Below are 136,842 nucleotides of genomic sequence, written 5' to 3' on the forward strand. Positions count from 1 at the left end.
CTTTCAAATTTCTTACTCACGCTTCCTTCAGTTAGTCCTGACGAAGGGTCTCGGCCTGAAACATCGACTGTACCTCTTCCTAGAGATGCTGCCTGGCCTGCTGCGTTCACCAGCAACTTTGATGTGTGTTAACTGTATCTTAAATTAATTTATTGACGAAGCCTCAACTGCTTCCTTGGGCAGAGAATTCCACAGATTCACCACCCACTGGGTATAACAGTTTCTCCTCATCTCCGTCCTAAATCTTCTCCCCTAAATCTTGAGGCAATGTCCCTGAGTTCTAGTCTTACCTGCAAATGGAAACAACTTTCCTACTCCTTTCTTATCTATCCCTTTCAAAATTTTGTATGTTTCTATATGATCCTCTCTCATTCTTCTGAATTCCACAGAGTATTGTCTCAGGCGACTTAGTCTCTCCTCATAGGTTAACCCCTTCATCCCTGGAATCAACCTGGTGAATCTCCTCTGCACTGCCTCCAAAGCCAGTATATCCTTCCTCAAGTATGGAGACCAGAACTGCACACAGTACTCCAGGTGCGGCCTCACCAATACCCTGTATAGTTGCTGAATGACCACCCTGCTCTTGAAATCAATCGCTCTAGCAATGAAGGCCAACATTCCATTTGCCTTCTTAATAGCCTGTTGTACCTGCAAGCCAACTGTTTACGATTCATGCACAAGAACTCCCAATTCCCTCTGCACAACAACATGCTGCAATCTTTCACCATTTAAATAATAATCTGCTCTTTTATTATTCCTTCCAAAGTGGTTGATCTGGCATTTACCAACGTTGTATTCCATCTGCCAGACCTTAGCCCACTCACTTAACCTATCTATATCCCTCACAGACTCTCCACGATCTTTTATTTCCTTAGTTATCCAATCTGGCTCTCCCCACACTTACTGTCTTTACTTTTGACTGGAATATACTTTTGTTGAGCACTGTGAAAAACCTCTTTGAAAGTATTCCACTGTTCTACCAAATAGCCTGTGCTCCCAATCCACATTAGCCACCTCCTCCCTCATGCTGTTGTAGTCTCCCTTGTTCAAGCATGATACACTAATTTCAGATCTAACTATTTCATCCTCCATCTGAATGCAAAATTCTTTAGTCACAGCAGAAAGTCTTTGGCACTAAGTCTGGCTCTGTGTCTCAGAGGGGAAGGGGCAGAACAGGCACACTGTGGTGATAAGGGATTCATTAATAAGGGAAACAGAAAGGAGGGTTTGTGGCTGAGAATTTTGCCTCCTGGGTGCCAGGGTCCGGACATCTTGGATCGAGTCCTCAGTATTCTTAAATGGGAGGGTGAACAGCTGGAGGTCATCGTCCATGTGGGTACCTATGACATGGGTAGGATGAGTGATGAGGTTCTATATAGGGAGTTCAGGAGGTTAGGTGCTAAGTTAATCGGCAGGACATCTGTGGTTGTGATCTCATGACTGCTACTCATACGACATGCTAGTAAGGTCAGAAGTAGGTAGATGGTTTTGTTTAACATGTGGATAAGGAGTTAATGTTGGAGGCAGGACACAAGATTTTTGGATTGTTTGGCTCTTTTCCAGGGAAGTTGAGACCTGTATGGAAAAGACAGTTTGCACCTGAACTGGAGGGGACCAATATCCAAGTGGGAAGGTTTACTAACGCTGTATGATGAGGTTTAAACGAGAGTTGCAGAGGGTTGGGAACCAGAGTGCCAGAACAGTTAGTGGAGACGTTGTCCACCTGAGGTTGACCTCACACAAAGTCAGGAATCAGAAGGTTGAGAACGATGTGACTAATGTCCTGAACTGCATATGTTTCAATGCAACAAATATCGTAGGAAAGGCAAATGAGCTCAGTGCATGGATTAACACCTGGAATTATGGCATCGTAGCCATTAGTGAGACTTGGTTGCAGGAGGGTCAGGACTGGCAGCTCAATATTCCAGGATTCTACCGTTTTAGACATGACAGAGCAGGAGGGTTTAAAGGAGGAGAGGTTGAGTTACTAATCAGGGAAACTGTCAGGGCAGTGCTCCATCAGATCGGACAGGAGAACACATCTAGTGAGGCTTTATCAGTGGAACTGAAAAATAGTAAATATATGACCATGTTGATGGGGCTATATTACAGAGACCGTCCAACAGTCCACGGGTTTTAGAAGAACAAAGAGAGATCACAGACTGTTGTAAAAAACATAAGGCTGTTATATTGGGTGATTTTAACTTTCCACGTATTGACTGGAAATCACATACTGTAGAAGGACTAGATGGGATAGAGTTTATCAAATATGTTCAGGAAAGTTTCCTTCATCAGTACATAGACAATCATAATGCCATTAGCTTCAAAGTAAGTATGCAAAACATTAAGTCTGGTCTGTGAGATGATATTCTAACTTGGAGAAGAACAATTTTGATGATATCAGAAAGGATCTGGTAAGTGTGCTCTGCAACAGGCTGTTTTCTGACAAAAGCTTTCCAAAGTGAGAGGCATTCAAAAGTGAAATTTTGTGAGTCTACAACTTGGACGTGACTGTCAGATTAACAAGTGCTGGGAACTGTGGTTTTCAAGAAATATTGAGGTCTTGGCTAAGAGAAGAGGGAGGTACATGGCAGGTACCGGGAAGTAGAAACAAATGAGGGGCTTAGCGAGTATGAAATACAAGAGAACACTTAAGGAAGAAATCAGGAAGGCTAAAAGAAGGCAAGAAAAATGACAGATGAAATTTAGTGAAGACAAGTGCGAGGTTTTGCACTTCAGTGGGGCCAACCAGGGTAGGTCTTACACAGCAAAAGGTAGGGCACTGAGGAAACTGGAAGAACAAAAGGATCTGAGAATACAGGTCCATAATTTGTTGAAAGTGGCAGCACAGGTGGAGTGGTTTACAACAAAAGCTTTTGACACATTAGCCTTCATAAATCAATGTATTTACAACACATGGGATGTTATGTTGAAGTTGGTGAGGCCTAATTTGGAGTATTGTGTGCAGTTTTGTTCATCTATCCACAGGGAAAGATGTAAACAAGGTTGAAACCACACAGAGAAAATTTATAAGATGTTGCCGGATGTGGAGGACCTGAGTTAGACAGAAACGTTGAATAGGTTAGGACTGTATTCTTTATAACATCAAAGATTGAGGGGCGATTTGATAGAGGTACACAAAATTTGGAGGGGTATAGATAGGGAAAATGCAGGCAGACTTTTTCCACTGAGGTTGTGTGTGGCAACAAGCAGAAGTTATGGGTTAAGGGTGAAAGGTAAAAAGTTTACGGGGAACATGTTGGGAAACTTCTTCACTCAGAGGGTCCTGAGAGTGTGCAATATGCTGCCAGCACAAGTAGTGCACGCAAGCTCAACTTCAATGTTTAAGACCATGAGATCATAACATATAGGAGCGGAATAATCCATTTGGCCCATTGAGTCTGCTCCACCATTTCGTCATGGTTGATCCAATTTTCCTCTCAGCCCTGATCTCCTGCCTTCTCCCCGTATCCATTCATGTCCTGACCAATCAAGAGTCTATGAGCCTCTGCCTTAAATATACATAAGGATTTGGCCTCCACAGTTGCCTATGGCAAAGAACTCGAAAGGTTTGCCACTCCCTGGTTAAAGAAATTCTTCATCATCTCCATTCTAAAAGAGGTCCATTGATTCTGAGGCAGTGTCTGCTGGTCTTGCTGACAGTTTAAGTGAAGTTTTGATCGGGTGATGTATGATTGGGGAATGGACGGCCATGGTCCCAGTGCCGGTCAATGGGTAAAGGTAGTTTAAATTGTTTCGCCATGTACTAGATGAGTCAAAGGGCTTGGTTCTGTGCTGTACTTCTCCATAATTCTATAACAAAAATTACATGAACTGACAGCATCACAACTTTGAATATACTGGAGTCAGTTTTGTTGAACTGTTAAACCTCGAGACGGTGCACAAGCTGATTATTTGACTATATTTTGCCATTCAAAGCGTACATTAATCGCCGATTTAAGTGTTGAGGAATATTGAGACATCGAGACGAACGCGGAGGGTGAGGGAGTAAGAGTTTCGGTATCGACTGCCTGCATTTTGATCACTGCTGGAGAAAGATTCTGTGGGTGTTCTATCGCTGTGGTAGGCAGGTAGGGTCTTTGCCTCGTGTGGTGTCCCTCTCTCTCAATGAGGACAGTATTGTGGTTCTGTTTTTATGGATTGGACCATTGCATTTCTGGACTGTGGACTTTTTCAGACATATGGGTTTTATAATGTGTTTTTATCACCGATTCCTTTTTGTTTTGTTGCGTGAGGGGAGGGTGTTTGTGGGTTGATGCTCTATTAGTTTGTTGTGCGGGGGAGGGGTTGTTTTTTGGGGTTGATGTTCCTGCTTGTTTTTGTATGGAGCAGGGGGTCTTGGGAGGGGTTAATGCCGTTCTTTTTTTTGTACAGGGGGTGGGTTTGATGTTTCTCTCTGAATGTCATTCCTGTTCTTTCTTTGTTTCGTGGCTATCTGGAGATTACAAATTTCAGAGTTGTATATGGATACATGCTTTGATAATAAATGAACATTTGAACCTTTGAGCAGATAGGACCTGAGCCAAATAATGTCTCGTGTCTCCAAACATAATCTGAATCGCAGGCCTGTTGCACAGGAAACAACCGCACAGAAAAAGGATGTAATCACTTTCAGCTTTATTGCAACACTTTAGTGAAAGGTACACGCAAAATGTCACAACCTTAATCAAATTGTTCAAGATTCACAGAATAAAGATAATAAATCATTTTTTACAACCTGATGTGGTTTTATTTTGTGTGTGGACGCAGCAAGCAGAAGATTGTTCGCAATACCCACAATATAAAGTATGAAAATAAAATTTTGTAAAAGATTTGGAGTATTTTGTTTGGATCCAGCAAACAGGATGGATAAAGATGACCCAATAAATGTGCTGGCTATTCAGTGAGGTGTTATATAAAAGAGCAGAGAAGTGGATAATGCAAAGGATGCCCTCTGGGTTGTTTCCTAGGATGGAGTGCTACTTTATGAGGAATTGTCAAGCTATGTACTCTGATACTTTTTGGGATTATAAAAGCGGGAGATGACATTTCTGAAATATATAAGACTCTGCAGAACCTAAAAAAGAGGAGATGCTGAGTAAACATTGTCTCTCGAGGGCAATCAGAAACCAGGGGGTTGTAGTTTCATGATAAGGAGTTGCCTATTTGTGTCAGAAGTGAAGTGGGATTACATCTCACAGAGGGTCATGTGAGACATTGGAATCCTCTCATGATCAGGGATAAGGGGGTCAAGTCATTGGAATGTGCCAGGGGATGCAGTGGACACAGATGCCACATCAAGGTTTAAGATACATTTCGGCAAGATCCTGAATGGGAAAGGAACAGAGAGGTTGAGGAATGGAGAGATGGATGAATAGAGAGATAATGGGATGGAGGGATTCAGATGAATATACGGATAAGGGAAAGAAGGGTCAGAGGAATAGAGAGATAGAGGAACAGATACATAGAGGACCAAATACATAGAGGACCAGAAGATCAGACAAATGGAGGGTCAGATAAATGAATGGGAGGATAGAGGAATGGAGGGATAGAGAAATTGATGGGTAGATGAAGAGAGGATCAGATGAATGGAGGGGATAGAACAGACAGACAGAGGAACTGAGGATCAGAGTAAGGAGAGATGGAGGAATGGAGGGACAGAGGAATAGAGAGAAAGAGGAACAGAGGGATAGAGGAATGGAGGTTCAAGTAAATGGAGAGATAGAAGGGGAGGGATATAGAAATGAAGAATACAGGCAGATATACAGTTTAACTTGACGTCACTGATGGCAAGGGCACTGTGAGCCAAAGGGCCTTTTTGTGTGATAGACTCTATACTTTAATGCACACAGGATTGTGTTGGATGAGTTTTGATCCATGTTGTTATCGGGAACAGACAGGAGAGAGGAGCTGGACCCAGACCAGATCCAAGTGAATTTAATGAATTGGAGAGTTAGTTGAGAGAAGTTCCAGCACATTGAATCTGCTCTGATGACAGGCTCCACCACAGACCAGAGTTGTGGTGATTGTCTTTGTGGTGTTAAATCTGCTGTGATGGAGAATTCATCCTTGCTCCCTGAAATGTTGAACCTTCAGATTTGTGAGTATCCTGTTGTACATAATATTTATTATAAATTACTATAAATTGAACATTGCACATTTAGACGGAGACACAACATAGAGATTTTTACTCCTCATGTATATGAAGGATGTAAGTAATAAAGTCAATTTAATTCATTTGAATAGAATTAAACACTCAGAAAGGATTTCTCATGCAGCCTATGGCTGAGATATGGAGTTGGCTGCCTAAAGTGGGCCAGGAACTGACACTGCCACAGATTTTAAAGAGTGCAATGTGACTGCAAATTGTCGGAAAATTCAGGATCACCGAGAAACACCCAGGGAATGGGACTGATTCCTTCACTCCTGCAGAGAGCTGGCATGGTCTTGCTGGGCTGACCAACCCCTGAGATGCTTCAGAAATTCGAATTCATTGTCGAAGGAACCTCACAGCACAGAATGATGTTACTTCATCATTCATGTCTTTTGAAAAAGAGTATAAACACCCTCAACATTCCTGATAACCCTGCAGTCCCACTGGTTCAGTTCCAAACAGACAATTTTTGAAAATCACAATGATATAACCTACAGAAATACATTGCATTCATTTTAATGTCAACCGGGGGTTGGATGGTCTCGGATCACCAACAGTTCTGTGGTTAGCATATGAACAAATAATCTGATGGAAGGTGCAGACTATGGAATACAGCTGGAATTTCTGCTCCTGGTTTTCCAGACTCTCCCTGTTGATGTCCGTGAGGTTTCCCAGAACCTGCACCACTGCCAGGTCCCCACACTGTCCCGCTGAGTCCTGGGGCAGATTATCGGCTACTCATTGCAGATTTCCAATTCTCTCTGGGCTTCCTGTGGGGGCTCCCTATTGATACAAGGTATGGGAATGTTGTAACTGATGCTGGCTGCTGTTTTATTCCCAGGTTGGATCTTAATCCTCCTGGATTGTTACTCTGCGGTGACAGATTATCAGTGGGTCAGAATTCTTGCCGCCACGATTAAGACTTGGAGAGAAGTAAGGGTATAGTTTCCCAGTAAATGTAGCAATGAAAGTGTAGATGTGGGACCGGTTATCCACATCATGAAAGGACACTTTTTTTCCTTCATAATCCAGGTAGATCCGGATCTTTCTTGGGTGAACACTCAGCGCTAGGCGTTTCCATGGCTGAGTACAGGCCGAGTACTCAGTCCCATTTCTCAGTGTTACCACCCAATATCCATTATCCGGATTCAGGGAGATTTGCCCCTTCCTGTTGATGGAATCCTTGGCTATGCCAATGTTCCAGTTAGTCTTATTCCCCACTTCCACCTCCCAGGAATGTCTTCCTGATGTGAATCCTTCTGATCCCAGGACACACACACAGAAATCAAACCTCTGTGTGTTCTTGGGAAGCTCCCTCTGTTTCTCAATATTTCTCACGGTTCTCAGATCATCGGACAGCAGAAGAGAAGGATGGGCTGTGTTGGGGTCAAGGACAACCGGAGCTGGAAACAGATGGACACAGAATGTCAGTCAGTCACACTCACCACCCTCCCGACAGTACATTGGCGGCTGTGGAATCAGTAGGGATCCAAAGATCTAAACACAGAGACAGACCGATGACCGGTCTGCTCCCCACCTGCACAACAGGTAAAGGAGAGCACGTTCCTACGAGATGCAGCTGGGTGAGAGTGAAAGGCAGAGAGCGTGTGCGGAAAGACCAGAGGCTCTGTGTGAGGTCATGTGCAACATGGAAAGGCCGTGTCTGAGTTGGAGAGTGCTCAAAGGACAGCTGTACACATTCACCCCCAGTGGCATTGATACCTCTTGATCCAGCCCTTCCCCACATCTCTCAACACTGGTCACCACCCTCCATTCCCTCTATCCTCCTGTCCTGATGAAAGCTCCAGACCTGCAATGTCAACTGTCTATCATCCTGACATCCCTCTGTATCTTTCTCACAGCCCACAATGGGAATTCTGTCTGTTTCATCAGCAGACTTGGATACTTTGCACCCCACTGTCGCAACAAATCATTCATATAGATTATCAAAGATTTGATGCCCCTTTGATATCACACCTCACAGCTGACTGCATTCCATTAAAGAGCCCTTTCCAAATTCTCATTTCTCCAAAACTAACTGGAGATGCTCTCAGAATGTTCTGTGGAACTGCACTCTATTCCATGGTAAAGAAATCACCTTGGTCATCAGCCCTGGTGAGAGGGAACCCTCCTTCCATACAGTGGTGGGGCTAATTTGGGGAAGGAAAAGTTTTCCTCGTTTAACCGCAATGAGGGTTTGCCTTGTACAGACAGCAGGGAAGTGACAAGGTGTGGTATAGGTGGAAACAGGCACATTTGAAGAAGCAACAGACACAGCCTCTTTAATGCCAAATGACTGCAAATGGATGGCGAATGTTGGTGCATGGCGGTGGAAATGATGGAGGAGGGTGTAAATCACAGAAACTGAAAGCACGAGAGACCAGAGACTAGTTTCTTGTGTTTGTCCTGAATCTTGGAACATGCAGTGACATACATACCGCTCACACTAACTTTTATCTGAAACTTCTCAAGAATCCTTTCATTTCTCCTTTGAAATGATCACTGGGGTTGAGGATGACTAGAACTGGGCAGAGATAGATGCAGAATGTCAGTCATTCTCCAGTGAAGTCTCTGCCTCCTGACCATCACATTTCTTATTAGTCCATGCCCACCTACAAAGTGTGCACTGCCAACAGGAAATAACACAGGCATGGACAAGCCATGTGCAAATAACCAACATTCGACAGACTGCCACCAGGCCAACAGACATCACCAGGTCAGCGTTTCCCACATCTGCTCCATCATGCTTCAAAGAGATTTCTGGCCTGGGGGATTTATTTGTTAAAAGCTACAAGTGAAGTAATGCTGTAAATTGGTAAAAATATCAATTGAAATCAAATCAATGAGAGTTTTAAGACCTGCATGACGAAGTCTCCACCCCACCTGCATTGATGACGGTCAGCATCTTCTTCCACACTCTGTACTGCAGGGAGCCAACATGCTTCCCCACATTTATTAAAGGGTAAACCTTCTGCATCTCTGGCACAGGTCGCTTTGCTCTGGAAGAGATGACAATGTCAGTAGTGATCCATTGCCTGGGAGATAACCGATGTTAGAAATAGAAATTTCAACTCATAGCAACACAGGAAGTAAGTTATACCTTTTCTGAGTTTCTGGAAATTTCTGTGGAATAAAAACAAGTATTAATATTTATGTAGACATAAGATTTCAATCACAAAGTAATAGAAATGTTCCTGGGAGACAACATCTCTAAGATTCTATCCTGGGCCCAATATGGTGATGCAGTTACAAAGAAGGCATGTATGTGACTACATTTCATTAGGAGATAGAGGGGATTTGATTTGTCACCAAAGATTCACAAATTTCTACAAAAGTACTGTGGAGAGCATCTTAACTGGTTGCATCACCATCTGGTATAGAGGGGTCACTGCACAGGATCAGAAAAATATGCAAAATGTTGCAAACCCAGCCAGCCCCATCATGGGCACCAGCCTCCCCAGCATCGAGGAGATCTTCAAAAAGTGAGGCCTCATCTGTCATAAAGGATCCACATCACCTCTTCTCACTGCGGCCATCAAGGAGGAGGTACAGGAGACTGAAGACACACACACATCGTTTTAGGAACAGCTTCTTCCCTTCTGACACAAGAATTCTGAATGGACATTGAACCCATGTACACTATCTCACTATTTTTTTCCTTTTTCCCTCTCTTTTTCACTAATTATTTACTTTTCATATATCTCTAATTTTTAAACTTTGTATTAGAATGCACTGCTGCTGCAAGCAACACATTTTTAATGACAATTGCCAGTGATACTAAACCAGATTCTGATTCTGTTACCCTATGGACGGATATCCCACAACACGAGGAATAGTACGCGCTCACTGCACATCAGAACTGACAGGATTAAAAACCGGAGGCATCACAGGGTGGTTAGAGCAGAAAACTGGCTCAGTCAGGAGACATTTGTCCTCTGTTCCCTTTTGAATTTACTGCTGATGCTCAGAACAATCAGAACATTTTCCCACACTGCACAGTTATGGTCAAACTCCCGGTCTGACACCAGTGAGTAGGGAGAGACTGGATAGCAGTCACTGGAGTTTCACTGTAAATGTTCTGTGATTGAGAATGTTGTTGTTGTTTCTGAATGAAGTTAACTTGATAAACCATGTGCTATTCTTGACACCCATTACAGGAATGATGCACAGAAATTGGAAAGGATGCATGTGATGTTCATCAGGATGTTGCCTGGATTAGGGGGTATGAGCTGTAAGGAGAGGTTGCCATTCTTGTTTTTTTTTTCTATCTGGAGCACCGGAGGCTGAGGGAAGACCTGAAAGAAGTAAACAAAATTATGAGAGGCATGGTTAATGTGAAGACACACACACAAGATGTTGGAGAAACTCAGCAGATCATGCAGCATCTATGGAAGTAAACAAGCAATTGACATAATGTATATAATGTAGAGAGAATCATTTACCCAGGCTAGAAATTTAAAATAGGAGAGGACAAGATTTCAGGTAGTAGCAGAAAGTTTAAAGGAGATTTACTGGGCAAAGGTTTCACACAGAGAGTGGTGGATGCCTGGAATTTGCTGCAAGGGGTGCTGCTGGAAGTAGATAATGGTGGCTTACAGACTTTTAGATAGACGTGAATAAACAGGAGGAGTGTGGACCATGTACATGCAGGAGGGGTTCAGATTAATATGGTATCATGTTCAGCAAAAACATCATGGGTCAAAGGGTGTCACCTGATGTGAAGTGAGAGACGTTGAAGCAGATCGATATTTCACAGACTTCAATGCGAACAATGTTAAGGGGAAAAAAAAAACAATAAACAGGGCCATTGACTAAACACCCAAATTGAAAACGAAGCCTACACTGCGGCTGAAAAGAACAACTAAGAATAAAACGAATACCGCTAGTCTTCAGAGTCAGCTGACACGACAGTACAATTTCTCAGGCAAGACGGAATGCATAATAGCTATGTCTAAGTCTCAACAAACGTCAGGATGGAATGAATGGAGTTAAATACTATCACAATGAAATAATAATTAGCTGACACCTGCATGTTCACGAGTGCAATTGCTGAATCTGTGGTTGTGACAAAAGGCTGTTCCTGTGCGGTTCTGTTCTATGTTCTTCACATTGCCATAATTTCACAGCAACAAGCAGGGTCAAGATTTTGGAACTAGGAGGAATACTTATGCTACTGGGCACCAGAATTAGTGAAACAAATGGCACAAATGATGCACAAATGAATCTCAAGGTAGTATAAGGTGATATCTACCTAATTTGATAATAAATGTGAATATTACAGCGGTTAGTGCATTTTATATTAGTCACCAATGGGCATGTATTTTGAGATGGCTCTCTTGGTGTAACAAGTTTAGCACTGTGATCTCTAGTGCTACATTTTCCTCTTCCTGGTGAAGTATAAAATGTCATCTTTCTCAGCATTAAATTTCATCTGGCACCAAGCTACCACCCACCATCCTGTTTACTTCACCATAACGTCTATTTATCACCATTTCATCTCATCATTTCACCAAACATGGTGAATCCAAAATATGTATTAGCTGAATATATGGTGAAGCAGAGGATTCAAAGGGAAGGGGTCACTTGCTCAAATTCAGATAATTAACTGAAGTAAAAGAAATTTAAAACAGATAGAGAATAAGAGAGAGTTTTCAAACTGTAAAATTTGAGGTGAGACTGAAGCTGGATCATATAGTCATGGGTGTCAGGGGCTGGTAATGCTAGTAAACATCGCTGTGGGACTGATGAGAGGAACGGCCTGACTCCATACCATTAGAGTAATAATAGTTTACGATTGAATGGCAAACTGTTTGATCTTAATAGCAGTGTTAACAAAAGAATGGAGAGAATAAAATCAGGTCAAGGTACTGTTAAAAATTTGATGCTGTCCTCTTCCTTCAGCCCTTCTTCAATGTCCTGAATGGTGTCTGAAAGTGATGAGATGACTTCTGTTCCATCCTTGATCTTTCCCTTCATCTCCAGGCAGTTTCTCTCTCTCTCCAATTTGAGATCTTCCAGCACGATCCTTTGTTCATCACGGAGAAACTGATGCAGTGTTTCGAAATCTGCTTTAATCTGTTTCTCTGCCATTTCTCCCTGGTCCTTTGGAAAATAAGAGAGAGTTTGAGCACTGACAGATATTGTGTTGTTACCAGAATCTGTGACATCTCACTACTGGAAGCCAGGCAACAACTTACTCTGAACAGGAGGCTCTAACTAAGGTTAAGGGGGAGGCATATTAGTTTTCTCAGGATTTACCAATACAGGAGGTCAGTGAGGGATAATTACGTTGACTGAATTATTCACTCGCAGTTTGAGTTTCAAAGCAAAACAAAATGTGATTGCAGCTTATGGAACAATCTGATATTATTATGTACCTGAATATGCTTTAATGTTTTCTCATAATCACTTTTTACAGCAGCACATTCCTCCTTCTTGTCCAGAATTGGCTTCAGTGAGGTTTTCAGTTCTTCCTGCAAGAGATCAATTTCCTTTTACAATTTGGTGTCTCTGGAGGTCTGAAAACTAAATACTTTATTTTGTTTAATTAACAGAGATTCTTAGAAAGGTTTCATTCTCTTGAATAAAGCAGTATAAGTATTTCATATAAAGTGAGAAGTATGAGCACAATAGAGTGAAACGATCTCCCCTAATATTTCAACCGCGGAATTAATAATATCTGTGAACAAAACATTGGGAAAAGAGTTTTTAAGGATGCGCTTACAGGAAGAAAGATAGAAATGCAATGACAGAGTTTAGGTGCCTGATAGTGAAAGGCACGACCAGCAATGTGGATTATGATGGCTATCAGCTGGGCTGTAAGATATCATCATTAGACCATGGCTGTGTCAGGCTTTTCCTTCCCTATGTGGCGTTCAAGATTATTTATTTGGAATTTAAGTACAGAGATTATAACTCTGAAATCTCTCCATGTAGAATGTTATTTAATTGTAAAGTTTTAAAATAAGATTATTGATGAAAAATATTAATAACATTACAATTACAGTTAATGGAAATAATATGTGGAATCAGCGGGTTGTCCCATGAGAAATGGATCAGATTTCGGGTCTCAACGTGGACATAGGTGCTTCATCACTTCCGAGCTGTACTAATCCCACCTTATTGCCCTCGCATTCCACCCAACCAGCCTTATCCTCAGCTACACACCACAAACAATTTACAGTGGCCAATTAAACCAATATCCTGCATGTCTTTGTGATGTGGAAAGAAACTGGAGCACCTGGTGGAAACTCCCAGCGTCACAGACAGAATGTGAAACTCCACACAGACAGTAAATGGGTCTCTGGAACTACAGCTCCTGTACCACCGTACCACACATGACAGACAGATACAAGATCCTGAAGGGTAATGATAGAGTGGATGTGGAGATTATGTCTATTCCTGTGACAGAACCTTGAACTTAGGGTCATATTCAAAAATAAGGCATTAGCCACTCCTAAAAGATTATTTTTCATTCCCTTAGAAGATCATAAATGGTTGGAACTCCCTTCCAGTGAAAATGGCCCTGAATGTGGAGGTATCTTCTTGTGAAGCAAAAGGATGAAAGGTTCCTGGGGATGACAGGAATTGGATTGAGACAACAGTACAATCACCTCTGATCCTATAAGCTGGTGTCATGAGGTTGGGGTCTCATCTATGACTGTTCATGATTCAAAAAGAAGATTTTTGAAAAACCGAAGCTGGAAATCTGAAATGGACTGTAGATGTTGGAAATACTCAGTCTCTGAGTTTGTGACCCAGCAAGTCTGTTTCAATGATTTCATGTGATTCTATGTTTGTACCTAACAATCTATTTATCTGTCGGCCTATCTTTCTAAAAGAAAGACATTTCAATGGGTACATTTAATGTCAGAGAAATGTATTTAGATTAGATTACAATATACATCCTGAATTTGTTTCCAGACTGATTCCCAAGTTACTCAGGGAAGAGCATTTCCCATACCCGGTTAAAGTCGATCGTGCACATCGCTCTCTCCAGCCGAATCCGGCTGACGGCACTAAGCCGCGCACCATCTTGGCACGTATCCATCACTTTCAAGTGAAAGAGCTGATCCTGCACCGCAGCAGACTACGACCCGTGGGGTACAAGGGAAATAAAGTCTTGATCTTCCCGGACTATACTAATAGGGTGATGACTCAACATTGTGCCTTTCCGATGTACTGCAAACTCTGCGTGACGGAGGAATCAAGCACAGCCTGCGGTATCCGGCTAGGCTATATATTTATCATCAAGATGGAAGAGCGTCTATAGTATACGATGACTCGATGGAAGCAACATGATTCTTGGAAAGGAATAACGCACGCAAAAGGGGTAGATATACTGACACTGTTTATTCAGCTTATACTTGCGCTGGTTTGCATGTTGGATAAGGGGAGGGAGGGACCTGCTTGTTATATGTAGTTTTATGATGCTGTATGCCACACTGGGATTTCATTGCAGATAATGTTCTAAATATGTCTGTTATTGTAATGGTTAAAGTTGAGTTGGTGTCATGAATGTTCAGCTTCAGGTGCGGACACTGAATAACTCTCCCCAGCCCTAATAGCATTTGTTTAATGGTATTATATAGTTTGTGTTATAAATTTTCTCGGAGAGGGAGTTTGTGATAATTGTGTAATGTTAGTTACCTGCCCAGCAGCTCCTTTTGGGATGGAAATGGGGAACTATGTGTCTGGTTTAGGGAGACACGAAGCAGGGTGGGTTAGGGTGTGAGTTGGTTTTGTTCATGGCTCAGACATGGTTTTTTGTGTATGTTGTGTTTTTCTGAGGCTGCCAGTTATTCTGCATTGTTTACTATGTTTGTGCTCAACTCTAACAATCTCTTTTTAATTCTCATATGCAGAGGCCATGTGGTAGAACGCATCTGGGGGGTAAAGATATTACAATAGTCTCGTGGAATGTTAAGGGGCTTGGTCATGTTGTTAAGAGGGATAAAGTTTTTAGACATCTCAAATCTCTATCTGCAGATGTGAATTTTCTACAGGAAACCCATATCAAAGTAACTGAGCAACGCAGATTGAGGTCTAGCTGGATATCGCAGGTTTACCAGTCACCATTTACTTCTCATGCCCGTGGAGTGGCTATCCTCTTTAGGAAAAATATTCCATTTCAACTCACTTCCACGACCACAGATCCTCTCGGCAGGTTTATCATGACCTCTGGCACCATTAATTCGTTTCCGCTAACCTTCCTTAATATTTACGGAACACAGACGAGACAAACATGTTTCAAGAAAGTTTTTGATTTACTTCCGGATGCCAGTAATTCAAATATAATAATCGGCGGTGACTTGAATTGCTATCTCGATCCATATTTAGATAGATTGTCCTCCCGCTCGCCCTCAAATATCGTGTCAGTGCAGGTCCTAAATAATTTGATTAGATCTAGGAATTTAGTAGGTATCTGGCGAGTTCAACATCCCACCGACAAGGACTATTCTTATTATTCTCATGTTCACAAATCTTATAGCAGAAGAGACTATTTTTTGGTTGACTCTCATTTAATTTCTCCTGTTACTAATACAAATTATCATAATATATTAATTTCTGATCATAGCCCCTTGACAATGTCCCTAAATCCCTCCCTTTCCAAACGTATCTATTCCTGGCGTTTTAACCCCTCCCTACTCACTGATAAGAAGTTTATAGATAATATCACCACCAGATTAAAAGATTTTATAGAAATTAATGATAAGTGCGAGGTGTCAGATTCCATATTCTGGGAGACATTAAAAGTTGTAATTCGTGGGTATATAATTTCATATGAATCCGCTGCTAATAGGGAGAGAGATGGGCGATTGTTAGAGATTGAGAATACTCTCCCAACCCTCGAAGTGACATACAAGGCTTCGAAATCCTCTGAAGATTATAATAAAATAATGAAGCTTAAATATAAGTACAATTGTATCTTGTGCAGTGAAATAAATAGCCTCCTCTTAAAATTAAAACAAAACCATTTCGAAATGGGGGAAAAGCCTGAGGGGCTCCTGGCACGGCAGCTCGGGAGTGCCCAGGCCCTAAGGTCAATTCATTGCATGAGATCGAGGACGGGTACCCTGTTAACTAACCCCAAGGAGTTAAATGACTGTTTTAAAGAATTTTACAGTCAACTCTACACTTCTAAATGCAATGTCACTCAATCTGATTTGAATGACTTCTTTGATTCTCTTGTAATGCCAAAACTTAGTGACGCTGCTAGGGAGGACCTAAATTCTGACTTCACATTGGAAGAAATAACTTCTGCCATTAAGTCATTTCCTTCCGGCAAGGCTGCTGGGCCAAATGGATTTGGCTGTGAATTTTATAAGAAATGTTGTGATATCCTTGCCCCACTTCTCCTCAGAATGATATCTTGCTCTAAGAGAGATAAAGCCTTGCCTAGGACATTGTACGAGGCTAACATTTCCCTCATTTTAAAGAAAGGTAAAGAGGGAACAGACTCAGCCAGCTATAGGCCCATTGCACTCCAGAATTTCAATAGAAAGGTGATTGCTAAAATGCTGTCTAACCGACTAAATAAGCATTTGTCATCTATCATTCATCCTGATCAGACAGGATTTATCCCAGGTAGGTTCTCTTTTCCCAATGTCAGATGCCTCCTTAATACTATGTATGCTGATCATGGGAAAGCTACTGGGGCAGCAATTTTATCCCTTGATGCACAGAAGGCTTTTGACCAGATTGAGTGGCCTTACATGTTTGAGTCAGGTACAGGTTTGGGTTTGGCAAGTCATTTGTATCTTGGGTAAAACTGATATACACCAGCCCAATGTGCTCCATTATAACCAATGGTGACAATTCAACTATGTTTCCCTGACATCGTTCGGTTCATCAGGAGTGCCCTCTCTCACTGGCCCTTTTTGCCATCGCGGTAGATCCCCTTGACCTAAAAATAAGAAGTCACCCAAATATTGCGGGTTTGGAAGTGGGAGGTATTGAAACACTTATTAGTTCATATGCCAACGATGTGATACTGTACTTACAAAACTCAGAAAAGTCAGTCTCCCTTCTTCTAGATTTAATCACCTCTTTTGGCAGACTATCGGGATACTCAATCAATTGGACAAAAAGTGACTTTGTGCCCCTCTCCAACGTCTACACTCAGGGTTTTTTGGAAAGTGCCCCATGCAAAGTAGTTAAAGATCACTTTACTTATCTTGGCTTGGCAATCCCCAAAGATCTTGAATTAATATTTAAATTAAACTTTGCGGAGTTTATTTCAAAACTTAAACAGAATATAGGAAGTTGGAAAACCCTACCTCTGTCCATGATCAGTCATATAAATTCAATTAAAGTGGTTTCCCTTCTTAGGTTTCTCTACCTTTGTCAAAATCTCCCCATTTTTCTGACATCAGCCTTCTTTAAAGAATTGGACTCCATAATTTTGTCTTATATCTGGAATTATAAGAATCACAGGATTTTGAAAATTCATTTACAAAAGCCCAAGTCTGAAGGAGGGCTGGGATTACCTGTATTCAGACACTATTATTGGGCTGTCAATGGTAGGGCTTTAATATTTTGGCAACAGGGGGCTCCAGATAACCTGGCCCCTGGGGCTCCCTTGTGGCTATGTATGGAGTCTAACTCTGTTGTCAATTCCTCCTTGCCAACCATGCTGTTCTCTAAGTTAGAAAAGCCTGGGACTTCAAAATGTTTGAGTTTTGTTTTGAAAAATTCTGTCAGAATTCTAAATCAGATTAGGAGCATTCTGAATTTACCAGAGACCTCTGTACAAACACCAAACTCTTTCAATCACTCCTTTCTACCTTCATGGTCAGTTAAAACATGCTTGGAGGGAAAGGTTCAAGTTTCTATTGAAGACCTGTGCATAGAGGGACGGTTTGCAACATTTACTCTGCTGAAAGAGAAACTTGAGCTGCCTCATTCGCACTTTTTTCATTACGTACAAATTAGACACTACATTCAATCTAAGATTTGTAATTTTGAAATCCTTCCAGGGAAGCATATATTTTTTGATATTTTAAAGAACCCTCGTGACTCCTAGCATCTAGTTTCTAAGTTTGTACTTTTGTTTGATAATTGCACTGTAGCATCTATTGTGAAGATTAGAGACGCCTGGAGAGAGGAGTTGGGCACTGAATTATCTGAAGCTGCCTGGGAGAAGAGTTTGTGTATGATACAGGTTTGCTCTGTTACCATCAGACACCAAATGAGCCAGTTAAATTTGACCACCGTCTCCACTACTCTAAACTTAGATTGCACAGGATTTACCCTTCTCTCTCGCCAATGTGTGATAGATGCCAAGGGACGGAGGCCACGTTGTCACACACCTTTTGGTTTTGCACATTACTGAGTGGATTTTCGTCCAACATACTTATCAGGTACTCAAAGGCCTATAAAAGATCCTTCCCCTTGGAAGCTGCTCTTGCCATCTTCGGCTGCTCGCAATCTACTATTTGTTTCTCTACAGCCATACAACAGTCTCTGAAGCTGGGGATGACTGTCGCCAAAGGACTTATCTTGAAGGAATAACAATCATCCTCTGCCCCTTCCTTTCAGAGATAGATGGCTGACATGATCTCAGTCATACAGATGGAGAAACTTAGATTCTTGAGATCCAAATCAATTTTTTTTAAATCGGCTGTCTGGGATCCATTTCTTGCGTACCTGGATGAGGCTGGAGACGGATGAACAATTTCCCCCCAGCTGATTTCTCACAGCCCTCATTTGAGATTTAATGTTTAGTATGTCTGAGCACTTTGTACAATAGGCATCCCTGTAAGGATATGTCCCTGTTTTTTGCTTATTTCATTCTTACACATGTCTGAGCTGGTATGTTCTTGTTGATTTCATTGTTTTTTTTGAAAATATTGAAAATGAAGTATATATAAAAAGCAGCAGCAAAGCATCAATAAAGACACAGACTTGCAGTACCCTAAAGACTACTTGCTCACCTGGTCATTCAACACACCACGGGCTCTCTCTCTCCCTAATCAGGGAAAAAAGAGGTCTCCCCATTTCACAGCGAGAGGGGAGACATAATGTACAACTCGCCAATTTATGATGTTAAAAGCCTGTTGTATCGCTTCTTCCGAGCTCTGCGCCCAAAGAGCTCGGGTCTCCAGGCACACAGCCAGCAGGCAACTCACAGTTTTCACTCAGAAGGACATTTCACGAGAACTGGGGGAATTTGTTAACAAGGGTGGCATGTGTAGTACATTCTGTCTCAAGATTGTAGTTCAATTGCTGAAACACCTGCAGTTTGGTGAGTTGTGTATCTGGGATGGGAAGTCCATGTGGTTTACCGAGTGGTTAAGATGCATCTGGATCACATCGATGTTTGCCCCCCCCCCCAAGCATTCAACTGTTTTCCCTCAGTCTATCTGGTGCAGTGAGATCCCTGACCAGGGAGCCTTCTGCATGATGGAAGCTCTCAGAACCCTCACAAATACATCAGTCTTGACTCAACACATGCAAACGTCCTGGGCTGTTAATTATTTTCTGATTTGTGTTTGGTGCTCAAAGTACAAGACACCATGTGCACAAAACCTTCATTAGCAGAATCAGATTATGCAATTATCAAGGGAATTTCTATAAATTATTTGAAATCTTTAAATAATTTATGCTTGGTACAGACTACACAATGTATGGTCATTTCAGGACTCAACACACTGAAGCAAGAGTTTCAGATCATTCTGAAAGGAAATTGGCACCTGAATACAAATGCCACTCTGCAGAACAGTAGAGTACACCCTTCATCAGAAATCTTCATTATTTTAAGTTTGGTTTGTTAGGGTTCCCAGACTTGTTCAGGGAGAGTCGAGGATTCCAGCAAGTGAGGAAATAATTCTTGTGGAATGCATAAGCTTAATGTGCTAGACTGTGTTGGTTTCATCAGGGAGATGAAAACACAAGGGATTGTGTTGCTCAGCGAGATTTAAGAATCAACATAATCACACTACATAACGGGAAAATAACAGCAGTAAGATTGCAGACTGTTAAAATGCAGATGACATTCCAAGGAAAGGTCACATAGAGCCTACAGGTTGAACTGGTATTGGGCCAATTGATGGGAAGGTTTAGTCACAAACAAGCGATAATCTGCAAATGCTGGAAATCCAAGCAACACACACAAAATGTTGGACGACTGAAGGCAGAATAATATTTCCAAAAGGTTTCAACCCGAAATGTCCACCGTACTCTTTTCCTCAAAGCTGCCTGGCCTGCTGAGTTCCTCCAGCATTTTGTGGGAAGGTTTAGTCATCATTTACCAGTTTTTCTTCAGTGAATACATATCCTCTTCTTGTCAGGCCACTCCTTAGTGTCAAGGATGATGTATTTCCTTGCCTATTTAACTATACCAATGAATTAATTTATTGAGATTCCGTGTGGGTAGACCCTTCTGGCCCTTCGAGCCAAATCGCCCACCAATCCCCTAATTTATTGGTAGCCTAATTGTGGGACAATTCATAATTAACTGCAACCCGTATGTCTTTGGATTGTGGGTGGAAACTGGAGCATCTAAAAGGAACACACACAGTCACGGGGAGAACGTACAAATTTTTACTGGCACCGGCAGGAAAGTAGAAGAAGCATGAATTCTTTGAATGTTTCTGGCCACGGTGCAACAACTACTGCACAACACAGACAGAGTGCAATCTTTTCCATCATTGTTGCACTTTCCGTCTGAAGCACCTTCGATAATTCCAAAAGACTGAAGTAGGGTAAATACTGAAAGGCTTTTATTCGCAGTAAAATGTGACCTCCATGCTGAGTGTCTGCCCCCGGTCTGAGGTGGAGGAGCAGGGCGAAATCGCCTTTATTCAGGGGTCTGTGGGAGGAGCCACAGGGGCAGTCAGCAGAGGGGCTTGTCCAGACAGTTAACCCAGTTACAACATATATATATGTTTTACCACACCATCAGAGTACTTTGCATGACTAAAATCTGGTTTCTGGAGGTCATCTAGCAGTTTAACGTGAAGTGTCACCCCACTGTTGTATCACTGTTCACCAGTGTAACCAGTGTCAGACTCTGTAGGAAAGTCTCTGAACATTTCCCCAGTCTCTCCTCATTAGGACAAGGGGAGAGAGGATGTTTACAGATTTATAGAGATACGGAGTGAATTAGGCCCTTCTGGCCCTTTCAGACCCCTGGTTAACATTAGCCTAATCATGGGACAATTTACAGTGGCCAATTAACCTACCAAGGGAGAAAACCAGAGCACACGAAGGAAACCCACATGGTCAAGTTGAGAATATACAAACTCAGTGGACCCAGATAATAAGGTTCATTTCCCACGGTGCAGGATAGAGGCAGTGGACCGTGAGGTCTGTCTGAGCTGACCGCCTGCTCCACACCTGAGGACATCTCTACCCCAGGGCAGATGGGAAAAGAGAGTACATGGATGTGGAGAGGATGCTAGCCTGAGACCAGAGGACACAACCTCAGAATAGAGGGATGTCCTTGTAGAACAGAGATGAGCAGGAATTTCTTTAGCCAGAGAGTGGTGAATCTATGGAATTCGTTGCCACAGGCAGCTACGGAGGCCGTTTTTAAGTATATTTAAGGCAAAGGCAAATAGATTCTTGATTGGTCAGGGCATGGAGGGATATGGGAGAAGGCAGGAGACTGGGTCTGAGAGGAAAACTTTATCAGTCATGAGGAAGCGGTGGAGCAGACTCGATTGGCCAAATTGCCTAATTCTGATCCTATATCTCATGGTGTGTGTTGGCTCATTGGAAGCCTTCTGGGTGGCTGGGCTCACCCCAGATAGGATGAGTTGTATTTTTTTAAATATTCGGCATATTGCAGAAAGAATTACAAGGGGTTGATTGGGAAACATCAATGTTTCAGGCACATCTTGCGATTTGAACTCGAATTAATTAAAATTCCGACATAAAAAAAATGGAGGAATTCAGCTGGTCTGGCGCCACCTACAGAGGGAAATACAATCGATGTTTCGGTCCCATTCTGGCTTCTGCTCCTGTCTTTCCAGTCCCGATTGAAGGTCTCAGCCAACACTTTGTTCCCCTTGACTAGCTGAGTTCCACCAGCAATTTGTGCGTTTTCGACCCTATTCACCTTTCTGCGTCCCGAACAATGTTGTACAGAACTACGCCTTTAAACAGAAACCCATTATCTAAAGTTCGGATTCTGGAGATAAAACTGACACGTTTGGATGTTTTGATTTTCACAGTCTGCTCACCTTGAACTCCTGCACGGCCTCTTCCAGCAGCAACAGCTCGTGGCCACGATGATTCTTTGAATGCTGACAGAGCACACAGATGGCCTGCTTGTCGGTCTGGCAAAATAGGGTCAGGGTCTCCTTGTGGCGGCTGCATTCCTGCTGAGTTGTCTCCCGTTTCGCAAACGACTCAACGATGCCGGCGAGGGTGTGATTTGGCCTCAGAATTTTGGAGGAAGTCTCTCTTCTACATATGGGACAGGCCGCTGTGCCGGGGATCTTCCAGTACTGAGTAATACAGGATCGGCAGAAGCTGTGATCACAGTCGATTAAGACAGGATCTTGAAACAGATTATGACATACAGCACAAGACAGATGATCTTCCATGTCCAAGGACTCTCTGAGTTCACAGTGACCAACTAAAATGGTGCCCGAAGAGCGAAAAACGCTGGCTTTCACTTTCTGTTCCTGTGTTCTACCCGGAACTACAGCACCAATCAACACACCGTCTCAAGTTATTTTTTCAAGTGGACTTTTCCCCAGCTCGCATGCACCTCCGGCCAGGCAGGACACACAAAAAACGTGATACAGTGGAGTGGTGGATGCACGCTCGATTTCAGCATTTAAAAGAAGTTTATATCCGTACATGAACGGGAGGTCTATGGTCCGGGTGCAGATCAATGGGCTAGGAAGAATAGTTCAGCACCGACTAGATGGGTTGAATGGCATGTTTCACTCTGTATCTATGAATGCTTATGACTCAGCGAGCAAAGCAAATTGAACAAAGCAGGAATAGAGGAAACACAGCCGGCAAGAAGGAGAGATAGAGATTTCCTTCACAGTTGGTGATTTTAAAAAAGCACGCTATGAAGCATGTAGAATCTGCTTTGAAAAAAAAATACAGAATCTGCCAAAATTGGCTTTCAGTGGTTACTACAGGGGAGGATTTGAAGCCAAAATGGTAAAGAAAGAGGCAGCTCTTACTCTGGGAGTGAGTCCCACAGCGGAGAAGGTTAAAATCCGGGAGGCACATAGGAGGATCATGGTACTCAACCAGCCAGATAAAGGTGGATCTCCTTATCTTGCATCCAAGATCAATGAAACTAAAGACTTACTGGATTCTCAGAACAAAAAGTGATCTTGTCCAAAAGTAGTAAACTGTGATACTTTTTCAAAAGCAATTGTTATTGTGGTTTATTAAACTTCATGTAATCATTCATATAACCATGTAACAATTACAGCACGGAAACAGGCCATCTGGGCCCTTCTAGTCCGTGCCGAACTCTTACTCTCACCTAGTCCCACTGACCTGCACTCAGCACATAACCCTCCATTCCTTTCCTGTCCATTTTGCTGTCCAACTTCAGAAGCACAAGGTGAGAATCATTAACATCCACCGGGTGAAGGGTTTTGTTTGTGAGAGACTGGATTTTATTTATAAATCTGTTGATTTTCCTTATAATCCACAAATGGATGATGTTGCAGCAGGGACAGAGATGGTTACTAACAGAGCAGCATGGCATGGGAACTCAGCCCGTGCCTCATGATGGCTATTAAATTGCCGCAAGATCTGAATATTCTCATGGCAAGAGTACTCTGAGGACTCTGGGGTTGGGGATGGATCCCAGTGATGGGACAATCAGTCTCACGGTGAGCTGCTGACTGATTATCCAACTGAAGGAGGTGGGGAGTATTTTGTTGTCAATCTTCTTTATGTTGACCCCTGCACCCAAAGCAGTAAATGCTTTCCTGGTGGGAGTAACATTCAAGATGCAGGCCCAGAGCATCAGTTGGTGTCCTTGATTTTCACCCAGGGTTGTTTCACACAACAACTGTTGGCCTCGGAGATAGAAAAGCAGAACCCAAGGCCAAGACACAAACCCAACAGTACTGTTCTGGCATCTCCCAGTTGTAAGTACGTCAGGTAGAAAGTGAGTACTAATGTTAATATTTCTCCAGAATAGATGCACAGTGCAGTTTAAGTATTAGATATGTTGCTGAGAATCTGGTGAAGGGACATTGACTCCAATTCTTCCCTCTTGTAATATAGGCTTCCAGTTAATGTATTACTAATTACTCATTATTCGATTAACTAATATTTTTTTTTCTTGAGTGAGAACACTTCCAGCTCTCTGGACGAAAAAACATTTAGATGTTTCTTAGGCCACTAAATAATGTTTTGCTCCCTGCTTGAGTAATTTTATGATATCTGATACCTGGAGTCAAAGGCGGCAGTGAGCTTGAACAGCTTGGCAATTTCTCTGACAATCATAAATACGAAGCAAAACAATTAGAGGCATAAATTACAAGTATGAAAAACTCACAAAATAATTATATTCAGACTAGATAACAATTGCACAATTCCATACATCTATAGGCTTTTATGAGAAGAATTAACTCCATTTAATCAACTCTTTTAATTTCACAAATATAAATAGCATGGAACTTACTCACCTGAGTGTTAAATGAGCTGCCAGCACAAATGATGCCTGCGAGCTCGATTTCAACATTTAAGAACAGTTTTGATAAGTACATGGATGGTAGGGGTATGGTGTGCTGTGTTTCTGGTGCAGGGATAGGAGTAAACAGTTTAAATGACTCAGCACAGATCAGATGGGCTGAAGTGCCTGTTTCTGTGCTGTACTTTTCTATGACTCTATGACCATAACCTCCCTGAAAACCAAAACCGGTTCCATGTCTGGACCTCTGTGTCACTGCGGGGAGACGGTGGGAGGCCTGGCCCCATTCAGTCCAATCCTGATGCACGATCTGTCTGAGAGTGGCAAGGATGAGTCAGGATGGGCAGCACTACAGTGTTTGCACATCCACCGGTCAGAGGTGAGTTGGTTTGTCAATCTGCTCATTTCTACAAAAGAATTGAACCTTTTATATCAAATGATTGACAAGAGTAAACACTTGACAAAGTTTAAATACCTCCTCTCATGAAAAAGACAGAATTATATGGAGTTGCACCATTCAGTATTGAAGTTGAGAAAAGATTATAAACAAATTGAATTTAAGAGCCAGGTAATGAATTGTTCTCTGTAATTTAGGGCTGTAAATATTCATAAAATGAAGAAGGTATGTCAGGGAGAAACATTTAACAGCACAGACATTTACCATTTTCTGTGTAATCTTGTAGTCCAGGGAATGTGCAATCATATCCCATATTGATGGGGCACTGGAATCACTGTCAATGCCACCATTCACTGTGTAGTCTTTATTGCCATGTGGTCACCTTGTGCAGGACGGTCATGCTCAGGGTGCTGATAAATCAGGAGATGATTCACTCAACACTGGATACCTGAACTCCAATTTGCCCCTCAGTCAGGTGTCTGGTCCAGTAACATTTCTGCTCAAGGATCATCACTCAGGATGTTGGTGGTGCCCACGCTAATTCCACTGTCCCACTCTCTCCCTGCAGACCTGTGTCTGTCCGGACACTAATCCCAAAGACCCACTCACTCCCCTCAGTCCTGTGTCAGTCCTGCACTAATCCCACTATCCCAATCTCCACACAGCCCTGTACAAACACCAAACTAATCCCACTGTCCCACTCTCCCCACAGCCCTGTACCAAAACCCAAACAAATCCGTTGTCCCACTCTCGCAACAACCCTGTGTCAGTCCCCACACTAATCCCACTGTCCCTCTCTCTCCTTACAGTCCTGTGTTAATTACCACACTAATCCCACTGTCCCACTATCCTCACAGCACTCTGTCAGTCTCACACTAATCCCACTGTCCCATTCTCTCCCCACAGCCCTGTGTCAGACCCCACACTAATCCCACTGTCCCACTTACTCCTCACAGTCCTCTATCAGACCCCACACTAATCCCACTTCCCCCCTCACTCACCACGATTTTGTATCAGTCTCACACTAATCCCACTGTGTCTCTCTCCCCACAGTCCTGTGTCAGTCCCCACACTAATCCAAATGTCCCACTCTCCCCACAGTTTTATGTCAATCTCACACTAATCCCACTGTCCTACTCTCTCCCCACAGCTTTGGTCCAGTCACCACACGAAGCCCACTGCCCCACTCTCTCCCAACAGCCTTTGTCAGTCCCCACACTAATCTCACTGTTTTGCTCACTCCCCACAGTTTTATGTCAGGAAACAATAATCAATCAATCTCTCTCTCTCTCTCTCTCTCTCCCTCCCCTTCCCCCTCTCCCTCTCTCTCCCCCCCTTCCCCCTCTCCTTCTCTCTCCCCCTCTTCCCCCTCTCCCTCTCTCTCCCGCCCCTTCCCCCTCCCCCTCTCCCTCCCCCTGTACCACATGACTGGTAGTCGTGCAAACCGAGGGGAAGTTACTGACAAGCAGAAGGAACCCTGAATACCGCCAGATATGGAGGGAGGAGCTTCACTTCCGCCCGAAACGCCACTGGCATCAGGGACAAAAGGGAAAACTTGAACTTTGCGACGGAGAGAGTCCAGCGGCGGAGTTTAGTGCTGTGATGTTGGCCGTGAGTGACAGAGAGGGTTCGGCCACTCCATTGTGCTCGTACCCGATCTTGTTCAGTATCAAGGGGTAGACACCCAGACGCTCTCCCGGAGCCGTGGGTGGGGGCAGTGGCTGGTGCAGACCTTTACCATCTCGGGTAAGTGTCCCGAACTTTCGGGGGTCGGCTGGGAAATGTTTCAGCGGGGTTTGGGAAACGTTGGCCGGCCCGCGAAAGCAGCGCGTCCTGGGCGAGTCTGGACGCGCCTGAGCGAGTGACCCACGGAGTGTCGATTGCTGTCCCGGGATGGGTGGGGAGAGGTTGCTGGAAATGTCATGGGTTCACGCCTGCCCGGAATGTCAGTCCTTCCGGGATTAGCATTCGGAGTTACTTCCCACCCACCCGGCAACATTTTGTTGCTTTGTACAACGCATTACCCCTGGTGAACGGAACCCGGAGCACCCGGGGCCGGCTCGAAAGCTTCTCTCTGCCTCCGTGACTCACTGACCAGGGAGCAGGTGAGCCGAGGGCATCAGCAGTTTCCTGCATGGGCCGGGATCCGCGAGTGGGCGTCCTGTCGGCTTCAGTCCATAGAACATAGAATAGTACAGCACAGTGCAGGCCATTCGGCCCACAATGTTGTGCCGACCCTTAAGCCCTGCCTCCCATATACCCCCCCCCACCTTAAATTCCTCCACATACCAGTCTAGTTAGTCCAGCCAGGGGTGGGGAGGGTGGTGGTGGAAGCAATGCTGTGATCCGCCGGAGAATGTGTAACGTCGCAATTCCGAGAGAATGAGTGTAAGTAATACATGGGCCAGCAGACACGGCTGGGCCGAAGGGCCCGTGCTGTCGGGCTGTGCATCTCCTGATTGAGCAAGAAGTGGCCGATGATACGGCAAAATTGCAGTCCATAGGATGAATTCTAATGTAAAGGGTGAATACAGGACTGAAGGTGTGGAGGCAGATGTTGGTAAGTCCTCAGACAAAGTTTGGAATCGAAAGGCTGAGCATAGTACAACAAACCAAAAAGCGTGAATACAGGACTGAGGGTGTCATATTTGAATGCGCACCGTATGAGGAATAAAGTAGATGAACTTGCCGCACAGTTACAGATTGACATGTATGATGTTGGCATCACTGAATCATGGCTGAAAGAAGATTATAGCTGGGAACTTATTGTCCAAGGATACACATTGTATTGAAAGGACAGGCAGGAAGGCAGAGTGGGTGGTGTTGCTCTGTTGGAAAAAATGAAATCAAATCATTAGAAAGAGGTGACATAGAGTCCAAGCTGCTGAATCGTTGTGGATAGAACTAAGGAACTGAAAGGGTAAAAAGACCCTGAATGAGTTGTATACACACCCCCAAATAGTAGTAAGGATGTGGCTTACAAATTACAACGGGAGATGGAAAATACATGCCGAAAGGGCAATGTTACAATAGTGTTAGGGGAATTAAATATTCAAGTAGATTGAGAAAATCAGGATGGTGCTGGATCCCAAGAGGGCGAATTTCTAGGATGCCTACGAGATGGATTTTTAAGAGCAGCTCATGGTTGAGCCCACTAGGGGATCAGCTATTCTGGATTGGGTGTTGTGCAGTGGGCCAGAATTGATTAGTGAGCTTAAAGTCGAAGAACCCTGAGGAGAAAATGATGATAATATGATCATAATTCACCCTGAAATTTGAGAAGGAGAAGCTAAAGTCAGATGTATCAGTATTACAGTGGAGTAAAAGGAATTACAGAGGTACGAGAGAGGAGTTGGCCACAATTGATTGGGAAAAAAAAATACTGACGGGAATGATGACAGAGCAGCAATGGCTGAAATTTCTGGGAGCAATTCAGAAGGCACAGGATATATACATCCCAAAGAGGAAGAAGTATTCAAAAGAAATGATGACGCAACTGTGGCTAACAAGTGAAATCAAAGCCAACATAAAAGCCAGAGAGACTGCATACAATAGAGTAAAATTCATAGGACGCTTTTAATAACCAAGAGAAAACAACTAAAGTCATTAAGAAAGTAAAGGTGGAATAGGACAGAACACAAGACAATAATATTAAAGAAGATATCTAAAGTGTCTTCAGATACATAACATGCAAAAGAGAGTTGAGTGTGGATATCGGACCACTGGAAAATGTTGCTGGAGAGGTAGCAATGGGGGCAAGGAAATGGCAGAGGAATTGAATAAGTATCTTGCATCAGTCTTCACTGTGGAAGACACTATATAAGACAATAAGATACAGGAGCAGAATTAGGCTATTTGGGCCCTAGAATCTGCTCCATCATGGCTGATTCTTCCTCAGCTTCAGTCTCCTGCTTTCTCTCCATATCCCTTCAAGCCCTGACCAATCAAGAATCAATCAATTGTTTTATTAATGTCTTAAATATACGTAGACTTGGCCTTCACGGCATCCTGTGACAATGAATTCCACAGACTTTGTACATTTTGGCTGAATAACTTCCTTCTCATCACCATTCTGAAAAGGATGCCCCTCTATTTTGAGGCTGTGCCCTCTGGTCTTAGACTCTCCCATCATGGGAAACATCCTTTTCAGATTCACTCTATAAAGGCCTTTCAACATTTGATAGGTTTCAATTGGATCACCCCTCATTCTTCAGATCTAGTGAATACAGGCCCAGAGCCATCAAACATAGAAACAAAGAAAATAGGTGCAGGAGTAGCCCATTGGGCCCTTCGAGCCTGCACCGCCATTCAGTACGATCATGGCTGATCATCCAACTCAGAACCCTGTACCTGCCTTCCCTCCATTCCCCCTAATCCCTTTAGCCACAAGGGCCATATCTAACTCCCTCTTAAATACAGCCAATGAACTGGCCTCAACTGTTTCCTGTGGCAGAGAATTCCGCAGATTCACCACTCTCTGTGTGAAGAAGTTTTTCCTCATCTCGGTCCTAAAAGGCTTCCCCTTTATCCTCAAACTGTGACCGCTCGTTCAAGCAGTTTTCATATGACAAGCCATTCAATCTTGGAATCATTTTCATGAACCTCCTTTGAACCCTCTCCAGTTTCAGCACATCCTTTCTAAGATAAGGGACCCAAAACTGCTCACAATACTCACCAGTGCTTTATAAAGTCTCAACATTACGTGCTTTCTGTTATGTTCTAGTCATTTTGAAATGAATGCTAATGTCACAATTGCAATCCTCACCACCCACCTAACCTGCACAAGGACTCCCAAGTCCCTTTGTAGCTCAGATTTTTGTATTTTCTCTCCATTTAGAAAATAATTTACCAAAGTGCATGACCATACATTTTCCAACACTGTCTTTCATCTGCCATTTTTTTGCTAATTCTCCTAATCTGTCTAATTCTATTTGAAGCAACTCTTATTTCCTCAAAACGACGTGCCTTCATATCATGTATAAACTTTGCCACAAAGCCATCAATTCCATCATCCAAATCACGGGCATGTAATGTAAAAAGAGTCAATCACAGCATAGACCCTCTGGAACACGATTATCGCCAGCAGCCAGTCAGTAAAGGCCCCCTTTATTCTCACTCTTTGTCTCCTGCCAGTCAGCTACTGCTTTATCCATGCTGGAATCTCTTCTGTAATGCCACAGGTTCGTAGCTTGTGAAGCAGGCTCATGTGTGGCACCTTGTCAAGTGTCTTCTGAAAATCCAAGTACGCAACATCAATCAATTCTCCGTTGTCTATCCTGCTTACTTCTTCAAATAATTCCAACAAATTTGTCAGGCGAGTTTTTCCCTTGAGGATGCCATGCTGACTACAGCCTATTTTATCATGTGCCTCTAAGTACCCTGAAACCACATTCTTGGCAATCAACTCCAACATCTTCCCAACTGTTAAGGTCCGACTAGCTGGCCTTTAATTTCTTTCCTTCTGCCTCCCTCCCTTCTTGACCAGTGGAGTGACATTTACAATTTTCCAGTCTTCCGGAAACATTCCAGAATCTAGCAGTTCTTGAAAGGTCATTACTCATGCCTCCACAATCCCTTCAACCACTCTTTCAGAATCATGGGGTGTGCACCATCTGGCCCAGATGACCTATCTAACTTAATTCCTTTACTTTCCCAAGAGCCTTCTCCCACACCTCCCACACTTCATGCTGCCCTGACCCATGGAACTTTGATCAGACTGCTAGTGTCTTCCACAGTGAAGACTGATGCAAAATGCTTCTTCAGTTCATCTGTCATTTCCTTGTCCCCCATTACTACCTCTTCAGCATTGTTTTATAGTGGTCCGATATCCACTCTCGCTTCTCGTTTACATTTTATGTATTTGAAGAAACTTTCGTATTCCATCTTTTCCTTAATGACTTTTTGAAATTGCCTTCTGTTGGTTTTTAAAAGCTTCTCAATCCTCGAACCTCCCACGAATCTCTGCTCTATAATATGCCCTCTCTTTGACTTTTCAGGGAGATGGGGCTTGTCAGCTTTGGACAGCAGCCTGCCTAGGAGGAGGAAAACTCTGATTTTAAACCTCCGCTGCCATGCAGCCGAACCCACCCATGGGAAAGGCTTCGGGAGTAAACCCTGAGGAAGAAATCCGGAGCCAGGGTCCCTAAGGCAGATTGATGTTGTTCACAAATTCACTCTGACGACCTCTGTGATGACACTGGTGCCAAGCTGTATTGGCACTTGCCCTTCCCTTGGACTCCATCAGTGACGTGGAGAGGGGGATCCTACTTTGTGGGTGGCATCCAGTTCTTCAAATCTTCGCACCCAGGCTTGCCCCCAGAAAGGACACAGTGAACTAGAGGCACCAACCCACGATCCCCCGCTGATCCTCACCTTTGAGAATATCATGGACCCGATCCGAGTCATCCCTGAACCTGGCACCAGATAGGCAACATACCATCATGCTCACAGAACCTTGTCTCTGTTCCTCTGACTGTACAATCTCCTATCAACACTGCAGTCCTCTTCATCTCTCTTATCTTCTGAGCCACAGTACCAGACTCAGTGCCAGATACCATGTCACTATGACTCCCCCCCCAGGTAGGTCGTACCCCTCAACAATATCTAAAGCTGTATCCTTATTGAGGGGAATGGCCACATGCGTACTGTACTCTGCAGTGGCTGTGCATTTCCGCTCCTCCTGACAGTCACCCAGTTACCTGTCTCCTGTAATCTAGGGGTAACTACCTTCTGAAGCTTCTTTCTGTCACCTGCACAGTCTTCTGTGTAAGTTGAAGGTCATCGAGCTGCAGCTCCGGTTCATTTACACGTTCTATCAGGAGCTTCAGCTCGGTGCAGATATGTTTATCTGGGAGACTGGAGGTCTCGCAGACATCCCACACACAGTACAAAACATGGGCCCTAGAGCCAATCTCATGACGTCGTTGTGCCCTAACAGACGAGTGATGAACAAATAAGAACAGAAAGAGGGAAGCATCCGATATGTTACACCACACAAGCCTAATCTCGCCTTAGCCCTATGAGCCAAAACCACTCTGAAACTGGCACTCTCAAAAGAACACCGCTCTGCATACAGTTACGTTATATTTATTGCCTTTTCTAATCAATCTGTCTCATTGACTCATCGCTGCCCAAATCAGAGAAACTGTTGCAAAGCTCAGCATTTTAAATCTGAACTGTGGTCCTGATTGAAGGGTAAATCTTTTTATGCACTCCTTTCGTTGATTACCCAATCGCCAGGTATCAAGTGTCCCCAGCTCAATCTTCTGTCATCTGCCTGTCTCCTTCCCTAATATCACACTGTCCCTCATTGGGTCTTCTATGTACTGGTTGAGGAAAATTTCCTGAACACATTTGGCAAACTTTATCCCATATGGTCTTTTTACAGTGTGGGAGTCCCAGTCAATGTGAGGAAAGTTAAAATCACCTAATATCATCACCTTATGCTCATTGCAACAGTCTGTGATCTTTCTGCAAATTTGTTCCTTTAAATCCCTCAGACTGTCGGGTGGTTTGTAATATGGCCTCATTAACATGGTCATACCTGTCAATTCCTCAGTTCCACCTGTAACACCTCGCTAGACAAGTTCTCCAGTCCATCCAGACTGAGCACCGCTGTGACATTTTCACTGTCTAGTAATGTCACCCCTCCTCCTTTAATGCCTCCCGCTCTGTCACGTGAAAAACAAGGGAACACCACAATATTGAACTGCCAGTCCTGTCCTTCCTGCAACCAAGTCTCACTAATGGCGATGATATATAATTCCAGGTGTTGATCCATGCCCTGACCTCATCTGCCTTTCCTACGATATTTCTTGCATTGAAATATATGCATCTCAGGACATCAGTTGAACCAGGCTCAACGTTTGATTCCTGACATCTGTCTCTACAACCTCTCAACTATCTATTCTGGCACTCTGGTTCCAATCCTACTACGAATTTAGTTACCCCACCACCCCCTCCATACAGCACTAGCAAACCTTCCCGCAGGAATATTAAGCAACACACATCAAAGTTGCTGGTGAACGCAGCAGGCCACACAGCATCTCTAGGAAGAGGTGCAGTCGACGTTTCAGGCCGAGACCCTTCGTCAGGACGAACTGAAGGAAGAGTGAGTAAGAGATTTGAAAGTTGGAGGGGCTGCCTGGCCTGCTGCGTTCACCAGCAACTTTGATGTGCGTTGCTTGAATTTCCAGCATCTGTAGAATTCCTGTTGTCTGCTGGAATGTTAGTCCACTTCCAGTTCAGGTGTAAACTGTCTCTTCTATACGGGTCCCACATTCCCTGGAAGAGAACCCAATGATCAAAAAATCTTATGCCCTCCCTCCAACACTAGTTCCTTAGCCACGTATTAATCTGTATAATCTTCCCATTTCTTGCCTCACTTGCATGTAGCAATCCTAAAATCACAACCCTGGAGGTCCTGTCCTTTAACTCCCTGAACGCTGTTTGCAGAACCTTGTCACTCTTCCGACCTGTGTCATTGGTACCTATGTGGATCAAGACCTCTGGTTGCTCACCCTCCCACTTAAGAATGCTGAGGACTCGATCTGAGAAGTCCTGAACTGTGGCAGCTGGGAAGCAACATACCATCTGGTAATCTCGTTCTCATCCACAGAGCCACCATTCTGTTCCCCTCATGAACGAATCCCCGATCACCACAATTCACCTCTTCTCCCCCATTTCCTTCTGGTTGGCAGTGCCACTCAGTGCCAGAGACCTGACCGCTGTGACTTTCCTCTATGAGGTCATTCCCTCCTCCCCCAGCAGTTTCCAAAGTGATATACCTGTTGTTGAGGGGGATGACCACAGAGGTACTCTACACTGGCCGTTTACTCCCATTCCCCTTCCTGACTGTCACCCAGTGTCCTGCACCTTGGGTGTAACTATCTCTCTATATGTCCTGCCCATCACCCCTCAGCCTCCAGAATGATCTGGATTTTGTCCAGTTCCAGCTCCAAATCCTTAACGTGGATTAAATCCACTCTCAGCACCATGAATATCTATCTACTGGGCAACTGTTTGGGGGTGGGATCTGCCACTTTTCCCTCTAGGGGGATGGGACGATGCTCTCAATTCAGATGGTAGTCTGGACTTCTGTCTGACCATGGGTGGAATGTTATTTCAGGTTCCTGTGAATGTTGCTGTGGGATTCTCGAGGACAGGGTTTAATCATTGAGTAATGAAGTGGCAATATATTTCATCGATTCTCCTCCTGCTGGTCACCACGTCTCTTGGTAAGACAGTGCTGTGTTCCTGGGTTCCCCCTGCCCCAACTCCTCAGGACAGCTTGCTTCCAATTGGGCTGTCCTGGGTGGACAGTGTGGAACCTGCAGCCTTGGCTGAGGTGGTTTACACTTACTCAACATTGAGTGATGAATCTCCCGGCGTTGGTGGAGACGGGTGGGTTTTGGAAATCAGTGATCGAGGTGACCCACGTCACAGTTTAAACTACAAGGTCTTGGAGCAGAATAAGGCTATTCAGTCCATCAAGTCAGCTCCACCATTCATGTTCAAGTGTAGCTTATTGTCATACAACTGTAACCATAGACATGTATACAGCCAAACAAAGCAATGTTCCTCCGGACCAGGGTGCACGATACAGTACAGATAACTCACAACCGTACACACATTTACGGCCAAACGAGACAATGTTCCTCCGTACCAAGGGGCACAATACCGTACAGATAACTCACAACCGTACACACGTATACAGCCAAACGAAACAATGTTCCTCTGTACCAAGGGGCACAATACCATACAGATAACTCACAACCGTACACACGTATACAACCAAACGAAACAATGTTCCTCCGGACCAGGGTGCACGATACAATACAGATAACTCACAACCGTACACACGTATACAGCCAAACGAAACAATGTTCCTCCGGACCAGGGTGCATGATACAGTACAGATAACTCACAACCGTACACACATTTACGGCCAAACGAGACAATGTTCCTCCGTACCAAGGGGCACAATACCGTACAGATAACTCACAACCGTACACACGTATACAGCCAAACGAAACAATGTTCCTCCGTACCAAGGGGCACAATACCGTACAGATAACTCACAACCGCACACACGTATACAGCCAAATGAAACAATGTTCCTCCGGACCAGGGTGCACGATACAATACAGATAACTCACAACCGTACACACGTATACAGCCAAACGAAACAATGTTCCTCCGGACTAGGGTGCACAATACAGTACAGATAACTCACAACCGTACACACGTATACGGCCAAATGAGACAATGTTCCTCTGTACGAAGGGGCACAATATAGTACAGATAACTCACAACCGTACACACGAATATGGTCAAACGAGACAACGTTCCTCCGTATGAAGGGGCACAATACTGTACAGGTAACTCACAACCATACGCACGTATACGGCCAAATGAAATAATGTCGCTCGGGACCAAGGTACACGATACAGTAAACGCAACTCACATACCCAATACATAAATTATTATTACTCCTATGACATGAAGAACTAACTCAGGGGATTCCCGATGCAAGATGAAAAGTAAACAGTATAATGCTGCTGGCATTTCATACCTGATGAGACCTGGGTGTTGGCAGGGAGTTCCGTGGTCTCACAGCCTGGGGAAAGAAGCTGTTTGCTAACCTAATGCTTCAGTAACTCCTGCCTGATGGTTAGGTGTCAAAAAGATTGTTGACTGGTGGGAGGGACCATTGACAATGCTCAGGGCCCTGTGGCTGCAGCACTCCTGATAAATGTGTCTGAAGGGTGGAAGAGAAACCCTGATGATCCTCTAGCCCGATGGCTGATTTTTTAATCCTCTGAACACTATTCTCCTGCCTTCTCCCTGTAACCTTTGACCCCTGATTAATCAAGAACCTCTCAATCTCCACTTTAAATATACCCAAAGACTCCGCCTCCACTGCTGTCCAGGGAAACAAATTTCACAGATTTGCCACCCTCTGGTTTAAGAAATTTCTCCTCGTGTCTGTTCGAAAGTGGTGTCCTCCTATTCTGAGTTGTGTTCCCTGGTCCTCAACTCCCCCACTCTCCACATCCTTTCCACCTCCACTGTATCCCGGCCTTTCAATATTTGATAGGTTTCGATGAGATCCCCGCTTCTTGTTTTTAACTCCAACACTTACAGGCCCAGAGACATCAAAGCTCCTTGGTTGTTAACCCTTCCATTCTTGTGATAATTTTCATGAACCCCGTCTGGACACTCTCCAACAGCAGGACATCCATTCTTAAAGATGGATAGATAGTAAATGGCTTTACAGTTTTTAAATGTTATGATTAATGTTATAATAATTATTCAGAAATGCAGCAGGTTAAGAGGCCCGTGTGCCTATGTCTGATGGATATTCCCTTTCTCAAGTTTAATTGTTATTGAACCACACGTGAACACAGCCGAACGACACCGTGTAACTCTCGGGTCGACGTGCAAACCACAGTCACAATAGTCAGACACAGCACAAGGCACATTCAGCACGCGAGACAGCAGTAAACATGCAGTTTCACAAAAATATAATCTAGCCCAGGTCCCTGAATGTCATGCCCTGTGTTTTGATGATGCAGAGGATGTTGTCGGCAAGAAGAAGCTGACAGCAGTCCGATGATCACTCGCTTGTAGATCCGCAAACACGATCTAGGTGGTCTTCCACTGAGCAAACACTAGCGGGCAGCACCAATCGCTCTAGTTAATTTAACATCTCTGCTGCCAGAAAACAATAAATTACATGCAGTTTAAGTCAGTGATGATAATTCTGTCTCTGTAAAGCGTCCGAGGGTTTACTGTGCACACTCTGACTGCGTTTTGCCTGCACGTCTCCAGGGGAGTTCATCGTGATCACGCCGAGCGTGCCTGTCATGGCCGAGGTGGGCCAGGATGCCGTGTTGCGTTGCCAGCTGATTCTGCCTGAGGTCCCCAAGGAGATGGAGGTGTGCTGGTTCCAGACGGATTGGTCTCAGGTGGTGCACCTGTACCGGAAGGGGCAGGACATTCCTGATGTCCAGATGGCACAGTACTCCGGGAAGACGGAGCTGTTCAATGATTCCTTTCCCCAGGGGAATGTCTCCTTGCTGCTGAAAGATTAGATTAGATTATGAGGACCCTCAGTCCTCATTTATTGTCATTTAGAAATGCATGCATTGAGAAATGATACAATGTTCCACCAGTATGATATCGCAGAAACACAGGACAGACCAGACTAAAAGTGACAAAAACTACACAATTATAACATATAGTTACAACAGTGCAAAGCAAAACTGTAATTTGATAAAGAACAGACCATGGGCACGGTAAAAACAAGTCTCAAAGTCCCGATAGCCCCATTATCTCACGCAGATGGGAGAAGGGAGAATCTCTCCCTGCCATGAATCTCCAGCGCCGCAAACTTGCCAATGCGGTACCCTAGAAGCACCCGACCACAGCCAACTCTGAGTCCATCCGAAAGCTTCGAGACTCAGACCAGCCCTCCGACACCGAGCACCAAGCACCTGCCTTTCCTATGATATTTCTTGCATTGAAATATATGCATCTCAGGACATCAGTCGAACCATGCTCAACCTTTGATTCCTGACCTCTGTCTCTACAACCTCTCAACTATCTATTCTGGCACTCTGGTTCCAATCCTACTACAAATCTAGTTACCCCACCACCCCCTCCATACAGCACTAGCAAACCTTCCTGCTGGAATATTAAGCAACACACATCAAAGTTGCTGGTGAACGCAGCAGGCCAGGCAGCATCTCTAGGAAGAGGTGCAGTCGACATTTCAGGCCGAGACCCTTCATCAGGACTAACTGAAGGAAGAGTGAATAAGAGATTTGAAAGTTGGAGGGGCTGCCTGGCCTGCTGCGTTCATCAGCAACTTTGATGTGTGTTGCTTGAATTTCCAGCATCTGCAGAATTCCTGTTGTCTGCTGGAGTATTAGTCCACTTCCAGTTCAGGTGCAAAATGTCTCTTCTATACGGGTCCCACATTCCCTGGAAGAGAACCCAATGATCAAAAAATCTTATGCCCTCCCTCCAACACAAGTTCCTTAGCCACGTATTAATCTGTATAATCTTCCTATTTCTTGCCTCACTTGCATGTAGCAATCCTAAAATCACAACCCTGGAGGTCCTGTCCTTTAACTCCCTGAACGCTGTTTGCAGAACCTTGTCACTCTTCCAACCTGTGTCATTGGTACCTATGTGGATCATGACCTCTGGTTGCTCACCCTCCCACTTAAGAATGCTGAGGACTCGATCTGAGAAGTCCTGAACTGTGGCAGCTGGGAAGCAACATACCATCTGGTAATCTCATTCTCATCCACAGAGCCACCATTCTGTTCCCCTCATGAACGAATCCCCGATCACCACAATTCACCTCTTCTCCCCCATTTCCTTCTGGTTGGCAGTGCTACTCAGTGCCAGAGACCTGACCGCTGTGACTTTCCTCTATGAGGTCATTCCCTCCTCCCCCAGCAGTTTCCAAAGTGATATACCTGTTGTTGAGGGGGATAACCACGGAGATACTCTACACTGGCCGTTTATTCCCATTCCTCTTCCTGACTGTCACCCAGTGTCCTGCACCTTGGGTGTAACTATCTCTCTATATGTCCTGCCCATCACCCCTCAGCCTCCTGAATGATCTGGATTCTGTCCAGTTCCAGCTCCAAATCCTTAACACGGATTAAATCCACACTCAGCACCATGAACATCTATCTACTGGGAGACTGTTTGGGTGTGGGATCTGCCATTTTCCCCTCTAGAGGGATGGGACGATGCTCTCAATTCGGATGGTAGTCTGGACTTTTGTCTGACCATTGGTGGAATGTTATTTCAGGTTCCCGTGAACGTTGCTGTGGGATTCTCGAGGACAGGGTTTAGGCTGAGCGCTTTGACCCCGCCCCGGCTGCCGAGCAACAGGCAAAGCTGAGGACTGGGGGCCTTCCCCTCAGGAGATTTCAGATCAAACGGTAGCAGCAGCAGCGAAACACGCACTTCCGAAGTTTCCGAGCTCTCACGTCTGCCTCCATTAAATCAGGATTGTGCACGGCACCCTTCTTAACAGATAACAGATATCATTCACCGGAGTGGCCGCTGCGCGCAGAGGGTCGTAGTGGAGGGAGTACATTCGGATTGGAGGATTGTGACTTGTGGTGTCCCACAAGGATCTGTTCTGGGACCTCTACTTTTCATGACTTTTATTAACGACCTGGATGTTGGGGTAGAAGGGTGGGTTGGCAAGTTTGCAGACGACACAAAGGTTAGTGGTGTTGCAGATAGTGTAGAGGATTGTCAAAGTTTGCAGAGAGACATTGATAGGATGCAGAAGTGGGTTGAGAAGTGGCAGATGGATTTCAACCTGGTGAAGTGTGAGGTGGTACAATTTGGAAGGACAAACTCCAAGGCAGAGTACAAAATAAATGGCAGGATACTTGGTAGTGTGGAGGAGCAGAGGGATCTCGGGGTACATGTCCACAGATCCCTGAAAGTTGCCTCACAGGTGGATAGGGTAGTTAAGAAAGCTTATGGTGAGTTAACTTTCATAAGTCGAGGGATAGAGTTTAAGAGTCGCGATGTAACGATGCAGCTCTATAAAACTCTGGTTAGGCCACACTTGGAGTACTGTGTCCATTTCTGGTCACCTCACTATAGGAAGGATGTGGAAGCATTGGAAAGGGTACAGAGGAGATTTACCAGGATGCTGCCTGGTTTAGAAAGTATGTATTATGATCAGAGATTAAGGGAGCTAGGGCTTTACTCTTTGGAGAGAAGGAGGATGAGAGGAGACATGATAGAGGTGTACAAGATAATAAGAGGAATAGATAGAGTGGATAGCCAGCGCCTCTCCCCCAGGGCACCACTGCTCAATACAAGAGGACATGGCTTTAAGGTAAGTGGTGGGAAGTTCAAGGGGGATATTAGAGGAAGGTTTTTTACTCAGAGAGTGGTTGGTGCGTGGAATGCACTGCCAAGTCAGTGGTGGAGGCAGATAAACTAGTGAAGCTTAAGAGACTACTAGACAGGTATATGGAGGAATTTAAGGTGGGGGCTTATATGGGAGGCAGGGTTTGAGGGTCGGCACAACATTGTGGGCCGAAGAGCCTGTACTGTGCTGTACTATTCTATGTTCTATGTCATGTCGCCATCTTCTCCTCTCCACCCTACCTCAACTCTGAAGAAGGTGACCGTGCTCGACGCGAGCCGCAACAAGTGCTCCGTAGTCTCCAAGGCTGAGAACGAGGAGGGCTCTGCAGCTAGAAGTTGTCAGTGAGTGAGGTGTCACCGGACAGCAGGAAATGGGCTGTGGGGATGATCGGAAGGTGCGAACTTGCAGAGGACCAAGTGGGTGTACTTTGTCCCGGCGGTCTTAGGACAGTACAGGCAGCGGGAGGTTAGCTGGGGGGTGGGGAAGACTCCCACAGGGGATGAGCAATTGCAAAGGACCGGGTGTGGACTGGTTTCAGAGTGGACAGGAGGAATGTAGAAGAGCTGAAAAAGGTGAGAGGTGAAGAGGGCTTGAGGGGTTAGAGGCAGGGTACGATACTGGGAGGGGCGGGATAAGGGGAGGGGAGAGGCAGGATACTGAGAGAGGAGAGGGTGGGATGAGGAGAAATGGAGGGCAGGATAAGGGGAGGGGAGAAGGAGGGATTCGAGGAGGAGGAGTGGAAGTGCGGGATGAGGGGAGAAGGAGGGCAGGTTGAAGGGAGGGGAGCAGAGTTGAGGTAGGGTTCAATAAGGGGATGAGAGATGGGAGGGTGGGTGGGATGAAGGGAGAGGGAGGGAATGGGGAGAGGAAGGCCGGGATAAGGAGAGGGGAGGGAGGGAGAAATGGAGGGCTGGATGAGGGGAGGGGAGGGGGACAGGCGTGGGAGAGGGAGGGTGGGGGGAGGGGAGGGAGAGCTGGATGAGGGGAGGGGGAGAGGGAGGGTGGGATGAGGGGATGGGGACAAGGAGGGCTGTATAATGGGAGGGGGACAGGGAGGGCTGGATGAGGGGAGGGGAGAGGGATGGCAGGATGAGGGGAGGGGAGAGGATGGAGGGCAGGATGATGGGATGGGAGTTGGGAGGGAGAGATAAGGGGAGGGGAGTGGAGGGAGGGCAGATTAAGTGGGGGGAGGGTGGGAGGGAGGATAGACTAAGAGGAGGGGAGAGGGAGGGTGGGATGAGGGGAGAGAGAGGGTGGGATGAGGGGAGTGGATTTGAGGGATGGAGGGGTGATGGGATGGGAGTTGGGAGGGAGGGCAAGATGTCAGGAGTGGAGTTGAGGGATGGTGGATAAGGGGAGGGGGGTGGAATGATGGTGGGAAGGAGGGCAGATTAAAGGGAGGGGAGGGGAAAGGGAGAGGAGTTGAGGGAGGGCCTAATGATGGGATGGGACTTGGGAGGGAGGGCAAGATCAGGAGAGGGGAGTAGAGTTGAGGGAGGGTGGGATAAGGAGAGGGTGGGAGGGAGGGCAGATTGAGGAGAGGGTGTGAGGGAGGGCGGGATGAGGGGAGGTGAGTTGGGAGGGAGGGGGAGAGGGAGATGGAGGGTGGGATAAGGGGAGGGAGAGAGTGGGAGAGAGGGCAGATTAAGGGGAGGGGAGGGGGTGAGGGTTGGATAAGGGAAGGGGAGGGGAAGAGGGTGGGTGGGATGAGGGGATGGGAATTGGGAGGGAGGGTGAGATAAGGGGAGGGGAGGGGGTGAGGGAGGGTGGGATGAGAGGAGAGGGAGGGGAGGAGAGTTGGGAGGGAGGGCAAGATAAGGAGAAGGGGAGTTGAGGGAGGTTGAGATGATGGGAAATGGGAGGGAGAGTGAGATAAGGAGAGGGCAGTGGAGTTGAGGGAGTTTGGGGTGATGGGAAGGAGGGCGAGATAAGGGGAGGGGAGTGGAGAGGGACAGTGGGATGCTTGGAAAGGACGAGCGAGTGCAGAGGAGGACGGGAGTCGGTGGGACAGTGCTGTGGAACGGTGGAGCTGGTGGCTGACTGAGACGGATGTACTGAGGGAGATGTTGGTACGTGTGGTGAGGGGGTGAGAGAGGTCATTACGGTGGGTCAGGGGGCAACATGAATATTCTCGTTTGTGAGCTCCTGTTTAAACTGAACTGGTGCCATTGCCCACGGACACCCCTGCACCCTCCAGGTATGGGACACCCGCCCACGATGAAGCTGGTGGGCTACGAGGGCAATAGGATCTCGGTGGGCTGCGTCTCGGAGAAGTGGTTCCCGTGGCCGCAAGTGTTGTGGCGGGACGCCGCGGGCCAGCGCATCAGTGCACACTGGGAATCGGCAGAACCGGACGACACTGGGGTGCTGAGGGTGGGGAGTGTCATCGCTGTGAGTCACACCACCCCTGGCGTGTCTCCCACTCTCTCTGCCTGTCTGTCTAGCAGTCTTGATCTCGCCATCGTTCTCCCTATCTCTATTTTCCCTTTCTCTCTTTCTGTTTCCAACTCTTTATATCTATTTCTCTCACTCTCGGGCTCTATCTCCATATCTCTCTACCCCACCATCTCCCAAACACCTGTAAGTTCTAAAAAAAAATCCACAATATTAGAATCGGGTTGCCCGAAAAGAGCTGTCTCATGTCACAATACATTGACAAATCAGAGGGAGGCGCACAAATGGAAGTCAGAAATCGACAACAGGTAAGTGTGATGCACTCTGCCAACCATAAACCTACCAAAAGGGATGCCTGATGATCTTGGTTTGGTTATTTTTCACTGTGATCATTAAAATCACAGATAAATTATAACTGAATCCGCATGTGCTTGTTCTTGCAGAAAAATGCTCCGGTTTAACATCCCGTGCATGTGCTGTCACCCAACATAAGACCATAAGATATAGGAGCAGAAGTAGGCAATTTGGCCCTGAGAGTCTGCTCCACCATTCAATCATGGCTGATCCAATTCTTCCAGTCATCACCACTCCACTGCCTTCTCCCCATACCCTTTGATGGCCTGGCTAATCAAGACCCTATCAATCTCTGCCTTAAATGCACTCTTTGAATTGGCCTCCACAGCCACTCGTGGTAACAAATTCCACAGATTTATCACCGTCGGACTAATGTAATTCCTCTGCATCTCTGTTTGAGATGGACATTCTTCAATCCTGAAGTTATGACCTTTTGACCTAGAATCCCCTATCATGGGAAATAATTTGGCTATATCTAACCTGCCTTTTAACATTCGGAATGTTTCTATGAGATCCCCCTTATTCTCCTGAATTGCAGGGAATACAGCCCAATAGCTGCCATATGTTCCTCATATGGTAACCCTCTCATTTCTGGAATCATTCTCGTGAATCTTCTCTGAGCCCTATCCCATGTCAGTATATCCTTTCTAAAATAAGGAGCCAAAAGCAGCACACAATACTCCAAGTGTGGTCTAATGAATGCCTTCTCGAGCCTCAACATCACATCCCTGCTCTTATACTCTAGACTTCCAGAGATGAGTGCCAACATTGCATTCACCTTCTTCCCACTGACTCAACCTGGAGGTTAACCTTCAGGGTATCCTGCACAAGGACTACCAAGCCCCTTTGCATCTCTGCATTTTGAATTCTCTCCCCATCTAAATAATAGTCTGCCCATTTATTTCTTCCACCAAAGTGCATGACCGTACACTTTCCGACATTGTATTTCATTTGCCACTTCTTTGCCCATTTCCCTAAGCTCTCTAAGTCTCTCTGCAGGCTGTCTGTTTCCACAACACTACCCGCTCCTCCACCTATCTTTGTATCATTGGCAAATTTAGCCGCAGATCCATTTACCCCAGAGTCCAGATCATTGACTTACATTGTAAAAAGCAGTGGTCCCCGCACCGACCCTTGTGGAACTCATCTGGTAACCTGCAGCCAGCCAGAATAAGGTCCCTTTATTTCCACTCTCTGTTTTCTGCCGATCAGCCAATGCTCCGCCCATGCTAGTAACTTCCCTGTAATTCCATGGGCTCTTATCTTGCTAAGCAGCCTCCTGTGCGGCATCTTGTTAAAGGCCTTCTGAAAATCCAAGTACACCTCATCCACTGCATCTCCTTTGTCTACCTTGCTTGTAATTTCCTCAAAAATTTGCAGTTGGTTACTCAGGCAAGATTTTCAGGTGTAACCCGTCCTTTTTGTACTACGGATATCAAGCTAACAGGTCTGTAGTTTCCTTTCTTCTGCTTCTCACCCTTCTTAAATAGCAGAGTAACATTTGCAATTTTCCAGTCATCTGGTACAATGCCCGAATCTATTGATTCTTGAAAGATCATTGTTAACGCCTCCACAATCCCTCCAGCCTTACTTCCACACCAGAAGGTGCATTCCATCAGGTCCAGGAGATTTATCCACCCCCAGACCACTAAGCTTCCTGAGCACCTTCTCAGTTGTAATTTTCATTGCACATACTTCACTTCCCTGACACTCTTGAATGTCCAGTATACTGCAAATGTCTTCCACTGTGAAGACTGATGCAAAATACGCATTCAGTTCCTCTGCTATCTCTCGTCTCTCATTACAATATCTCCAGCATCATTTTCTATTGGTCCTATATCTACCTTCAACTCTTTTACCCTTTATGTACTTAAAAAAAGCTTTTAGTATCATTTTTGATATTAGTTGCCAACTTCCTTTGATAATTCATCTTTACCTTCTTAGTTTCCATCTGCAAGATTTTGAAAGCATCTCAAACCTCTATCTTCCAGCTAGCTTTGGCTTCCTTGTATGCCCTCTCTTTTGCTTTTACTTTGGTTCTGGCTTTACTTATCAGCCATGGTAAAGTCCTTCTTCCCTTTGAAGATTTCTTCTTATTTGGCATATATCTGCCTTGCACTTCCCTCATTTTTCACAGAAATTCCAGCCATTGCTGCTCTGCTGTCTTTCCTGCTAGTGTCCCTTTCCAGTCAACCTTGGCCACTCCCCTCTCATGCCATTGTAATTTTCTATATTTCACTGAAATACCGATAGATTGGAATTTAGTTTCTCCTCAAATTTCAAAATGAATTCGATCATATTGTGATCACTGTTCCCTAAGGGCTCCTTAACCTTAAGCTCTCTTATCACCTCCAGATCTTTGCATTACACCCAATCCGGCACAGCTGATCCCCTAGTGGGCTCAATGACAAGCTGTTCTAAAAAGTCATCCCTTACACATTCTATAAATTCTTTCTCTTGAGGTTCAGTACTGGCCGGGTTTTCCCAATCCACTTTCATGTTTAAGTCCCCAATGAGTATCATGACATTGCCCTTCTGACATGCCTTTTCTATCTCCTGCTGTAATCTGTAATCCACATCCCAGCTGCTGTTTGGAGGCCTGTATACAACTGCCATTAGTGTCCTTTTACCCTTGCCGTTTCTTAACTCAACCCATAGGGACTCTAACGTATGTTTTCCCTTTCTAATGATTTAATATTATTTCTTATATACAGAGCTACAGCACCCCCTCTGCCTACTAACCTATCTTTCTGATACACCGTATATCCTTGGACATTCAACGCCCAATGGCTGCCACCTTTTAGCCACATTTCAGAGATGGCCACAACGTTATACTTGTCAATCTGTAGCTGAATTTCAAGATCGTCCATTTTATTTCTTATGCTGCAAGCATTCAAATACAACAATTTCAGTCAAGTATTTGCTGCTTTCTGTTTCAACTGCACCATGCCTCTATTGCCCTGTAACTCAGTCCACTGGCTGTGATTATGCCTCATCTCTTGCCTGTCCTTTCTATCATCTCTGTTGCACACTATCTTTGATTTATTTCTGTTTTCCCCTCCCTCAGCCTTATCACTCCGGTCCCCATCCCCCTGCCAAATTAGTTTAAACCTTCCTGAACTGCTCTATTAAACCTACCTGCTAGGATATTGAATCCCTTTGAGTTTAGGTATAACCTGTCCTTTTTGTACAGGCCGTACCTCCCCCAGAAGAGGCCCCTGAAGCCCTGACCCCCCCACACCAGTCTCTCAGCCACACATTACTATGCCTGATCATGCTATTCTTGCACTCGCTCGCACGTGGCACAGGCAGCAATCCCGAGATCACTACCCTGGAGGTCCTGCTTTTCAGCTTCCTACCCAACTCCCTGAATTTTCTCTTCAGGACCTCCTCCCTTTTTCTACCTATGTCATTGGTACCAAAGTGTACCAAGACTTCTGGCTGTTCACCCTCTCCCTTCAAAATACCCTGCACCCGATCCGAGACGTCCCGTACCCTGGCACCTGGGAGGCAACACATGCGGATATCTCTATCAGGCTGACAGAACCTCCCGTCTGTTCCCCTCACTATGGAATCCCCCATGGCTACCGTATTCCTCATCTTCTTCTCTCCCTTCTGCACCACGGAACCAGGCTCAGTGCCCGAGACCCAATCACTGTGGTCGTCCTCTGTCAGGTCACCCCCCTCAACAGCATCCAAACCAAGGTAATGATCACTGAGGGGGATGGCCACAGGGGTGCTCTCTACTACCTGAGCTCTTTCCCTCGCTTCCCTGACTTATGTAACTCCTGCAGCCTCGGGGTGACTAGATCCTTGTAGCTCCTATCTATCTCCAGCTCACTTTCCCTAATAACCTGTAGGTCATCAAACCGCAGCTCCAGGTCCCTAACACGGTCTCCCAGGAGCTGCATCTCGGTGCATCGGGGAGACTGGAAGATTCCCAGGATTCCCACATACGACACCCAGAGCAAAGTACTAACCCTACAGACACACTCTTTATTCCTCTTAAAAAAATGGAAAGAAAAGAAAACAAAGTCTACTACCCACTTACCTCGCCGAAGCCCGAAGGAGCCAAAGCCCGACCACTCTGCCTCACATCACACCATAGATGACCACTCCTTTCATTTCTGGAACATCAAGGACCTTTCTGCAGAAAGGTACCAGAGAAGAGCAGTAACATGGGGAATGACCCCACCCACCCTGCTCATGGATTGTTTGTTCTGCTCCCAGTAGGAACGAGGCTCTGTAGTATCCACATCAGAATGACAGGAATCAAAACACTATCTTTGCCCAAGCAGTAAGTAAGCCTGATCAACAACTCCACCCACTAACCCATCTCTCCACACCCCAACCATCAATACTTTATCATTTTCCGTCAGAGTCACATTATGTACAGACATCCCTTTAGGTGTATCCAGTCTATGTATATAAGCTATATGTGTTTAAATTTACTGTGTTTTTTTATTTTGTTCTTTAACGTAGTGTGTTTTTATACACTGCATTGAATCTGGAGTAACAATGATTTCATTCACCTTTACATTTGTGTCCTCGAAATGACATTGAACAATCTTGTATCTGAATCTTCAGGCCCTGCTGCTCAGGGACTTGTGCCCATAGACTGTATGTTGTGACTGTATTGTCCTTAAAGTAACTATATGTCTCGTATTGTAACTGCAGGTGCTGTTTCTGACTATAGGGACTGTGGATCCAGAGGAAAGATGTTTCCTTTAGCCCTATAGCTGTGTATAGTTGAATCTGATCTGCTGAATTCCTCCAGCATTTTGTCTGTGTTACTCTGGATTTGCAGCTTCTGCTCCGAAGGAACAGAGATAACCGGTGTAGAATGGTGGAAGGAAGGGCAGAGCAAGAGCTGGCAGCTGACGGGTGGATCCAGATAAGGGGACGGTAGACAGATGAGGGAGGGGTGGAATGTGGAAATGTGTCAGAAGCTCGAGGTGAAGAAGAAACAAAAGGCGACAGAGAGGAAGCAACGACTGGAAGTTTGAGAATTCGATGCTTATGCTGCCAGGTGGAGCTTCTAATTCATGAGACAAATCCATAGGAGCAGAATTAGGCCTTTCAGCCCATCGAGTCTGCTCCATCATTCTATCATGGCTGATCCCAGATCCCAATCAACCCCCTATACCTGCCTTCTCTCCATATCCTTTAAAGGTAAAGGGCAGAAGAAGGAATCTGATGGGACAGTAGAGTGGACCTTGGAAGAAAGGAGAGGAGAGACACTAGAGGGAAGTGATTAGGAGAAGAGAAGGGCTGAGAGGGCAACCAGAATGGTGAATGGAATAAGTGAGAAGGGGAGTGGAAAAATTACTGAATGTTGGAGTCATTAGTGCTCATACAATCATGTTGGAGGCCACCCAGATGGAACATGAGGTGTTGCTCCCCTGACCTAAGTGGGTCCTTGTTGTGGCAGCTGATGGATGTGAGAAAGTTCAGTTCATTGCTTGCCTCTTCCAGACCATGGCGACGGCGAACAGCCCAAAGATATGTACAGATTCACGGTATAGGATCACCGCCTGCAGATGTACACCATGAAGAGCAGATACAAATTTTGCAACTGTCTGCTGGAACGGGAGCAGGAATTTATTGTTCACTGAATGTGGGCATCGCTAGCAGGTCCAACATTTACTGTCTGGAGAGCGAGTTCCCAAATTGTTGCTGGGCAGCGAGATTTGGACTCCGCGACCAGGAAGGAACGGCCGATATGTTAATTAGCCAGGACCGTTCTCTGGAGAAAGGGAATCTGAAGCAGAGAGAATTGACAGATTCCGATGTTAGATACCTTCACTGACCTGGGAGCAACAGCGGTGTCAGTATAATCCAGAATTCTGAGGGAAAGAGACAGGAGAAAGATCAAAATGATGGGTCGGTGGGGATTAGTTAATGTTCATTATCCAATCACTTCTTCAGTTAATAGAATACTGACCTCAATAAAACCTTTATAACGTTATTGTTAGGCATTGGTTTAAATGGATGATACCACACTGACTGGAGCAGCTGAATCACCTCAACTCTGAACCGATTCCACCAGCTTTCAAGAACGCTGTGTTATTTATTTATTTGCCTTTTGTTTGCCTCTCTCCGACTGGACGCCTGTGACTAGTGATGTGCCCCGGGGATCGGTGCTGGGTCCATTGTTGTTTGTCTTCAATATCAATGACCTGGATGATAATGTGCTAAACGGAATTACCAGATGTGTGGCATAGTGGACAACAAGGAAGACCATCCAAAGTTTACAGGGAGATCAAGACCAACTGGAAAAAATGGGCTGACAATGGCAGATGGAATTTAATGCAAACAAGTGAGGTGTTGCACATTCTGGAGGACAATCCGGGGTAGGATTTACAAGGCGAATGTTAGTGCACTGAGGAGTGCAGTACAACAGAGGGATCTGGGAACACAGATCCAGAATTCCCTGAAAGCTGTGTCACACATAGAAAGAGTGAAAAGGACGTTTCTAACTTATTGCCCTTGTATCAAACAAAGAACGTTTTGAGTGCAAGAGTTGGGATGTTGTGTTGAAGTTGTGTAAAGTGTTGGTAAGGTCTGTTTTGGAGTATTATGTGAAATTCTGGTCAGCTACGTACAGCAAAGATCGAAAAATCAGAAGAGTACAACGAAACTTTACAAGGATGTTGCCAGGACTTGAGGACCTGAGCAAAAGAGAAAGGTTGAATAGGTTAGGACCTAATTCCCTGGAGCTTAGGCGAATGAGGACTGATTTGGTAGACATATACAACATTATGAGTGGTGCAGTGTATATAGGGTAAATACATGCAGGCGTTTCCACTGTGTCCGGATGAGAGTGCAACTAGAGTTCATAGGTTACAGGTGAAGGGTGAAATATTCAAGGGGAATCTGAAGAGGAACATCTTCATGTAGAGGGTGGTGTGAGTACGGAACGAGCTGCCAGCGGAAGTGATTCGATTTCAACTTTTAAAAGTAATTGAGAAGCGTCTTGAGGGTTATGTTCCAGGTGCAGGTCAATGGGATTAGGTCGATAAACAGTTCGGCACGGACTAGGTGTGATGAAAGGCCTGATCAGTTCTGTAGTGCTGTATGATTCGATGTCTATTTGCGCGAATTGTCATCTGCACGTTCGTTTCTTAATGTTTATGTATATTTTTTCTGAAATTCTATTGTACTTGTTTATTTTGCTGTAAACGCTGGCAAGAAAATGAATGACAAGGTCATCTATCGTGACATAAATTTACTTTGACTGTACTCCAGCCGCGTGTTGCAGCGTTTGATTTCTGCCCTTCACGCAGTACCGATTTCCAGCAGGTGAAACTGCAGAGATCGTTCGGTTGCTCGCTATCGCCATCGTCTGCCTGGAAGCAGTATTGCAATGAACTGAACTTCCAAATATTCATCAGCTGGATTGGCAGCGTCCTGTATTCAAGGCATTAAAAACTACTGTTTTACAAAGCAGCGCAGTATCAGATTCATTATATGACTGTGTGGCTCGGCACAGCTCAAATGCCATCCACCAATTTGCTGACGACCCAACCATTGATGGCAGGATTTCAGATGCTGACGAGAGGGTGTATGGGAACGAGATGGATCAGCTGGTTGAGTCGTGTCGCAGCAATAACCTTACGCTCAGCGTCAGCAACACTAACTGATTGATTTGGGACTTTAGAAAGGGTAAGAGGAAGCAACACACACCTGTCCTCATAGAGGGATCAGAAGTGAAAAGAGTGAACAATTTCAAGTTCCTGGTTAGCAGTATTTCTCAGGATTTCTCTGGTTCCAATTCTCTCAGGATCTATCCTGGGCCCAACATATCAATGCGGCCACAAAGAAGACCCGGCAGCAGCTGCACTTCCATTAGGAGTTTGAGGTGAATTGATATGACACCAAGGACATTTGCAAATTTCTACAGATGTACTGTGGAGAGCATTCTAACTGGCTGCATCACCATCTGGTATGGGACAGGGGGATGCTACTGCACACGATCGACATAACCTGCAGAGAGTTGTAAACTTAGTCAGCTTCGTGATGGGCATTAGCCTCCATAGTATTCAGGACGTCTTCAAGGAGCAAAGCCTCAAAAATGTGGCGTTCATCATGAAGAACCCCATCACCGAAGACATGCCCTGTTCTCATTGTTACCATCAGGGAAGAGGTACAGAAGTGTGAAGGCACACAATCAACAATTCAGGAACAGCTTCTTCTCCTCTGCTATCCAATTTCTGAATGGACTTTCAACCCATGAACACTACCTCACATTTTTATTTCTATTTCGGCACTGCTTACTTAATTTAACTATTATATATTATATACTTTTTCAGTAAGTCAATTTTTATATTATTGTGTATTGCATTGTACTGCTGCTGCAAAGACAAAAAAATTATGATGTATGCTGGTGATATTGAACCTGATTCTGAAAGTAGAAGATAGAAGTTCAACAAATACCCCAGCATCCACATCCATCTTCACTTTAAACACAGCAAAGTGTTTAAAGTCCTCACCAGCCTCCTATGGCTTCACACACAGTCACTTATCATTATGGGGGCCTATCAATTCCCTTCGAATACATTTGCTCTGTATATAATTACAAAATCATTTGTGACTCACCTTTACAGCCAGGTCGGGGAGACTGCTGGAGAAGGTGAATTTCCCGGTGCGGCCAGCAGGTGGGGGAATTGCTCTAGTTATTCTCTCTGACACTCTGCTTTCACCCAGTCGGGACTGAATGTGTCAACAGATGTCAAGTGCACACCCGCTGCTCCACACTGTCCAGCAGGAGTTATGGGGAATTACTCTGGTCCACACCCCCTCTCCTTACCAGGGAGAGGGGCATTACAGACTGAGGGAATCACAAGGTACAGAAATCTGGGAACACGGTGCTTCTCCTCAGTGTGAGAATGTCAAATACAACAAGGTGTAAATATAAGGAGAGGAGAAGGTTTAAAGGAGATTGATGAGGTAAGTTTGTTCTACACAGAGAATGGCAGGTGCCCGGAACGTGCTGTCAGGGGAGGTGGTGGAAACAGATACAGCAACAACATTTCAGTTGCGTTTAGAGAGACACATGAACAGACAGGGAATGAAGGGTTGTGGACCATGTACAGGCAGATGGGATGAGATTGAATTGGCAGATCTTCAGCACAGACTTGCGGGCCGAATGGCCTGTTCCTGTACTATATTGTTCAATGTTCTATGTTCAGCAGTTGTGGACGCAGCAGTCAACAACAACAACTGGTATTCAAGTACAGTCGCTGTGTAAATGCAGTAAAGTGTCCCGGGCGCTTACACAGACGTGCTTCTCACCGGATACAAAAACAATGAATACAACAAACTCTGCATACTGTTACACTCATTGGAGACAGTGGAGTGAATACAGTCAACACGGGGTACAGAGGATGCTCTACACAGAGTGCATGGGTTACCGCTCCCCTGTGTAATCCAACAGATTGAAGACCAAAAAATTAATAGACACAAAGATCGATTTGTGTTTCAAGAAAATGAGAAACAGAAGCAGGAGTGGACATTCGGCCCCTTGCTCCTGCTCTGCCCTTCACTTAGAACATGGCTGTTCATTGACCTCAGTGCCAATTTCTTGCACCATCCCATCATCACTGTTCCCTTTAAATCCAGAAATGTTCCGTAGAGAATTCCAAATACTCACACACACTGGGAGAGGAATTTTTCCTCATCTCAGTCCTGCTGAGGCGACCACTGGTTGAGAGTCTGTGACCCCTGGTTCCACACCCCATCCAGGGAAACATCATTCCTGCCTTTACCCTGTCAATACCCAGTGAGACTGTGTCTGTGCCAGTGAGACCACCTCTTATTCTTCTAATTATGAGACAGTCTCAGTCATTGTAATCTCCCTATGGACACTACATGAAGGGTAAAGCTTTAAAGTAAGAGGGTCAATCTTGAACTGAGATGTTCAAGGCATGTTTTTGGACACAATGAGTGATCTCTTCCTGGAATGCGCGGCCGGGATGGGGAGTGGTGGAAGCAGATACGATTGTGATGTTTAACAGACATTTAAACAGGGAAATGAACAGACAGGGAATGGAGGATATGGATCATTTGCAGGCAAACGTGATGACATCATGGTCAGCATAGACAGCGTGGGCAGAATGACAGACGGGGTTTCCTCATCCCTCCAATCTTTCTGTTCACTCCAACAAGGACATGGCTGATCCTGAATCCTTCCAAACTCAGTTTTAAAGCCGCTCACATGCCAGGTGTCTGTTTACTTGGGACCACCCTCCTGTTCTACATGGCGATTTATTCCCGATCCCTTCTATCCTCCCTCAATTCAGTCTGTTCAGTGCTCCAAAGAACATCAGAAATCCAGTCTCACCTACCAATGGAAACAACTTTCCTACTTCTATCTTATCTATCCCTTTCAAAATGTAGGGGTTAACCTATGAGGAGAGATTGAGTCGCCTGGGACTATACTCTCTGGAATTCAGAAGAATGAGAGGGGATCGTATAGAAACATACAAAATTTTGGAAGGGATAGATAAGACAGAAGTAGGAAAGCTCGATATCAATATTTAAGACTGTGAGACCATAAGTTATCAGAGCAGAATTAGGCCATTTGGCCCATTGAGTCTACTTCACCATTTCATCATGGCTGATCCAATTTTCCTCTCAGTCCTGATCTCCTGCCTTCTCCCCATATCCATTCATGTCCAGACCAATCAAGAATCTATGAGCTTCTGATTTAAATATACATAAAAATTCGGCCTCCACAGTTGCCTGTGGCAAAGAATTCGACAGGTTTGCCACTCCCTGGTTAAAGAAATTCCTCCTCATCTCCATTCTAGAAGAATGTCCATCAGTTCTGAGGCAGTGTCCACTGGTCTTACGGACAGTTTAAGTGAAGTTTGGATCGAGTGATGGATGATTGAGGAATGGACGGCCATGGTCCTGGTGCCGGTCAATGGGAAAAGGTAGTTTAAATTGTTTCACCATGTACTAGATGGGTCGAAGGGCCTGTTTCTGTGCTGTATTTCTCTATAATTCTATAATAAAAATCACATGAACTGACACCATCACAACTTTGAATATACTGGAGTCAGTTTTGTAGAACTGTTCAACTTAACTCCATTTTGCCATTCAATGCGTACATTAATCACCAATTAAAGCGTTGAGGAAGATTGAGGCACCGAGACAAATGTGAAAGGTGAAGGAGTGAAAGTTTCGGTATCGACTGCCTGCCTTTTGATCACTGCTGGAGAAGGAGTCTGTGTGTGGCCTATCGCTGTGGTAGGCAGGTAGGGTCTCTGCCTCGTGTGGTGTCCCCCTCTCTCAATGAGGATAGTATCGTGGTTCTGTGTTTATGGATTGGACCATTGCGTTTCCGGACTGTGGACGTTTTCAGACATATGTGTTTTATAATTTGTTTTTACCACCGATTCCTTTTTGTTTTGTTGAGTGAGGGGAGGGTGTTTGTGGGTTGATGCTATAATAGTTTTTTGAGCAGCAGAGGGGTTGTTTTTTGGGGGATGATGTTCCTGCTCGGTTTTGTATGGGGCAGGGGGTTTTAGGGGGTTAATGCTGTTCTTGTTTTGTACAGGGGGTGGGTTTTGTGTTTCTCTCTGAATGTCATTCCTTTTCTTTCTTTGTTTCATGGCTATCTGGAGAATACAAATTTCAGAGTTGTATATGGATACATGTTTTGTTAATAAATGAATGTTTGAACCTTTGAACATACAGGACATGAGCCAAATAATGTCTCATGTCCCCAAACATAATCTGAGTTGCAGGCCTGTTGAGTAGGAAGCAACCACACAGAACAAGGATGTAATCACTTTCTTTCTTTTCTTTTCAAATCTTTTTTATTATTATTATCTAAAATTAACATGAGTACCTCGAAGTAAGCAACACTTACAATGTTTTAAGGAAAACAAAACATTATTTAAGGATTGCAACATTCTAGTGAAAGGTACATGCAACATGACACAATCAAATTGTTCAAAATTCCCAGAATAAAGATAATAAGTCATCTTTTGCAACATAATGTGGTTTTATTTGTGTGTGGATTCAGGTAGCAGAAGATTCTTTGCAATTCCCACAATATAAAGTATGAAAATAAATCACCTTTTGTAAGAGATCCTGAATAGGCAAGAAACAGAGAGGCTAAGGAATGGAGAGATGGAGGAATAGAAAGATAATGGGATGGAGGGATTCAGTGGCAGGGGAAAGGAGTGTCAGAAGAATGGAAGGATAGATTAGAGAGACAGAGGAATGCATAGAGGACCAGAAGATCATACAAATGGAGGGTCAGATGAATGAATGGGAGGATAGAAGAATGGAGAGATAGGGAAATTGATGGATAGATGAAGAGAGGATCAGATGAATGGAGGGATAGAACAGATAGACGGAGGAACTGAGGATCAGAGTAAGGAGAGATGGAGGAATGGAGGGATAGAGGAATGGAGGGTCAAATGAATGGAGAGAGAGAGGAGGAAGGATATAGGGATGGAGAATATAGGCTGATGTACAATTTAATTTGACATCATGGATGGCATGGGCACTGTGAGCCAAAAGGCTTTTTTCTGTGATAGACTATTTTAATGCACACAGGATTGCGTTGGATGAGTTTTGATCCATGTTGTTATGGGGAACAAACAGGAAAGAGGTGCTGGACCCCGAACAAATCCAAGTGAATTTACAGAATTGGAGAGTTGTTTGAGAGGAGTTCCAACACATTGAGTCTGCTCTGATGACAGCCTCCATCACAGACCAGTGTTGTGGTGATTGTCTTTGTGGTGAAACTGCACCAGTTACAGCTGCTGTGATGGAAGATTCATTCCTGTTCTCTGAAATTTTGAACCTTCAGATTTGTGAGTATCCTGTTGTACATAACATTTATTATAAATTACTATAAATTGAACATTGTACATTGGACAGAGACATAACATAAAGATTTTTACTCCTCAAGTATATGAAGGATGTAAGCAATAAAGTCAATTTAATTCAGTTCAATAGAAGACACACAGAAAGGCTTTCTCATGCAGCCTATGGCTGAGATATGGAGTTATCTGCCTAAAGTGGGTCAGGAACTGAGACTGCCGCAGATTTTAAAGAGTGCAATGTGACTGCATGAAAGCGTAGAAAAATACAGGATCACCGAGAAACACCCAGGGAACAGGATTGATTCCTTCACTCCTGCAGAGAGCTGGCATGCTTCCGAGATGCTTCAGAAAATCAAATTTGTTGTCCAATGTCACCTCATCATTCATGTCTTTTGAAAAAGTGTATAAACACCCTCAACATTCCTGATAACCCTGCAGTTCCTCTGGTTCTGTTCCAAATAGACAATTTTTGTGAATCCCAAAGACATAATCTGCAGGAATACATTGCATTCATTTTAATGTCAACCAAGGGTAGGATGGTCTTGAATCACCAACAATTCTGTGGTTAGCATATGAACAAATAATCTGATGGAAAGTGCAGACTATGGAATACAACTGGGTTTTCTGCTCCTGGTTTTCCAGACTCTCCCTGTTGATGTCAGTGAGGTTTCCCAGAACCTGCACCACTGCCAGATCCCCACACTGTCCCGCTGAGTCCTGGGGCAGATTATTAGCTACTCAGTCCAGATTTCCAATTCTCTCCGTGCTTCCTGTGAAGGCTCCCTATCGATATAAGGTCTGGGAGTGTTTTACCCGATGCCAGCTACTGTTTTATTCCCAGGTTGGATCTTCATCCTCCTGGATTGTTACTCTGTGGTGACAGATTATCAGTGGATCAGAATTCTTGCCATCACGATTAAGATATGGACAGAAGTAAGGGTATAGTTTCCCATTAAATGTAGCAATGAAAGTGTAGATGTGAGTCAGGTTATCCACATCATGAAAGGACACTTTTCTTCCTTCATAATCCAGGTAGATCCGGATCTTTCTCGGGTGAACACTCAGCGCTAGGCGTTTCCATGGCTGAGTACAGGCCGAGTACTCTGTCCCATTTCTCAGTGCCACTGCCCAATATCCATTATCTGGTGTCAGGATGATTTTCTCCTTCCTGTTGATGGAATCCTTGGCTATGCCAATGTCCCAGTTAGTCTTATTTCCCACTTCCACCTCCCAGGAATGTCTTCCTGATGTGAATCCTTCTGATCCCAAGACACACACACAGGGATCAAACCTCTGTGGGTTCTTGGGGAGGCCCCTCCATTTCCCGGTGTATCTCACACTTCTCAGATCATCGGACAGCAGAAGAGAAGGATGGGTTGTGTTGGGGTCAAGGATGACCGGAGCTGGGAACAGATGGACACAGAATGTCAGTCAGTCACACTCACCACCCTCCCGACAGCACATTGGCAGCTGTGGAATCAGTAGGGATCCAAAGATCTCAACACAGAGACAGACCAATGACCAGTCTGCTCCCCACCTGCACAACAGGTAAAGGAGAGCACGTTCCTACCAGATGCAGCTGGGTGAGAGTGAAAGGCAGAGAGCGTGTGCGGAAAGACCAGAGGCTCTGTGGGAGGTCATGTGCAACACGGAAAGGCCGTGTCTGAGTTGGAGAGGGCTCAAAGGACAGCTGTTCACATGCACCCCCAGTGGCATTGATACCTCCTGATCCAGCACTTCCCCCCATCTCTCAACACTGGTCACCACCCTCCATTCCCTCTATCCTTCTGTCCTGATGAAAGCTCCAGACCAGCAATGTCAACTGTCCATCATTCTGACATCCCTCTGCATCTTTCTCACAGCCCACAATGGGAATTCGGTCTGTTTCATCAGCAGACATGGATACTTGCACACCACTGTCACAACAAATCATTCATACAGATTGTCAAAGATTTGACGCCCCTTTGACATCACACCTCACAGCCGACTGCATTCCATTAAAGAGCCCTTTCCAAATTCTCATTTCTCCAAAACTAACTGGAGATAGAACATAGAACATAAAATAGTACAGCACATTAAATGCCCTTCAGCCCACAGTGTTGTGCTGACCCTCAAACCCTGCCTCCCATATAACCCCTCACCTTAAATTCCTCCCTATACCTGTCTAGCAGTCTCTTAAACTTCACTAGTGTCTCTCAGAACATTCCGTGGAACTGCACTCTATTCCATGGTAAAGAAACCAGCTTGGTCATCAGCCCTGGTGAGAGGGAACCCTCCTTCTGTACAGTGGTGAGGTTAATTTGGGAAGGAAAAGCTTTCCTCATTTAACCACAATGCAGGTTTGCCTTGTACCAACATCAGGGAAATGACAAGGTGTGGTATAGGTGGGAACAGGCACAGTTGAAGAAGCAACAGATGCAGCCTCTCTAATGCCAAATGACTGCAAATGGGTGGCGAATGTTGATGCATGACAGTGGTGGAGGGGCCGTGGTGTAAATCACAGAAACTGAAAGCAGAAGAGACCCAAAGATCAGTTTCTTGTGTTTGTCCTGAGCCTTTGAACATGCAGTCTTACACATACCGCTCAGACTAACTTTTATCTGAAACTTCTCAAGAATCCTTTCATTTGCCCTTTGAAATGATCACTGGGGTAGAGGATGACTAGAACTGGGAACAGATAGATGCAGACCTTCAGTTATTAGCTAGTCATTCTCAAGCGAAGTCCCCTGCCTACTGACCATCACATTTCTTATCAGTCCATGCCCACCTACAAAGTGTGCACTGCCAACAGGAAATAACACAGGCATGGACAAGCCATGTGCAAATAACCAACATTCTACAGACTGCCACCAGGCCAACAGACATCACGAGGTCAGCGTTTCCCATATCTGCTCCCTCGTGCTTCAATGAGATTTCTAGCCTGGGGGGTTTATTTATTAAAGCTACAAGTGAAGTAATGCTGTAAATTGACAAAAATATCAAATAGAAATCAAATCAATGAGAGTTTTAAGAACTGCATCACAAAGTCTCCACCCCACCTGCATTGATGACGGTCAGCATCTTCTTCCACACTCTGTACTGCAGTGAGCCAAAATGCTTCCCCACATTTATTAAAGGGTAAACCTTCTGCATCTCTGGCACAGGTTGCTTTGCTCTGGAAGAGATGACAATGTCAGTAGTGATCCATTGCCTGGGGGTTAAACCAAGTTAGAAATAGAAATTTCAACTCATATCAACACAGGAAGTAAGTTACAGTATACCTTTTCTGTGTTTCTGGAAATCTCTGTGGAATAAAAACAAGCATTAATATTTCTATAGAGATAAGAATTCAACCACAAAGTAACAGAAATGTTCCTGGGAGTCAACATCTCTAAGATTCTATCCTGGGCACGGTGATGCAGTTACAAAGAAGGTATGTTTGTGACTACATTTCATTCAGAGTTAGAGGAGATTTGATTTGTCACCAAATACTCACAAATTTCTACAAAAAGTACTGTGGAGAGTATCTTAACTGGTTGCATCACCATCATGGGCACCAGCCTCCCCAGATTCGAGGACATCTTCAAAAGGTGAGGCCTCATCTGTCATAAAGGATCCACATCACCTCTTCTCACAGCGGCCATCAAGGAGGAGGTACAGGAGACTGAAGACACACACACACATAGTTTTAGGAACAGCTTCTTCCCTTCTGACACCAGAATTCTGAATGGACATTGAACCCATGTATACTATCTCACGATTTTTTTCTTTTTTGTTTCTCTTTTTCCCTAATTATTTACTTTTCATATATCTATAATTTTAAACATTGTATTAGAATGCACTGCTGCTGCAAGCAACACATTTTTAATGACAATTGCCAGTGATACTAAACCGGATTCTGATTCTGTTACCCTATGGACGGATATCCCACAACACGAGGAATAGTACGCGCTCACTGCACATCAGAACTGACAGGATTAAAAACCGGAGGCATCACAGGGTGGTTAGAGCAGAAAACTGGCTCAGTCAGAGGACATTTGTCCTCTGTTCCCTCTTGGATTTACTGCTGATGCTCAGAACAGTCAGAACATTCTCCCACACTGCACAGTTATGGTCAAACTCCCGGTCTGAGACCAGTGAGTAGGGAGAGACTGGGTAGTGGTCACTGGAGTTTCACTGTAAATGTGCCGTGATTGAGAATGTTGTTGTTGTTTCTGAATGAAGTTAACTTGATAAACCATGTGCTATTCTTATCACCCATTACAGGAACGATGTGAAAATATTCTAAAGGATGCGTGTGATGTTCACCAGGATGCTGCCTGGATTAGAGGGTATGAAATTTAAAATAGGAGAGGACAAGACTTCAGGTAGTAGCGGAAAGTTTAAAGGAGAGATACTGGGCAAAGGTTTCACACAGAGAGTGGTGGATGCCTGGAATTTGCTGCAAAGGGTGCTGCTGGAAGTAGATAATGGTGGTTCAGAGACTTATAGATCGACGTGAATAAACAGGAGGAGTGTGGACCATGTACATGCAGGAGGGGTTCAGATTAATAAGGCATCATGTTCAGCAAAAACATCATGGGACAAAGAGTGTCACCTGATACAGACATGGCCCAAGTGAGAAGTCAGAGACGCTGATCAGATCGATATTTCACAGACTTCAATGTGAACAACGTTAAAGGGAAAAAGAGAACAATAAACAGGGCCGTTGAATAAACACCCAAATTGAAAACGAAGCCTACACTGCGGCTGAAAAGAACAACTAAGAATGAAACGAATACCGCTAGTCTTCAGAGTCAGTTGACACGACAGTACAATTTCTCAGGCAAGACGGAATGCATAATAGCTATGTCTAAGTCTCAACAAACACCAGGACGGAATGAATGGAGTTAAATACTATCACAATGAAATAATAATTAGCTGACACCTGCATGTTCACGAGTGCAATTGCCGAATCTGTGGTTGTGACAAAGGGTTGTTCCTGTGCGGTTCTGTTCTATGTTCTTCACATTGCCATAATTTCGGAGGAATACTTATGCTACTGGGCACCAGAATTAGTGAAACAAATGACACAAATGATGCACAAATGAATCTCAAGTTAGTATAAAGTGACATCTACCTAATTTGATAATAAATGTGAATATTACAGGGGTTAGTGCATTTTGTATTAGTGAGCAATGGGCATGTATTTTGAGATGGCTCTCTTGGTGTAACAAGTTTAGCACTGTGATCTCTAGTGGTACATTTTCCTCTTCCTGGTGAAGTATAACACGTCCTCTTTCTCAGCATTGAATTTCACCAGGCACCAAGCTACCACCCACCATCCTGTTTACTTCACCATAACATCTATTTATCACCATCTCATCTCATCATTTCACCAAACATGGTGGATCCAAAATATGTATTAGCTGAATATATGGTGAAGCAGAGGATTCAAAGGGAAGGGGTCACTTGCTCAAATTCAGATAATTAACTGAAGTAAAAGAAGTTTAAAACAGATAGAGAATAAGAGAGAGTTTTCAAACTGTAAAATTTGAGGTGAGACTGAAGCTGGATCATATAGTAATGGGTGTCAGGGGCTGGTAATGCTAGTAAACATCGCTGAGGGCCTGATGAGAGGAACGGCCTGACTCTAAACCATTAGAGTAATAATAGTTTATGGTGGAATGGCAAACTGTTTGATCCTAATAGCAGTGTTAACAAAAGAATGGAGAGAATAAAATCAGGTCAAGGTACTGTTAAAAATTTAATGCTGTCCTCTTCCTTCAGCCCTTCTTCAATATCCTGAATGGTGTCTGAAAGTGATGAGATGACTTCTGTTGCATCCTCGATCTTTCCCTTCATCTCCAGGCAGTTTCTCTCTCTCTCCAGTTTGAGATCTTCCAGCGCGATCCTTTCTTGGTCACGGAGAAAATGATGCAGTGTTTCGAACTCTGCTTTAATCTGTTTCTCTGCCATTTCTCCCTGGTCCTTTGGAAAATAAGAGAGAGTTTGAGCACTGACAGATATTGTGTTGTTACCAGAATCAGTGACATCTCACTACTGGAAGCCAGGCAACAACTTACTCTGAACAGGAGGCTCTAACTAAGGTTAAGGGGGAGGCATATTAGTTTTCTCAGGATTTACCAATACAGGAGGTCAGTGAGGGATAATTAGGTTGACTGAATTATTCACTCGCAGTTTGAGTTTCAAAGCAAAACAAAATGTGATTGCAGCTTATGGAACAATGTGATATTATTATGTACCTGAATATGCTGTAATGTTTTCTCATAATCACTTTTTACAGCAGCACATTCCTCTTTCTTGTCCAGAATTGGCTTCAGTGAGGTTTTCAGTTCTTCCTGCAAGAGATCAATTTCCTTTTACAATTTGGTGTCTCTGGAGGTCTGAAAACTAAATACTTTATTTTGTTTAATTAACAGAGATTCTTAGAAAGGTTTCATTCTCTTGAATAAAGTAGTATAAGTATTTCATATAAAGTGAGAAGTATGAGCACAATAGAGTGAAACGATCTCCCCTAATATTTCAACCGCGGAATTAATAATATCTGTGAACAAAACATTGGGAAAAGAGTTTTTAAGGATGCGCTTACAGGAAGAACGACAGAAATGCAATGACAGAGTTTAGGTGCCTGATAGTGAAAGGCACGACCAGCAATGTGGATTATGATGGGCATCAGCTGGGCTGTAAGATATCATCATTAGACCATGGCTGTGTCAGGCTTTTCCTTCCCTATGTGGCGTTCAAGATTATTTATTTGGAATTTAAGTCCAGAGATTATAACCCTGAACTCTCTCTATGTCGAATGTTATTTAATTGTAATGTTTTAAAATAAGATTATTGATGAAAAATATTAATAACATTACAATTACAGTTAATGGAAATAATATGTGGAATCAGCGGGTTGTCCCATGAGAAATGGATCAGATTTACGGTCTCAACGTGGACATAGGTGCTTCATCACTTCCGAGCTGTACTAATCCCACCTTATTGCCCTCGCATTCCACCCAACCAGCCTTATCCTCAGCTACACACCACAAACAATTTACAGTGGCCAATTAAACCAATATCCTGCATGTCTTTGTGATGTGGAAAGAAACTGGAGCACCTGGTGGAAACTCCCAGCGTCACAGACAGAATGTGAAACTCCACACAGACAGTAAATGGGTCTCTGGAACTACAGCTCCTGTACCACTGTACCGCACATGACAGACAGATACAGATCCTGAAGGGTAATGATAGAGTGGACGTGGAGATTATGTCTATTCCTGTGACAGAACCTTGAACTTAGGGTCATATTCAAAAATAAGGCATTAGCCACTCCTAAAAGATTATTTTTCATTCCCTTAGAAGATCATAAATGGTTGGAACTCCCTTCCAGTGAAAATGGCCCTGAATGTGTCGGTATCTTCTTGTGAAGCAAGAGGTTGAAGGTTTCCTGGGGATGACAGGAATTGGATTGAGACTACAATACAATCACCTCTGATCCTATAAGCTGGTGTCATGAGGGTGGGATCTGATCTATGACGGCTCATGATTCAAAAAGAAGATTTTTTTTTTAAAACCGAAGCTGGAAATCTGAAATCGACTGTAAATGTTGGAAATATTTAGTCTCTGAGTTTGTGACCTAGGAAGTCTGTTTCAATGATTTCATGTGATTCTATGTTTGTACTTAACAATCTTACTATCTGTCTGCCTATCTTTCCAACAGAAGGACATTTCAATGGGTACATTTAATGTCAGAGAAACGTATTTAGATTAGATTAGATTTACAATATACATCCTGAATTTGTTTCCAGACTGATTCCCAAGTTGCTCGGGGAAGAGCATTTCTCATACCCGGTTAAAGTCGATCATGCACATCGCTCTCTCCAGCTGAATCCGGCTGACTGCGCTAAGCCGCGCACCATCTTGGCACGTATCCATCACTTTCAAGAGAAAGAGCTGATCCTGCACCGCAGCAGACTACGACCCGTGGGGTACAAAGGAAACAAGTTCTTGATAGAAACATAGAAACATTGAAAATAGGTGCAGGAGTAGGCCATTCAACACTTCGAGCCTGCACCGCCATTCAGTACGATCATGGCTGATCATCCAACTCAGAACCCTGTACCTGTCTTCTCTCCATACCCCCGATCCCTTTAGCCACAAGGGCCATTGCGGTAGATCCCCTTGACCTAAAAATAAGAAGTCACCCAAATATTGCGGGTTTGAAGGTGGGAGGTATTGAAACACTTATTAGTTCATATGCCAAAGATGTGATACTCTACTTACAAAACTCAGAAAAGTCAGTCCCCTTCTTCTAGATTTAATCACCTGTTTTGGCAGACTATCAGGATACTCAATCAACTGGACAAAAAGTGGCTATGTATGGAGTCTAACTCTGTTGTCAATTCCTCCTTGCCAGCCATGCTGTTCTCTAAGTTAGAAAAGCCTGGGACTTCAAAAAGTTTTTGTTTTGAAAAATTCCGTCAGAATTCTAAATCAGATTAGGAGTGTTCTGAATTTACCAGAGACCTCTGTACAAACACCAATCTGATTCAATCACTCCTTTCTACCCTCATGGTCAGATAAAATCTACCATGCTTGAAGGGAAAGTGTCTAGTTTCTATTGAAGACCTGTACATAGAGGGACAGTTTGCAACATTTATTCTGCTGAAAGAGAAATTTGAGCTGCCTCATTCGCACTTTTTTTTGTTACTTACAAATTAGACACTACCTTATGTTACGTACCCCGTAACTGGGTTGCCAAACCAGCAGAAATGGACCACTTAGTTGGAGTCTGCATTACTGGAACTAAGATAGTTTTATTAAAGAAATAAGTAACACAGTATTCTAACAGTAAGGATATAAATTATGAATAAACACACATGTACACAGAACTAGGATAATAGGATCAATCAAGCTCTATCGCAGTCTAGGGGTAAAATTATCAGTCACAAGTGACAGATTCAGTTCGGTTTCAGTTCGCAGTAATTGCTGTTGTGCTGTTGGGGAGGGAGAGAGAGAACGAATGAATATGCAAATCGGATTCCAAACAGACCTTCGATATTCCTCGCAGTTAGCTTTCAGGCGAGCCCTTTGTATTGTCTTCTGAGGTCACCGACTGTGACCCCTCCGTTCCAGATACGATCGTTCTTCTGCGGTGAACCCGGCACCCAGGCAAGGGCGGACACACACACCAGGTTCCTGCCAACCCATACCTTTCTACCCTGTGCGTCTATGGCTGATCCCACGACCAGACATTCCAAAACTTGCACCAACTTGTGGGGGCACACCGCTTCCAGGGTCTCGTTACCTCGTGGTGTCGTGTGTGTCGTGTCTTAGCAAACCTGTCCCTTTTATCCCCCTGCTGGGGTATCGCCTGTCAATCAAACTTCAAACAGTTCAAAGCAACCGGTCTCTGACAATACTTGGAACTGTGTCACCTTTTCGTTAATCCCTCTCATCTCTCATTAACATTTCTGAATGTTCCCCCATTGTCCTCTTATCGGCATCAATCTTCTGATAATTTGGTCTGTCATCACAATTCAATTTAAGATTTGTAATTTTGAAATCCTTCCAGGAAAGCATATATTTTTTGATATTTTAAAGAACCCTCCTGACTCCAAGCATCTCATTTCTACGTTTGTACTTTCGTTTGATGGTTGCACTGTAGCACCTACTGTGAAGATTAGAGATGCCTGGAGAGAGGAGTTGGGCATTGAGTTATCTGAAGCTGCCTGAGGCAAGAGTTTGTCTATGATACAGGCTTGCTCCGTTACCATCAGACACCAAATGAGCCAGTTTAAAGTTGTCCACTGTCTCCACTACTCTAAACTTACATTGCACAGGATTTACCCTTCTGTCTATCAGCTATCTGGGATCCATTTCTTGCCTACCTGGACGAGGCTGGGAGCGGATGAACAATTTCCCCCCAGCTGATTTCTCACGGCCCTCATTTGAGATTTAATGTTTACTATGTTTGAGCACTTTGTACAATAGGCATCCCTCTAAAGTTATGTCCCTTTTTTTTTTGCTTATTTCATTTTTACACATGTCTGAGCTGGTATGTTCTTGTTGATATCATTGGATTTTTTTGAAAATATTGAAAATAAACTATATAAAAAAAGCAGCAGCAAAGCATCAATAAAGACACAGAATTGCAGTACCCTAAACACTACTTGCTCACCCGGTCATTCAACACAACACAGGCTCTCTCTCTCTCTCTCCCTAATCAGGGAAAAACAGGTCTCCCCATTTCACAGCAAGAGGGGAGACATAATGAACAACTCGCCGATTTATGGTGTTAAAAGCCTGTTGCATGGCTTCTTGCGAGCTCTGTGCCCAAAGAACTCGGGTCTCCAGGCACACAGCCAGCAGGCAATTCACAGCTTTTGATCAGAAGGACAATTCACAAGAACTGGGGGAATTTGTTAACAAGGTTGGGATGTGCAGGACATTCTTACTCAAGATTGTAGTTCAATTGCTGAAACACCTGCAGTTTGGTGAGCTGTGTATCTGGGATGGAAAGTCCATGTGGTTTACCGAGCTGAGGACAACGTTAAGATGCATCTAGATCACATCGATGTTTGCCCCCCAAGCATTCAGCTGATTTCCCTCAGCCTATCTGGTGCAGTGAGATCCCTGACCAGGGAGCCTTCTGCATGAGGGAAGCTCTCAGAACTCTCACAAATGGATTCACTGATACACTATGTATCTGCATCAGTCTTGACTCAACACATGCAAACGTCCTGGGCTGTTAATTATTTTCTGATTTGTGTTTGGTATTCAAAGTACAAGACACCATGTGCACAAAACCTTCATTAGCAGAATCAGATTTTGCAATTATCAAGGGAATTTCTATAAATTATTTGAAATCTTTAAATAATTTATGCTTGGTACAGACTACACAATGTATGGTCATTTCAGGACTCAACACAGTGAAGCAAGAGTTTCAGATCATTCTGAAAGGAATTTTGCAGATCGGTGTGAATTTGTTGGCACCTGAATACAAACCCCACTCTGTAGAACAGTAGAGCATTAATGATATGAGGTTGAGTTATTCACAGGGAGTTACATATGTATGTAATGTATTGAATGAGTGACACATCAGTTATGAATGTTGGAAAAAATTATTTGAACCACAAACGTGAGAAAATCTGCAGATGCTGGAAATCCAAAGCAACATACACACACACACACACACACACACACACACACACACACACACACACACACACACGCACGCACACACGCAATGCTGGAGGAATTCAGCAGGTCAGGCAGCATCTACACGAAAGAGTAAACAGTCAACATTCTGAGCCAAGAATCTTCAAGAATCTTCATTATTTTAAGTTTGGCATGCTAGGTTTCCCAGACTTGTTCAGGGAGAGTCCAGAATTCCAGCAACTGAGAGAATAATCCTTGTGGAATGCATAAGTTTAATGTGCGAGACTGTTTTGGTTTCATCGAGGAGAGGAAAACACAAGGGATTGTGTTGCTCAGGGAGATTAAGAGTCAATGTAATCACCCTACATAGCATGAAAATTACAGCAGTAATATTGCAGACAGTTAAAATGCAGATGACCTTCCAAGGAAGGGTCACATAGAGCCTATTGCTGAACTGGTTGAACTGGTATTGGGCCAATTGATGGGAAGGTTTAGTCAAAAACAAGAGATAATCTGCAAATGCTGGAAATCCGAGCAACACACGCAAAATGTTGGAGGACTGAAGGCAGGATAATCTTGCCAAAGAGTTTCAGCCCGTAATGTCCACTGTACTCCTTTCCTTGAAGCTGCCTGGCCTGCTGAGTTCCTCCAGCATTTTGTGGGAAGGTTTAGTCATCATTTACCAGTTTTGCTTCAGTGAATACATATCCTCTTCTTGTCAGGCCACTACTTGGTGTCAAGGATGATGTGTTTCCACGCCCATTTAACTAATTAATGAAGTAATTTATTGAGATTCAGTGTGGGTAGACCCTTCTGACCCTTCGAGCCACATTGCCCACCAATCCCCCAATTTATTTGTAGCCTAATCGTGGGACAATTTCTAATTAAGTCCAACCGGTATGTCTTTGGATTGTGGGAAGAAACTGGTGCATCTAAAAGAAACACACGCAGTCACAGGGAGAACGTACAAATTCCATACCGGCACTGGCAGGAAAGTAGAAGAAGCACGAATTCTTTGAATGTTCCTGGCCACTGTGCAACAACTACCAGACAACACAGACAGAGTGGAATCTTTTCCATCATTGTTTCACTTTCCATCAGAGTACTTTGTGTGACTAAAATCTGATTTCGGTAGGTCATCTAGCAGTTTAACCTGAAGCATCACCCCACTGTTGTATCACTGTTCACCAGTGTAACCAAGGTCGGACTCTATAGGAAGGTCTCTGAACATCTTCCCCAGTATTCATTTTTTTTTGTTGTTATTTGAGGAGAGGGGCAGTATGAGTGTGAGGGCAGTTTGTTGTTCTCGGTGCCGGATGTGGGAGGTCCTGGAGTCTCCAAGCCTCCAGGACGTCCACATCTGCGCCAGGTGCACCGAGATGAAGCTCCTAAGGGACCGCGTTAGGGAACTGGAGCTGCAGCTCGATGACCTTCGTCTGGTCAGGGAGAGTAAGGAGTTGATAGAGAGGAGTTACAGGCAGGTGGTCACACCGGGGCCACGGGGGGCAGACAAGTGGGTCACGGTTAGGAGGGGGAAGGGGAAGAGTCAAGTAATAGAGAGTACCCCGGTGGTTCTGCCCCTTGACAACAGGTACTCCTGTTTGAGTACTGTTGTGGGGGATAGCTTACCCGGGGGAAGCGACAGTGGCCGTGCCTCCGGCACAGAGTCCGGCCCTGTAGCTCAGAAGTGTAGGGAAAGGAAGAGGAGGGCAGTTGTAATAGGGGACTCGATAGTAAGGGGGTCAGATAGGCGATTCTGTGGATGCAGTCCAGAGACCCGGATGGTAGTTTGCCTCCCTGGTGCCAGGGTCCGGGATATTTCTGATCGTGTCCAAGATATCCTGAAGTGGGAGGGTGAGGAGCCAGAGGTCGTGGTACATATAGGTACCAATGACATAGGTAGGAAAAGGGAAGAGGTCCTGAAAGGAGAACATAGGGAGCTAGGAAGGGAGTTGAGAAAAAGGACTGCAAAAGTAGTAATCTCCGGATTACTGCCTGTGCCATGCGACAGTGAGAGTAGGAATGCGATGAGGTGGAGGATAAATGCGTGGCTGAGGGATTGGAGCAGGGGGCAGGGATTCAAGTTTTTGGATCATTGGGACTTCTTTTGGCGCAGGCGTGACCTGTACAAAAAGGACGGGTTACACTTGAATCCTAGGGGGACCAATATCCTGGCAGGGAGATCAGCGAGGGCTACTGAAGTGACTTTAAACTAGAATGGTTGTGGGGTGGGAATCAAATTAAAGAGGCTAGGCGAGAGGAGGTTAGTTCACAACAGGGGTTAGTTCACAACAGGGTTAGTTCACCAGTGCAGAGGGACAGAGGGGTGTAAAATGAGGGTAGAAGCATAAAGTAGTAAGGTGAAAAGTAAAAGTGGCAGGCCGACAAATCCAGGGCAAGCATCAAAAGGGGCCACTTTTCAACATAATTGTATAAGGGCTAAGAGAGTTGTAAAAGCGCTCCTGAAGGCTTTGTGTGTCAATGCAAGGAGCATTCATAACAAGTGGATGAATTGAAAGTGCAGATTGTTATTAATGATTATGATATAGTTGGGATCACAGAGACATGGCTCCAGGGTGACCAAGGATGGGAGCTCAACATTAAGGGATATTCAATATTCAGGAGGGATAGACATGAAAGAAAAGGAGGTGGGGTGGCGTTGCTGGTTAGAGAGGAGATTAACACAATAGAAAGGAAGGACATAAGCCGGGAAAATGTGGAATCGATATGGGTAGAGCTGCATAAGACTAAGGGGCAGAAAACGCTGGTGGGAGTTGTGTACAGGCCACCTAACAGTAGTAGTGAGGTTGGGGATGGTAGTAAACAGGAAATTAGAAATGTGTGCAATAAAGGAATAGCAGTTATAATGGTTGACTTCAATCTACATGTAGATTGGGTGAACCAAATTGGTAAAGGTGCTGAGGAAGAGGATTTCTTGGAATGTATGCGGGATGGTTTTTTGAACCAACATGTCGAGGAACCAACTAGAGAGCAGGCTATTCTAGACTGGGTATTGAGCAATGAGGAATGGTTAATTAGCAATCTTGTCGTGAGAGGTCCTTGGGTAAGAGTGACCATAATATGGTGGAATTCTTCATTAAGATGGAGAGTGACATAGTTAATTCAGAAACAAAGGTTCTGAACTTAAAGAAGGGTAACTTTGAATGTATGAGACGTGAATTAGCTAAGATAGACTGGCAAATGACACTTAAAGCGTTGACGGAGGATATGCAATGGCAAGCATTTAAAGATCGCATGGATGATCTACAACAATTGTTCATCCTAGTTTGGCAAAAGAATAAATCAAGGAAGGCAGTGCACCCGTGGCTTACAAGGGAAATCAGGGATAGTATCAATTCCAAAGAAGAAGCATACAAATTAGCCAGAAAAAGTGGCTCACCTGAGGACTGGGAGAAATTCAGAGTTCAGCAGAGGATGACAAAGGGCTTAATTAGGAAGAGGAAAAAAGATTATGAGAGAAAACTGGCAGGGAAAATAAAAACTGACTGTAAAAGCTTTTATAGATATGTAAAAAGAAAAAGATTAGTTAAGACAGATGTAGGTCCCCAACAGACAGAAACAGGTGAATTGATTATGGGGAGCAAGGACATGGCAGACCAATTGAATAATTACTTTGTTTCTGTCTTCACTAAGGAGGACATAAATAATCTTCCGGAAATAGTAGGGGACAGAGAGTCCAGTGAGATGGAGGAACTGAGGGAAATACATGTTAGTAGGGAAGTGGTGTTAGGTAAATTGAAGGGATTAAAGGCAGATAAATCCCCAGGGCCAGATGTTCTGCATACCAGAGTGCTTAAGGAAGTAGCCCAAGAAATGGTGGATGCATTAGTGATAATTTTTCAAAACTCTTTAGATTCTGGACTAGTTCCTGAGGATTGGAGGGTGGCTAATGTAACCCCACTTTTTAAAAAAGGAGGGAGAGAGAAACCAGAGAATTATAGACCGGTTAGTCTAACATCGGTGGTGGGAAAACTGTGAGAGTCAGTTATCAAAGATGTGATAACAGCACATTTGAAAAGCAGTGAAATCATCAGACAAAGTCAGCATGGATTTGTGAAAGGAAAATCATGTTTGACGAATCTCATAGAATTTTTTGAGGATGTAACTAGTAGAGTGGATAGGGGAGAAACAGTGGATGTGGTATATTTGGATTTTCAAAAGGCTTTTGACAAGGTCCCACACAGGAGATTAGTGTGCAAACTTAAAGCACACGGTATTGGGAGTAAGGTATTGATGTGGATACAGAATTGGTTGGCAGACAGGAAGCAAAGAGTGGGAATAAATGGGACCTTTTCAGAATGGCAGGCAGTGACTAGTGGGGTACCGCAAGGCTCAGTGCTGGGACCCCAGTTGTTTACAATATATATTAATGACTTGGATGAGGGAATTAAATGCAGCATCTCCAAGTTTGCGGATGACACGAAGCTGGGTGGCAGTGTTAGCTGTGAGGAGGATGCTAAGAGGATGCAGGGTGACTTGGATAGGTTAGGTGAGTGGGCAAATTCATGGCAGATGCAATTTAATGTGGATAAATGTGAAGTTATCCACTTTGGTGGCAAAAACAGGAAAACAGATTACTATCTGAATGGTGGCCAATTAGGAAAAGGGGAAGTGCAACGAGACCTGGGTGTCATTATACACCAGTCATTGAAAGCGGGCATGCAGGTACAGCAGGCGGTGAAAAAGGCGAATGGTATGCTGGCATTTATAGCGAGAGGATTCGAGTACAGGAGCAGGGAGGTACTACTGCAGTTGTACAAGGCCTTGGTGAGACCACACCTGGAGTATTGTGTGCAGTTTTGGTCCCCTAATCTGAGGAAAGACATCCTTGCCATAGAGGGAGTACAAAGAAGGTTCACCAGAATGATTCCTGGGATGGCAGGACTTTCATATGATGAAAGAGTGGATGAACTAGGCTTATACTCGTTGGAATTCGGAAGATTGATGGGGGATCTGATTGAAAAGTATAAAATCCTAAAGGGATTGGACAGGCTAGATGCAGGAAGATTGTTCCCGATGTTGGAGAAGTCCAGAATGAGGGGTCACAGTTTGAGGATAAAGGGGAAGCCTTTTAGGACTGAGATTAGGAAAAACTTCTTCACACAGAGAGTGGTGAATCTGTGGAATTCTCTGCCACAGAAGACAGTTGAGGCCAGTTCATTGGCTATATTTAAGAGGGAGTTAGATATGGCCCTTGTCGCTAAAGGGATCAGGAGGTATGGAGGGAAGGCTGGTGCAGGGTTCTGAGCTGGAAGATCAGCCATGATCATACTGAATGGCAGTGCAGGTTTGAAGGGCCGAATGGCCTACTCCTGCACCTATTTTCTGTGTTTCTATGTTTCTATCTCTTCGTAAGTACAAGGTGAGAGAGGATGTTTACAGATTTTTTTTTACTTTATAGAGATACGGAGTGAATTAGGCCCCTCTGGCCCTTTGAGACCCCTGGTTAACACTAGCCTGATCATGGGACAATTTACAATGGACAATTAACCTCCCAAGGGAGAAAAGCAGAGCATGTGAAGGAAACTCATCAGACCCAGATAATAAGGTTCATTTCCCACGGTGCAGGATAGAGGCAGTGGACCGTGGGGTCTGTCTGAGATGACAGCCTCCTCCACATCTGAGGACATCTCTGCCCCAGGGCAGATGGGAAGAGAGAGTACATGGATGTGGAGAAGATGCTTCCTATGTTGGGAAAGTCTAAGACCAGAGGACGCATCCTCAGAATAGAGGGGTATCTTTTTAGAACGGAGATTAGCAGGAATTTCTTTAGCCAGAGAGTGGTGAATGTATGGAATTCGTTGCCACAAGCAGTTATGGAGGCATTCTTAAAGTATGTCTGAGGCAAAGGCAGATAGATTCTTGATTGGTCAGGGCATGAAGGGATATGGGAGAAGGCAGGAGACTGGGTCTGAGAGGAAAATTGTATCAGTCATGAGGAAGCGGTGGAGCAGAATCCATGGGCCAAATTGCCTAATACTGCTCCTATATCTCATGGTGTGTGTTGGCTCATTGGAAGCCTTCTGGGTGGCTGGGTTCACACCATATCATAGGATGAGTTGTACTTTTTTTTAAATATTGGGCATATTGCAGAAAGAATTACAAGGGGTTGATTGGGAAACATCAATGTTTCAGGGACCTCTTGCGATTTGAACTCGAATTAGTTAGAACTCCGACACAAAAAAAAATGGAGGAATTAAGCAGGTCTACAGAGGGAAATACAATCGATGTTTCGGTCTCATTCTGGCTTCTGCTCCTGTCTTTCTAGTCCCGATTAAAGGTCTCAGCCAACACTTTATTCCCCTTGACTTGCTGAGTTCCACCAGAACTTTGTGTGTTTTGGACCCTGTTCATCTTTCTGAGTTACGAACAACGTTATACTGAACTACGCCTTTAAACGGAAACACATTATCTAAAGTTCGGATTCTGGAGATAAAACTGACACGTTTGGATGTTTTGATTTTCGCAGTCTGCTCACCTTGAACTCCTGCACGGCCTCTTCCAGCAGCAACAGCTCGTGGCCACGATGATCCTTTGAATGCTGACAGAGCACACAGATGGCCTGCTTGTCGGTCTGGCAAAACAGGGTCAGGGTCTCCTTGTGGCGGCTGCATTCCTGCTGAGTTGTCTCCCGTTTTGCAAACGACTCAACGATGCCGGCGAGGGTGTGATTTGGCCTCAGAATTTTGGAGGAAGTCTCTCTTCTACATATGGGACAGGCCGCTGTGCCGGGGATCTTCCAGTACTGAGTAATACAGGATCGGCAGAAGCTGTGATCACAGTCGATTAAGACAGGATCTTGAAACAGATTATGACATACAGCACAAGACAGATGATCTTCCATGTCCAAGGACTCTCTGAGTTCACAGTGACCAACTAAAATGGTGCCCGAAGAGCGAAAAACGCTGGCTTTCACTTTCTGTTCCTGTGTTCTACCCGGAACTACAGCACCAATCAACACACCATCTCAAGTTATTTTTTCAAGTGGACTTTTCCCCAGCTCGCATGCACCTCCGGCCAGGCAGGACACACAAAAAACGTGATACAGTGGAGTGGTGGATGCACGCTTGATTTCAGCATTTAAAAGAAGTTTATATCCGTACATGAACGGGAGGGCTATGGTCCGGGTGCAGATCAATGGGCTAGGAAGAATAGTTCAGCACAGACTAAATGGGTTGAATGGCATGTTTCACTCTCTATCTATGAATGCTTATGACTCAGCGAGCAAAGCAAATTGAACAAAGCAGGAATAGAGGAAACACAGCCGGCAAGAAGGAGAGATAGAGATTTCCTTCACAGTTGGTGATTTTAAAAAAGCACGCTATGAAGCATGTAGAATCTGCTTTGAAAAAAAAAATACAGAATCTGCCAAAATTGGCTTTCAGTGGTTACTACAGGGGAGGATTTGAAGCCAAAATGATACAGAGAGAGGCAGCTCTTACTCTGGGAGTGAGTCCCACAGCGGAGAAGGTTAAAATCCGGGAGGCACATAGGAGGATCATGGTACTCAACCAGCCAGATAAAGGTGGATCTCCTTATCTTGCATCCAAGATCAATGAAACTAAAGACTTACTGGATTCTCAGAACAAAAAGTGATCTTGTCCAAAAGTAGTAAACTGTGATACTTTTTCAAAAGCAATTGTTATTGTGGTTTATTAAACTTCATGTAATCATTCATATAACCATGTAACAATTACAGCACGGAAACAGGCCATCTGGGCCCTTCTAGTCCATGCCGAACTCTTACTCTCACCTAGTCCCACTGACCTGCACTCAGCACATAACCCTCCATTCCTTTCCTGTCCATTTTGCTGTCCAACTTAAGAAGCACAAGGTGAGAATCATTAACATCCACCGGGTGAAGGGCTTTGTTTGTGAGAGACTGGATTTTATTTATAAATCTGTTGATTTTCCTTATAATCCACAAATGGATGATGTTGCAGCAGGGACAGAGATAGTTACTAGCAGAGCAGCATGGCATGGGAACTCAGCCCGTGCCTCATGATGGCTATTAAATTGCCGCAAGATCTGAATATTCTCAATGGCAAGAGTACTCTGAGGACTCTGGGGTTGGGGATGGACCTCAGTGATGGGACAATCAGCCTCACGGTGAGCTGCTGACTGATTATCCAACTGAAGGAGGTGGGGAGTATTTTGTTGTCAATCTTCTTTATGTTGACCCCTGCACCCAAAGCAGTAAATGCCTTCCTGGTGGGAGTAACATTCAAGATGCAGGCCCAGAGCATCAGTTGGTGTCCTTGATTTTTACCCAGGGTTGTTTCACACAACAACTGTTGGCCTCGGAGATAGAAAAGCAAAACCCAAGGCCAAGACACAAACCCAACAGTACTGTTCTGGCATCTCCCAGTTGTAAGTACGTCAGGTAGAAAGTGAGTACTAATGTTAATATTTCTCCAGAATAGATGCACAGTGCAGTTTAAGTATTAGATATGTTGCTGAGAATCTGGTGAAGGGACATTGACTCCAATTCTTCCCTCTTGTAATATAGGCTTCCAGTTAATGTATTACTAATTACTCATTATTCGATTAACTAATGTTTTTTTTCTTGAATGAGAACACTTCCAGCTCTCTGGACGAAAAAACATTTAGATGTTTCTTAGGCCACTAAATAATGTTTTGCTCCCTGCCTGAGTAATTTTATGATATCTGATACCTGGAGTCAAAGGCGGCAGTGAGCTTGAACAGTTTGGCAATTTCTCTGACAATCATAAATACGAAGCAAAACAATTAGAGGCATAAATTACAAGTATGAAAAACTCACAAAATAATTATATTCAGACTAGATAACAATTGCACAATTCCATACATCTATAGGCTTTTATGAGAAGAATTAACTCCATTTAATCAACTCTTTTAATTTCACAAATATAAACAGCATGGAAGTTACACACCTGAGTGTTAAATGAGCTGCCAGCACAAATGATGCCTGCGAGCTCGATTTCAACGTTTAAGAAAAGTTTTGATAAGTACATGGATGGTAGGGGTATGGTGTGCTGTGTTTCTGGTGCAGGTATAGGAGTAAACAGTTTAAATGACTCAGCACAGATCAGATGGGCTGAAGTGCCTGTTTCTGTGCTGTACTTTTCTATGACTCTATGACCATAACCTCCCTGAAAACCAAAACCGGTTCCATGTCCGGACCTCTGTGTCACTGTGGGGAGACAGTGGGAGGCCTGGCCCCATTCAGTCCAATCCTGATGCACGATCTGTCTGAGAGTGGCAAGGATGAGTCAGGATGGGCAGCACTACAGTGTTTGCACAACAACCTGTCAGAGGTGAGTTGGTTTGTCAATCTGCTCATTTCTACAAAAGAATTGAACCTTTTATATCAAATGATTGACAAGAGTAAACACTTAACGAAGTTTAAATACCTCCTCTCATGAAAAAGACAGAATTATATGGAGTTGCACCATTCAGTACTAAAGTTCAGAAAAGATCATTATAAACAAATTGAATTTAAGAGCCAGGTAATGAATTGTTCTCTGTTATTTAGGGCTGTAAATATTCATAAAATGAAGAAGATATGTCAGGGAGAAACGTTTAACAGCACAGACATTTACCATTTTCTGTGTAATCTTGTAGTCCAGGGAATGTGCAATCATATCCCATATTGATGGGGCACTGGAATCACTGTCAATGCCACCATTCACTGTGTAGTCTTTATTGCCATGTGGTCACCTTGTGCAGGAAGGATATGCTCAGGATGTTGATAAATCAGGAGATGATTCATTCAACACTGGATACCTGAACTTCAACTTGCCCCTCAGTCAGGTGTCTGGTCCAGTAACATTTCTGGTCAAAGATCATCATTCAGGATGTTGATGGTGCCCACGCTAATTCCACTGTCCCACTCTCTCCCTGCAGACCTGTGTCTGTCCAGACACTAATCCCACTATTCCAATCTCCCCCACAGTCCTGTACCAAACACCAATCTAATCCCACTGTCCCAATCTCCCCCACAATACTGTACCAAACACCAGACTAATCTCACTGTCCCACTCTCCCCCAGCCCTGTACCAAACCCCAAACAAATCTGCTGTCCCACTCTCCCCACAACCCTGTGTCAGTCCCCACACTAATCCCACTGTCCCACAATCCTCACAGCACTGTGTCAATCTCACACTAATACCTCTGTCCCATTCTCTCCCCACAGCCCTGTGTCAGACCCCAAACTAATCCCACTGTCCCAGTCACTCATCATGATTTTATATCAGTCTCACAGTAATCCCACTGTGCCTCTCTCCCCACAGTCCTGTGTCAGTCCCCACACTAATCCAAATGTCCCACTCTCCCCACAGTTTTATGTCAGTCTCACACTAATCCCGCTGTCCTACTCTCTCCCCACAGCTTTGGTCCAGTCACCACTGTGACGAAAGTACACATAGACTAAGATGTTGACTGTCCTGTGCTATCACCAGTGGGATCAACAGTTGATCTGCCACCTGTCTACAGGAGAGAGAGATAAGGAAAGACAATGGAGCAGCATTTGGAAATGGTAATGAAGAGATGGGAGAGCTTAACGGAAGGAGACAGCGGTCTGGGAATTGTCAAGTCCGGCTCCTCTTTGAACCCTGAACTGTTTGAAGTGATGGACAGGCAATACCCCAGCAGGGGGATAAAAAGGGACAGGTTCGCTAAGGCAAGACACACACAACACCCCGAGGTAATGAGACCCTGGAAGCGGTGCGTCTCCCACAAGTCGGTGGGAGTTTTTGGAGAGCTGGTCACGGGACCAAGCCATAGACGCACAGGGTAGAAAGGAACGATCGGCGGGAACCTGGTGTGTGTCCACCCTTGCCTGGGTGCCAGGTTCACTGTAGAGGAATGGAGGGGACACAGTCAGTGACCTCAGAAGACATTACAAAGGGCTCGCCCGAAAGCTGACTGCAAGGAATATCGAAGGTCTGTGTGGAAGCCGTTTTTGAATATTCATTCACTTTCTCTCTCTCTCTCCCATGGCAGTGATTACTGTGAACTGAACTGAACTTTGCGTCACTTTGAAACTGGTCATTTACCCCTAGACGACGATAGAGCTTGATTGATCCTATTATCCTAGTTTCTGTGTACTTGTTTGTTTATCATTGCTGAACTGTTGTATTTATTATCCTTTTGATTAGAGTACTGTGTTGCTTATTTCTTTAATAAAACTTTCTTAGTTCCAGTAATCCAGACTCCAACTGAGTGATCCATTTCTGCTGGTTTGGCAACCCAGTTACGGAGTACGTAACACCACACAAAACCCACTGCCCCACTCTCTCCCAACAGCCTGTGTCAGTCCCCACACTAATCTCACTGTTTTGCTCACTCCCCACAGTGTTATGTCAGGAAACAATAATCTCTCTCTCTCTCTCTCTCTCAAAGCCCTACCCTTCCCCCTCCCCCTCTCCCTCTCTCTGTACCACATGACTGGTAGTCGTGCAAACCGAGGGGAAGTTACTGACACGCAGAAGGAACCCTGAATACCGCCAGATATGGAGGGAGGAGCTTCACTTCCGCCCGAAACGCCAGTGGCATCAGGGACAAAAGGGAAAACTTGAACTTTGCGACGGAGAGAGTCCAGAGGCGGAGTTTAGTGCTGTGATGTTGGGCGTGATTGACAGAGAGGGTTCGGCCACTCCATCGTGCTCGTTCCCGATCTTGTTCAGTATCAAGGGGTAGACACCTAGACGCTCTCCCGGAGCCGTGGGTGGGGGCAGTGGCTGGTGCAGACCTTTACCATCTCGGTTAAGTGTCCCGAACCTTCGGGGGTCGGCTGGGAAATGTTGCAGCGGGGTTTGGGAAACGTTGGACGGCCAGTGAAAGCAGCGCGGCCTGGGAGAATCTGGACGCCTCTGGGCTAGTGACCCGCCGGAGTGTCGATCGCTGTCCCGGGATGGGTGGGGAGAGGTTGCTGGAAATGTCATGGGTCCACGCCTGCCCGGAATGTCTGTACTTCCGGGATTCGCATTCGGATTTACTTCCCACCCACCCGGCATCATTTTGTTGCTTTGTACAACGCATGACCCCCGGTGAACGGAACCCGGAGCACCCGGGGCCGGCTCGAAAGCTTCCCTCTGCCTCCGTGACTCACTGACCGGGGAGCAGGTGAGCTGAGGGCATTTTTCTGCATGGGCCGGGATCCGAAAGTGGGCGTCCTGTCGGCTCCAGTCCATAGAACATAGAATAGTACAGCACAGTACAAGCCCTTCGGCCCACAATGTTGTGCCGACCCTTAAACCCTGCCTCCCATATAAGCCCACCCCCCCACCTTAAATTCCTCCACATGCCAGTCTAGTAGTCCATCCAGGGGTGGGGAGGGTGGTGGTGGAAGCAATGCTGTGATCCGCCGGAGAATGTGTAACGTCGCAATTCCGAGAGAATGGGTGTAAGTCAGTGGTCCCCAACCACCGGGCCGCAGAGTATGCGCTACCGGGCCGCGAGGAAACGATATGATTTGGCGATATGAGTCAGCTGCACCTTTCCTCATTCCCTGTCATGGGCGGCACCTTTCCTCATTCCCTGCCGGGCCACGAGGAAACGATATGATTTGGCGATAGGAGTCAGCTGCACCTTTCCTCATCCCCTGTCATGGCCACTGTTGAGCCATTACGCACGCGAAGTCATTACGCGCGCGTCGTCCATGTCAGCATGGGAAGAAAATCCACTCCTCGAGCTTGCAAATGACGGCGGGCTGAAAAGTATGTTTGACATAACATCTCTGCCGGCATTCTGGATCAAAGTCAAGGCCTAATATCCTGAGATAGCCACGGAAGCACCGAAAACGTTGCTTCCATTTCTAACATAACTCTGCGATGAATGTAACAAAAACTAAATTGCGGAATAGACTGGACATAAGAAACCCCTTCGAGTATCGCTGTCTCCCATCACCCCTCGATAGGACCGTCTTGAGCCCAGGGCTCCCACTGATTCAGCGATATTGGTGTGTTGCAATGATTCTATATGGTCATACGGGGAAAATATGCACTGTGTGTTTAATGTCCAAACGTTACTTAAAATGTTATGATGCTGTTGACTTACATAACTATATAATAATTACAGCACGGAAACATGCCAAAAGGGCAATGTTACAATAGTGTTGGGGGAATTAAATATTCAAATACATTGAGAAAATCAGGATGGTGCTGGATCCCAAGAGGGCGAATTTCTAGGGTGCCTACGAGATGGGTTTTTAAGAGCAGCTGGTGGTTGAGCCCACTAGGGGATCAGCTATTCTGGATTGGGTGTTGTGCAGTGGACCAGAATTGATTAGTGAGCTTAAGGTAGAAGATCCCTGAGGAGAAAATGATGATAATATGATCATAATTCACCCTGAAATCTGAGAAGGAGAAGCTAAAGTCAGATGTATCAGTATTACAGTGGAGTAAAAGGAATTACAGAGGTATGAGAGAGGAGTTGGCCACAATTGATTGGAAAAAAAAACACTGGCAGGAATGATGACAGAGCAGCAATGGCTGGAATTCCTGGAAGCAATTCGGAAGGCACAGGATATATACATCCCAAAGAGGAAGAAGTATTCAAAAGAAATGATGACACAACTGTGGCTAACAAGTGAAGTCAAAGCCAACATAAAAGCCAAAGAGACTGCATACTATAGAGTAAAATTCATAGGATGCTTTTAATAACCAAGAGGAAACAACTAAAGTCATTAAGAAAGTAAAGATGGAATAGGACAGAACACAAGACAATAATATTAAAGAAGATACTTAAAGTGTCTTCAGATACATAACGTGCAAAAGAGAGTTAAGTGTGGATATCGGACCACTGGAAAATGTTGCTGGAGAGGTAGTAATGGGCGCAAGGAAATGGCAGAGGAATTGAATAAGTATCTTGCATCAGTCTTCACTGTGGAAGACACTATATAAGACCATAAGATACAGGAGCAGAATTAGGCTATTTGGGCCCTAGAATCTGCTCCATCATGGCTGATTCTTCCTCAGCTTCAGTCTCCTGCTTTCTCTCCATATCCCTTCAAGCCCTGACCAATCAAGAATCAATCAATTGTTTTATTAATGTCTTAACTATACGTAGACTTGGCCTTCACGGCATCCTGTGACAATGAATTCCGTAGACTTTTTACATTTTGGCTGAATAACTTCCTTTTCATCACCATTCTGAAAAGGATGCCCCTCTATTTTGAGGCCGTGCCCTCTGGTCTTAGACTCTCCCATCATGGGAAACATCCTTTTCAGATTCACTCTATAAAAGCCTTTCAACATTTGATAGGTTTCAATTGGATCACCCCTCATTCTTCAGATCTAGTGAATACAGGCCCAAAGCCATCAAACATAGAAACATAGAAAATAGATGCAGGAGTAGGCCATTTGGCCCTTCGAGCCTGCACCGCCATTCAGTACGATCATGGCTGATCATCCAACTCAGAACCCTGTACCTGCCTTCCCTCCATCCCCCCTGATCCCTTTAGCCACAAGGGCCATATCTAACTCCCTCTTAAATACAGCCAATGAACTGGCCTCAACTGTTTCCTGTGGCAGAGAATTCCGCAGATTCACCACTCTCTGTGTGAAGAAGTTTTTCCTCATCTCGGTCCTAAAAGGCTTCCCCTTTATCCTCAAACTGTGACCGCTCGTTCAAACAGTTTTCATATGACAAGCCATTCAATCTTGGAATCATTTTCATGAACCTCCTTTGAACCCTCTCCAGTTTCAGCACATCCTTTCTAAGATAAGGGAACCAAAACTGCTCACAATACTCACCAGTGCTTTATAAAGTCTCAACATTACATCCTTTCTGTTATGTTCTAGTCATTTTGAAATGAATGCTAATGTCACAATTGCAATCCTCTCCACCCACCTAACCTGCACAAGGACTCCCAAGTCCCTTTGTAGCTCAGATTTTTGTATTTTCTCTCCATTTAGAAAATAACTTACCAAAGTGCATGACCATACACTTTCCAACACTGTCTTTCACCTGCCATTTCTTTGCTAATTCTCCTAATCTGTCTAATTCTATCTGAAGCAACTTTTATTTCCTCAAAATGACCTGCCTTCATATCATGTATAAACTTTACCACAAAGCCATCAATTCCATCATCCAAATCACGGGCATATAATGTAAGAATCAATCACAGCATAGACCCTGTGGAACACAATTATCACCAGCAGCCAGTCAGTAAAGGCCCCCTTTATTCTCACTCTTTGTCTCTTGCCAGTCAGCTACTGCTTTATCCATGCTGGAATCTCTTCTGTAATGCCACAGGTTCGTAGCTTGTGAAGCAGACTCATGTGTGGCACCTTGTCAAGTGTCTTCTGAAAATCCAAGTACGCAAGATCAACCAATTCTCCGTTGTCTATCCTGCTTACTTCTTCAAATAATTCCAACAAATTTGTCAGGCGAGTTTTTCCCTTGAGGAAACCATGCTGACTACAGCCTATTTTATCATGTGCCTCTAAGTACCCTGCAACCACATCCTTAACAACCAAATCCAACATCTTCCCAACTGTTAAGGTCAGACTAGCTGGCCTTTAATTTCTTTCCTTCTGCCTCCTTCCCTTCTTGACGAGTGGAGTGACATTTGCAATTTTCCAGTCTCCCGGAACCATTCCAGAATCTCGTGGTTCTTGAAGGGTCATTACTCATGCCTCCACAATCCCTTCAACCACTCTCTCAGAATCATGGGGAGTGCACCATCTGGCCCAGATGACCTATCTAACTTCATTCCTTTACTTTCCCAACAGCCTTCTCCCACACCTTCCACACTTCATGCTGCCCTGACACCTGGAACTTCGATCAGACTGCTAGTGTCTTCCACAATGAAGACTGATGCAAAATGCTTCTTCAGTTCATCTGTCATTTCCTTGTCCCCCATTACTACCTCTTCAGCATTGTTTTATAGTGGTCCGATATCCACTCTCACTTCTCTTTTACATTTCATGTATTTGAAGAAACTTTCGTATTCCATCTTTTCCTTAATGACTTTTTGAAATTGCCTTCTGTTAGTTTTTAAAAGCTTCTCAATCCTCTAACCTCCCACGAATCTCTGCTCTATTATATGCCCTCTCTTTGACTTTTCAGGCAGATGGGGCTGGTCAGCTTTGGACAGCAGCCTGCCTAGGAGGAGGAAAACTCTGATTTTAAATCTCCGCTGCCATGCAGCCGAACCTACCCATGGGAAAGGCTTCGGGAGTAAACCCCAAACAAGAAATCCGGAGCCAGGGTCCCTAAGGCAGTTTGATGTTGTTCACAACTTCACTCCGAGAACCTCTGCGATGACACTGGTGCCAAGCTGTATTGGCACTTGCCCTTCCCTTGGACTCCATCAGTGACGTGGAGAGGGGGATCCCACTGTGTGGGTGACAGCCGATTCTGCAAATCTTCCCACCCAGGCTTGTCCCCAGAAAGGACACAGTGAACTAGAGGCACAATCCCATGATCCCCCGCTGATCCTCACCTTTGAGAATATCATGGACCCGATCCGAGACATTCCTGAACCTGGCACCAGATAGGCAACATACCATCATGCTCACAGAACCTTGTCTCTGTTCGTCTGACTGTGCAATCTCCTATCAACACTGCAGTCCTCTTCACCTCTCTCATCTCCTGAGCCACAGTACCAGACTCAGTGCCAGAGACCGTGTCACTATAACTCCCCTCCAGTAGGTCGTACCCCTCAATAATATCTAAAGCTGTATCCTTATTGAGGGGAATGGCCACATGCGTACTGTACTCTGCAGTGGCTGTGCATTTCCGCTCCTTCTGACAGTCACCCAGTTACCTGTCTCCTGTAATTTAGTGGTAACTACCTTCTGAAGCTTCTTTCTGTCACCTGCACAGTCTTCTGTGTGAGTTGAAGGTCGTTGAGCTGCAGCTCTGGTTCCTTTACATGTTCTATTAGGAGCTTCATCTTGGTGCAGATGTGTTTATCTGGGAGACTGGAGGTCTCGCAGACATCCCACACACAGTACAAAACACGGGCCCTAGAGACAATTTCACAGTGCCACTGTGCCCTAACAGATGAGGGATGAGCAAATAAGAACCGAAAGAGGGAAGCATATGATATGTTACGTCACCCAAGCCTAATCTCGCCTTAGCCCTATGAGCCAAAACCACTCTGAAACTGGCACTCTCAAAAGAATGCTGCTCTGTGTGCATTTGTGTTATATTTATCGCCTTTTCTAACCAATCTCTCTCGTTGACTCGTCGCTGCCCAAATCAGAGAAACTGTTGCAAAGCACTGCCTTTTAAATCTGAACTGTGGTCCTGATTGAAGGGTAAATCTTTTTACGCACTCCTTTCATTGATTACCCAATCGCCAGGTATCAAGTGTTCCCAGCTCAATCTTCTGTCATCTGCCTGTCTCCTTCCCTAATATCACACTCTCCCTCGTTGGGTCTTCTATGTACTGGTTAAGGAAACTTTCCTGAACATATTTGACAAACTTTATCCCATCTAGTCTTTTTACAGTATGGGAGTCCCAGTCAACGCGAGGAAAGTTAAAATCACCTACTATCATCACCTTATGTTTATTGCAACAGTCTGTGATCTGTCTGCAAATTTGTTCCTTTAAATCCCTCGGACCATTGGGTGGTTTGTAATATGGCCTCATTAACATGGTCATACCTTTCTTATTCCTCAGTTCCACCTGTAACGTCTCACTAGACAAGTTCTCCAGTCCATCCAGACTGAGCACTGCTGTTACATTTTCACTGTCTAGTAATGTCACCCCTTCTCCTTTAATGCCTCCCACTCTGTCACGTGAAAAACAAGGGAACCCCACAATATTGAACTGCCAGTCCTGTCCTTCCTGCAACCAAGTCACCCTAATGGCTATGATATATAATTTCAGGTGTTGGTCCATGCCCTGAGCTCATCTGCCTTTCCTACGATACTTCTTGCATTGAAATATATGCATCTCAGGACATCACTCGAACCATGCTCAACCCTTGATTCCTGATCTCTGTCTCTACAACCTCTCAACTATCTATTCTGGCACTCTGGTTCCCATCCTACTACAAATCTAGTTACCCCACCCCCACCACCCCACTCTGTACAGCACTAGCAAACCTTCCTGCTGGAATATTAGTCCACCTCCAGTTCAGGTGTAAACTGTCTCTTCTATACTGGTCCCACATTCCCTGGAAGAGAACCCAATGATCAAAAAATCTTATGCCCTCCCTCCAACACCAGTTCCTTAGCCACGTATTAATCTGTATAATCTTCCTATTTCTGGCCTCACTTGCATGTAGCAATCCTGAAATCACAACCCTGGAGGTCCTGTCCTTTAACTCCCTGAACGCTGTTTGCAGAACCTTGTCACTCTTCCAACCTGTGTCATTGGTACCTATGTGGATCACGACCTCTGGTTGCTCACCCTCCCACTTAAGAGTGCTGAGGACTCGATCTGAGAAGTCCTGAACTGTGGCAGCTGGGAAGCAACATACCATCTGGTAATCTTGATCTCATCCACAGAGCCTCCGTTCTGTTCCCCCAACGAACGAATCCCCGATCAACACAATTCACCTCTTCTTCCCCATTTCCTCCTGGTTGGCAGAGCCACTTAGTGCCAGAGACCTGACCGCTGTGACTTCCGTCTGCTTAGTCATTCCCTCTTTCCCCAGGAGTTTCCAAAGTGATATACCTGTTGTTGAGGGGGATGGCCACAGAGATGCTCTACACTGGCCGTTTACTCCCGTTCCCCTTCCTGACTGTCACCCAGTGTCCTGCACCTTGGGTGTAACTATCTCTCTATATGTCCTGCCCATCACCCCTCAGCCTCCCGAATGATCTGGATTTTGTCCAGTTCCAGCTCCAAATCCTTAACGTGGATTAAATCCACTCTCAGCACCATGAACATCTATCTACTGGGTGACTGTTTGGGGGTGGGATCTGCCATTTTCCCCTCTAGGGGGATAGGACGATGCTCTCAATTCGGATGGTAGTCCGGACTTTTGTCTGACCATGGGTGGAATGTTATTTCAGGTTCCCGTGAACGTTGCTGTGGGATTCTCGAGGACAGGGTTTAGTCGTTGAGTGATGAAGTGGAAATATCTTTCAGCGGATTCTACTCCTGCTGGTCACCACGTCTCTTGGTAAGACAGTGCTGTGTTCCTGGGTTCCCCCCGCCCCAACTCCTCGGGACAGCTTGCTTCCAATTGGGCTGTCCTGGGTGGACAGTGTGGAACCTGCAGCCTTGGTTGAGGTGGTTTACACTTACTAAACATTGGGTGATGAATCTCCCGGCGTTGGCGGAGATGGGTGGGTTTTGGAAATCAGTGATCGAGGTGACCAGCGTCACAATCAGATCACAAGGTGTTGGAGCAGAATAAGGCTATTCAGTCCATCAAGTCAACTCCACCATTCATGCTCAAGTGTAGCTTATTGTCATACAACCGTAACCGTAGACACATATACAGCCAAACGAGACAACGTTCCTCCGTACGAAGGGACACAATACCATACAGGTAACTCACAACCGTACGCACGCATATGGCCAAATGAAACAATGTCGCTCAGGACCAAGGTACACGACACAGTAAACGCAACTCACATACACAACACATAAAGTAATATCACCCCTATGACATGAAGAAATAACGCAGGGGATTCCCGATGCAAGATGAAAAGTAAACAGTATAATGCTGCTGGCATTTCATACCTGATGAGACCTGGGTGTTGACAGGAAGTTCCGTGTTCTCACAGCCTGGGGGAAGAAGCTGTTTGCTAACCTAATGCTCCAGTACCTCCTGCCTGACGGTAAGGTGTCAAAGAGATTGTTGACTGGTGCGAGGGATCACTGACAATGCTCAGGGCCCTGTGGTTGCAGCACTCCTGATAAATGTGTCTGAAGGGTGGAAGAGAAACCCCGATGATCCTCTAGCCCGATGGCTGATTTATTCATCCTCTCAACGCCCTTCTCCTGCCTTCTCCCTGTAACCTTTGACCCCTGATTAATCAAGAACCTCTCAATCTCCACTTTAAATATACCCAATGACTCGGCCTCCACAGCTGTCCAGGGAAACAAATTCCACAGATTTGCCACCCTCTGGCTTAAGAAATTGCTCCTCGTGTCTGTTCGAAAGTGGTGTCCTCCTATTCTGAGTTGTGTTCCCTGGTTGTCAACTCCCCCATTCTCCACATCCTTTCCACCTCCACTGTATCCCAGCCTTTCAATATTTGATAGGTTTCGATGAGATCCCCTCTTGTTGTTTTTAACTCCAACACTTACAGGCCCAGAGACATCAAAGCTCCTTGGTTGTTAACCTTTCCATTCTTGTGATAATTTTCATGAACCCTGTCTGGACACACTCCAAGGGCAGGACATCCATTCTGACAGACGGATGGTAAACGGCTTTATAGTTTTCAAATGTTATGATTAATGTTGTAATAATTATTCAGGAATGCAGCAGGTTAAGAGGCCCGTGTGCCTATGTCTGTCGGATATTCCCTTTCTCAAATTTTATTGTTATTGAACCACACGTGAACACAGCCGAATGACACCGTGTAACTCTCGGGTCGAGGTGCAAACCACAGTCACAATAGTCAGACACAGCACAAGGCACATTCAGCACAGGAGACAGCAGTAAACATGCAGTTTCACAAAAATATAATCTAGCCCAGGTCCCTGAATGTCATGCCCTGTGTTTTGATGATGCAGAGGATGTTGTCGGCAAGAAGAAGCTGATGCAGTCCGATGATCACTCGCGTGTCGATCCGCAAACACGATCCAGGTGGTCTTCCACTGAGCAAACACTAGTGGGCAGCACCAATCGCTCTCATTAATTTAACGTCTCTGCTGCCAGAATACTGTACAATAAATTACATGCAGTTTAAGTCAGTGGCGATAATTCTGTCTCTGTAAAGCATCCAAGGGTTTACTGTGCACACTCTGACTGCGTTTTGCCTGCACGTCTCCAGGGGAGTTCATCGTGATCTCGCCGAGCATGCCTGTTGTGGCCGAGGTGGGCCAGGACGCCGTGCTGGGTTGCCAGCTGATTCCGGCCGAGGTCCTCGTGGAGATGGAGGTGCGCTGGCTCCGGACGGACTGGTCCCAGATGGTGCACCTGTACCGGAAGGGGCAGGACATTCCTGATGTCCAGATGGCACAGTACTCCGGGAGGTCGGAGCTGTTCAAGGATTCCTTTCCCCAGGGGAATGTCTCCTTGCTGCTGAAGATTAGATTAGATTGTGAGGACCCTCAGTCCTCGTTTATTGTCATTTAGAAATGCATGGATTAAGAAATGATACAATGTTCCTGCAGTATGATATCACTGAAACACAGGACAAACCAGACTAAAACTGACAAAAAACGCGCAATTATAACATATAGTAACAACAGTGCAAAGCAAAACTGTAATTTGATAAAGAGCAGACCATGGGCACGGTGAAAAAAAGTCTCAAAATCCCGATAGCCCCATCATCTCACGCAGACGGTAGAAGGGAGAAACTCTGCCTGCCATGAACCTCCAGCGCCGCCAACTTGCCGATGCAGCTCCCTGGAAGCACCCGACCACAGCCGACTCTGAGTCCGTCTGAAAACTTCGAGCCTCCGACCAGCCCTCCGACACCGAGCACCGAGCACCATCCCCGCTCAGCGCTTCGATCCCGGTCCCGGCTGCTGGGCAACAGGCAGAGCCAAGGACTTGGGGCCTTCCCCTCCGGAGATTTCAGATCACACAGTAGCAGCGGCAGTGAAAAAGGCATTTCAGAAGTCTCACCAGATGTTCCTCCGAGCTCTCACGTCTGCCTCCATCAAATCAGGATTGTTCTCGGCACCCAACTTGACAGATAAAAAATTTTCACCACCGGAGTGGCCGCTGCGCGCTGCGTCATGCCCTCGCCACCCTACCTCAACTCTGATGAAGGTGACCGTGCGCGACGTGGGCCGCTACAAGTGCTCCGTAGTCTCCAAGGCTGAGGACCAGGAGCTGGAAGTTGCCAGTGAGTGAGGGTGTTACTGGACAGCAGGAAATGGGCTGTGGGGATGATCGGAAGGTGCGAGTTTGCAGAGGACTGAGTGGGTGTACTTTGTTCCAGCGGTCGCAAGACAGTACAGGCAGCGGGAGGTTAGCTGGGGGGTGGGGAAGACTCCCAGAGGGGATGAGCAATTGCAGAGGACCGGGGATGGAGTGGTTTCGGAGTGGACAGGAGGAATGTAGAAGAGCTGAAAAAGGTGAGAGGTGAAGAGGGCTTGAGGGGTTAGAGGTAGGGTACGATACTGTTAGGGGAGGGGAGGCGGCAGGATACTGGGAGAGGAGAGTGTGGGATGAGGGGAAATGGAGAGCAGGATAAGGGGAGGGGAGAGGGAGAGATTCGAGGAGGAGGAGTAGAAGTGTGGGATGAGGGGAGAAGGAGGGCAGGTTGAGGGGAGTGGAAGGGAGAAGAGTTGAGGTAGGTTGGAATAAGGGGGTGAGAGTTGGGAGGGAGGGTGGGATGAAGGGAGAGGCAGGGCGGGGAGAGGAGCGGGAGAGTGAATGGGAGGGGAAGGGGAGAGCGAGGGCTGGACGAGGGGAGGGGAGAGGGATGGCAGGATGAGGGGAGAGGGAGGGTGGGATGACGTGATGGGAGTTGGGAGTGAGGGCAAGATGAGAGGGGAGTGGAGTTGAGGGAGGGTGGGAGGGAGGACAGATTAAGGGGAGGGGAGGGAATAAGGGAGGGCAGGATGGGGGAGGGGACAGGGAGAATGAGGGTGAGATAAGGGGAGAGGAAGAGGGAGGGAGGGTTGAGGGGAGTTGGGAGGGAGGGCGAGATAGGGGGGAGTGGAGTTGAGGGAGGGGTGGAGTGGAGTTGAGGGAGGTGGGGATGATGGGAGTTGGGAGGGAGGACGAGATAAAGAGAGGGGAGTGGAGTTGGAGGTTGGGATGATGGGAGTTGGGAGGGAGGGCGAGATAAGGGGAGGAGAGTGGAGAGTGACAGTGGGATGCTTGGAAAGGACGAGCGAGTGCAGAGGAGGATGGGAGTCGAATGGACAGTGTGATGTGGAATGGTGGGGCTGGTGGCTTATTAAGGCGGATGTACTGAGGGAGATGTTGCTACGTGTGGCGAGGGGGTGGGAGAGGTCATTACGGTGGGTCAGGGGGAATGCAGGGGGCAACATGGATATTCTCCTTTGTGAGCTCCTGTTTAAACTGAACTGGTGCCATTGCCCACTGACACCCCTGCACCCTCCAGGTATGGGACACCCGCCCACGATGAAGATCGTGGGCTACGAGGGCAATAGGTTCCCGGTGGGCTGTGTCTCGGAGAAGTGGTTCCTGCAGCCGCAAGTGTTGTGGCGGGATGCCGCGGGCCAGCGCATCAGTGCACACTGGGAATCGGCAGTCGTGGACGACACTGGGCTCCTGAGGGTGGGGAGTGGCATCGCTGTGAGTCACACCACCCCTAGCGTGTCTCCCACTCTCTCTGTCTGTCTGTCTAGCAGTCTTGATCTCGCCATGGTTCTCCCTATCTCTATTTTCCCTTTCTCTCTTTCTGTTTCCAACTCTCTATATCTCTATTTCTCTCACTCTCGGGCTCTATCTCCATATCTCTCTACCCCACCAGCTTCCAAACACCTGTAAATTCTAAAAAAAAATCCACAATATTAGAATTGTGTTGTCCGAAAAGAGCTGTCTCATGTCACAATACATTGACAAATCAGAGGGAGGCGCACAAATAGAAGTCAGAAATCAACAAAAAGGGAAGTGTGATACACTCTGCCAACCATAAACCTACCAAAAGGGATGCCTGATGATCCTGGTTTGGTTATTTTTCACTGTGATCATTAAAGTCACAGATAAATTATAACTGAATCCCAATGTGCTTGTTCTTACCAAAGATGCTCCAATATAACATCCCGTTCATGTGCTGTCACCCAACATAAGACCATAAGATATAGGAGCAGAAGTAGGCAATTTGGCCCTGAGAGTCTGCTCCACCATTCAATCATGGCTGATCCAATTCTTCCAGTCATCACCACTCCACTGCCTTCTCCCCATACCCTTTGATGCCCTGGCTAATCAAGACCCTATCGATTTCTGCCTTAAATGTACTCATTGAATTGACCTCCACAGCCACTCGTGGTAACAAGTTCCACAGATTTATCACCGTCTGACGAATGTAATTTCTCTGCATCTCTGTTTGAAATGGACATTCTTCAATCCTGAAGTTGTGACCTTTTGACCTAGAATCCCCTACCATGGGAAATAATTTGGCTATATCTAATCTGCCTTTTAGCATTTGGAATGTTTCTATGAGATCCCCCTCATTCTTCTGAATTCCAGGGAATACAGCCCAATAGCTGCCATATGTTCCTCATATGGTAACCCTCTCATTTCTGGAATCATTCTCGTGAATCTTCTCTGAGCCCTATCCAATGTCAGTATATCCTTTCTAAAATAAGGAGCCAAAAGCAGCACACAATACTCCAAGTGTGGTCTCACAAGTCCCTTGTAGAGCATCAACATCACATCCCTGCTTTTATATTCTATACCTCCAGAGATGAAAACAAACATTGCATTCACCTTCTTCCCACCGACTCAACCTGGAGGTTAATCTTTAGGGTACCCTGCACAAGGACTACCAAGTCCCTTTTCATCTCTGCATTTTGAATTCTCTCCCCATCTAAATAATAGTCTGCTCATTTATTTCTTTCACCAAAGTGCATGACCATACATTTTCCAACATTGTATTTCATTTGCCATTTCTTTGCCCATTTCCCTAAGCTCTCTAAGTCTCTCTGCAGGCTCCCTGTTTCCACAACACTACCTGCTCCTCCACCTATCTTTGTATCATTTGCAAATTTAGCCGCAGATCCATTTATCCCAGAGTCCAAATCATTGACATACATTGTAAAAAGCAGTTGTCCCAGCATCGACCCCTGTGGAACTCGACTGGTAACCTGCAGCCAGCCAGAATAGGGTCCCTTTATTCCCACTCTCTGTTTTCTGCCGATCAGCCAATGCTCCGCCCATGCTAGTAACTTCCCTGTAATTCCATGGGCTCTTATCTTGCTAAGCAGCCTCCTGTGCGGCATCTTGTTAAAGGCCTTCTGAAAATCCAAGCACACCTCATCCACTGCATCTCCTTTGTCTACCTTGCTTGTAATTTCCTCAAAAATTTGCAGTAGGTTAGTCAGGCAGGATTTTCAGGTGTAACCTGCCCTTTTTGTACCATGGATGTCAGGCTAACAGGTCCATAGTTTCCTTTCTTCTGCTTCCCACCCTTCTTAAATAGCAGAGTAACATTTGCAATTTTCCAGTCATCTGGTACAATGCCCGAATCTATTGATTCTTGAAAGATCATCGTTAATGCCTCCACAATCCCTCCAGCCTTCCTTCCGCACCAGAGGGTGCATTCCATCAGGTCCGGGAGATTTATCCACCCTCAGACCGTTAAGTTTCCTGAGCACCTTCTCAGTCATAATTTTCACTGCACATACTTCACTTCGCTGACACTCTTGAATGTCCAGTATACTGCAGATGTCTTCCACTGTGAAGAATGATGCAAAATACGCATTCAGTTCCTCTGCTATCTCCCGTCTCTCGTTACAATATCTCCAGCATCATTTTCTATTGGTCCTATATCTACCCTCAACTCTCTTTTATCCTTTATTTACCTAAAAAAGCTTTCAGTATCATTTTTGATATTAGTTGCCAGCTTCCTTTCATAATTCATCTTTTTCCTTCATAATGGCCTACTTAGATTCCTTCTGCAAGATTTTGAAAGCTTCTCAATCCTCTGTCTTCCACCTAGCTTTGGCTTCCTTGTATGCCCTCTCTTTTGCTTTTACTTTGGTTCTGACTTCACTTGTCAGCCATGGTAATGTCCTTCTTCCCTTTGAAAATATCTTCTTATTTGGCATATATCTGTCTTGCACTCCCCTCATTTTTCAAAGAAACGCCAGCCATTACTAGTCCGCCATCTTTCCTGCTAGTGTCCCTTTCCAGTCAACCTTGGCCAATTCCCCTCTCATGCCATTGTAATTTCCTTTATTCCACTGAAATACCGACAGATTGGAATTTAGTTTCTCCTCAAATCTCAAAGTGAACTTGATCATATTGTGATCACTGTTCCCTAAGGGTTCCTTAACGTTAAGCTCTCTTATCACCTCCAGATCATTGCACAACACCCAATCCAGCACAGCCGATCCCCTAGTGGGCTCAACAACAAGTTGTTCTAAAAAGCTGTCCCTTAAACATTCTACAAATTCTCTCTCTTGAGGTTCAGTACTGGCCGGCTTTTCCCAATCCACTTTCATGTTAAAATCCCCAACGATTATCATGGCATTGCCCTTCTGACATGCCTTTTCTATCTCCTGCTGTAATTTGTAATCCACATCCTGGCTGCTGTTTGGAGGCCTGTATACAACTGTCATTAGGGTCCTTTTACTCTTGCCATTTCTTAACTCAACCCATAGAGACTGTACACCTCTGTCATCCCTTTACAATGATTTAATATTATTTCTTATACACAGATCTACACCACCCCCTCTGCTTACTAACCTATCTTTCTGATACACTGTATATCCTTGGACATTTAGGTCCCAATGTCAGCCATCCTTTAGCCAGGTTTCAGAGATGGCCACAATGTCATACTTGCCAATCTGTAGCTGAATTTCAAGATCATCCATTTTATTTCTTATGCTGCGTGGATTCAAATACAACACTTTCAGTGAAGTATTTGTTGTTTTCTGTTTTAACTGCACAATGCCTCTATTGCCCTGTAACTCATTCCACTGGCTGCGATTCTGCCTCATTTCCTGCCTGTCCTTTCTATCATCTCTGTTGCACACTATCTTCGATTTATTTCTGTTTTCCCCTTCCTCAGCCCTATCACTCCAGTTCCCAGCACCCTGCCAAATTAGTTTAAACCCTCCCTAACAGCTCTATTAAACCTGCCTGCTGGGATATTGGACCCCTTTGGGTTCAGGGGTAACCTGTAGGTTTTGTACCAGAAGTACCTCCCCCAGAAGAGGCCCCTGAAGCCCTGGCACCCACACCAGTCTCTCATCCACACATTAATATGCCTGATCATGCTATTCTTGTGCTCATTAGTACGTGGCACAGGCAGCAATCCCAAGATTACTACCCTGGAGGGCCTGCTTTTCAGCTTCCTGCCCAACTCCCTGAATTCTGTCTTCAGGACCTCCTCCCTTTTTCTACCTATGTCATTGGTACGAAAGTGTACCAAGACTTCTGGCTGTTCACCCTCTCCCTTCAAAATACTCTGCACCCGATCTGAGACATCCCGTACCGTGGCACCTGAGAGGCAACACACCAGATGGGTATCTCTGTTAGGCTGACAGAACCTCCTGTCTGTTCCCTTCATTATGAAATCCCCTATTACTACTGCATTCCTCATCTTCTTCTCTCCCTTCTGCACCACGGAACCAGGCTCAGTGCCAGAGACCCCATCGCCATGGTCGTCCTCTGTCAGGTAATCCCCCTCAACAGCATCCAAAACGAGATAATGATTACTGAGGAGGACGGCCACAGGGGTGCTCTCTACTATCTGACCTCTTCCCGTCCCTTCCCTGACCATCACCCACTTATCTAACTCCTGCAGCCTTGGAGTGACTAGATCCTTGTAGCTCCTATCTATCTCCAGCTCACTTTCCCTGATGAGCTGTAGGTCATCAAGCCGCAGCTCCAGGTCCCTATCACAATCTCACAGGAGCTGCATCTTGGTGCATCTGGGAGACTGGAAGATTCCCAGCATTCCCACATCCGACACTCAGAGCAAAGTACTAACCCTACATATATGCTCTTTATTCCTCTGAAAAAGAATGGAAAGAAAAGAAAATGAAGTCCACTCACCCACTTACCTCGCCGAAGCCCGAAGGAGCCAAAGCCCTACCACTCTGCCTCACATCACACCATAGATGACCACTCCTTTCATTTCTGGAACATCAAGGACCTTTCTGCAGAAAGCTACCAGAGAAGAGCAGTAACATTGAGAATGACCCCACCCACCCTGCTCATGGATTGTTTGTTCCCCTCTCATCGGGAATGAGGCTCCGTAGTATCCACATCAGAATGACAGGAATCAAAAACACTATCTTTGCCCAATCAGTAAGTAACCCTGATCAACACCTCCACCCACTAACCCATCTCTCCACACCCCAACCATCAATACTTTATCATTTCCCGTCAGAGTCACATTATGTACAGACATCCCTTTAGGTGCATCCAGTCTATGTATATAAGCTATATGTGTTTAAGTTTACATTTTTTTTAGAAACCATAGAAACTACAGCACAGAAACAGGCCTTTTGGCCCTTCTTGGCTGTGCCGAACTATTTTCTGCCTAGTCCCACTGACCAGCACACGGACCATATCCCTCCATACACCTCCCATCCATGTATCTGTCCAATTTATTCTTAAATGTTAAAAAAGAACCCGCATTTACCACCTCGTCTGGCAGCTCATTCCATACTCCCACCACTCTCTGTGTGAAGAAGCTCCCCCTAATGTTCCCTTTAAACTTTTCCCCCCTCACCCTTAACCCATGTCCTCTGGTTTTTTTCTCCCCTTGCCTCAGTGGAAAAAGCCTGCTTGCATTCACTCTATCTATACCCATCATAATTTTATATACCCCTCTCAAATCTCCCCTCATTCTTCTACGCTCCAGGGAATAAAGTCCTAACCTATTCAACCTTTCTCTGTAACTGAGTTTCTCAAGTCCCGGCAACATCCTTGTAAACCTTCTCTGCACTCTTTCAACCTTATTTATATCCTTGCTATAATTTGGTGACCAAAACTGAACACAATACTCCAGATTCGGCCTCACCAATGCCTTATACAACCTCATCGTAACATTCCAGCTCTTCTACTCAATACTTTGATTAATAAAGGCCAATGTACCAAAAGCTCTCCTTATGACCCTATCTACCTGTGACGCCACTTTTAGGGAATTTTGTATCTGTATTCCCAGATCCCTCTGTTCCACTGCACTCCTCAGTGCCTTACCAATAACCCTGTATGTTCTACGTTGGTTTGTCCTTCCAACGTGCAATACCTCACGTCAGTATTAAACTCCGTCTGCCATTTTTCAGCCCATTTTTCCAGCTGGTCCAAGTCCCTCTGCAGGCTCTGAAAACCTTCCTCACTGTCTACGACACCTCCAATCTTTGTATCATCAGCAAACTTGCTGATCCAATTTACCACATTATCATCCAGATCATTGATATAGATGACAAATAACAATGGACCCAGCACTGATCCCTGTGGCACACCACTAGTCACAGGCCTCCACTCAGAGAAGCAATTCTCTACCACCACTCTCTGGTTTCTTCCATTGAGCCAATGTCTAATCCAATTTACCACCTCTCCATGTATACCTAGCGACTGAATTTTCCTAACTAACCTCCCATGCGGGACCTTGTCAAAGGCCTTACTGAAGTCCATGTAGACAATATCCACTGCCTTCCCTTCATCCACTTTCCTGGTAACCTCCTCAAAAAACTCCAATAGATTGGTCAAACATGACCTACCACGCACAAAGCCATGTTGACTCTCCCTAATAAGTCCCTGTCTATCCAAATGCTTGTAGATTCTGCCTCTTAGTACTCCCTCCAATAACTTACCTACTACCGACGTTAAACTCACCGGCCTATAATTTCCCGGATTACTTTTCAATCCTTTTTTAAACAACGGAACAACATGAGCCACTTTCCAATCCTCCGGCACTTCACCCATAGACAGCGACATTTTAAATATTTCTGCCAGGGCCCCCGCAATCTCAACACTGGTCTCCTTTATTTTGGGAGGGAGGTGTCGGAAATGGACCAGGTAAACTTGAGGCCAGGGTGAAAGTTGGAGGCAAAGTTAATAAAGTCAACGAGTTCTGCATGCGTGCAGGAAGCAGCGCCAATGCAGTCGTCGATGTAGCGAAGGAAAAGTGGGGGACAGATACCAGAATAGGCACGGAACATAGATTGTTCCACAGCTCAAATGCCATCCACCAATTTGCTGACGACCCAACCACTGATGGCAGAATTTCAGATGCTGACGAGAGGGTGTATGGGAGCGAGATGGATCAGCTGGTTGAGTCGTGTCGCAGCAACAACCTTACCCTCAGGGTCAGCAACACTAACGGATTGATTTGGCACTTTAGAAATGGTAAGAGGAAGCAACACATACCTGTCTTCATAGAGGGATCAGAAGTGAAAAGGGTGAGCAATTTCAAGTTCCTGGTTGGCAGTATTTCTCGGGATTTCTCTGATTCCAATTCTCTCAGGATCTATCCTGGGCCCAACATATCAATGCGGCTACAAAGAAGACCCGGCAGCAGCTGCACTTCCATTAGGAGTTTGAGGTGAATTGATATGACACCAAGGACATTTGCAAATTTCTACAGATGTACTGTGGAGAGCATTCTAACTGGCTACATCACCATCTGGTATGGGACAGGGGGAGGCTAAGGCACACGATCTACATAACCTGCAGAGAGTTGTAAACTTAGTCAGCTTCATCATGGGCACTAGTTTCCATAGTATTCAGGACGTCTTCAAGGAGCAAAGCCTCAAACAATGTGGCGTTCATCATGAAGGACCCCATCACCCAGGACATGCCCTGTTCTCATTGTTACCATCAGGGAAGAGGTACAGAAGTGTGAAGGCACACAATCAACAATTCAGGAACAGCTTCTTCTCCTCCGCTATCCAAATTCTGAATGGACCATGAACACCACCTCACTACATTTTTATTTCTATTTCGGCACTGCTTACTTAATTTAACTATTATATATCATACTTTTTCAGTAAGTCAATTTTTATATTATTGTGTATTGCATTGTACTGCTGCTGCAAAGTCAAAAAAAATTATGATGTATGCTGGTGACATTGAACCTGATTCTGAAAGTAGAAAATAGAAGTTCAACAAATTCCCCAGCATCCACATCCATCTTCACTTTAAACACAGCAAAGTGTTTAAAGTCCTCACCAGCCTCCCATGGCTTCACACACAGACACTTATCATTATGGGGGCCTATCAATTCCCTTCGAATACATTTGCTCTTTATATAATTACAAAATCAGTAATGACTCACCTTTACAGCCAGGTCGGGGAGACTGCTGGAGAAGGTGAATTTCCCGGTGCGGCCAGCAGGTGGGGGAATTGCTCTAGTTATTCTCTCTGACACCCTGCTTTCACCCAGTCGGGACTGAATGTGTCAACAGATGTCAAGTGCACACCCGCTGCTCCACACTGTCCAGCAGGAGTTGTGGAGAATTACTCTGGTCCACACCCCCTCTCCTTACCAGGGAGGGGGGCATTACAGACTAAGGGAATCACAAGGTACGGAAATCTGGGAACACGGTACTTCAGCAGCTGTCGAGGAAATAGTCAACAGCAACTGACACATGATTGACAGTCAGAGCCTTTTTATCCCCAGTGTGAGAATGTCAAATACAACAGTGAGTAAATATAAGGAGAGGAGAAGATTTAGAGGAGATTGAGGTAAGTTTGTCTTACACAGAGAATGGTGGCTGCCTGGAACGTGCTGTCGGGGGAGGTGGTGGAAACAGATACAACAACAACATTTCAGTGGCGTTTAGACAGACACATGAACAGACAGGGAATGGAGGGTTGTGGACCATGTACAGGCAGATGGGATGAGATTGAATTGGCACAATGTTCAGCACAGACTTGTGGGCCGAATGGCCTGTTCCTGTGCTGTATTTTTCAATGTTCTATGTTCAGCAGGTGGGGACGCAGCAGTCAACAACAACTGGTATTTAGTCGCTGTGTAAATGCAGTAAAGTGTCCCGAGTGCTGACACAGACGTGTTTCTTACTGGATACAAAAACAATGAATACAACAAACTCTGCATACTGTTACATGCATTGGAGACAGTGGAGTGAATACAGTCAACACGGGGTACAGAGGATGCTCTACACAGAGTGCATGGGTTACCGCTCCCCTGTGTAATCCAACAGATTGAAGACCAAAAATTAATGGGCACAAAGATCGATTTGTGTTTCAAGAAAATGAGAAACAGGAGCAGGAGTGGCCATTCGGCCCCTTGCTCCTGCTCTGCCCTTCACTTAGAACATGGCTGATCGTTGATCTCAGTGCCAATTTCTTGCACCATCCCATCATCACTGTTCCCCTTAAATCCAGAAATGTTCCGTACAGAATTCCAAATATTCACTGCACACTGGGAGAGGAACTTTTCCTCATCTCAGTCCTGCTGAGGTGACCTCTGATTGTGTCTGTGACCCCTGGTTCCACATCCCATCCAGGGGAAACATCATTCCTGCCTCTACCCTGTCAATACCCAGTGAGACTGTGTCTGTGCCAGTGAGACCACCTCTTATTCTTCTAATTATGAGACAGTCTCAGTCAGTCTAATCTCCCTGAGGACACTACATGAAGGGTAAAGCTTTAAAGTAAGAGGATCAATCTTGAACTGAGATGTTCAAGGCATGTTTTTGGACACAATGAGTGATATCTTCCTGGAATGCGCGGCCGGGATGGGGAGTAGTGGAAGCAGATAAGATCGTGATGTTTAACAGACATTTAAACAGGGAAATGAACAGACAGGGAATGGAGGATATGGATCATTTGCAGGCAAACGTGATGACATCATGGTCAGCACAGACAGCGTGGGCAGAATGACAGACGGGGTCTCCTCATCGCTCCAGTCTTTCTGTTCACTCCAACAAGGACATGGCTGATCCTGAATCCTTCCAAACTCAGTTTTAAAGCCGCTCACATGCCAGGCGTCTGCTTACTTGGGACCACCCTCCTGTTCTACATGGCGATTTATTCCCGATCCCTTCTATCCTCCCTCAATTCAGTCTGTTCACTGCTCTGAATATCATCAGAAATCTAGTCTCAGCTACCAATGGAAACAACTTTCCTACTTCTATCTTATCTATCCCTTTCAAAATGTAGGGGTTAACCTATGAGGAGAGATTGAGTCGCCTGGGACTATACTCTCTGGAATTCAGAAGAATGAGAGGGGATCTTATAGAAACGTACAAAATTTTGAAAAGGATAGATAAGGTAGAAGCAGGAAAGCTCGATATCAATATTTAACACCATGAGACCATAACTTATAGGAGCAGAATTAGGCCATTTGGCCCATTGAGTCTGCTCCACCATTTCATCATGGCTGATCCAATTTCCCTCTCAGCCCTGATCTCCTCCCTTCTCCCCGTACCCATTCATGTCCTGACCAATCAAGAATCTATGAGCTTTTGACTTAAATGCACATAAAGATTCGGCCTCCACAGTTGCCTGTGGCAAAGAGTTCAACAGATTTGCCACGCCCTGGTTAAAGAAATTCCTCCTCATCTCCATTCTAAAAGAATGTCCATCAGTTCTGAGGCAGTGTCCGCTGGTCTTACTGAGAGTTTAAGTGAAGTTGGGATAGGGTGGTGGATGATTGGGGAATGGACGGCCATGGTCCCGGTGCCGGTCAATGGGTAAAAGTAGTTTAAATTGTTTCACCAGGTACTAGATGGGTCGAAGGGCTTGTTTCTGCGCTGTACTTCTCTATAATTCTATAATAAAAATCACATGAACTGACACCATCACAACTTTGAATATATCGGAGTCAGTTTTGTAGAACTGTTCAACTTCGACTCCATTTTGCCATTCAAAGTGTACATTAGTCACCGATTAAAGCGTTGAGGAAGATTGAGACACCGAGGCAAATGTGGAGGGTGAGGAAGTGAGAGTTTCGGTGCTGACTGCCTGCCTTTTGATCACTGCTGGAGAAGGAGTCTGTGAGTGGCCTATCGCTGTGGTAGGCAGGTAGGGTCTCTGCCTCGTGTGGTGTCCCTCTCTCTCGATGAGGATAGTATCGTGGTTCTGTGTTTATGGATTGGACCATTACGTTTCCGAACTGTGGACTTTTTCAGTCTTATGGGTTTTATCTGTGTTTTTATTACCTGTTCCTTTTAATTTTGTTGCGTGAGGGGTGGGTGTTTGTGGGTTGATGTTCTATTAGTTTTTTTGTGCAGGGGTGTGGTTGTCTTTTGGGGGTTGATGTTCCTGCTCGGTTTTGTATGGAGCAGGGGGTTTTCGGGGGTTAATGCTGTTCTTTTTTTTGTACAAGGGGTGGGTTTGATGTTTCTCTCTGAATAACATCTCTGTTCTTTCTTTGTTTGGTGGCTAGCTGGAGAATACAAATTTCAGAGTTGTATATGGATATATGCTTTGATAATAAATGAATGTTTGAACTGTTGAACATATAGAACCTGAGCCAAATAATGTCTCGTGTCCCCAAACATAATCTGAATCGCAGGCCTGTTGAGTAGGAAAAAACCACACAAAACAAGGATGTAATCACTGTAAGTTTTATTGCAACACTCTAGTGAAAGGTATACACAAAGTGTCAGGAACTTAATCAAATAGTTCAAGATTCCCAGAATAAAGATAATAAATCATATATTACAACATAATGTGGTTTTATTTTGTGTGTGGATGATGCTAGCAGAAGATTTTTCACAATTCCCACAATATAAAATATGAAAATAAATCACATTTTGTAAAATATTTGGAGCATTTTGTTTGGATCCAACAAACAGGATGCATAAGGATGTGCTTGCTATTCAAAGAGTGTTAAATAAAAGAGCAGAGAAGTGGATAATGCAAAGGAAGGCCTCTGGGTTGTTTCCTAGGATGGAGTGATACCTTATGGGGAATTGTCGAGCTATGTACGCTGATACTTTTTGGGATTATAAAAGCGGGAGATGACATTTCTGAAATATATAAGATTCTGCAGAACCTAAAAAAGAGGAGATGCTGGGTAAACGTTGTCTCTCGAGAGCAATCGGAAACCGGGGGGTTGTAGTTTCATGATCAGGAATTGCCTATTTATGTCAGAGGTGAATTGGGGTTACATCTCACAGAGGGTCATGTGAGACATTGGAATCCTCTTATGAACAGGTCTAAGGGGGTCAAGTCATTGGAACATGCCAGGGGATGTAGTGGACACAGATGACGCATCAAGGTTTAAGACACATTTTGGCAAGATCCTGAATAGGCAAGGAACAGAGAGATTGAGGAATGGAGAGATGGAGGAATAGAGAGATAATGGGATGGAGGGATTCAGGGGTAGGGGAAAGGGGTGTCAGAAGAATGGAAGGATAGATTAGAGAGACAGAGGAACAGATACATAGAGGACAGAAGATCAGACAAATGGAGGGTCAGATGAATGAATGGGAGGATAGAGGAATGGAGGGATAGAGAAGTTAATGGATAGATGAAGAGAGGATCAGATGAATGGAGGTTTAGAACAGACATGGGAACTGAGGATCAGAGTAAGGAGAGATAGAGGAATGGAAGGACAGAGGAATTGAGAGAATGAGAAACAGAGGGATAGAGGAATGGAGGGTCAAATGAATGGAGAGAGAGAGAGAGGAGGAAAGATATAGGATTGGAGAATACAGGCAGACGTGGAGTTTAATTTGACGTCTCGGATGGCAAGGGCATTGTGAGCCAAAGGGCCTTTTTCTGTGATAGACTCCATGTTTTAATGCACACAGGGTTGCATTGGATGAATTTTGATCCACGTTGTTATGGGGAACAGACAGGAAAGACCCGACAAGATCCAAATGATCTTACAGAATTGGACAGTTATTTGGGAGAAGTTCCAACACATTGACTCTGCTCTGATGACAGCCTCCATCACAGACCAGTGTTGCGGTGATTGTCTTTGTGGTGAAACTGCACCAGTTAAAGCTGCTGTGATGGAAGATTCATTCCTGTTCTCTGAAATGTTGAACCTTCAGATTTGTGAGTATCCTGTTGTACATAATATTTATTATAAATTACTATAAATTGAACATTGCACATTCAGATGGAGACATAACGTAGAGATTTTTACTCCTCAAATATATGAAGGATGTAAGTAATAACGTCAATTTGATTCATTTCAATAGAAGACACACAGAAAGGATTTCTCATGCAGCCTATACCTGAGATATGGAGTTGGCTGCCTAAAGTGGGCCAGGAACTGAGACTGCCGCAGATTTTAAAGAGTGAAATGTGACTGCATGAAAGCGTAGAAAAATTCAGGATCACCGAGAAACATCCAGGGAACAGGACTGACTTCTTCACTCCTGCAGAGAGCTGGCATGGTCTTGCTGGGCCGACCAACCCCCTAGATGCTTCAAAAAATGTAATTCATTGTTCAGGGAACCTTGTAGCACAGAATGATGTCACCTCATCATTCATGTCTTTTGAAAAAGAGTATAAACACCCTCAACATTCCTGATAACCCTGCAGTCCCCCTGCTTCAGTTCCACTTAGACAATTGTTGTGAATCCCAAAGATATAATCTGCAGGAGTATGTTGCATTCATTTTAATGTCAACCGGGGGCTGGATGGTCTCGAATCACCAACTGTGTTTCTGTGGTTAGCATATGAACAAATAATCCAATGGTAGGTGCAGACTATGGAATACAACTGGGATTTCTGCTCCTGGTTTTCCAGACTCTCCCTGTTGATGTCAGTGAGGATTCCCAGAACCTGCACCACTGCCAGGTCTCCACACTGTCCCGCTGAGTCCTGGGACAGATTACCGGCTACTCATTGCAGATTTCTGATTCTCTTTGTGCGTCCTGTGAGGGCTCCCTATCGATACAAGGTCTGGGAATGTTGTACCCGATGTTGGCTGCTGTTTTATTCCCAGGTTGGATCTTAATCCTCCTGGATTGTTACTCTGCGGTAACAAATTACCAGTGGGTCAGAATTCTTGCCGTCACTATCATTAGATGGAGAGAAGAAAGGGTATAGTTTCCCAGTTAATGTACCATTGAAAGTGTAGATGTGGGTCAGGTTATCCACATCATGAAAGGACACTTTTCCTCCCTCATAATCCAGGTAGATCCGGATCTTTCTCGGGTGAACACTCAGCTCTAGGCATTTCACTGTCTGAGTACAGGCCGAGTACTCTGTCCCATTTCTCAGCATCACTGTCCAATATCCATTATCCGGAGACAGGGAGATTTGCCCCTTCCTGATGATGGAATCCTTGGCTATGCCAATGTCCCAGTTAGTCTTATTCCCCACGTCCACCTCCCAGGAATGTATTCCTGACGTGAATCCTTCGGATCCCAGGACATTCACACAGAAATCAAATCTCTGTGGGTTGTTGGGAAGATCCCTCTGTTTCCCGGTGTACCTCACGGTTCTCAGATCATCGGACAGCAGAAGATACGGACTGGCTGTGTTGGGGTCAAGGATGACCGGAGCTGGGAACAGATGGACACAGAATGTCAGTCAATCTCACTCACCACCCTCCCGACAGTACATTGGCGGCTGTGGAATCAGTAGGGATCCAGAGATCTAAACACAGAGACAGACCGATGACCGGACTGCTCCCCACCTGCACAACAGGTAAAGGAGAGCACGTTCCTACCAGATGCAGCTGGGTGAGAGTGAAAGGCAGAGAGCGTGTGCGGAAAGACCAGAGGCTCTGTGTGAGGTCATGTGCAACACGGAAAGGCCGTGTCTGAGTTGGAGAGTGCTCAAAGGACAGCTGTACACATTCACTCCCAGTGGCATTGATACCTCCTGATCCAGCCCTTCCTCACATCTCTCAACACTGGTCACCACCCTCCATTCCCTCTGTCCCTCTGTCCTGATGAAAGCTCCAGACCTGCAATGTCAACTGTCCGTCATCCTGACATCCCTCTGTATCTTTCTCACAGCCCACAACGGGAATTCAGTCTGTTTCATCAGCAGACTTGGATACTTTGCATCCCACTGTCGCAACAAATCATTCATATAGATTGTAAAAGATGTGAGGCCCCTTTGACATCACACCTCACAGCCGACTGCATTCCATTAAAGAGTCTTTTCCAAATTCTCATTTCCCCAAAACTAACTGGAGATGCTCTCAGAACGTTCTGTGGAACTGCACTCTATTCCTTGGTAAAGAAACCACCTTGGTCATCAGCCCTGGTGAGAGGGAACCCCCCTTCCGTACAGTGGTGGGGCTAATTTGGGGAAGGAAAAGTTTTCCTCATTTAACCGCAATGAGGGTTTGCCTTGTACAGACATCAGGGAAGTCAGAAGGTGTGGTATAGGTGGAAACAGGCACAGTTGAAGAAGCAACAGACACAGCCTCTTTAATGCCAAATGACTGCAAATGGCAAATGTTGGTGCATGGCGGTGGAGATGGTAGGGGAGGTGTAAATCACAGAAACTGAAAGCACAAGAGACCAGAGACTAGTTTCTTGTGTTTGTCCTGAGTCTTGGAACATGCAGTGACACACATACCGCTCAGACTAACTTTTATCTGAAACTTCTCAAGAATCCTTTCATTCCTCCTTTGAAATGATCACTGGGGTCGAGGATGACTAGAACTGGGCAGAGATAGATGCAGAATGTCAGTCATTCTCAAGTGAAGTCTCTGCCTCCTGACCATCACATTTCTTATCAATCCATCCCACCTACAAAGTCTGCACTGCCAACAGGAAATAACACAGGCATGGACAAGCCATGTGCAAATAACCAACATTCGACAGACTGCCACCAGGCCAACAGACATCACGAGGTCAGCGTTTCCCACATCTGCTCCCTGATGCTTCAATGAGATTTCTGGCCTGGGGTATTTATTTGGTAAAAGCTACAAGTGAAGTAATGCTGTAAATTGGCAAAAATATCAATTGAAATCAAATCAATGAGAGGTTTAAGAGCTGCATCACAAAGTCTCCACCCCACCTGCATTGATGACGGTCAGCATCTTCTTCCACACTCTGTACTGCAGGGAGCCAACATGCTTCCCCACATTTATTAAAGGGTAAACCTTCAGCAGCTCTGGCACAGGTCGCTTTGCTCTGGAAGAGATGACAATGTCAGTAGCAATCCATTGCCTGGGAGTTAAACCAAGTTAGAAATAGAAATTTCAACTCATAGCAACACAGGAAGTAAGTTATACCTTTTCTGAGTTTCTGGAAATTTCTGTGGAATAAAAAACAAGTATTAATATTTATGTAGAGATAAGATTTCAATCACAAAGTAATCAGAATGTTCCTGGGAGACAACATCTCTAAGATTCTATCCTGGGTCCAATATGGTGATGCATTTACAAACAAGGCATGTTTGTGACTACATTTCATTAGGAGTTGGAGGAGATTTGGTTTGTCACCAAAGACTCACAAATTTCTACAAAAGTACAAAAATACAACCATCTTAACTGGTTGCATCACCATCTGGTATAGAGGGGTTACTGCACAGGATCAGAAAAATATGCAGAATGTTGCAAACCCAGCCAGCCCCATCATGGGCACCAGCCTCTCCAGCATCGAGGAGATCTTCAAAAAGTGAGACCTCATCTGTCATAAAGGATCCACATCACCTCTTCTCACTGCGGCCATCAAGGAGGAGGTACAGGAGACTGAAGACACACACACATCGTTTTAGGAACAGCTTCTTCCCTTCTGACACCAGAGTTCTGAATGGACACTGAACCCATTTACACTATCTCACTATTTTTTTTCTTTTTTGCCTCTCCTTTTCACTAATTATTTATTTTTCATATATCTCTAATTTTTAAACATTGTATTAGAATGCACTGCTGCTGCAAGCAACACATTTTTAATGACAAATGCCAGTGATACTAAACCGGATTCTGATTCTGATTCTGTGATATCCCACAACACGAGGAATAGTACGCGCTCACTGCACATCAGAACTGACAGGATTAAAAACCGGAGGCATCACAGGGTGGTTAGAGCAGAAATCTGGCTCAGTCAGAAGACATTTGTCCTCTGTTCCCTCTTGGATTTACTGCTGATGCTCAGAACAGTCAGAACATTCTCCCACACTGCACAGTTATGGTCAAACTCCCGGTCTGAGACCAGTGAGTAGGGAGAGACTGGGTAGTGGTCACTGGAGTTTCACTGTAAATGTGCCGTGATTGAGAATGTTGTTGTTGTTTCTGAATGAAGTTAACTTGATAAATCATGTGCTATTCTTGACACCCATTACAGGAATGATGCACAGAAATTGGAAAGGATGCATGTGATGTTCATCAGGATGTTGCCTGGATTAGGGGGTATGAGCTGTAAGGAGAGGTTGCCATTCTTGTTTTTTTTTTCTATCTGGAGCACCGGAGGCTGAGGGAAGACCTGAAAGAAGTAAACAAAATTATGAGAGGCATGGTTAATGTGAAGACACACACACAAGATGTTGGAGAAACTCAACAGATCATGCAGCATCTATGGAAGTAAACAAGCAATTGACATAATGTATATAATGTAGAGAGAATCATTTACCCAGGCTAGAAATTTAAAATAGGAGAGGACAAGACTTCAGGTAGTAATGGAAAGTTTAAAGGAGATATACTGGGCAAAGGTTTCACACAGAGAGTGGTGAATGCCTGGAATTTGCTGCAAGGGGTGCTGCTGGAAGTAGATAATGGTGGCTTACAGACTTTTAGATCGACATGAATAAACAGGAGGGGTGTGGACCATGTACATGCAGGAGGGGTTCAGATTAATAAGGGATCATGTTCAGCAAAAACATCATGGGTCAAAGGGTTGTTCCTGTGCGCTTCTGTTCTACGTTCTTCACATTGCCATAATTTCACAGCAACAAGCAGGGTCGAGATTTTGGAACTCGGAGGAATACTTATGCTACTGGGCACCAGAATTAGTGAACCAAATGGCACAAATCAATCTCAAGGTAGTATAAGGTGACATCTACCTATTTTGGTAATAAATGTGAATATTACAGGGGTTAGTGCATTTTATATTAGTGACCAATGGGGATGTATTTTCAGATGGCTTTCTTGGTGTACCAAATTTAGCACTGTGATTTCTAGTGGTACAGTTTCCTCTTCCTGGTGAAGTCCAACATGTCCTCTTTCTCAGCATTAACTTTCATCTGGCACCAAGCTACCACCCACCATCCCGCTTACATTACCATAACGTCTATTTATTATCATCTCATCTCATTATTTCACCAAACATGGTGAATCCACAATATGTATTAGCTGACTATATGGTGAAGCAGAGGACTCAAAGGGAAGGGGTCACTTGGTCAAATTCAGATAATTAGCTGAAGTAAAAGAATGGGTAGTCAAGTTTGAAACAGATACAGAGTAAGAGAGGGTTTTCAAACTGTGAAGTTTTGAGGTGAGAATGAAGCTGGATCATATAGTAATGGGTGTCAGGGGCTGGTAATGCTTGTAAACATCGCTGTGGGCCTGATGAGAGGAAAGGCCTGACTCCAAACTATTAGAGTTTAATAGTTTACCGTTGAATGGCAAACTGTTTGATCTTAATAGCAGTGTTAACAAAAGGGATGGAGAGAATAAAATCAGGTAGAGTTACTGTTAAAAATTTAATGCTGTCCTCTTCCTTCAGCCTTTCTTCAATGTCCTGAATGGTGTCTGAAAGTGATGAGATGACTTCTGTTGCATCCTCGATCTTTCCCTTCATCTCCAGACAGTTTCTCTCTCTCTCCAGTTTGAGATCTTCCAGCGCGATCCTTTCTTGGTCACAGAGAAACTGATGCAGTGTTTCGAACTCTGCTTTAATCTGTTTCTCTGCCATTTCTCCCTGGTCCTTTGGAAAATAAGAGAGAGTCTGAGCACTGACAGACATTGTGTTGTTATCAGAATCAGTGACATCTCACTACTGGGAGCCAGGCAACAACTTAGTCTGAAGAGGAGGCTCTAACTAAGGTTAAGGGGGATGCATATTAGTTTTCTCAGGATTTACCAGTACAGGATGTTGACTGAATCATTCACTCGCAGTTTGAGTTTCAAAGGAACACAAAATGTGATTGTAGCTTCTGAAACAATGTGATATTATTATGTACCTGAATATGCTTTAATGTTTTCTCATAATCACTTCTTACAGCAGCACATTCCTCCTTTTTGTCCAGGATTGGCTTCAGTGAGGTTTTCAGTTCTTCCTGCAAGAGATCAGTTTACTTTTACAATTTTGTGTCTCTGGTGGTCTGAAAACTAAATACTTTATTTTGTTTAATTAACAGAGATTCTCAGAAAGGTTTCATTCTCTTGAATAAAGCAGTATAAGTATTTCATTCAAAGTGAGAAGTATGAGCACAATAGAGTGAAAGTATCTCTTCTAATATTTCAACCACGGAATTAATAATATCTGTGAACAAAACATTGGGAAGAGTTTTTAAGGATGCGCTTACAGGAAGAACGACAGAAATGCAATGACAGAGTTTAGGTGCCCGATAGTGAAAGGCACGACCAGCAATAGGATTATGATGGGGATCAGCTGGGCTGTAAGATATCATCATTAGACCATGGCTGTGTCAGGCTTTACCTTCTCTATGTGGCGTTCAAGATTATTTATTTGGAATTTAAGTCCAGAGATTATAACCCTGAACTCTCTCCATATAGAATGTTATTTAATTGTAATGTTTTAAAATAAGATTATTGATGGATATTAATACATTAGAATCAATTCAGTTAATGGAAATAATATGTGGAATTAGTGGATTGTCCCATAAGAAATTGATCAGATTTCGGGTCTCAACGTGGACATAGGTGCTTCATCACTTCCGAGCTGTACTAATCCCACCTTATTGCCCTCGCATTCCACCCAACCAGCCTTATCCTCAGCTACACACCACAAACAATTTACAGTGGCCAATTAAACCAATATCCTGCATATCTTTGTGATGTGGAAAGAAACTGGAGCACCTGGTGGAAACTCCCAGCGTCACAGACAGAATGTGAAACTCCACACAGACAGTAAATGGGTCTCTGGAACTACAGCTCCTGTACCACTGTACCACACATGACTGACAGATACAAGATCCTGAAGGGTAATGATAGAATGGATGTGGAGATGTCTATTCCTGCGACAGAATCTTGAATTTAGGGTCATATTCAAAAATAAGGCATTAGCCACTCCTGAAAGATTATTTTTCATTCTCTTGGAAGGTCATAAATGGTTGGAACTCCCTTCCAGTGAAAATGGCCCTGAATGTGGAGGTATCTTCTTGTGAAGCAAAAGGATGAAGGGTTCCTGGGGATGACAGGAATTGGATTGAGACAACAGTACAATCACCTCTGATCCTATAAGCTGGTGTCATGAGGGTGGGATCTGATATATGCCTCCTCCTGATTCAAAAAGAGGATTAAAAAAAAACGAAGCTGGAAATCTGAAATGGACTGTAGATGTTGGAAATACTCAGTCTCTGAGTTTATGACCCAGTAAGTCTGTTTCAATGATTTCATGTGATTCTATGTTTGCACCTAACAATCTATCTATCTGCCTGCCTATCTTTCTAACAGAAGGACATTTCAATGGGTACATTTAATGTCAGAGAAATGTGTTTAGATTAGATTAGGTTTACAATATACATCCTGAATTTGTTTCCAGACTAATTCCCAAGTTGCTTGGGGAAGAACATTTCTCGAACCAGGTTAAAGTCGATTGTGCACATTGCTCTCTCCAGCTGAATCCGGCTGATTGCGCTAAGCCGCGCACCATCTTGGCACGTATCCATCACTTTCAAGTGAAAGAGCTGATCCTGCGCTGCAGCAGACTACGACCCGTGGGGTACAAGGGAAACAAGGTCTTGATAGAAACATAGAAAATAGGTGCAGGAGTAGGCCATTCGGCCCTTCGAGCCTGAACCGCCATTCAGTATGATCATGGCTGATCATCCAACTGAGAACCCTGTACCTGCCTTCTCTCCATACCCCCTGATCCCTTTAGCCACAAGGGCCATATCTAACTCCCTCTTAAATATAGCCAATGAACTGGCCTCAACTGTTTCCTGTGGCAGAGGATTCCACAGATTCACCAATCTCTGTGTGAAGAAGTTTTTCCTCATCTCAGTCCTAAAAGGCTTCCCCTTTATCCACAAACTGTGACCCCTCATTCTGGACTTCCGCAACATGGGGAACAATCTTCCTGCATCTAGCCTGTCCAATCCCATTAGGATTTTATACGTTTCAATCAGATCCCCCCTCAATCTTCTAAATTCCAATGAGTATAAGCCTAGTCGATCCAGTCTTTCATCATATGAAAGTCCTGCCATCCCAGGAATCAATCTGGTGAACCTTCTTTGTACTCCCTCTATGGCAAGAGTGTCTTTCCTCAGATTAGGGGACCAAAACTGCACACAATACTCCAGGTGTGGTCTCACCAAGACCTTGTACAACTGCAATTGTACCTCCCTGCGCATGTACTCGAATCCTCTCGCTATAAATGCGAGCATACCATTCACCTTTTTCACCGCCTGCTGTACCTGCATGCCCGCTTTCAATGACTGGTGTACAATGACACCCAGGTCTCATTGCACCTCCCCTTTTCCTAATTGGCCACCATTCAGATAATAATCTGTTTTCCTGTTCTTGCCACCAAACTGGATAATCTCACATTTATCCACATTAAATTGCATCTGCCATGAATTTGCCCACTCACCTAACCTATCCAAGTCACCCTGCATCCTCTTAGCATCCTCCTCACAGTTAACACTGCTGCCCAGCTTCATGTCATCCACAAACTTGGAGATGCTGCATTTAATTCCCTCGTTTAAGTCATTAATATATATTATAAACAACTGGGGTCCCAGCACTGAGCCTTGCGGTACCTCACTAGTCACTGCCTGCCATTCTGAAAAGGTCCCGTTTATTCCCACTCTTTGCTTCCTGTCTGCTAACCAATTCTCTATCCACATCAATACCATACCCTCAATACCGTGTGCTTTAAGTTTACACACTAATCTCCTGTGTGGGACCTTGTCAAAAGCCTTTTGAAAATCCAAATATACCACATCCACTGGTTCTCCCCTATCCAATCTACTAGTTACATCCTCAAAAAATTCTATGAGGTTCGTCAGACATGATTTTCCTTTCACAAATCCATGCTGACTTTGTCCAATGATTTCACCGCTTTCCAAATGTGCTGTTATCACATCTTTGATAACTGACTCTAGCATTTTTCCCACCACCGATGTCAGGCTTACCGGTCTACAATTCCCCGGTTTCTCTCTCACTCCTTTTTTAAAAGCGGGGTTACATTAGCCATCCTCCAATCCGCAGGAACTAATCCAGACTCTAAAGAGTTTTGAAAAATTATCATTAATGCATCCACTATTTCTTGGGCGACTTCCTTAAGCACTCTGGGATGCAGACCATCAGGCCCTGGCGATTTATCTGCCTTTAATCCCTTCAATTTACCTAATACCACTTCCCTACTAACATGTATTTCCCTCAGCTCCTCCATCTCTCTAGACCCTCAGTCTCCTACTATTTCCAGAAGATTATTTATGTCCTCCCTAGTGAAGAGAGAACCAAAGTAGTTATTCAATTGTTCTGCCATGTCCTTGTTCCCCATGATCAATTCACCTGTTTCTGACTGTAAGGGACCTACATTTGTCTTAACCAATCTTTTTCTTTTCACATATCTATAAAAGCTTTTACAGTCAGTTTTTATGTTCTCTGTCAGCTTTCTCTCATAATCTTTTTTCCCTTTCCTAATTAAGCCCTTTGTCCTCCTCTGCTGGACTCTGAATTTCTCCCGGACTATACTAAAGAGGTGATGACTCAACGTCGTGCCTTTCGTGATGTACTGCAAACTCTGCGTGATGGAGGAATCAAGCACAGCCTGCGGTATCCGGCTAGACTCAATATTTATCATCAAGATGGAAGAGCGGCTATAGTATACGATGACCCTATGGAAGCAACACGATTATTGGAAAGGAATAACGCACGCAAAAGGGGTAGATGTATTGACACTGTTTATTCAGCTTATAGTTGTGCCGGTTTGCATGTTGGGATAAGGGGAGGGACCTGCTTGTTATATGTAGTTTTATAGTGCTCTTTGCCGCACTGGGATTTAACTGCAGAGAATCTTCGAAATATGTCTGTTATTGTAATGGTTAAAGTTGAGTTGGTGTCATGAATGTTCAGCTTCAGGTGCGGACACTGAATAACTCTCCCCAGCCCTAATAGCATTTGTTTAATGGTATTATATAGTTTGTGTTATAAATTTTCTCGGAGAGGGAGTTTGTGATAATTGTGTAATGTTAGTTACCTGCCCAGCAGCTCCTTTTGGGATGGAAATGGGGAACTATGTGTCTGGTTTAGGGAGACACGAAGCAGGGTGGGTTAGGGTGTGAGTTGGTTTTGTTCATGGCTCAGACATGGTTTTTTGTGTATGTTGTGTTTTTCTGAGGCTGCCAGTTATTCTGCATTGTTTACTATGTTTGTGCTCAACTCTAACAATCTCTTTTTAATTCTCATATGCAGAGGCCATGTGGTAGAACGCATCTGGGGGGTAAAGATATTACAATAGTCTCGTGGAATGTTAAGGGGCTTGGTCATGTTGTTAAGAGGGATAAAGTTTTTAGACATCTCAAATCTCTATCTGCAGATGTGAATTTTCTACAGGAAACCCATATCAAAGTAACTGAGCAACGCAGATTGAGGTCTAGCTGGATATCGCAGGTTTACCAGTCACCATTTACTTCTCATGCCCGTGGAGTGGCTATCCTCTTTAGGAAAAATATTCCATTTCAACTCACTTCCACGACCACAGATCCTCTCGGCAGGTTTATCATGACCTCTGGCACCATTAATTCGTTTCCGCTAACCTTCCTTAATATTTACGGAACACAGACAAGACAAACATGTTTCAAGAAAGTTTTTGATTTACTTCCGGATGCCAGTAATTCAAATATAATAATCGGCGGTGACTTGAATTGCTATCTCGATCCATATTTAGATAGATTGCCCTCCCGCTCGCCCTCAAATATCGTGTCAGTGCAGGTCCTAAATAATTTGATTAGATCTAGGAATTTAGTAGGTATCTGGCGAGTTCAACATCCCACCGACAAGGACTATTCTTATTATTCTCATGTTCACAAATCTTATAGTAGAAGAGACTATTTTTTGGTTGACTCTCATTTAATTTCTCCTGTTACTAATACAAATTATCATAATATATTAATTTCTGATCATAGCCCCTTGACAATGTCCCTAAATCCCTCCCTTTCCAAACGTATCTATTCCTGGCGTTTTAACCCCTCCCTACTCGCTGATAAGAAGTTTATAGATAATATCACCACCAGATTAAAAGATTTTATAGAAATTAATGATAAGTGCGAGGTGTCAGATTCCATATTCTGGGAGACATTAAAAGTTGTAATTCGTGGGTATATAATTTCATATGAATCCGCTGCTAATAGGGAGAGAGATGGGCGATTGTTAGAGATTGAGAATACTCTCCCAACCCTCGAAGTGACATACAAGGCTTCGAAATCCTCTGAAGATTATAATAAAATAATGAAGCTTAAATATAAGTACAATTGTATCTTGTGCAGTGAAATAAATAGCCTCCTCTTAAAATTAAAACAAAAGCATTTCGAAATGGGGGAAAAGCCTGAGGGGCTCCTGGCGCGGCAGCTCGGGAGTGCCCAGGCCCTAAGGTCAATTCATTGCATGAGATCGAGGACGGGTACCCTGTTAACTAACCCCAAGGAGTTAAATGACTGTTTTAAAGAATTTTACAGTCAACTCTACACTTCTAAATGCAATGTCACTCAATCTGATTTGAATGACTTCTTTGATTCTCTTGTAATGCCGAAACTTAGTGATGCTGCTAGGGAGGACCTAAATTCTGACTTCACATTGGAAGAAATAACTTCTGCCATTAAGTCATTTCCTTCTGGCAAGGCTGCTGGGCCAAATGGATTTGGCTGTGAATTTTATAAGAAATGTTGTGATATCCTTGCCCCACTTCTCCTCAGAATGATATCTTGCTCTAAGAGAGATAAAGCCTTGCCTAGAACATTGTACGAGGCTAACATTTCCCTCATTTTAAAGAAAAGGAAAGAGGGAACAGACTCGGCCAGCTATAGGCCCATTGCACTCCAGAATTTCAATAGAAAGGTAATTAGTAAAATGCTGGCTGACCGACTAAATAAGCATTTGTCAACTATCATTCATCCTGATCGGACAGGATTTATCCCAGGTAGGTTCTCTTTTCCCAATGTCAGATGCCTCCTTAATACTATGTATGCTGATCATGGGAAAGCTAGTGGGCAGCAATTTTATCCCTTGATGCACAGAAGGCTTTTGACCAGATTGAGTGGCCTTACATGTTTGAGTCACTGTACAGGTTTGTACAGGTTTGGCAAGTCATTTGTATCTTGGGTAAAACTGATATACACCAACCCAATATGCTCTATTATAACCAATGGTGACAATTCAACTCTGCTTCCCTGACACCGTTCGGTTCAGCAGGGGTGCCGTCTCTCACCGGCCCTTTTTGCCATTGCGGTAGATCCCCTTGACCTAAAAATAAGAAGTCACCCAAATATTGCGGGTTTGAAGGTGGGAGGTATTGAAACAGTTATTAGTTCATATGCCAACGATGTGATACTGTACTTACAAAACTCAGAAAAGTCAGTCCCCCTTCTTATAGATTTAATCACCTCTTTTGGCAGACTATCGGGATACTCAAATCAATTGGACAAAAAGTGACTTTGTGTCCCTCTCCAACGTCTACACTCAGGGTTTTTTGGAAAGTGCCCCATGCAAAGTAGTTAAAGATCACTTTACTTATCTTGGCTTGGCAATCCCCAAAGATCTTAAATTAATGTTTAAATTAAACTTTGTGGAGTTTATTTCAAAACTTAAACAGAATATAAGAAGTTGGAAAACCATACCCCTGTCCATGATTGGTTGTATAAATTTAATTAAAATGGTTTTCCTTCCTAGGTTTCTCTACTTTTGTCAAAATCTCCCCATTTTTCTTACATCAGCCTTCTTTAAAGAATTGGACTCCATAATTTTGTCTTATATCTGGAATTATAAGAATCACAGGATTTCAAAAATTCATTTACAAAAGCCCAAGTCTGAAGGAGGGCTGGAACTACCTGTATTCAGACACTATTATTGGGCTGTCAATGCTGGGGCTTTAATATTTTGGCAACAGGTGGCTCTGCATAACCTAGCCCCTGGGGCTCCCTTGTGGCTATGTAAGGAGTCTAACTCTGTCGTCAATCCCTCCTTGCCAGCCATGCTGTTCTCCAAGTTAGAAAAGCCTGGGACTTCAAAATGTTTGAGTTTTATTTTGAAAAATTCCATCAGAATTCTAAATCAGATTAGGAGTGTTCTGAATCTACCAGAGACCTCTTTACAAACACCAATCTGTTTCAATCACTCCTTACTACCCTCATGGTCAGATAAAACCTACCATGCTTGGAGGGAAAGGGTCTAGTTTCTATTGAAGACCTGTGCATAGAGGGACGGTTTGCAACATTTACTCTGCTGAAAGAGAAACTTGAGCTGCCTCATTCGCACTTTTTTCATTACGTACAAATTAGACACTACATTCAATCTAAGATTTGTAATTTTGAAATCCTTCCAGGGAAGCATATATTTTTTGATATTTAAAAGAACCCTCGTGACTCCAAGCATCTCGTTTCTAAGTTTGTACTTTTGTTTGACAATTGCACTGTAGCATCTATTGTGAAGATTAGAGATGCCTGGAGAGAGGAATTAGGCATTGAATTATCTGAAGCTGCCTGGGAGAAGAGTTTGTCTATGATACAGGTTTGCTCTGTTACCATCAGACACCAACTGATCCAGTTAAATTTGTCCACCACCTCCACTACTCTAAACTTAGATTGCACAGGATTTACCCTTCTCTCTCGCCAACGTGTGGTAGATCCCAAGGGACGGAGGCCATGTTGTTACACACTTTTGGTTTTGCCCATTACTGAGTGGATTTTGGTCCAACGTACTTATCTGGTACTCAAAGGCCTATAAAAGATCCTTCCCCTTGGAAGCTGGTCTCGCCATCTTTGGCTGCTTGCAATCTACTACTTGTTTCTCTACAGCCATACAACAGTCTCTGATGCTGGGGATGACCGTCACCAAAAGACTTACCTTGAGGGAATGGAAATCACCCTCTCCCCATTCCTTTCGGAGATGGATGGCTGACATGATCTCAGTCATACAGATGGAGAAACTTAGGTTCTTGAGAACCAATTCAATTTTTAAAAAATCGGCTGTCTGGGATCCATGTCTTGCCTATATGGACGAGGCTGGGGGTGGATGAACAATTTCCCCCCAGCTGATTTCTCACAGCCCTCTTTTGAGATTTAATGTTTAGTATGTTTGAGCACTTTGTACAATAGGCATCCCTCTAAGGTTATATCCCTTTTTTTTGCTTATTTCATTCTTACACATATCTGAGCTGGTATGTTCTTGTTGATTTCATTTTTTTTTGAAAATATTGAAAATGAAGTATATATAAAAAGCAGCAGCAAAGCATCAATAAAGACACAGAATTGCAGTACCCTAAACACTACTTGCTCACCTGGTCATTCAACACACCTCAGGCTCTCTCTCTCTCTCCCTAATTAGGGAAAAAACAGGTCTTCCCATTTCACAGCGAGAGGGGAGACATAACAAACAACTCGCCGATTTATGGTGTTAAAAGCCTGTTGCATCGCTTCTTCGGAGCTCTGTACCCAAAGAACTCGGGTCTCCAGGCACACAGCCAGCAGCCAACTCACAGCTTTCAATCAGAAGGACATTTCACGAGAACTGGGGGAATTTGTTAACAAGTGTGGGATGTGTAGGACATTCTTTCTCAAGATTGTAGTTCAATTGCTGAAACACCTGCAGTTTGGTGAGTTGTGTATCTGGGATGGGAAGTCCATGTGGTTTACTGAGCTGAGGAAAATGTTAAGATGCATCTAGATCACATCGATGTTTGCCCCCCAAGCATTCAACTGATTTCCCTCAGTCTATCTGGTGCAGTGAGATCCCTGACCAGGGAGCCTTCTGCATGAGGGAAGCTCTCAGAACCCTCACAAATGGATTCACTGATACAGTATGTATCTGCATCAGTCTTGACTCAACACATGCAAATGTCCTGGGTTGTTAATTATTTTCTGATTTGTGTTTGGTGTTCAAAGTACAAGACACCATGTGCACAAAGCCTTCATTAGTAGAATCAGATTTTGCAATTATCAAGGGAATTTCTATAAATCATTTGAAATCTTTAAATAGTTTATTCTTAGTACGGACTATACGATGCATGGTCATTTCAGGACTCAACACAGTGAAGGAAGAGTTTCAGATCATTCTGAAAAGAATTTTGCAGATCAGTGTGAATTTGTTAGCACCTGAATACAAACTCCACTCTGCAGAACAATAGACCATTAATGATATGAGGTTGGGTTATTCACAGGGAGTTACATACTGTATTGAATGAGTGACACATCAGTTATGAATGTTTGAAAAAATTATTTGAACCACAAACGTGAGAAAATCTGCAGATGCTGGAAATCCAAAGCAACACACACACACACACACACACACACACACACACTGCTGGAGGAACTGAGCAGGTCAGGCAGCATTTACACAAAAGAGTAAACAGTCGACATTCTGAGCCAAGAATCTTCAAGAATCTTTATTCTTTTAAGTTTGGCATGCTAGGTTTCCCAGACTTGTTCAGGAAGAGTCCAGAATTCCAGCAACTGAGAGAATAATTCTTGTGGAATGCATAAGCTTAATGTGCGAGACTGTGTTGGTTTCATTAGGGAGATGAAAACACAAGGGATTGTGTTGCTCAGGGAGATTAAGAGTCAATGTAATCACCCTACATAGCATGAAAATTACAGCAGTAAGATTGCACACTGTTAAAACGCAGATGACATTCCAAGGAAGGGTCACATAGAGCCTACTTGCTGAACTGGTTGAACTGGTATTGGGCCAATTGATGGGAAGGTTTAGTCAAAAACAAGAGATAATCTGCAAATGCTGGAAATCCGAGCAACACACGCAAAACGTTGGAGGACTGAAGGCAGGATAATTGTGCTAAAGAGTTTCAGCCCGAAATGTCCACTATACTCCTTTCCTTGAAGCTGCCTGGCCTGCTGAGTTCCTCCAGCATTTTGTGGGAAGGTTTAGTCATCATTTACCAGTTTTGCTCCAGTGAATACATATCCTCTTCTTGTCAGGCCACTACTTGGTGTCAAGGATGATGTGTTTCCATGCCCATTTAACTAATTAATGAAGTAATTTATGGAGATTCAGTGTAGGTAGACCCTTCTGGCCCTTCGAGCCACATTGCCCACCAATCCCCCAATTTATTGGTAGCCTAATCGTGGGACAATTTATAATTAAGTCCAACCCGTATGTCTTTGGATTGTGGGAAGAAACTGGAGCATCCAAAAGAAACACACGCAGTCACAGGGAGAACATACAAATTCCTTACCGGCACTGGCAGGAAAGTAGAAGAAGCACGAATTCTTTGAATGTTCCTGGCCACTGTGCAACAACCACCAGACAACGCAGACAGAGTGGAATCTTTTCCATCATTGTTTTGCTTTCCATCAGAGTACTTTGTGTGACTAAAATCTGTTTTTGGTAGGTCATCTAGCAGTTTAACCTGAAGCATCACCCCACTGTTGCATCAGTGTTCACCAGTGTAACCAAGGTCAGACTCTGTAGGAAGGTCTCTGAACATTTCCCCAGTATCTCTTGGTAAGTAGAAGGTGACAGAGGGTGTTTACAGATTTTTTTGTTTACTTTATAGAGATATGGAGTGAATTGGGCCCTTCTGGCCCTTTGAGACCCCTAGTTAACACCAGCCTGATCATGGGACAATTTACAATGGACAATTAACCTACCAAGTGAGAAAACCAGAGCACTCGAAGGAAACCCACATGGTCAAGTTGAGAATATACAAACTCAGTGGACCTAGATAATAAGGTTCATCTCCCATGGTGCAGGATAGAGGCAGTGGACTATGCGGTCTGTCTGGGATGACCGCCTGCTCCACATCTAAGGACATCTCTGCCCCAGGGCAGATGGGAAGAGAGAGTACATGGATGTGGAGAGGATGTTTCCTATTTTGGAAAAGTCTAAGACCAGAGGACACAGCCTCAGAATAGAGGGGTGTCCTTGTAGAACAGAGATGAGCAGGAATTTCTTTCGCCACAGGGTGGTGAATCTATGGAATCCGTTGCCACAAGCAGCTATGGAGGCATTCTTAAAGTATGTTTGAGGCAAAGGCAGATAGATTCTTGATTGATCAGGGCATGAAGGGATATGGGAGAAGGCAGGAGACTGGGTATGAGAGGAAAATTGTATCAGTCATGAGGAAGCAGTGGAGCAGACTCGATGGGTCAAATTGCCTAATTCTGCTCCTATATCTTATGGTGTGTGTTGGCTCACCGGAAGCCTTCTGGGTGGCTGGGCTCAACCCAGATAGGATGAGTTGTATTTTTTTAAATATTGGACACATTGCAGAAAGAATTACAAGGGGTTGATTGGAAAACATCAATGTTTCAGGGACCTCTTGCAATTTGAACTCGAATTAGTTAAAATTCCGACACACAAAAAAATGGAGGAATTCAGCAGGTCCAGCGCCATCTACAGAGCGAAATACAATCGATGTTTCGGTCCCATTCTGGCTTCTGCTCCTGTGTTTCTAGTCCCGATTAAAGGTCTCAGTCAACACTTTATTCCCCTTGAGTTGCTGCCTGACTTTCTGAGTTCCAACAGCACTTTGTGTGTTCTGGACCCTGTTCATCTTTCTGCGTTCCGAATAACGTTGTACGCCTTTAAACAGAAACACATTATCTAAAGTTCGGACTCTGGAGATAAAATTGACACGTTTGGATGTTTTGATTTTCACAGTCTGCTCACCTTGAACTCCTGCACGGCCTCTTCCAGCACCAACAGCTCGTGGCCACGATGATTCTTTGAATGCTGACAGAGCACACAGAGGGGCTGCTTGTCGGTCTGACAAAACAGGGTCAGGGTCTCCTTGTGGCGGCTGCATTCCTGCTGAGATGTCTCTCGTTTTGCAAATGACTCTACAATGCCGGCGAGGGTGCGATTTGGCCTCAGAATTTTGGAGGAAGTCTCTCTTCTGCATATGGGACAGGCCGCTGTGCCGGGGCTCTCCCAGTACTGAGTAATACAGGATCGGCAGAAGCTGTGATCACAGTCGATTAAGACAGGATCTTGAAACAGATTATGACACACAGCACAAGACAGGTGATCTTCCATGTCCAAGGACTCTCTGAGTTCACAGTGACCAACTAAAATGGTGCCCGAAGAGCGAAAAACGCTGGCTTTCACTTTCTGTTCCTGTTTTCTTTGCACTATCCGGAACTACAGCACCAATCAACACACCGTCTCAGTGCTGTAATTTCTTCAGGTGGACTTTTCGCCAGCTCGCATGCACCTTCGGCCACGCTGTACACGCAAAAAAGCGGAAGTGATACAGTGTAAGAGGTGGATGCACGCTCGATTCAGCAATTAAAAGAAGTTTATATTAGTACAAGAACGGGAGGGCCATGGTTCGGGAGCAGATCATTGGGCTAGGCACAGGTTCAGTACAGAATAGGTGGGTCGAATGGCTTGTTTCACTCTCTATCTATGAATCTCTATGACTCAGGGAGCAAAGCAAATTCCATAAAGCAGGAACAGAGGAAACACAGCCTGCAGTAAGGAGAGAGATAGATTTTCTTTACAGTAATGATTTCCTTTACAGTTAGTGATTAGACAAAACGTGCCAATATAACGAGGTGAGGGGAAGTGGAGGAGCTAAAGCTCGGAAGTGATAGGTGGATCCAGCTGAGGAATGTTGACAGGAGAATGGGAGAGGAGAGAGGCTGGGAGGTGAGAGGTGGATCCAGCTGAGGAATATTGACAGGAGAATGGGAGAGGAGAGCGGCTGGGAGGTGATAGGTGGATCCAGCTGAGGAATGTTGACAGGAGAATGGGAGAGGAGAGAGGCTGGGAGGTGAGAGGTGGATCCAGCTGAGGAATGTTGACAGGAGAATGGGAGAGGAGAGAGGCTGGGTGGTGATAGGTGGATCCAGCTGAGGAATGTTGACAGGAGAATGGGACAGGAGAGAGGCTGGGAGGTGATAGGTGGATCCAGCTGAGGAAAATTGACAGGAGAATGGGAGAGGAGAGAGGCCGGGAGGTGAGAGGTGGATCCAGTTGAGGAATGTTGGCAGGAGAATGGGAGAGGAGAGAGGCTGGGAGGTGAGAGGTGGAGGTGACGCAGGTCTGCAGCTAGTGGAGTCCGATGGGACAGGAACCTGGAGCATGGAACCACAGTGGGAGGTGGGCAGGGAAACAGGAAGAGTGGGATGATGGGACACAGTAGGATGGGTATTTGGGTAATGGGCAGATGGAATGGGTGGAGGAGAGGAGGGAAATTGTCATGGGGAGTTGGGGGGTGGGATCAAGGACCAGGGACTGGAACAAACCTTGTTCAGGAAAGCCAAGAACTTTCACAGTGACTGGACGTTAATTCTCCCCTGTTTGACCACCTGAGCCAGAATCTTTTAAAAGACCGTTGTGTAAGTACATGGATTGGAGAGCTTCAGAACAATATGAGCCAAATATGGAAAATGGGACAAGTTTGTCGGCTCCATAGCCGGCAAGGAGGAGATGACTGAAGAGCACATTTCTATTTTGTGTTACTCTGTGACTACATTTCTCTAAGCCTTGAGCTCACTGATGCCCTCAGCTGTGTCATTCCCACTCGGCTCCAAACTTTCACCCTCATGGCATCCAGCAGTCGTTCACCAACTTCCCACATTTTCCCAGCAGCAACAGCAGGAAAGGCTCCAGTGAACCTGCAGCAGGTTAGACCTTGTAGAGGTTCAATGACTCTGTTCATCTTGAGAGGTAAAGTTCAATGCATACAGTTTGAGTTAACTGTATGAATTTAAATAACTTTAAATGTTTTTGAATTTCAAGAACTTGCTAATCGTGTGATTAATGTTTAAGGGATTTTGAATAATTTTCAAATTCATGAATATGGGAGGTCCACGAGCTGGGAGATGTTCAGCACTGAACTCAACAGAAGCACAAGGTGGGAATTATTAACATCCTCCGGGTGAAGGGCTTTGTTTGTGAGAGACTGGATTTTATTGATAAAAACTGTTGATTTTCCTTATAATCCCCAAATGGATGAGGTTGCAGCAGGGACAGAGATGGTTACTAATAGGGCAGCATCCCATGGGAACATAGCCCGTGCCTCGTGTTGGCTATTAAATTTCCACAAGATCTGAATATTCTCGATGGCAAGAGTACACTTTGAGGACTCTGAGGTTGGGGATGGACCCCAGTGATGGGGCAATTAGCTCACGGTGAGCTGCTGACTGATTATCCAACTGAAGGAGGTGGGGAGTATTTTGTTGTCAATCTTCTTTATGTTGACCCCTGCACCCAAAGCAGTAAGTGCTTTCCTGGTGGGAGCAACATTCAAGATGCATGCCCAGAGCATCAGTTGGTGTCCTTGATTTTTACCCAGGGTTGTTTCACACAACAACATTTGGCCTCGGAGATAGAAAAGCAGAACCCAAGGCCAAGATACCAACCTAACAGCACTGATTTGGCAATCTCCCAGTTGTAAGTACATCAGGTAGAAAGTGGGTACTAATGTTAATATTTCTCCAGAATAGATGCACAGTGGCATTTAAGCATTAGATGTGTTGCTGAGAATTTGGTGAAGGGACATTGACTCCAATTCTTCCCTCTTGTAATATAGGTTTCCAGTTCATGTATTACTAATTACTCATTATTCGATTAACTAACGTGTTTCTTGAATGAGAATGCTTCCAGTTCTCTGGATGAAAATACTTTTAATTGTTTCTTAGGCCACTAAATAATATTTTGCTCCCTGCCTGAGTAATTTTATGATATCTGAAACCTGGTGTCAAAGACGGCAGTGAGCTTGAACTGTTTAACAGTTTCTCTGACAATCACAAATATGAAGCAAAACAATTAAAAGTATAACTTACAAGTATGAAAATCTCACAAAATAAATATATTCAGTAGATAACAATTGCACAATTACATACATCTATAGGCTTTTATGAGAAGAATTAGCTCCATTTAATCAACTCTTTTAATTTCACAAATGCAAACAGCATGAAACTTATCAACCTGAGTGTTAAATGAGCTGCCAGCACAAATGATGCCTGCAAGCTCGATTTCAACGTTTAAGAAAAGTTTGGATAAGTACATGGATGGTAGGGGTATGGAGGGCTATGTTCCCCATGTAGGTATGGGAGTTAGCAGTTTAAATGACTCAGCACAGATCAGATGGGCTGAAGTGCCTGTTTCTGTGCTGTACTTTTCTATGACTCTATGACTATAACCTCCCTGAAAACCAAAACTGGTTCCATGTCTGGACCTCTGTGTCACTGCGGGGAGACGGTGGGAGGCCTGGCCCCATTCAGTCCAATCCTGACACACAATCAGTCTGAGAGTGGCAAGGATGACTCAGGATGGGCAGCACTACAGTGTTTGCACAACAACCTGTCAGAGGTGAGTTGGTTTGTCACCCTGCTCATTTCTACAAAAGAATTGAACCTTTGATATCAAATGATTCACAAGAGTAACACATGACGAAGTTTAAATACTTCCTCTCACGAAAAAGTCAGAATTATATGGAGTTGGACCATTCAGTACTGAAGTTCAGAAAAGATCTTTATAAACAAATTGAATTTAAGAGCCAGGTAATGAATTGTTGTCTGTTATTTAGGGCTGTAAATATTCATAAAATGAAAAAGATATGTCAGGGAGAGAAGTTTAACAGCATAGACATTTACCATTTACTGTGCAATCTTGTAGTCCAGGGAATGTGCAATCATATCCCATATTGATGGGGCACTGGAATCACTGTCAATGCCACCACTCACTGTGTAGTCTTTATTGCCATGTGGTCACCTTGTGCAGGAAGGATATGCTCAGGATGCTGATAAATCAGGAGATGATCCACTCGACACTGGATACCTGAACTCCAACTTATCCCTCAGTCATGTGTCTGGTCCAGTAACATTTCTGTTCAAAGATCATCACTCGAGATGTTGATGGTGGATGACTCACTGATAACAACATTGTTCAAAGTGAAAGGTAGATTGTTAGACTTTCTCCTTTTGGAGGTGTTTATACTGGTACTTTCGTGACTTGGCTGAGAATTGCCTCTTATCAACCTCTGTAGGAATATTGTCTGGGTCTTGCTGCAGGTAGGCAATGGCTGGCTCTTTTAGGAAGGAGCATTTAGTAAACAATCTGCAGATGTCATTGCACATCTCATTTCTGATGGAAGGAAGGTCAGTGATGAGGCTGCTGTCTGCAGTTCCCTATACAGTGCATGTGGAAGCCATCTCTTCTGGAGATGTACTTAAAGTGAACGTAGATAAAATTTTGCTAGATTCAGAAATGGAGTGTAGAAAGGAAAGGTTCAAAAGGATAATGGAGACCAGCCATAATGCATTAATTGGTGAGACAGGATTGAAATACCTGTAGCCCCACTCTCCCATGTTCTTGTGATCCTAAGACAGCTGGTCCAGGAAATTGCACTGAGGGGGATATTGTGGGTCTGGTTAAGTGACATATTTTATAAATCTACTGATTCCCAAGGTTACCTGGACTATATTTCTTTCTACCCTGTCTCCTGTAAAAATGCTATTTCCTTTTATCAGTTTCTTTGCCTCCACCACGTCTGTTCTCATTTTTTCCATTCCACATCATCAGAGCTGTCCTCCTTCTTTAACGAATGGGGGTTCTCTCCCTCTGCTATTTGTGTTGCCCTCATCCACATCTCCTCTATTTCCTGTACATCTGCACTCACCCCATCTTCCTATCAATCATAATGTCCCACTTGTCCTACCACTCCATGAGCCCCCACATCCGACACATTATCCTCTGCAACTTTCACCATCTCCAAAGTAACCCTACCGCTAAACATATCTTATGTCCCCCTTCCCATGCTTTCCATAGGGATCGCTCCCTCTGTGATTCCCTTGTCCATTTGTCCCTCCCTACATCTCCCTCCTGTTGCTTATCCCTGCAAGTGGCCAGAGTGCTACACCAGCCCATACACCTGCTCCCTCACTTCCACTCAGGCCCCAAAGGCTCCCTCCAGGTGAGGCAACAGTTCACCTGTGAATCTGCTGTGTCTGGTGCTCCCAATGCGGCCTCCTCTACATTGGTGAGACCCATCAGAAATTGGGGTCCACGTCATCGAGCACCTCCACACCATCTGCCACAAGTGGGACTTCCCAGTGGCCAAACATTTTAATTCCATTTCCCATTCCCATGCTGATGTGTTGATCCATGGCCTGCTCTTGTGCCAAGATGAGGCCATCCTCAGGGTGGAGGAGCAACACCTTCTATTCCATCTGGGTACTGTCCAACTTGATGGTATGAATATCAATTTCTCCTTCCTGTGAACAAAACTCCCCTCCCCGCCCCCATCTATTCCTCACTCTGAACTTTTTCTCCTTCTCAGCTGCCTCCCCCTCCCTTCCCTTTCTCCTATTGTCCACTCTCCTCTTTTATCATATTGTTTCTTTTCCAGGCCTTGACCTTTCCCATTCACCTGCCTTCATCTATCACCTTCCAGCTGGCCTCTTTCCCTCCCTCCACAATTTAACTCAGACACCTCCCCCTTTGCCTCTCAGTCTGGGAGAATGGTTTTGGGCCAAAACGTTGACTGTTTTCTCTTTCCCGTTGACCCTGCCTGACCTACTGTGTTCTTCCAGCACGTTGTGTGTGTTGTATCCAACAATGTTGTTTAGTTTGGACCAAAGCCAAATGAAGTCTGGAGCAGACTTTTCTGATTAAACCTCAATTAAGCTTTAGTGAGCAGGGTCTATGATGTACTAGCAGTGCTGTTAGATCTGCCAGCACCTTCCACAATTTCACTGTTGATTGGGAACTGACGGGTTCTGCAGAACTTCCCCAGATTTGGTCTGATCTGCTTTTTGTAGGCAAATGTGCTGAGGTAACATTGCAGTACAGTTATGTTGCCGGCATCTGTCTGTGAGGCAGGTTGGCTGCAAGTTGTGCCATTCATTCTGCAGGTAGGAGAAATTAATGTGGGGAGAGAGTGAGGAATGGAGAATGGATTTTGAAATCTCGGTCTGTCTCTATTGGTTTATTCATGTCCAAGCTCCGGTAGATTTTCTGTCCATCCTTTTGGCCATGTTCGTTATTTGATAGAACTTGGTTTCATTTCTCTTCCTCTACATGGTCCCATTAACCCTTTGACTAGCCATACTACACGACTTATCTCAATGACAACTCTGATCTCACCTCATTACCGAAATTCTTTTTGTCTAATCCAGCTCTCCTCAAGCTTTTCTGCAATTTAATGCTAACTTATTTTCACTATTCCACAATTCTTTGACATGAAATGTCAACCACTTTTCCCCTTCTCTATTTGCTGTTTCCAACATTTTCTGTTTTCCAGTGATTTTTAGCTGAGCAGGGTTGGTACCCTATATTGTAATATAAAATATAAATCCTGAAGCATCCCCACTGGTCAGGTAACAAATGTGGGGAAAACAGGGTCAATGTTACACATAAGGAACCTTTCATCAGAGCCAGAAAAGGACGATGACAAACTTGTTTTGATTTGCAGAGAAGAGAAAGGTGAGAGAAACGGAATATCTTTGACAGGCTGTAGACAATGCTCATTAATGCTACAATATCTTTAAAAGCAGCAAATGGAGGCAGGAAAGATAAATGAAATGAATTGAGACAAACAGATAGAGCTTTGGAGGGAGAGGCCATTGTGAATCTTGCAATGTTAAATCACTGAATGGTGTAATGCACTGTTAATGATGAGGGCTGTCTCTCAATATACTGTACATTGCACAATGCAGAACGTGGAAAACAGATGGGTCCATGTGGGACTGTGGTGAGGTATTCCAGTGACAGGAATTTTAATGCTCACACACTCAGATAGAGAGACTTCTGGCAGAGTCATCACTCTACACCAGGGCTTTCCAACCTGGAGTTCATGGACCACTCAGTTAAAGGTTGGGGTCCATGGCATAAATAAGGTTGGGAACTCCTGGTCTACACAGTCATTGAATTAGACAAAAGAAAAATATGCCCTCTGGCACAACCTGTTCAGCAAAGTTGTCTTTCTGACTTTGTCCTATTGGCCTGTACTTGGCTGAAATGTCTCATCCATATGCTTGTCTAAATATCCTTTAAATATGGTTATTATACCTATCTTTACACCTACTCTGTCTATAGGTTTACTATACCAACAAGGTCAGAATGAAAATATTTCCTTTTATCGTTAGAGGAAACTCTATCCCCTCTGTGGTTTTGGGTGTGTGCTCTAATTTTAGACACCCTTACCTTCGGGAAAAGAATGTAACCACCTACCTTATCTGTGTCTGTCATGATTTTATATCCTGTGTTTGGTTTCCCCAGTGTAGAGAGGATCACACTGTGAACACAGAATATAATACAAGTCTACCCCATCTAATTAAGTGGTTGATAGAAATTACAGTCATAGAAAAGTACAGCACAGAACCAGGCCCTTCATCCCATCTAGTCCATTTAAACTGCCTACTCCTAGCAACCTGCATGCAGACCATAGCCCTCGATGTCCCTTCCATCCATTCCATCCATGTACCTACCCAAACTTCTCTTAAATATTAAAATCAAGCCACAGGGACTGCTTGTGCTGGCAGTTTGATCCACACCCTCAAGACTCTGAGTTAAAAGGTTCCCTTTCATATTCCCTTTAAACTTTTCAACTTTCATCCTTAACCCTTAATCCATGAGTTCTAGTTCTAGTCCCCTTGATGTTGCCAAAGAACACACTATCTAGTGAAACTTTGTGTAGCGGGAGGTATAGTGTTAACATGAAAAAGTTTGTGGGGGAAGGAGTGAGCTGACAGGAACTACAGATGCAAACAATAGAGTTGTGGTTATGTGACTCTGCATCATGGGGGATGGCAAGGAGAGGTTACACCTGAACATGAGAGGCAACAATATTCTGGCAAACAACTTGGAAAAGTTTCTGACAAATCTTTTGCAATTCTTTGAGGAAATATCAGACAGGATGGACAAAGAACGAAGGAAATAAAACGGTTTAAAGGCACTGACCTTTTTCTCTGTAGAGTAGACTAGATACTGCACACCTTTTTCTGCTTCTTTTAGCAGAGGTTATCTCATGCAGATCACTCTTACTTGAACAAATTCAATAATGGTCGATTCTCTCCAAAACCGCCAAACGATTCCTTCAGGTTCCCGTCTTCACTCTTCAATATTACTGAAAAGTTACATCAACAAATCTGGCAGCTACTGTTGAAACACCGGACCAACACTTCTGTACTATACAATAGAAAGTAAAACTCCGTTTTAAAACTATACTGCATCATGAGATTAATAAGCAGCGTAGCAGAGTATCTGACTGACGATCTAACTGAAAACTAACTGCGTCACCAGGAGTTTACACTTATATACCTGGTGAGAACAGGTCATCATGTGACCTCACATCGGCGGGAAAATTACATCATGTGACCTCCGCAAGACCATTACATCATCCTTGTAAGACAATCACAAGATATCCATGAGTTATGTAACAATATTATGATTACGATTATGAGGACACACAGTCCCCTTTTATTGTCATTTAGTAATGCATGCATTAAGAAATGATAAAATGTTTTTTTCAGAATGATATCATGAAAACCCATGACAAACCGACTTAAAAACTAACAAAAACTACATAATTATAACATATAGTTACAGAAGTGCAAAGCAATACCGTAATTTGATAAGAACAGACCATGGCACAGTAAAAGTCTCAGCGTCTCTCGAAAGTCCCATCATCTCACGCAGATGGTAAACCTCCAGCGCCGCCATTGCTGGTGCAGCATCCTGGAAGCATCCGACCACAGTCCAACTCCGAGTCCATCCGAAAAACTCCGAGCCTCCGACCACCAATTCGACACCGAGCACCGAGCACCATCTCTGCCGAGCGCTTCGACCCCGTCCCCAGCAAAAGGCAATAGGCAAAGCCGAGGATTTGGGACCTTCGTCTCCGGAGATTCTCCATCGCACAGTAGCAGCGGCAGCGAAGCAGGCATTTCAGAAGTTACTCTGCGCTTCTCACAGCTGTCTTCATCAAGTCCGGATTGTGCACGGCCCCCTAGTTAACACATACGACATTCATTCGGAACGGCTGCGTGTGCTGCGTCGTGCCGCCATCTTCTCCTCCCTCCTTTATAACTGAAAAAACTTCTGGTATCCTGCTTTATATTATTTGTTAGTCTCATATTTTGCCTTTTCACTTCTTATAGCTCTTTTAGTTGCCTTTTGTTGGATTTTAAAAGCTTCCCAATCATCCAACCTCTAACTTTTGATACCTTATATGCCCTTTCCTAGACTTTTATACTGTCCTTAACTTCCTTTGTCAGCTGCGGTTCCCTACCCATGCCATTTGAGAACTTCTTCCTCTGGTTGAGGTCCCACCCAACTTCAGTGGAAAAGCCTGCTTATATTTACCCTATCTATACTGTTCATAATTTGCTATACTTCTATCAAATCTCTGAATCTTCTATGTCCCAAGAGATAAAGTCCTAATCTATTCAATCTTTCCTTATAACTTAGGTCCTACAGTCCCAGCAACAGTCTTGAAGATGGTCTCTGTATTCTTCCAACCTTAATTACATCTTTCCTGTAGGTAGGTGACCAAGACTGCACAAAATGCTCCAAATTAGGCCTCACTAATGTTTTATAAGACTTCAACATAACATCTCATTTCTTGTACAGAGTATTTTGATTCATGAGGCCAATGTGCCAAAAGCTTTCTTTGTGACCCTATCACCTGTGACCAGTTATCGATCTGTACTTCCAGATCTCTTTGCTCTACCACACTCCTCAGTGCCCTACCTTTCACTGTGTAAGGACTATCCTGTTTGGTCCTACCAAAATGCAACAGCTCGCACTTGTCTACATTAAATTCCATCTGCCATTTTCAGCCCATATTTCCAGCTGGTAACTTCCTCAAAAATACTCTGTAAGACTGGTTGGACATGACCCACCACGCATGAAGCTATGCTGACTACTCTTAGTCAGTCCATGTCTATCCAAATACTTATATATATCTGGTCCCTCAGAATACCTTCCAATAAATTTCCCACTACTGATGTCAGGCTCATCACCCTGTAATTTCTGGCTTATTCTCCGGGCGTTTCTTTAAGAGTGGGATAGCATTAGCTCACCTCCAATTATCCAGTACCTTTCCTGTTGCTAAGGATTATATAAACATCTCTTCCAGAACCCCAGATTTTTCTGCACTTCCCCCCCACAGGGCCAATGGAACTTTTTGTCATGTCCTGGAGATCTGTCCACCCTGATTTTCCCCAGGACAGCAAACACCACCTCCTCTGTAATTTGTATTGGGTCCATGAAGTCGATACCACTTTGTCGCACTTCTGTAGACTCTCTCCTGAGTAAATACAGATGCAAAACAATTATTTAACATCTCCCCTATCTCTTTTGGCTCCCCACATGGACAAATGCAAATGGAAAATAGATCTTCCTTTTACTCATAGCATATCTACAGAGAACATAGAATAGTACAGCACACATTATTGTGCCGACCCTCAAACCCTGCCTCCCATATAATCCCCCACCTTAAATCCCTCCGTATACCTGTCTAGTAGTCTCTTAAACTTCACTAGTGTATCTGCCTCCACCACTGACTCAGGCAGAGCATTCCACGCACCAACCACTCTCTGAGTAAAAAACCTTTCTCTAATATCCCCCTTGAACTTCACACCCCTTACCTTAAAGCTATGTCCCCTTGTATTGAGCAGTGGTGCCCTGGGGAAGAGGCGCTGGCTATCCACTCTATCTATTCCTCTTAATATCTTGTATACCTCTATCATGTCTCCTCTCATGTGGGGGCTTATATGGGAGGCAGGGTTTGAGGGTTGGCACAACATTGTGGGCCGAAGGGCCTGTACTGTGCTATACTATTCTATGTTCTATGTTCTATGTCATCCTCCTTCTCTCCAAAGAGTAAAGCCCTAGCTCCCTTAATCTCTGATCATAATGCATGCTCTCTAAACCAGGCAGCATCCTGGTAAATCTCCTCTATACCTTTTCCAATGCTTCCACATCCTTCCTATAGTGAGGCGACCAGAACTGGACACAGTACTCCAAGTGTGCCCTAACCAGAGTTTTACAGAGCTGCATCATTACATCACGACTCTTAAACTCTATCCCTCGACTTATGAAAGCTAACACCCCATTAGCTTTCTTAACTAATCTATCCACCTGTGAGGCAATTTTCAGGGATCTGTGGACATGTACCCCCAGATCCCTCTGCTCCTCCACACTACCAAGTATCCTGCCATTTACTGTAGAACCTATCTGTAGAATATCTCAGGACTCTCCTTCACTTTATCTGCTTGGGCATACTCGTGCCTTCTTTCAACCCTCCTGATTTCTTTCTTAAGTGTTTTCTTGCATTTCTTACACCCCATAAGCACCCCACCCCTCCGTTCCTACCTTGCTTTACACCACTTTTAGAAAACTTAATTAGGAGCTCACTACTCTTGAAAACCAACATCTGAGATCTTTGTCTTTTAATCTGACAGGGACATAAAAGTTTCACATCTCAGAACTTACTTTGTTCCTGTCATTGTCTGAGGTGTTATAACATCTGTCTCCACCACCTCTCCATGAACTGTTCTGGCACACTGGTTCCCATCCTCTGCAACTCTAGATTAAAATGCATGCACACATGGTCAAAAAATTCAGTTGTTCAGATCAAAGATCAGAATGGGGAAGGAATGTGATCCAAATACCTTTAAATGTGGAATGATTGTCGCTGTCAGACGGGATGGAGTGTCTCAGAAAATGCTGATCTTCTCAGACTTTCATGCACAACAATCTCTAAGGTTTACAGAGAATGGTGCCAGGTTCTGTGAGAGAAACACCTTGTTCATGAGAGAGGTAGAGGAGACTTGCAGACTGGTTCAAGCTGACAGGAAGGTGACAGTAACTCAGATAACCGCGTTACAACAGCAGTGTGCAGAAGAGCATCTCTGAATGTATAACACGTCAAAGCTTGAAGTGGACGGGCGACAGCAGCAGAAGACCATGAACATACACTCTGCGGCCACTTTATTAGTTACAGGAGGGACCCAGTGATACTGTTCTCTAGATGCTCAGAAGATAAAGAGACTCAGTTTCCGGAGGATGCAGAAGCGGTATGGTTAAGGGACGGAATTCCAGGACTTGGGATCTAACCAGGGACTGAGGGTAGGAACGCCAGCGGTGGAGTGAGGGAAGCTGTGAATGCAGAAGACCATGAATAAGTAAATCAATTCTATACATTAAATAGGTTTTTAAAATGTGCGAAAACAGAAATACTGTATATTATAAAAAAGTGAGGTAGTGTCCAAATATTCAATGTCCATTTAGGAATCGGATGGCAGAGGGGAAGAAGCTGTTCCTGAATTGCTGAGTGTGTGCCTTCAGGCTTCTGTATCTCCTACCTGATGATAACAGTGAGAAAAGGGCATGCCCTGGGTGCTGGAGGTCTTTAATAATAGACGCTGCCTTTCTGTGACCCCGATCCTTGAAGATGTCCTGGGTACTTTGCAAGCTAGTACCCAAGATGGAGCTGACTAGATTTACAACCCTCTGCAGCTTCTTTTGGTCCTGTGCAGTAGCGACCCCCGCACCCCCCCCCCCCCCCCCCGGCCATACCAGACAGTGATGCAGCCTGTCAGAATGCTCTCCATGGAACAACTATAGAAGTTTTTGAGTGTATTTGTTGACATACCAAATCACGTCAAAAAATTCTTGCCTGTTTCTTTCACTTGGACAATAAATTTACCCTACAAATATACCTCCTGAACTGGTGTGGATAAATTCACACACCTCATTTATTTATTTGCCTTTTGTTTGCATCTCTCAGAGTGGATGCCTATGACGAGTGATGTGCCCCAGGGATCAGTGCTGGGTCCACTGTTGTTTGTCTTCAATATCAATGACCTGAGTGATATTATGGAAAACTGAATGATCAATGTTGGGATAGCTCCAAGACTGAGCCATAGCGGACCGCAAGGAAGACTGAAAATGGCAGATGAAATGTAATCCAAACAAGGGTTGCTGCAGTTTTTGGAGGACAATCCAGGGTAGTACTCACATGGTTAATGTCAGTGAACTGAGGAGGACAGTAGAGCAGAGGAATCTGGGAACACAGAACCAGAATACCTTGAAAGTGGTGTCACGGGTAGAAAGGTTGTAAAGAGATTTTTTGGCAGATTTTCCTTTTATAAATCAAAGCAACTTTTGAGCTGGGATGTTATGGTAAAGTTGTACAAGATGTCATCGAGGTCTAATTTGGAGTATTGTGTGCAGTTTTGGTCACCTACCTACAGGAAAGATATCAGTAAGATCGAAGGAGTATTTAGAGGAAATGTATAAGATTATTGCCAGGATTTGAGGACCTGGGTTATAGCGTAATGTTGAACAGATGGTTACTTAATTCCCTAGAGCTTAGGTGTGTGAGGACAGATTTGATAGATGTACAAAATAATGAGCGGCACAGGACATATGGGGGAAGTACATGCAGGCTTTTCCACTATGTTTGGATAAGACTACAACTAGGGTGAAATATTGAAGGAGAATCTGGAGGGGAATATGTTCACTGAGACAGTGGTATGAGTGCAGAGCAAGCTGCCAGAGGAAGAGGTTTGATGTCTGTAGTTAAGTTTGGATAAGCACATGCATGGGACGAGTATGGCGGGCTGTTGTCCCGGTGTAGGTCGCTGGGATTAGGCAGAATAACAGTTCGACACGGACTAGGTGTTCCAAAGGATCTGATTCTGTGTTGTTGTTCTCCACGAATGGATGCCTATTTGCAGAATTTGTCCTCTTTTGCACATCGATTGCTTGTTTGTTTACGTATGTTTTTTCCAGAAATTATGTTGTATTTATTTTGCTGTAAACACTGACAGAAAATTAATTTCAAGGCTGTACATCGTGACATACTTTGATAATAAATTCGCTTTGATTTTACTCTCGCTGAGAGTGGCATTTTGTTTCTTTCCTTCCTGCAGTACTGGTTTCCAGCAGGAGATGGCGATCCTGCACCGTGAAACCGCACAGATAGTCCGGATGCTCGCTTCCCCATCCTCAGATTGAACGCGACGCTGCCATGAACTGAATTTATCTTACGTCCATCAACTGGACTGGCATACTCCTGATTTCAGAATATTAACAACGATGAACTATGGTTTTACAAAACAGCAGAATATCAGACCGGATGGAAAAGTGGATGTTCCAAAATTCAACAAATTCGCCAGCTTCCACAACCATGCTCACTTTAATCACAGGCAATTCATCAGGCCTCACTACTCTCTAATGTTTCTACACACAGACACTGATCACTTAGAGGACCTTTTATCTCCTTAGTTATACTCTTGATCTGAATAAATTTCTAAAATCCTTTATGATTCACCTTTACCTTGCAGGCAACTCTGGGAGATCTCCGCTCCATCCACCACAACAGACACTCTCTCCTCACAGTTTTGTCAGTCCTCACACTAATCCCACTGTCCCACTCTCTCCCCACAGTCCTGTGTCAGTCCCGAAACTAATCCCACTTTCACACACTCACTCCCAAAAGCCTGTGTCAGTCACCACACTCATCCCGCTGTCCAACTCTTTCCCCACAGCCCTGTATCAATCCCACACTAATCCCACTGTCCCACTATCCTCACAGCACTGTGTCAGTCCCACACTAATCCCACTGTCCCATTTTCTCCCTACAGCGCTGTGTCAGTCCCCACACTAATCCTACTGCCCCACTCTCTCCCCACAGTTTTATGTCGGTCACACACTAATCCCACTGTCCTATTCTCTCCCCACAATCCTTTGTCAATTCCCTTCTAATCTCATTGTCCTGCTCTCTCCCCACAGTCCTATGTCAGACCCCACACTAATCTCACTGTTCCACTCTCTCCCAACAGCCCTGTATCAGTCCTTGCTCTAACCCCACTGTCGCAGTCTTTCATCACACCCCTGTATCAGTCCCCACACTAATCCCACTGTCCTGTATCAATCCACAATCTGGTTAAAATATCTTGACAAGTGAACTTCCATGCATTTCAATTCTGAACACAGGATTATTCAAACTCGTGTGTCCAAAACATAACTTTTCCCGTCATTAACAGCCCTGTGTCTGTCCCCAGACAGGTTTAGATGTCGCCTGCTGACTGATTGGATTTGAGACATGTGTGAGGTCTGAGCAGGGCGGGAAATGATTGAGGGATTTAGTCAAGGCTTGTGGGGTAGAGATGTGAGGATGTAACGAAGACAAAAGTAGCGAACGGGAGATGGTATTGAATGAGGGGAGGAAGGTGGCTGGCAGGTTTCTCAGAAAGGGGCAAATTCAGTATTGTCCAGTGATGAAGGCAGTGCCGTGGACAGGATTTCAATAAAAGAAGTCTTTACTTATTGCTGAACCTATCAATTTTAACTTTAAGTATATTAAATGAGTTGGCCTCCACAATCATACCGCCCCCCTGCTCAGGACGGAATGTGAAACTCGGCTCTGTGAAATGGACATCCTGTCACTTTTAAACAACCTCTCCCTGTGATAGATCCTCTCCTGAGAGGAGTCAGCGACTTGTTCTGATACCATGGTGGGCAGTTGGGCCATTTGCTTAATGCCCCTGTAACTGTTTATTTCCTCCCGTCTGTGACCATCTCTCAGGCTGCTTACCCCACAGCAGGTCAAACGTGAATTAATCCAAAAGGCATTCACAAAGATGTTGCCTGGACAAGAGGAGTTGAGTTCTGATAAGAGACTGGACACAGTGCCACTGATTTCCCTGAGTGAAGGAGGCTGCGGGATGACTTTATAGACTCAAGGACAATTGTTTTGCTCAAGCGGTAGGGCTGAGCAACCTCCGCCCATCAACCCAGCACCGCCTGGACTTTCTCATTCACTTTACGCAGAGACACTCCTGTGCCTTGTCGTGGTTCGGAGGCTTGCGTGCCTGTCCCCCACGCCAAACAGGTCCAAAGGTAGAGGCCAAACTACTGGTTATCCAGTTTCGGGAGTTCAGTTCACGGCTAACAACCCTGACTGTTAAAACAACACTGTAACCGAAACAGCAATGAAGATTTTTCATTTTCTTTCTCTCCCCCTCTCTCCCTCCCTCCCTCTCCCTCTCTCCCTCCTACCCTCCCCCTCCCCTTCCCTACCACTCTCTCCCTCCCTCCTCCCTCCTTCCCCCTCCCTCC

The 136,842-nt window shown here is 44.5% G+C and overlaps 3 protein-coding genes and 2 pseudogenes across 4 annotated transcripts; 2 read left to right on the plus strand and 3 right to left on the minus strand.

Moving 5' to 3' along the window:
- Positions 1-4,630: 4,630 nt before the first annotated feature.
- Positions 4,631-22,786, minus strand: LOC140198297 (zinc-binding protein A33-like). The gene is made up of 6 exons (XM_072259362.1): positions 22,342-22,786; positions 12,532-12,627; positions 12,023-12,256; positions 9,255-9,277; positions 9,038-9,153; positions 4,631-7,557 (listed from the first exon to the last, which is right to left on the minus strand). The coding sequence occupies exons 1-6, from the start codon at positions 22,705-22,707 to the stop codon at positions 7,004-7,006; spliced, it is 1,389 nt and encodes a 462-aa protein (XP_072115463.1). The 5' UTR covers positions 22,708-22,786; the 3' UTR covers positions 4,631-7,003.
- A 400-nt stretch (positions 22,787-23,186) lies between these two features.
- On the plus strand, positions 23,187-23,458 carry LOC140197452 (mitochondrial import inner membrane translocase subunit TIM14 pseudogene; annotated as a pseudogene).
- A 33,062-nt stretch (positions 23,459-56,520) lies between these two features.
- Positions 56,521-73,760, minus strand: LOC140198298 (zinc-binding protein A33-like). The gene is made up of 6 exons (XM_072259363.1): positions 73,319-73,760; positions 61,914-62,009; positions 61,405-61,638; positions 58,950-58,972; positions 58,728-58,843; positions 56,521-57,092 (listed from the first exon to the last, which is right to left on the minus strand). The coding sequence occupies exons 1-6, from the start codon at positions 73,682-73,684 to the stop codon at positions 56,521-56,523; spliced, it is 1,407 nt and encodes a 468-aa protein (XP_072115464.1). The 5' UTR covers positions 73,685-73,760.
- A 403-nt stretch (positions 73,761-74,163) lies between these two features.
- Positions 74,164-74,436, plus strand: LOC140197453 (mitochondrial import inner membrane translocase subunit TIM14 pseudogene; annotated as a pseudogene).
- A 26,657-nt stretch (positions 74,437-101,093) lies between these two features.
- LOC140198308 (zinc-binding protein A33-like) lies at positions 101,094-120,906 on the minus strand. 2 transcript variants are annotated; one of them, XM_072259379.1, is made up of 6 exons: positions 120,430-120,906; positions 108,582-108,677; positions 108,092-108,325; positions 105,694-105,716; positions 105,477-105,592; positions 101,094-104,002 (listed from the first exon to the last, which is right to left on the minus strand). In XM_072259379.1, the coding sequence occupies exons 1-6, from the start codon at positions 120,793-120,795 to the stop codon at positions 103,449-103,451; spliced, it is 1,389 nt and encodes a 462-aa protein (XP_072115480.1). In that variant the 5' UTR covers positions 120,796-120,906; the 3' UTR covers positions 101,094-103,448. The 2 variants fall into 2 exon arrangements, with proteins under 2 accessions (XP_072115480.1, XP_072115481.1); XM_072259380.1 differs by lacking the exon at positions 120,430-120,906 and adding an exon at positions 118,994-120,295.
- Positions 120,907-136,842: the final 15,936 nt, after the last annotated feature.

The sequence above is a fragment of the Mobula birostris genome, chromosome 5 (assembly GCF_030028105.1).
Source record: "Mobula birostris isolate sMobBir1 chromosome 5, sMobBir1.hap1, whole genome shotgun sequence".
NCBI lineage: Eukaryota > Metazoa > Chordata > Chondrichthyes > Myliobatiformes > Myliobatidae > Mobula > Mobula birostris.

What these genes read in the sequence shown, in the direction of transcription:
- LOC140198308 (XM_072259379.1), bottom strand. Translation starts at nt 120,795, where the DNA reads ATGGAAGATCACCTGTCTTGTGCTGTGTGTCATAATCTGTTTCAAGAT. An exon ending in AAACATTAAAGCATATTCAG is followed by an intron (nt 108,326 to 108,581) that starts GTACATAATAAT and finishes TATTTTCCAAAG; the next exon opens with GACCAGGGAGAAATGGCAGA. An exon ending in TTTCCAGAAACTCAGAAAAG is followed by an intron (nt 105,593 to 105,693) that starts GTATAACTTACT and finishes CATCTCTTCCAG; the next exon opens with AGCAAAGCGACCTGTGCCAG.
- LOC140198298 (XM_072259363.1), bottom strand. Translation starts at nt 73,684, where the DNA reads ATGGAAGATCATCTGTCTTGTGCTGTATGTCATAATCTGTTTCAAGAT. An exon ending in AGGCCGTGCAGGAGTTCAAG is followed by an intron (nt 62,010 to 73,318) that starts GTGAGCAGACTG and finishes GATCTCTTGCAG; the next exon opens with GAAGAACTGAAAACCTCACT. An exon ending in TTTCCAGAAACACAGAAAAG is followed by an intron (nt 58,844 to 58,949) that starts GTATACTGTAAC and finishes CATCTCTTCCAG; the next exon opens with AGCAAAGCAACCTGTGCCAG.
- LOC140198297 (XM_072259362.1), bottom strand. Translation starts at nt 22,707, where the DNA reads ATGGAAGATCATCTGTCTTGTGCTGTATGTCATAATCTGTTTCAAGAT. An exon ending in AGGCCGTGCAGGAGTTCAAG is followed by an intron (nt 12,628 to 22,341) that starts GTGAGCAGACTG and finishes GATCTCTTGCAG; the next exon opens with GAAGAACTGAAAACCTCACT. An exon ending in ACAGCATCAAATTTTTAACA is followed by an intron (nt 9,278 to 12,022) that starts GTACCTTGACCT and finishes TTTATTCCACAG; the next exon opens with AAATTTCCAGAAACTCAGAA.